Source organism: Oncorhynchus nerka, linkage group LG6 (genome assembly GCF_034236695.1).
Source record: "Oncorhynchus nerka isolate Pitt River linkage group LG6, Oner_Uvic_2.0, whole genome shotgun sequence".
Lineage (NCBI taxonomy): Eukaryota > Metazoa > Chordata > Actinopteri > Salmoniformes > Salmonidae > Oncorhynchus > Oncorhynchus nerka.
In genome coordinates this window covers 47,646,607-47,790,785 of record NC_088401.1, presented here as the reverse complement: position 1 = coordinate 47,790,785, position 144,179 = coordinate 47,646,607, and the positions used below count along the sequence as shown (strand labels likewise).

The following is a 144,179-nucleotide window of genomic DNA, read 5'->3' as shown; positions in this document are numbered from 1 at the left end:
TCTCCACCTACACTTATCCTAATGCACTGTGTCATAATGTGAAACCATCCGTCCTTAACCTTGTATGGAATGTGGATGGATGCTGCTCACCAAATGGCCAACAAACCTTTCCATTAACTTCACTGTACAAAGGCCCCTTTTCTTACTCCACTTTCACTTTTTTTTAAACAACTCCATGCAATTTCGACCACATTCCCTGCCACCATTTGAAGTGGATAGGGTTTCAACCATTACACCCCTCACTTTTACTTTCTTTTGTTTTTCCAGTTCTGCAAGTATTGTTGAACTATACAAGCTGCATGAGAACAATATTGGAGTTTGACAAGGACCAGAAGTTCAGATGCATCGAATATTCACCTTCAAGTTGATTTGATTATTGGCAAAATAGTTCACCTCAATGTACCGTTATAGTAGTCTCTCAAATCTGGTTTCACTTGCTGCACTGCCGAAGTTCTCATTCCCCCCCCAAAAATAAAACTTGGAATTTACTTCTTTGTAATCTCCATCTGTGCATTGTAGGTGGTTGAATGATTACATTTGAAATGTGACATTTATGACTTTGCCATCTTAAGAAAGATGATTGAGAACATTGGTGACTCAGAATAGTGTTGCTTCCACATCAATCCCTCCTCGTTTCTCCTCCCTAACTTTCCATTTTAGCTTGGCAACATAATCTTTAGACGCTTTGTTACAAGTCAAATGTATTTATCCATTGAATATTAATGCTACAAATATGGGAAATAACTAGTTTTCTTGCCAGCATGAGGGACCATAGAGAAAAACGACAGTCATTAATTCTGCCTGTGTTTTTGTCTCTTTTCCCATATTCAACTCCCTTGCAAATGCATTTTCAGTTTCACTAAAGCATAACAGGTACAGCACCTTGCTCCAGGCCAAACAAAACCGTAAGTCGAGTTTACAGCTCAGGCGCACAGCCCCCAAGCACTGGCCACATCCCCACCAGTACAACCCTTAAACCACAGCTTCCATCGCTACCTACCTGGCCCAATTGGAAACCGTAATGTATTATGGGCCGACAAGGCATTTCTATTCCAAGTTCATTCAGCCAAAGGTCACTGACGAAGGGCTACTATATGTACATGCCAGTCAGCCACAAATGTCTGCATGTTGTAGTTGAATCAATGTGAAAAGAGCAGGGTGCAAATGCTTTCTCTTCCCATAGAGCCTGATATGATGCCAATCCATGTTAATGTCAACAACAATGCCATAATGTCAAGCACATTCAATTTGATTTATACTACTGTGAACAGTCATTGGTTACTGGGTTACTCAACATGACAGGGACACGACAGTAGAGATCTTAGAACCGGGGAAGTTAAAGTGTTCTCTCTCGCTCTCCAAGCACTGACTCAATTCTTTCACGGCCTTTCGGCTTGAGAGTGTGGATCCACCTCCATCCTCCAGGCGAGATGAGCTCTGTCAGGCATGCCTGGTCCTTAGATGTGACATTCACCAGAGAGTGATTCCCAGGACACTCTCCATCAGAGGACCACATCAGAGGAGATTGCAGGGGAGTCTGGAGAAATGAGACAGCAGACATGCCAAAGGTCTAACATCAAAGTCCTGTTCTAGACTGACATCTGACTGTCTGTTCTTAGGACGGATTCTTGTTGGACAAGTTGGGGGACTTTTAGTCTTTCAGATAGGATTGCAATTGAGACCAGCTCAAATTTTAGAGAGTCTCAGTCCTGCATGCATTGGGTGTGAATTAACACCCACAAACCCCCCACACACACACACACACTGTCTAAAATGACACGTGTTTTGTTATCCTACAACAGAAAAAGACAGACACAATACTGTCTGTGATGCACTGTCACTTTGAATAGGAACTCTCACGAAGGAACATGGCATCATGCAGAGTGGTCGAAAGACAAACATGATTTGATTGCTCTGAGAACAATATGGCAGTGCCGGTTGGTTGGGAGGAACTTGGCAGGGCCGTTCAATGAAATAGCAACAGTGCTAATGGGATGAAAGAGACGGTTGATATGCCAGCGGCTAAAAAGCATTTCTCTGGCTTTTCATTGCTGTTTAGCCTCCTAAGCATTAGCTGCACTCCTCCTTGTCCCCTCTGAGCTTGGTTTAAATGAATCCCAATGTACTCATGAATATGATTTTCTCACACTTTATCAATGTATACCTTGAATTCCCTTTTACTGTGTTTCAATGTTTGACCCCACTGCTCTTTGGTCATTTCTCCACTAGATAAAGAGGCTATATTTTCAATAACCAAGAAGGTGTACAGTACACATTCTACTGTGTTCTAAAGACAACCAAATGATGTATGTCTGTGTTGTCACAACGCACTCCCCAGCTAGCAGGCAGAGTATGGTGGAATTTAACCTGAGATTAATTCTTAATGTGGGGGGATTCTATTTTTTTTAACAACATTGCACACTTTGGTGTTAGCAATTAACTGCCCACATTAATCCTTTTTCTGGCACTGGAGACATGCAGCTCTGATATGCAGCAATGTGGCCATTGCCAAAGGGGGAGAAACTTGAATTATGCATTGATGGAACAAAAGATGCATCAGCCAGGGTACAAAACAAAACCCCCAGCAACTTGTGAACTACTCAAAAATGATTTTTTTTTACCGAAATATAATGTTATCCAACTTAAGCCATTATTTGTGAAGATCTGTGACAGACCAAGACGAAAGACCTGCAGGGACCTGGGAGGGCCCATTACATGTTTAGAAGTTAATGAGTCAAATCTGGTGGAGTCAGGACGCAAACAAGTTCATGCATCACGTCACTGTATTCCAGTAAAGCCAAATGTACTGTACGTAAACCTTCAGAGAACCACCTTGTGTTTGTTTGTCCCAGCTCCTTGCTGAACCATGGACCTTGCAGGGGCTCTCATATTTAGTTGTTGTTCTTAGCCCAGGAGGAGTGCACCTACTGTATACAAAGTGGCCTGAGTGTGGAGCAAACATAGTAAAGGGCAATGGAGGAGAGCAAACTGTCTTGGACAAAAATACCTGTCAGTTCGGCCTACACATTCAAATACTGGAGCGGAAAATATTTCTGGTATCCCAGATTGTTCTGGCAATTCACACATAGGAACGTAATTGATGTTTAACATGCCTTTTACATTTCTATCACAAACAATGATTCTGAAAACCATACTGAAATTGGCCATTTTAAGCCCTTTTTAGACCTATACATGCCTCCTGTTAGACCCTATGATCGATGAACTGTACATGATACAGACAAACTCTTCGTGTCATTATACTCCTTATAGTGTTCTCTCAAATATGGATTATGTATAGATTGTGAAATACACTATTTAACATTCATTTAATCAACGTAAAAATATTAATATTAATATTTCAAAACGACCCTTTTAGTTATATGGCATCCAGCTCATTGTCTGCTTCAGGAGCCAAACGCCTGATTGTCAGAGGAGGATGAGACCTTGAGATTGCACTATCGATGAAAATGTGACATCAGACTTGGTTAACATCACAGTGTAGACTGCTGCTGCACGGTCACCACGTCCGGCTGTCCTTACCTACCCCACCACGTCCAATCTCACCAAGTCCACTTCAATCAGCACATCACATCCTCTCAGCTGCCCCAACATGGACTGACGGCTGTCTGAGGATGACGTAGAGAGATCCACATTTCACTCTGAGAAGCCTTGGGCGCTCGTCTCCTGTCTGTCTGACTCAGCAGATCGGTCAACCCTGGGCCCTAAAGGAGGCAGAAATCAACAGTACGTTCCTCCTACCCACGGGGTAGAGACTGGCCACTGTATGACCCTCAGTGCCTGGGGTATCCACCCTGAGATCAGAAGATGGAACGGTCAGTCAAAGAGCAGACCTCTTACTTATTGGAGAGGCTGGGTCTGGGACTGGGGATGAGCTGTGGCTGGGGAGGTATTGGACTCGAAGGCTGGTTAATTCATAGACCACACTGCCCTGTCCTGTTCTCTTCTAGTCATTCATTGTGTCCTGCCTCTTAACATACACAACCAAATTTTAGAGAGGAGAAAAAAATATTTCACTGAGAATTTAATAATACCAGGGCTGGAAGCCTTTTCTGGCAGTGAAAGTTCCACAACAGCTGTGTGGGAAAGTTTCAATGAACTCACTGACATACAGACAGACACAGATACAGACAGGCAGGCAGGCAGAAAGACCGGCAGACTGACAGGCCGAGCTAGGTGCCACAAAGGACGTATGGTATTTACATAGGGTCCGTGTTATACACACATCTATCTATAGGTCGTGATTGTTATTTTTTCAAACAGGTGGGCAGTGGAAAGAATGTGCATGAATATGCCTGTATCATTTTTTATCAGATATAAAACGTTCAATCATCTTTTTGTTCGTATCAGCTTTGCATTGTGTTCAAAAGCCTATTCATTGTCAGATGTCATTCGTCTAAACCTTGGATGCTGAATGTGACACAGTATAGCTGACAGCAGATGAGATCAAATTAACTGTGTATGGTTGTAGAATTTGACTCCCACCCACACATCCAAACAGAACGGTTTAAATATGACACATTACTTGAAGTGGCAGATTTTCAATGAGTGTATATAGGCCATTTTGAGAGCAAACAATGGATCCATCCACTAAGCCTTTATCTCTTTGTACTGATGGCCAGAAGTGCTTTTTCTGTGAGATGAGTAATCAGACTGATTATTAACTATAGACTATAGATAAGACTTGAGTACACGCTGCTGATAAATGGGTGGTTTGATGCTTGCATAACCTCTCCTCTCAGATATGTAGCTATGTCTCCATAGTGTAGCAGCTGAAAACTGTGGGGCTCTCAATACATTTATACACTATATATACAAAAGTATGTGAACACCCCTTCAAATTAGTGGACACCCATTGCTGACAGGTGTATGAAATCAAGCACACAGCCATGCAATCTCTATAGACAAACATTGGCATTAGAATGTTCTTACTGAAGAGCTCAATGACTTTCAACGTGGTACTGTAATAGGATGCCACTTTTCCAACAAGCCATTTTGTCAAATTTCTGCCCTGATAGAGCTGCCCCGGTCAAAAGTAAGTGCTGTTATTGTGAAGTCGAAACGTCTAGGAGCAACAATGGCTCAGCTGCGAAACAGTAGGCCAAATAAGCTCACAGAACGAGACCGCCGAGTGCTGAAGTCGTCTGTCCTCGGATTCCAACACTCACTACCGAGTTCCAAACTGCCTCTGGAAGCAACGTCTGCACAAGAACTGTTCGTCGGGAGCTTCATGAAATGGGTTTCCATGGCCGAGCAGACGCACACAGGCCTAAAGCTCCCCGCCATTGGACTATTGAGCAGTTTTCCACTGCTTTCCCTGGAGTGATGAATCACGTTTCACCATCTGGCAGTCCGACGAACGAATCTGGGTTTGGCCAGGAGAACGCTACCTGCCCGAATGCATAGGGTCAATTGTAAAATTTGGTGGAGGAGGAATAATGGTCTGTGGCTGTTTTTCATGGTTCGGGCTAGGGCCCTTAGTTCCAATGAAGGGAAATCTTAACGCTACAGCATGCAATGACATTCTAGACGGTTCTGTGCTTCCAACTGTGCGGCAACAGTTTGGGGAAGGCCCTTTCCTGTTTCAGCATGACAATGCCCCCGTGCACAAAGCAAGGTCCATACACAAATGGTTTGTCATGATCGGTGTGGAAGAACTTGACTGGCCTGCACAGAGCCCTGACCTCAACCCCATCGAACACCTTTGGGATGAATTGGAGCGTCGACTGAGAGCCAGGCCTAATCGCCCAACATCAGTGCTCGACCTGACTAATGCTCTTGTGGCTGAATAGAAGCAAATCCCCGCAGCAGTGTTCCAACATGTGGTGGAAATCCTTCCCAGAAGAGTGGATGCCGTTATAGCAGAAAAGGGGGGACCAAATACATATTAATGCCCATGATTTTGGATTGAGATGTTTGACGAGCAGGTGTCCACATACTTTTGGTCATGTAGTGTAGATAGTTGTACTCAATGCAAAAAAATACAACATAGAAAGAAATGGAGAGTGTGAGACAGCAAAATAGATGTAGAGAGAGACTGCAAAAGAGATAGGGAAAGAGACAGCAAGAGAGAGGGGGGGAGAGAGAGAGAGAGAGCGAGAGAGAGATAGGATTATAAAAAAAAAAAATTGCAAGCAAAACTAGTGAGCTAGCAAAAGGGAGAACCACCCTCTCCTGCTGTTAGGCCAGAGACATGTTGTTCTGTGAGCATGCTGACAGCAGGGACTGGCCAGGGTCAGCTTTAAACCTCCACAGAGACAGGGAAAGGTCAGTGGCCACCCTCTGTCTCTGGCTTGTGGCTGTTTGGTGTTCTGTGGCTGTTTGGTGTGTCATCATGGCATGGAGCATGGAGAGGTCCATGCACACACACAGACACACACGCATGCGCACACAAACTGGTTCTAATTAAACAGAACTGCAAGAACTGGCCCTTGAACCCCTACTCAGGCTTTTCAGCAGGAGTTTAGACATGACTTGACCAGTGCAGTTGGATGAATCTCGTGTTTTAACTGTTTGTGTTCCTGCGCTATAGGAAATGGCTGAATTGAGAAATTCATTCTTCGTTTTTGGGGAAGATATTATATTTTGTTTGTATGAAAAGGAATCCTCTTACCTTGTAAGCAGTTCAAATGGCTTGTTTGATTTGAAGTATTTCCAAGTACAAGTCTAACCTGACAAAGATGAATCTGAGGATGCAGGATTCAATTCAGAGTATTCATCTCTCTAATAATCCTTATTCGGCAGCTTTATGGCAGGGGCGAGGTTTCCCAGCACCATTATATAAAAAATGGAATGGTCTCTGTGAGGAGCAATATCTTGTCTCTCTTGACCATTGGGTAACATTCATTATTTTGGCTACAATGCTCTATCGTTATCCATGCTCAGAAAACAGAATTGGTATTGAGAAAAAGTGAAATTTGACATCCATTAAAAAAAAATCGGACTTTTTTAAAATACATTTTCTCAGACCCACTTAAACTAATCATGTGTGATATTTGACTTGAAGAAGAAAAAAAACACTTCACACTGGGTTATTTTAAGGTGATGTGTTGACAAACGTTCTAAAAGGTCAGAAAATGTACGTAAACTCATAATTCATCCCAAACGTCTTCATGTAAACTATAACACTTGATAATAATGCTCGTTTAGCCATCACTAAATAAGCGTCAACAACTTGATTGTGTGACGATAGTAAGAAGAGAAAAACGGACAAAGAGACACATCTGTGTCGAAGCTAACGTTGCCTTTCACATTGTCACTGTTGTTAAATCGACAGTTCTTTAAGGTTCACCCATTGTTATAACTCAACATTGATTGTGTTTGCCAAGAATTCCCCATCCTTGGGCTGCATGCCATATGAGAGGAAATATACTGCATTTGGCTCTGCAATTGAAATGCAAGCTGAATAACCCAGCCTGATAGCACATGCGGTAGCTCTAAGAGATTTTAGTGTGAGCCATTCAAGCAGCTGTTGTGAATGCCAGTCACACAAATAATGTGGCTATTCAAGTGTAAATGTATTTCTCATGGACAATTGTGAGAAAATTATTAGCTGCAGTTGCCGGCACATCCAGGCTATTAACTTTTGACGTGGGTAAAACGTCTGCAAAACCAACATCATTTCCGAGGATGACATGCTCGCCTCACTGTCAAATACATCACGATGACACCAATTGGACACCTGACGTCAGTCTGCATTGACGCATTACCATTGATTTTCCTCGTGCTTCCCAGTCACATTGTGTAAAGGGACCTACATACAGTAATGTAGCTGTGTCCCCTGGCACATGTGTTGTACAGTACACCGACTGGACGTTTCAAATTTTATTAGTGGTATATTGAGTAACCACATGGTATATACTGTCCAACGAAATGCTTACTTGTAGGTTCCCTCTCGACAATACAATCACAATAAGAAATCATAAATGAGAAGAATAGATAATAATAATAATATAAAGTAAATGGATCAGTAGAATAGAAGACATTTTAGCAAGCTAAAACGGAAGGAACGATTTATAGTACAATATTTACATTTGTATCAGGGGAAAGGGTTTAAATTGTGCAGTATTAGAAATAGTAAATAGAGTCAGTTAGCAGCAATTGTGATGTGTGTGCGTGTGTGTGTGCGTGCGTGTGTGTGTGTGTGCTGAAGTGCGGAGAGTCAGTGCAGGTGGTCAGTCCAGTTAAAGTGTTCAGCAGTCTAATGGCTTGTAGACAGAAACTTTCTCTGAGCCTGTTGGTATCGGACCTCACGGATACCATGTGAAAAGGAGCGACCCGGCTCTACGTATTTGACTGGTTTGTGACCCACTGACACCTTCCCGGTTAGAGGGGAATGAAGCAGCCCAAGAGTTAACATGGGAATGAACATGGGAAGGGTTCTGTAATACAGAAATGAAATTGCAATATTTGTTTAATTCTCTAACTAGGCAAGCCAGTTAAGAACAAATTCTTATTTACAATGAAGGCCTACAATGGGAGCAATGAATATACACATCTAAGATGCAATGAACAGAACAAAGTAATGAATGGATATGAATGAGCTATACTGTGTAATGGCATAGAAGTACAAGCGCATAATAGGAAGAACAGTATCTAATAACCAGGTATTACATAATAATACAGGAATAACGACTAGCAGGATTGCTAACAATATTAACAACGGCAGAGTAAGTGAAAACAAGCTACCTAACACCATACAATGAGGCTATACAAATGGGCAACATAAATAGCAAGTATTACACATAGAAATTACACTAGTGGTAATAATAGCCAATACTAATGGCAACAGCGTATAATATATAAATAGTGTTAGATTAGTTTGTAAACTAGCTTAAACTTTAATATTGCAAAAGTAATATTATATTGGGTTTGGTTGACCATGCAACCAAATATCACCATTTAAAAGAGACACAACTTTCCAAGCATTAGATACATCTGAGCCACTGGATTGATCCTATTCTTTAACTGTTCATTTTGGTTTAGTTGGAGTTGTGAATCCAACATATAATTTAACTTGTCGACAAGTTAGTAGGCAATTTACTGTATTGCAAAAGTGAAATTGAATTGTGTTTGGTTGTCAAAGCAACCACATATCAACATTTGAAGGAGATGTATTTTTTGTGCCACTGACTTAGTCTGGTTTTAATTCCAGTTTAACTACAAATTACAACTGATATGTTGGATTTAGGTCTCCGTCTCAGCCAAAAATCTAAGTCAAGGAATAGGACTAAATCAAATGAAACTTTATTGAAAGTGCATGTGAAATCAATCAAAGCTTGAACTCCTAGGCCTATATGTATTGTCTATTTTTAGTTGAACCCTGGGTTTAATTTAAAACTTTGCAAATGCTATATAGGCGTTAAAGTATATTTGTTGATATGACTTTAGAGTATGGTTACATTTTGTTTGCTTTGTTTGACCTAACCTTCAATAACAACAGTGAATCTATTGAGTTACCAAGAGATCTCTCAATAATCATTCTCACGATAGCACATTCATAGTAGTCAGTGGCAAATATCAAAGCTAAGCAGGCTTGGTTAAAACCCTGAACAGGAAACCAAAAGGATAGCTGTAGATAGATTAACTCTTCAGTAGGAGGCACTGCCCAGCCCATTGGTTTTTTTCTGATAGTAAATATAACATTGAAGATCTGATGTTGTTTCAAAGGTACAAACTCAACATATTTTATACAAGCTTTGTCTATGTTGAACATTGGTTACCATGGTGACATAATCCCGCAGTTGAAATTTCACCCTCAAAACAACAGTTCACGTTGATTCGTTTAACGAAAAATCCAACATTTTTTCCACGTAGATTCCACGTCACAATGCATTGACAAATTACGTTGTAAGAACGTTGATTCAACCGGTTTGTGCCCAGTGGGTGGTAGGGAACCGTCAGAAGGGGCTGATAAAGGCACTCCTTATACATCCTCGGGGCTCACAAAGGACTGAGATGATTGAGCCGACATACTCTATGGCAGGGGCTTTTAACAACGCAGCCTGAGCCTTGACTTAAATGGGCCCTCCTACAGCCTGCTGGCTATTCTTGCTATACGTCATCACATAAATCACACTAGTCATGTATCGTTAATAAAACAAATCATATGCAACATGTTTATATGATACACTAATACTACATAGTGAATTCAATGAGTCAGCTATTCTATATGTACTGTATATTCTGCTGCCTTTCTCAACCACTTAATAATGCTGTACCATGAGATGAATTACTGTGAACCCCAGGGAAATGTACATTAACTTGGTTTTACCACCTGGGATGCATTTGTCACCCTTCTATAGGGTCTCTCCCTAGAAGTCTATTTGTGCAGCTACACACGCACGCACAGCCAGGCCAATCTCCTGGCCCTCGTAGCAGGCAAACTAATAGCCAGTCCTGTGTAAGTAAAGGACTTTGCCTCTTGCCCCAGAGGACCCAATGCAGTGTGAGTTGTGGCAGGCAGGAATAACCGAAGGTGCCTTCCCCCATATGCTCACTATCACCATGAGTCACAAAGCTGAAATCTACTCATTTGCATCTGCTGGAGCAGAACAGGTAGCCATCCAGAGATGATTTGTCTCCCTCAGTCTTTTTCAGAGGGACGTGAGACTGTCCACAGACTTAATGTGCCTTCTTCATTATCTCAATACATAGGAGAATAGTTTGTTTCTTGGTTTGTTAGTCAAATTGTTAAATCTGTATTAAAAGCAACAATATGTCACTTTTTGGCAGAGGTGTGGACTCGAGTCACATGACTTGGACTCGAGTTTGACTTTTTAACACCAATGACTCGTGATTTAACTTGGACATGAGACTTTTGACTAGAACTTACTTGATACCCTCCCCAAGCCCAAATATGAAAAATTAAGCTATTTAAAAAAGTGTGTAGCGCATCAACTCTTCATTCAACCAATCAAATTGTGCCAGCTGAGAAAAAGTTGCTTGTGGCAATGCAGAGGAACGTTGGCGGGTGAATTCAGATGGAGCACTTGGAAAGATGATATCCAAAATTATTATTTTCGGATATAAAGACTAAGCTGTATCAACAAAAAATGGATTGCAACTTGCAAAACATGCGGGAAGAAAATGACAGACAACAACTTCCAACTTTGTTCGACATTTGAAGCTGCACAAAGAATGGTAAGTCGTGGCTAATATAGCCGACCGCTATATCATTCATAACTTTGCTAGTGTAGCATGTTGGCTAACGTAATGTGAAATCAATGAGCCTCCACACAGTCAGTCGGTGCGGGAACGTGATCATTGCACCCAAGATTGAGCTACAAATGGCTAGGCAGTTGGTAGCCTAAATCCTGCCTGATGTTACTGCTGTTCCTAAAGCCATTGACATATGTTAGCCTACTGTAACCACACACACAGTGTGTGTGAAGGTTAGGAGATTGTGTACAAGCCTACATCACCCGATTGCGCCCCATAGGGATCCTCGATAGTGTGTGTGTGTGGGGGGGGGGGGGGGGTCTGTATGAAATATGAAGTGGTATTACATTTGGTGAAGAGCACATTATGACTTGTTCAAACTCAAAGTTTAGAATTTGAGACTTGACTTGAGACTGGTTGGTCTTGATTTGGGACTTGAGTGCTAAGACTTGAGACTTATTTGTGACTTGTAAAACAATGACTTGTTCCCACCTCTGCTTTTTGGACTACCTGACCAAATTCACATAGAAATGTAAGTTATAGATCTGTCATTCTCATTGAAAGCAAGTCTAAGAATTTGTAGATCTGTTATGTGTGTGCTATTTCTATGCTTCCCATTCTTAAGTTTTGTTTTTGCGTCTTTTACTTTCGGTTTTGTACACAAGCTTCAAAAAGCTGAAAATACAATATTTTTGGTTAATGAAGATACTATTATAATTTTAGCAACCAGGAAATGGCGTCGTGATTCCTGCATATTGTACATTTAATTGTCTGATAACAAATACATTAGGCTGATCAATTCCACCCCTAAATAGTCTGATAGGGGGGATTTGGTTTAAAAAGTTGAACTGGGTAGGAAATAGCAATGTGGTCCGGAAGCTAAATCCATCTGACAGTACCGATGCACCAAGTCTGGAATCAACAGGTCCCTGGACAGCTTGTACCCCCAATCCATAAGGTTGATAAACAGTCCGGGTAGCTATTTGGTTAACTATTTAACTATCTGCAATGACCCTTTTTCACATACTTTTTTGACTCATCATGTATGCTGCTGCTACTGCTTATTGTCTGTCATTTTGTACATATCTACCTCAATTACCTCCTACACCTGCACATTGTCTCTGTACCCCTTGTGTGTAGCTAACTCCATGTCTTTTACTTTCTATTATTATTATTTTACTTTCTATTATTTTTCTATTTTCTTTCTCTCTGCATTGTTGTAAGCATTTCACTGTTAGTCCACACCTGATGTTTATGAAGCATGTGATGAATACAATTTGATTTGATTTCTGCTTGTGCAGAACCCTGATATCACCAGCTCCTTGGGCAAGGCAATAAATCACAATCAAATGACTGAGGTTTGCCAAATGCCAAGGCTAATTTCCCCAGCCAAAGCCCATGTATGCCTTATTCATGTCGAGATAATTACCAAGGCAGTGGGCGTTAGGTGTTCTTGATTGAGAGGCATATTTCCAAAAGGTGGATGTTTATAGACCTGTTGCCTTCCCCACATCGTTCACAGCCCCTCATTGTGAAAAATGTGTCTTCTCGCTATGTCTCATAAACACCTCATATAATCTTATCTCTCAGTTTAAGGGCAGGTCCTACCCCCCCCCCTCGAGTCAAGCTCTCATAGTCATGGCAACAGCTCAAGCCGTCACCAGCGAAACCAGTATGATGTGAGATAACCCTAATTTCTCCAATTCAGGGTTATCTCTGAGTTCTTGTGCTAGAAAAAATGGGTCTTGTAGAGACGATAAACATACATCTCTATAAAGGCAATGGGAGATCAGCAAGGAAATAGAAATAAACAATTCATGGAACCTGGTTCAGGAGAATTGCATTGACGACAACCATAGAGATGATTCATAGGCCCCTTATTGGCTTTGGATTTAGGATGCTTTTATGTCTCTTCTGGATAGCTATTTAAATTTGATATACTAAAAGGCCCATGAGGCAAAGGGGTTGGTCACAATTCATTCTCACTAACTGCACTTTCATAATATAACTTGGTTTCCTTTGGCCTCCCGCTGAAACGGTAAAACATATTCCCATTCCATTTTTTTCAGGGGAAGCAGGCCATTGTGTTTTTCTCTGATGTACTAAAGGTGAGGAATGAAACCAACCTTGGCGAGTTCGAAGACGGATGACTCACAAGAATGCCTCACAAGAATGAAATAAGTTATATCACTTTTCCGTTCATCCTGTGGGAAGAAGAAGGTGTAGATTTCAGTGTGTGGGATCATCCGTCTCCAAAAATAATTTGAGGGAATATTATTCTCATTCTTTCAAAACATTATTACTATTTGACAAACATCTGTCAAGGCGTGTTATTTTGCCTAAAATGTCAATGGACAACTTCCGGTGAAACTGGAGGGTGCGCAATTCAATTAAATAATCATAAAAATTATGGATGTTAAACATTTAGGTACATATAAATGTCGTATATCATCTGAAAGCGTAAATTCTTGGTAAATCTAACTGCACTGTCCGATTTACAGTAGCTATTACAGCAAAAAACATGCCATGCGATTGTTTGATGACGCCGCCCCACATCAAAATATTTTTACACCGGCACAGGTTTCATACATTCACAAATAATGATTAAATATTCACTTACTTTTTGAAAATCTGCCTCTGATTTGTCATCCAAAGGGTCCCAGCTATAACATGTAGTGTCGTTTTGTTTGATAAAATCCTTCTTTATATCCCAAAAAGTCAGTTTAGTTGGCGCCATCGATTTGAGTAATCCACTCGTTCAACATGCATAGAAAGGAATCCAAAAATCTACCCCTAAACTTTGTTTCAACAAGTCCAAATAAGTTTCTATTTACTCCTCAGATACCCTAAAATGTAATCAAACTATAACATTTCTTACAGAAAGAAGTATGTTCAAAAGGAAACCGATTTTAGCAGGTGCGTCCTGTCTTCATGGCGCACGCTGACACAAATTTCCAGGACTGTGTCCCTGTACAAAAATGATATTTCTTATTAGTTTTTTAAGTTACAAGCCTGAAACTTTGAACATAGACTACTGACACCCTGTGGAAACCGTAGGAATTGCATCCAGGGAGCTCATTTTCAATATGACCGTTTACTTGCCTTTCTAAGAAGATCTCTTAAATAAAAAATAATTCAGGTTGGTTTTTCTTTGGATTTTCACCTATCATATCTATTGTGTTATATTGTACTACATTATTTTAACATTTCTACAAACTTCAAAGTGTTTTCTTTCCAATGGTACCAATGGTATATGCATATCCTAACTTCAGAGCCTTAGCAACAGGCAGTTTACTTTGGGCACGTCATTCAGGCGTAAATGGAGAAAAAAAGGGGCCAAGCCCTAAAGAGGTTTTAACACTCATGAGATCATGCCAGATACTGTAATGGTAAAGGCAGACGTGGTTGTAAGTGTGAAGTTGCATAACGTTCACTACATTCATTGATTATCGCCAAGTCGTTAGCTCTTGCCCAATAACTTCCACTGAGGCGTGACAGAGGATAATCTCTATCTCAGTCTGGTGTTGGGAGGAATGGAAACCGTTGGACGAATATTGGTCAGCAGGTCCGAACTTCACCAAAAAAGGAGGTTGTTGTCCGGTCCAGTGTGAGGGAGTTAGCTGTGTTTTGTTGACGACCATGCTATGTGAGAGGGGAGATATGGGGGAGTGAGTTTACAGAGTCTCTACAGAATGGAAGGGATGAACAGCAGAGGCGAGCTGAGATCAAGCGGTTGATTTCAATCACCTCGGAGAAATCAGTCGGTTTCTTTATTCAGATGTTCTAAGGTCAGGTATTTCTTTCCTGTGAACTGATGTCATGTCAGTTTAAATGAGGGGAGAGAGCGAGAAACAGAAAAACAGAAGGAAAAAAAACGTTTTCGAAAAACAACTAAAAAACTAATTTTCTCAAATGATAGAAAGATGACTCACTAGTCAGATACGTGGCTGAGGAGGGTGATTGCTCAGAGAGTGTGAGAGAGAGAGCAAGAGAGAGAAACTGAAGGAAAATTACTTTTCAAAAAACAGACAATTGATTTAACTGAACTAAACTAAAAAACAAATTTTCTCAATGATAGAAAGATGACTCACTAGTCAGAGACGTGGCTGAGGAGGGATATTACTAATTTCACATTGTCACATGATAGACATGGGCAGAGGACAGGATTATTAAGACAGGGTTTGGGTCAGATGTCCCTGCACTTGATCATTTTACTACTGTGAGTCATATCCTGCAGGAAGATAGTCAGAGGACATTAACCTTCATGTCACTCCTTAAAGTCACTCTGAATGTCACATAGGACTGATTGTGTCACAAATGGACATACTTACCAAGCATTTACATACACTAGCAGGGCGCGATACCTCTGAAATTGATGGAGGCGACATGACAGTTGAGGAAAAAAGGAACCGTATGCTACCTCACCACCCTCCTGATGTGATTAAAACAACAAAAGCAAAGCACACAGCAATTACCTGTCTGAAATTAGATCCGTGTACACCGAGACCCACGCTGACAAGTGAAATGACACTGACATCAAACGTGTAATTCAGAATTAACCATTTGAATCAGATAGACACAGCTAAAGTCAAACAGCATTAATGAAACGTCAGAACTGTGAAATGCAACGTAATGGCGCTTTATCTGACCACCCTTAGAGTATAAAAATGCAATCCTGTGTGTGGCTTGCAGAATGATGATTCGTGACCTTGAACTGGACGCATGATGGGATCATTAACTGGAAAGGAATTGCAGATATGAAACAGCAATAAATAGAGATCCCAAACCTGAACACTCATTAACATTTCAGAGAATGCTTTATGGTGGAAAATTGCAAGATTGTTCTAATACTTTTACTGCATCAAATAGTTGTTTTATGGAACAGAATCGAGTATTCTTATAACTATTGTGTGTCTATGTTCTACTGAGGATGGGCCTCTGGGAGATAACACTGACAGGAGATTTACAATGTCTCTTGGGTGATGAAACCTAAAGAGACCGCATTCCAGAGCATGAGGTAATGTTTCTGTTCTATATGGTACCAGGGTGAGATGACCCCAGGGCCAGACCCTGGTCTGTACACAGAGATGAGTGCAGATACTGTCCGCTATGAATTATAGGTATCTTTCATACAGATCTTAACCTTGTGACCCATTCTATATACTGTATCTGTTGTTCATCATATAGGTTGAAAGGGGTGTATCTTAGCTATAAAAGACCTTTGTACTTTTGTGTCGGGGCTCTCAGCTAATTGTCTGAGGGTGATTCATCGACCAGCCATCGCTTTTGCAAAGCTCTCACTAAATAAAGATTTGATTTAAGTATAACTCTGACTTGTGATAAGTTTGTCTCTCCTCGTTTGATAGTAAAGAAATGAACCACCACAGCTTTTAAGCATTTTTACAGAGACTATTTGCAAATAAGATTTGGATCCTCTGTGTAAGAAACGATGAATGGTCTAATTTACCTTGGAGTGGTTGGTCCATTCTGAGTCACACAGCAGGCTTACAGTGCAAGCATCATATAAGGACAAATTATCTCGTTAAAACCAGTAGTTTTGTGGTATAACATTTAATAGCCTTGTCTTTAAATTCTCAAAGTGTTTGGTGACTGTTTTGACAGCGAAAGCCTGATTTCTCTGGATCCAAAACAGATGTATTATTGGGGTTTTGGAATGTGAGTTGGCATCCTATTATCTCTGCTTCACCGAGTTCACAAAATACACTATCAATTGGTTATTTTTGGATCAAAGCCAAAGCTTTGCATATGGGCACCTCACATATAGATCTCCACACCAAATATAGTCTTGAAAAGTCAACAGACAGTTACATTGGCGGGTTATTTAACTATTGTGTTTTTCTAATAGGAGCACATGGGTACAAAGGTTCTTGACTTCTAATTGATCCAGTAATAGGGATGTTAGTATACAGATTAAGACTCCTGCAGTGCGCTCACCTCAGATTCCATTTGGCAGTAGTTAATTTGAAGCATCTGGTCTCGGTTCATCCCCTTCCGCACCTTACTTCACAATGTTTGATAGACAAGTGGCGCAGGGGTCTAAGACACTGCATCGCAGTGTTAGAGGCATCACTACAGACCCTGGTTTGATCCCAGGATGTATTACAACCGACCGTGATCGGAAGTCCCATTGGGCGGTGCACAATTGGCCCAGCATCGTCCCGGTTAGGGGAGGATTCGGCCGGGGTAGGCCGTCATTGTAAATAAGAATTTGTTCTTAACTGTCTTGCCTAGTTAAATAAAGGTTCAATAAACAAGTAAAAATGAATGGAACAAATACACACTTCACAGTGTTTGATAACGATTGTTCTGAACAAATACACAAATAAATCCTGAACAGAATGTCCTTATAAAACAGACTTAAACGGGTATGTTACTAAGCTAAGGATCCTGGGACTAGGAAACTATGCAGTATTTTTTTTTTTTTTTTAACATGTTACATTGGTATCCCAGGTAATCTTAGGTTTTATTACATACAGTAGGGAGGAACTACTGGATATAAGAGCAACGTCAACTCACCATCATTACGACCAGGAATACGACTTTCCCGAAGCGGATCCTGTGTTTTTCCCACCACCCGGGACAATGGATCGGATCCCAGCCGGCGAACCAAAACAACGATGCCGTAAAAGGGGCAGACGAAGCGGTCTTCTGGTCAGGCTCCGGAGACGGGCACATCGCGCACCGCCCCCTAGCATACTACTCGCCAATGTCCAGTCTCTTGACAACATGGTTGATGAAATCCATACATGTATAAAATGTATCACTAGCCACTTTAAACAATGCCACTTAATATAATGTTTACATACTCTACATTACTCATCTCATATCTGTACCATCACTCATTCATATATCTTTATGTACATATTCTTCATCCCTTAACACTTGTCTGTATAAGGTAGCTGTTGTGAAACTGTTAGGTTAAATTACTCGTTGGTTATGACTGTATTGTCAGAACTAGAAGCACAAGCATTTCGCTACACTCGCATTAACATCTGCTAACCATGTGTGACAAATCAAATTTGATTTGAAGAGGGCATGACAAAGCCTATTCCCCCTCAGGAAACTAAAAAGACATGGGTCCTGAGATCCTCAAAAGGTTCTACAGCTGCAACATCGAGAACATTGCATCACTGCCTGGTATGGTAACTGCTCGGCCTCTGACCGCAAGGCACTACAGAGGGTAATGCGTACGGCCCAGTGCATCACTGGGGCTAAGCTGCCTGCCATCCAGGACCTCTATACCAGGCGGTGTCAGAGGAAGGCCCTAAAAATTGTCAAAGACCCCAGCCACCCTAGTCATAGACTGTTCTCTCTACTACAGTATGGCAAGCGGTACCGGAGTGCCAAGTCTAGGACAAAAAGGCTTCTCAACAGTTTTTTACCCTCAAGCCATAAGTCTCCTGAACAGGTAATCAAATGGCTACCCGGACTATTTGAATTGTGTGCCTCTCCCCCCAACCCCTCTTTTACGCTGCTGCTACTCTCTGTATATCATATATGCATAGTCACTTTAACTATACATTCTTGTACATACTACCTCAATTGGGCCGAACAATCAGTGCTCCAGCACATTGGCTAACTGGGCTATCTGCATTGTGTCTCGCCACCCGCCAACCCGTCTTTTACACTTCAACTATGACAGACAAAATGAGAAGAAAATCACATTGTAGGATTGTTTTATGAATTTATTTGCAAATTATGGTGGAAAATAAGTATTTGGTCACCTACAAACAAGCAAGATTTCGGGTTCTCACAGACCTGTAACTTCTTTAAGAGGCTCCTCTGTCCTCCACTCGTTACCTGTATTAATGGCACCTGTTTGAACTTGTTATCAGTATAAAAGACCTGTCCACAACCTCAAACAGTCACACTCCAAACTCCACTATGGCCAAGACCAAAGAGCTGTCAAAGGACACCAGAAACAAAATTGTAGACCTGCACCAGGCTGGGAAGACTGAATCTGTAATAGGTAAGCAGCTTGGTTTGAAGAAATCAACTGTGGGAGCAATTATTAGGAAATGGAAGACATACAAGACCACTGATCATCTCCCTCGATCTGGGGCAAGATCTCACCCCGTGGGGTCAAAATGATCACAAGAACAATGAGCAAAAATCCCAGAACCACACGGGGGGGATCTAGTGAATGACCTGCAGAGAGCTGGGACCAAAGTAACAAAGCCTACCATCAGTAACACACTACGCCGCCAGGCACTCAAATCCTGCAGTGCCAGACGTGTCCCCCTGCTTAAGCCAGTACATGTCCAGGCCCGTCTGAAGTTTGCTAGAGACCATTTGGATGATCCAGAAGAAGATTGGGAGAATGTCATATGGTCAGATGAAACCAAAATAGAACCTTTTGGTAAAAACTCAACTCGTCGTGTTTGGAGGACAAAGACTGCTGAGTTTCATCCAACGAACACCATACCTACTGTGAAGCATGGGGGTGGAAACATCATGCTTTTCAAGGCCCTGGAGTGGCCTAGCCAGTCTACAAATCTCAACCCCATAGAAAATCTTTGGAGGGAGTTGAAAGTCTGTGTTGCCCAGCAACAGCCCCGAAACATCACTGCTCTAGAGGAGATCTGCATGGAGGAATGGGCCAAAATACCAGCAACAGTGTGTGAAAACCTTGTGAAGACTTACAGAAAACATTTGACCTCCGTCATTGCCAACAAAGGGTATATAACAAAGTATTGAGATAAACTTTTGTTATTGACCAAATACTTATTTTCCACCATAATTTGCAAATACATTCATAAAAAATCCTACAATGTGATTTTCTGGATTTTTTTCCCTCATTTTATCTGTCATAGTTGAAGTGTACCTATGATAAATTACAGGCCTCTCTCATCTTTTTAAGTGGGAGAACTTGCACAATTGGTGGCTGACTAAATACTTCTTTGCCCCACTGTATGTGCATAGTCACTTTAACCATATCTACATGTAATTACTATCTCAACCAGCCTGACTAACCGGTGTCTGTATGTAGCCTCACGTCTTTTATAGCCTCGCTACTGTATACAGCTTGTCTTTTTACTGTTGTTTTATTTCTTTACTTACCTATTGTTCACCTAATATCTTTTTTGCACCATTGGTTAGAGCCTGTAAGTAAGCATTTGGCGCGCGTGACAAATAAACTTTGATTTGATTTGATGTTCCTTTTCTACATTGAAATCTTTGTATCAGCCACTTCATGTTCAACAGTTGTCTTTTGTACTTTCCGGATAGTTATAATATACGAGTACCAGTAAATGGTTGACGACTAGGCAACTATGCATTGTAAAGCACAGCTGTCAATCATCATTTGTTACAGTGCTGATAATGGGTGAAAAACATTGAAAGATCCTGAGTCACTGACCAGACCCCACTGAAGACTTGCCCGTGTTGGATGAATGTCGATGACTTTTCCGGGAAGAAATGTGATGAGCACTAGAACGTTGGAACAAGGCCCTGCTCATAAAATCTATTTTTCATTCTGATTCGAGATCGGGATGTCTGCCACGCTGCTTCTTCAACTTGCTGGAGCTGACCAAGCAGAAGAGCTGATCTTATGGAAAAGGAGGACATGACTGAATTAGGACTTCTGATCTGAGGAGCTACTGGGTACTTCTAGGTACTGGTAGGGAGGGAGCTTCTTTCTTTTTTAGCACCACCACTAGGGTCATGGCTAGAAAGGAGACTTTTCGTAGCAGGTTAGGAAAATTTACGCAGTACGTAAGGATAATTAACATAGCAGGTTAGGAGAATTAGGTTAAGGTTATGAAAAGAGTTACAGTTAGGGAAAATGCTAAAAAATGTAACTTTTGCATTTAATTTGACAAAAGCGGGATCCCTTCTAGCCATCACCCACTACTAGGCTATCATCTCTTCCCCTCTCCTCCATCTTTCTATCTCTTCCCTCCTCTGCAGCTGTTGCATTCGTACCCTAGCCAACAGCATGCCAGCTGGATAGCCCTCCGGTCTCAGAGAGCAGGCAGCGCCTGGCCCGGCTACTATTGGCCAAATTTCTCCTCTGGAGGCAGGGCTGGATGGAGGAAGCGCAGGGCTGGGCTATGAGGAGTGTTGCTGGAGGGAGGTTTGGGCTGAAGAGTGCCTCAGATGTGCCCTGTAGAAGAGTCTGGAGGGCCAGGGAGCGAACACTGCCTCTCCCCAGCAGACAGCGGGGGACAGCAGGAGAGGGCAGCCACACAGTGACCCCACACTGGGACATGAACACTGGTTCATCTGTCGACTGAGAATGAAGGGATAAACAACCCACAGCAACAGCATCGGCATCAGTCACAGACATACCAACCAAGGCATCTGGTCTGAATACCCCTCAAAGACTTAACAGGATGGAGAAATAATGTAGCACAGAAAGATGTAAGCAACTTCAGCTCATTCATAATAATATAACACTGTACATGCAAACTTTTATCCAAAGTGACTTACGGTCATGCGTGCATACGTTGTTTACGTATGGGAGGGGGTCCCAGGAATCAAATGCTCTACTTCAGTGTTGACAGGGGTGGGCTTAGTTTCGTAATAGCGACTGTTGATAATGAGGGTGTGTACTGCCAATGAAGGCTAAAGAAGCAACGGTAATAACGTGCCAAGTAGACTTTCTCCTTTGATGAGACTATTACAGAGACAACAGGGAGGGTGACAGGACAACAGTGGGGTTCATTTGGTGCCGTAGTCAATAGCAGCACATCTAGGCTCGGTAGACTCGGCTGACAAGTCCAATAAGAACCATCTGTAAGCTATTACGGCAAATGGCTGCTCTGTTAATGCTGCCCCTGCTGTGAGAGAAATCACTGAGACCACGGTAGAGCTGCCGCTGAGTGGTGGGCCCGGTGCAACGGATTTTTTGGGACCACACATAGTATTATTACAGCATACTTTATGGAGATGCATGATCTAAGTATGCTGAGAATATACATTGTCGCCCAAGGCTACGATAAGGACCAAGCCAAGGCATTTTAACAGAAATTCTCTTAACATTTCACGGAGGAAACTCAAATAAAATCCTACCTTATCTTCTGACCTGAGTTTCTTGGAACCATGACTCACTACAGAATTGGTGGTTTGACCGTCGTTGTGAATAACAGTGCTTTGATTTGAACTTTGCAGTCATCTGCGCCATGCCCAATCACACAGTGGTGTTCAGTTAAACAGAATTGCTGATTTCTCTTGTCCATCCATTTTGTCATAGTAATAAGGGAAAAGGAACCAGATACTGTGTTGCCAGACTAAAGACTGAGTTTCACCTCAGTCTCACCTCAAGGATGGACGTCACATCTTCTTTTCACACAGTCACGGACAGACCCAGGAGAGGAAAGGTCAGGTCACGGTCATATTCATCAGAGCACACCGTAGCGAAACCTTTCTTATCTGACAAGTTCAGGTGATCCCTTCCTGTTTCAGTCCGTTTCTTCTATTTGGTGCCTAAATAGTACGACCCAGAACAGAGCTCTGTTGACAGAGCAGCTCATGACCACTAATCAATTACAATTACACATCATTATAGGGCTCAGTCCCACAGCACCTGCAGGGGAAAATCAATGCGGAGTCCTCAGTCCTGGCCACTCTGCTGGCACTGACACATTAGTCTAGGCTCCCTAATCGGCACAAAGAACCTTCCTCTGCGTCCTCCTCCCTCAAAGAGAGGAGAGGGGGGGAGGTCGTTGTGTGCCAGGAGTCAGATGAGACTGATGTTCCAGACACCACCACAGGGAGGAGAGGGGGAGAGGGACATTAGCCTGTCCACTGTCATGCCTGCATGCACTTGCTGCTGCTGTCATTGAGAAGTTAAATGCCTGGAAGACATAAATAGTGGTTGGCAGTGCCAAAAGATGAGGGGGATACAATACTCCATGACAGCAAACATAAGGTTCTGGTTTCTCTATCTGAACTGACATGATGAAATATAGAAATGTTCCTTCTACAGTTTTAGGATCTTAAAATCCAATGCCCTTTTGGAAGATATTGCTTTGCTTCATCCATCAATTATCTCAATGGAAAATCAAGCTTAAGATGGTGAATTATAGAATTGCTGGGTTCAATGGTGTCATATTTTTGTCTGGGTGTCCATGCCAACATCTGCAGTGAAGAATGGGACGACATACCTGTTTTGTAACGATGTGGAGACAGTCATTCCTTCTTCGCTCGATGAATCCAGATCCACTGTTATTCTTCAGGTGAAACACGTCTATTATGGTGGAAGAATGGCTGACAGCTTGAAGTACAATAAAATAAATGTGATGAGAATGTGATGAAAGCCTCAATACCATCAAATCTGTACTATTTGTGCCTTAGGAAAAGGGCACCCACATAAGGTTTCAGCTTTATTTCTCAATAGAATGCAATACACTATTCTACAGTACACTGTTCTATACAGATAGTGTTCATTTCAGGACTTGGCCGATTTTATGCATGTAATTTAATATTGTTGTTTGGCAGAAAGAAACATTCTGTGAAATGAAGTAAACAAAATGAACTCGGAAAAGTATTAACTGGTGCTTATGGGCCTCTCCATCTTCACATAACTTTTTTTAAACATTGGAGTCCACATTTCAATGTACTTATTGACCTCATTCACATGTACATATACACCAATATCCACTTATTATTTGGGAGTATTCTGTTTTTTGAGTTGCCGCATATAAACGTCATATCCAGTTTACAATAACCCGAAAAGGCTCGTCTCCGGTAAAGAGAAAGCCTGATAAGATGCCTGGGATGTGCTGTTCTAAAATGCGACACTGTGTCATATAAACATCTTAACCCTTTGACTGTTCTTCTTGTGGACTGCACAGGTTCACATACCATGAGTGTTGTGTGAGGATGTTTTCATCTGCTTGTCAAACAAATCACGTCAAAAATATGGCTACCTGCACAGTTCCATCCACGATAATAATGTTTTATGATCATTTACTACTGGCTACTGGCACCTCGAATTTAGACACGTTTCTGCTTATAATTTCAGACATTTTGGTAGGTCATTTGTTTGTTAACTATAGTTTGATACGTGCAACTTCTCTCTCTTCTGTCGTAACATTTTTCTCCAGAAGACTGTAACGGCTTTCTTCCTGGGAAGGAGAGGCGGACCAAAACGCAGCGTGGTTATAGTTCATGTTTTTTAATAAGAAAACTAAATATGAACATAATACAAAACAATAAACGTGGCCAAAACCGAAACAGTCCTAACTGGTGCAGAAAACACAAAGACAGGAAACAACCACCCACAAATCCGAAACACAAAACAGGCTACCTAAATATGGTTCCCAATCAGAGACAATGACTAACACCTGCCTCTGATTGAGAACCATATCAGGCCAAACATAGAAATAGACAAACTAGACACACAACATAGAATGCCCACCCAGCTCACGTCCTGACCAACACTAAAACAAGGCAAACACAAAAGAACTATGGTCAGAACGTGACAAAGACTACATAAATAAAGAACTGGTCACCAGAATAATGTCTTACATGGATAGAATTAATGCATTAGTAATCGAGTTAACACCGGTAAAGTTGTCTGTTTCGTTTAGTGATGCGGAGAAAACGCAATAACTTCAAAACAGTGGAAAGACTGGTCCTGTGCAAAATGTCCAAATGTCATCGGTTTGACCGGTTTTAAGGAAATTAAAAGCTGAGAAAACGACGAAACACGTTCATGATGAGACTTCAGTTCGTATTGGCTGCATATTTTATGTGGTTTAAATACTGTTTACTTGTATAACAGTGTCAAAGATAACTCATTCACATTTTCCCAAGAGACGCTGACAGAAGGAAATTATATTTCTCCACTCCTATTGCCTAAACAAAATGAACATTTGTGGTATAATTTCACTGCAAGAAATGCATAATTCTGCAGTAGTTAATACTATATTAAGCTACTTGGGAGAGGTCAGCGTCCATATTTCAGTTACTATTCCATTCAACCCATGTACTTAAATGAGGAATATGCAGTTTATTCATGGATACAAGGATACTCATGAGTGGGATATCAAAGGTGCATGTAAACAGCTTATCCCCAAATAAGACCTTAACCTGTCCGGAATTTCGGATGACTGACGTGCCCAAAGTAAACTTCCTGTTACTCAGGCCCAGAAGCTAGGATATGCATATACTTGGAAGCATTGGATAGAAAACACTCTGAAGTTTCTAAAACGGTTAAAATATTGTCTGTGAGTATAAGTGAGCCACTATTCTGATTACTGTGCGCATGTAAAGGTGGTCACTGATATTTATTAAAGATCCTCGTGGATATGCTGCCCTCTCGTGGTGAACATTGGTAGCTCATTCACCACGAGAGTGGTGTTACCATAATAAGTATCAAGGTAAGAAAACTGCCCTTGAGTAAAGAGTAGGAAGAACCTACACCCACACGCCAAGTCATTTATTCCTGTCTCGGTTACATCATGCCAGCAGATATTAACATTTAACATCAAACATGTTGTTTGTAATATTTATCTGTGTATTGTTGGCGCTGCTCACATAAACGATGTATCACTGTTGTAACATTTGTTTGGGTTCGGGAAAGGCCTTCCCATGCATTCATTGTGCCAGGGCGTCCTATAAAGGTTTTTATTTTACCTTTGTTTTGATAGGAAGTCATGCTGAGACCAAAACCAGCGAGAACATTGTTTCCTTGGAAGTTGTGGGAACGTAAGTTTGTGTTTTCCCAATGGTTCTGGGTACGAAACCATACATATCCTGGCCGGTAAACATTTTTTAAACGTACTAAGAACAGAAGAGAAATGTTTGCCTGTTCTGGTCGGGTGAGCTAACACCGTGGGTCTCAAAATGGGGGTAACAAGAAGGTTTCCCCAGGTGAAACTGAATGGAAGAAAAAAAATGTAATACTTATTTTAATAAGCTACATATACCCTACCATTTGTATTTTATATTTATACATTTGCTTAATCGATCTGGTCACTAACATAGACCTATTGCATTGCACTCAAATTACAAAAAAACAAAACATCTAATCTGTTTTTCAGAACCAAAAACGTGCGCGTTTTTTCTATTGACCAATGACCAAAGGCGGGCGCACATATCCAGATTAGTGACCAGAAAGCACAAGTTTAATTATTCAGACCCTTTGACTTTTTCCATATTTTGTTATGTTACAGCCTTACTCTGAAATTGATAAAATAGTTTTTTCCCCCTTCATCAATCTACACACACACAATCTCTGCAGCACATACACCATAATGACAAAGCAAAAACGTTTTTTTAGACAGTTTTGCAAATGTATTACAAATAAAAAACAAAAATGCCTTATTTACCTAAGTATTCAGACCCTTTGCTATGAGACTCGAAATTGAGCTCAGGTGCTTCCTGTTTCCATTGATAATCCTTGAGATGTTTCTACAATTCTATTTGAGTCCACCTGTGGTAAATTCAATTGATTGGACATGATTTAGAAAGGCACAAACCTGTCTATATAAGGTCCCACATTTGAAAGTGCATGTCCGTAGAGCTCTGAGACAGGATTGTGTCGAGGCACAGATCTGGGGAAAGGTATGAAAACATTTCCGCAGCATTGAAGGTCCCCAAGAGCACAGTGGCCTCCATCATTCTTAAATGGAAGAAGTTTGGAACCACCAAGGCTCTTCCTAGAGCTGGCTGCCTGGCCAAACTGAGAAATCATGGGGGAAGGGCCTTGGTCAGGGAGGTGATGGTCACTTTAGACACATAGCCAGTAGCTCAGAGTTCATCTGTGGAGATGGAAGAACCTTCCAGAAGGACAATCTCTGCAGCACTCCACCAATCAGGCCTTTATGGTAGGGGCCAGATGGAAGCCACTCCTCAGCAAAAGGCATGACAGCTCGCTTGGAATTTGCCAAAAGGTACCTAAAGGACTCTCAGACCATGAGAAGCAAGATTCTCAAGTCTGATGAAACCAAGATTGAACTCTTTTGGCCTGAATGCCAAATGTCACATCTGGAGGAAATATGGCCCCATCCCTATGGTGAAGCATGGTGGTGGCAGCATCATGATGTGGGGAGGTTTTTCAGTGGCAGGGACTGGGAGACTAGTCAGGATAGAAGGAAAGATGAACGGAGCAAGGTACAGAGAGAGAACCTGCTCCAGAGCGCTCAGGACCTCAGACTGGGTCAAAAGTTCACCTTCCAACAACGACCCTAAGCACACAGCCACGACAAGGCAGGAGTGGCTTCGGGACAGTCTCTTAATGCCCTTCAGTGGCCCAGCCAGAGCCAGGACTTGAACCCAATCTAACATCTCTGGAGAGACCTGAAAATAGATGTGCATCGACGCTCCCCATGCAACCTGACAGAGCTTGAGAGGATCTGAAGAGAAAAATGGGAGAAACTCCCTGAATACAGGTGTGCCAAGCTTGTTGCGTCATACCAAAGAAGACTCGAGGCTGTAGTCGCTGCTAAAGGTGCTTCAACAAAGTACTGAGTAAAGGGTCTGAATACTTACGTAAATGTGATATTTCAGGTTTTTTGTTTTTATAAATTAGCAAAAAAATCTTAAAACCTGTTTTTGCTTTGGCATTATGGGGTATTGTATGTAGATTGATGAGGAAAAAACGATTTAATTAATTTCAGAATAACAAAATGTGGAACAAGTCAACGGGTCTGAATACTTTCCGAAGGCGCTGTATATAGACAGCAAAAATTACAGTACCCATATTTAAACCCTGTGGGATACCTTTTGTAATATCAAGGAAACTTGACTTAACACCATCAGAAAATACATATTGTTTCCTTACTGTTAGGGAGTTTTTAAACCAATTACATGACGCCAGATCCAGGCCAATTGCAGACAATCTTTGAATGAGTAGAGTGGTCAATGGTATCAAATGCCTTTGACAGATCAATGAAAAGGTCAGCACAGTGTTTCCTTTTGTCCATATAATTTACCACATAATTTAAAACCAGTTATGCAGCAGAGATGATGCTATGACCTGGCCTGAAACCAGATTGATAAACACTTCGTAGCTAGGAAAGATCTCAGCTGAGTTGATTAAAGAGTCAGAAATGTCCGCTAGGCAAGACAGTTTAGAGATCGAGATATCATTTTTTTAGGTCAGAGGGGTCCCCCACCTTTGTGAAGACGGAGCACATATGGGCCGCCTACCAAACCCTGGGTATAGCACTCAAGATCTTCATCAGATTAAAAATAGGTGTCAATCATTCTACAATCAGGGGAGCAGAAAGCTGCAGCAAAAAAAAGGATCAAGTAGATCAGCCCCCGTGGATTTTTTAAATCAAAAATCTAAAGCAAGGCGTTTAGCACATCACAAGCAGAAAGCTGTTGAAACGAAAACAAAGATTCACTGGAAGTTGACAGATCTTACATCAAGCCAACTAGAGCCTGGGAGACGGAAGAGCAGTTGGCTGACAGAGTAGGGGAAATTAATAAACCGCCATTTATTTGAAAGAAAAGACCCTGCCAAGACAAAATGCTGATTAAAATCATGACTTATCTTATTTTTTCTCAGTAATGATGCCAGAGTCTGAAACAACTTGCTTAGGCAAGGAAGGAGAGGAATTTCCATGCTTCAGTGCATGAACTGTTTTCCAACATTTAGAGGGATCACCAGCAGAGTCTGAGATGGAACTCACAGGGTGTTTGTCTGCTTGAGAGATACAAATAGATGAGAACAATTCTAGAGCAAATTCAGGGTCAGGCATGCTGCTGATAGAAAGCTCAGAATAATACATATAATGAAGCAACCCTTGGGTAGAATTTTTTTTAAAGTATCTTCATAATTATATGTGGATCAGTGTTTTTCTGTTTGGTCTCTGCAATAGGACAGTGATCACTGAGATCATTAGCAAAAGACACCACTGGACAAGTACTTGTGGTGACTATATGTCAGAATTAGGTCAATTAGAGAGGAGTTTACATTAATCTGTGTGGTAAATCCCAGCTACAAATTAATATAAATTCATATTTTGGTTTATGGCCACATCTACAACCAACATCTCAAATGTCTTAGAACAGTAATATTTAGAGAACATGATTTCATGAATATTGTTTGTACATAAATAGCAACTCCTCCTACTTTTTACAATCTCTCACACCTGAAGATATTGTAACCACCAATTTCAATGTTGTATATTATTGTAGTATTTTTTTATTACATAACTATTTATGAGAAATACTCAGACACATTTTTATATTTGCAAAGTATGTGATCATAACTGTTAATCAATGAAATCAGAATTGTTTGTTGTCACCATTTGGTCTTCATCTCTCTAAACAGGAAGTGGCAATACCAATGCAAAGCTGATTGGGGAGATTCCAATGATAATAGTTGGGGTTCCCAGGGTTCAGAACTAAATAAAATTATTTAATTTGATTAATTTATGGTACCTTAAATTATGTTTTGAATAGTTTGTGTCATTTTTAGTCTTTTGTTGTTTTATTGGATTAACTACAGTATGTTTGGTTTGTCTCCGTACGAGGAGCTATGGCTACATAAAGGCTTGAGTAGAGTACTTCGCGGCAGACCATGGGAAACTCTGATGCGTGTAGCACAGAAACTTAGATAGACATCACATGATTGTATCTGTCCCATTACGGCGTCTATAACACACATCTTAGATTTCTTATACACTGAAATAAATATATAAAAAGCAACATGTAATGGGTTGGTCCTGAAATTAAAGATCCCAGAAATGTTCCATATTCACAAAAAGCTTATTTCTCAAAAATAGTTTTGTTTAGATCCCTGTTACTGAGCATTTCTCCTTTGCCAAGATTTTTTAAGTGTTTATTTATTTCACCTTTATTTAACCAGATAGGCAAGTTGAGAACAAGTTCTCATTTACAACTGCGACCTGGCCAAGATAAAGCAAAGCAGTTCGATACGTACAACAACACAGAGTTACACATGGAGTAAAACAAACATACAGTCAATAATACAGTAGAAACAAGTCTATATACGATGTGAGCAAATGAGGTGAGATAAGGGAGGTAAAGGGAAAAAAAGGCCATGGTGGCAAAGTAAATACAATATAGCAAGTAAAACACTGGAATGGTAGATTTGCAGTGGAAGAATGTGCAAAGTAGAAACAAAAATAATGGGGTGCAAAGGAGCAAAATAAATAAATAAAATAAATACAGTAGGGAAAGGGGTAGTTGTTTGGGCTAAATTATAGGTGGGCTATGTACAGATGCAGTCATCTGTGAGCTGCTCTGACATCTTGTGCTTAAAGCTAGTGAGGGAGATAAGTGTTTCCAGTTTCAGAGATTTTTGTAGTTCGTTCCAGTCATTGGCAGCAGAGAACTGGAAGGAGAGGCGGCCAAAGAAAGAATTGGTTTTGGGGGTGACCAGAGAGATATACCTGCTGGAGCGCGTGCTACAGGTGGGTGATGCTATGGTGACCAGCGAGCTGAGATAAGGGGGAACTTTACCTAGCATGGTCTTGTAGATGACATGGAGCCAGTGGGTTTGGCGACGAGTATGAAGCGAGGGCCAGCCAATGAGAGCGTACAGGTCGCAATGGTGGGTAGTATATGGGGCTTTGGTGACAAAACGGATGGCACTGCATCCAATTTTTTGAGTAGGGTATTGGAGGCTATTTTGTAAATGACATTGCCAAAGTCGAGGATTGGTAGGTTGGTCAGTTTTACAAGGGTATGTTTGGCAGCATGAGTGAAGGATGCTTTGTTGCGAAATAGGAAGCCAATTCTAGATTTAACTTTGGATTGGAGATGTTTGATGTGGGTCTGGAAGGAGAGTTTACAGTCTAACCAGACACCTAGGTATTTGTAGTTGTTCACGTATTCTAAGTTAGAGCCATCCAGAGTAGTGATGTTGGACAGGCGGGCAGGTGCAGGCAGTGATCGGTTGAAGAGCATGCATTTAGTTTTACTTGTATTTAAGAGCAATTGGAGGCCACGGAAGGAGAGTTGTATTGCATTGAAGCTTGCCTGGAGGGTTGTTAACACAGTGTCCAAAGAAGGGCCAGAAGTATACAGAATGGTGTCGTCTGCGTAGAGGTGGATCAGAGACTCACCAGCAGCAAGAGCGACATCATTGATGTATACAGAGAAGAGAGTCGGTCCAAGAATTGAACCCTGTGGCACCCCCATAGAGACTGCCAGAGGTCCAGACAGCAGACCCTCCGATTTGACACACTGAACTCTATCAGAGAAGTAGTTGGTGAACCAGGCGAGGCAATCATTTGAGAAACCAAGGCTGTCGAGTCTGCCGATGAGGATGTGGTGATTGACAGAGTCGAAAGCCTTGGCCAGATCAATGAATACGGCTGCACAGTAATGTTTCTTATCGATGGCGGTTACGATATTGTTTAGGACCTTGAGCGTGGCTGAGGTGCATCCATGACCAGCTCTGAAACCAGATTGCATAGCAGAGAGGGTATGGTGAGATTCGAAATGGTCGGTAATCTGTTTGTTGACTTGGCTTTCGAAGACCTTAGAAAGGCAGGGTAGGATAGATATAGGTCTATCTATATCAATCTAGATAAGATAATCCATCCACCTGACAAGTGTGGCATATCAAGAAGCTGATTAAACAGCATGATCATTATACTGGTGAACTTTGTGTTGGGGACAATAAAAGGCCACCCTAAAATGTTCAGTCTTGTCACACAACACAATGCCACAGAAGGAGTGTGCAATTAGCATGCTAATTGCAGGAATGTCCACCAGAGCTGCTGCTAGAGACCTGAATGTTGTTCTAAAGAATTTGGTAGTACGTCCAAACAGCCTCATAACCGTAGACCACGTGTATGGCATCGTCTGGGCGAGCAGTTTGCTGATGTCAACGTTGTGAACAGAGTGCCCCATGGTGGCGGTGGGGTTATGGTATGGGCAGACATAAGCTACGGACAATGAACACAATTGCATTTTATTGATGGCATTTTGAATGCACAGAGATACCGTGACGAGATCCTGAGGCCCATTGTCGTGCCATTCATCTGGTGCAATCACCTCATGTTTCAGCATGATCATGCACGGCCCCATGACGCTAGGATCTGTACACACTTCCTGGAAGCTGAAAATGTCCCTGTTTTTCCATTGCCTTCAAACTCACTAGACCTGTCACCATTGAGCATGTTTGGGAGGCTCTGGATTTACGTTTACGACCATTTAGGTATCTGTGACCAACAGATGCATATCTCTATTCCAAGTCATGTGAAATCCATAGACTAGGGCCTAATGAATTTATTTCAATTGACTGATTTCCTTATATCAATTGTAACTCAATCAAATCTTTGAAATTGTTGCATTTATATTTTTGTTCACTATAGTTATAGTTAAATTATAGTTATAAGCAGTGAGGCGGGAGTTAATGGCGCTGCCCACGCTAAAAATAATTTTTGGGGAGACAAAAGTCCTCTATTTGTCTCTATGGTGTAGCATCAAACATTTGAGTGTGTAACTTTTTAGGGCCAAATGGCCATTGCCCAAAACCAAGTTCAAATAATTAATCTAATCAAACAAACAAAAAAGTATCTGGTTGAAAACAGCCTATGTGGCATCGATATGAGCCCCAAAAAGTTATTCTAATGTCAAAATTGATTACAAAGTGTAAATAGGATCATTTTGGTCATAAAGTCAGTCTTGTCCAAAATTGAGATATATATATGCCCACAGCTGGCAGCACCCAAGTAATCATCATTTCGGAGCGCAGCAGTACGCAACCAGAGAGGAAGAGGCGAAGCAAGAGGGTTTACTCTGCCCAAAATCTGTCCACAAAAATAAGACCATGAAGTGAGGAGTTTTTGTATGGAGGTCAAAAAATGTAATTGCTTATTTGCTATGTGAGGCTTATTTGCTCAAATAGGAGTTTTGTAATAGTTAGGTTGTTATGAAAGCACTGGTATAATGACTTTATATCGGAGTTGTACCTGTTGTTCACACGCGTATCTGCCCTCTCATTTGCTAGAATGGTCCCACCTTATCTGTCCTGCCTTCCATCTTTCAGGACATGCATTTCCATTGTTAGAGTGGTCACGGCTGGTTAGGGACTGTCATTAAATGATTACACAATGTACAGTAAATTACACAATGTACATGGAGCAACGTTTTCACATTTCAATAACTCAACATTTCAATGACTTAAAATCCTCAAACCAACTATTGTAGAAATTGTAGAAATTCATATACAAATACTGACAGTATTTAGAGAGAAAACTAAAAGGTGTGCAACATGAAAATATTATCCTATTTACATTGTGTAATATATTGACGGTCCCTACCTAGCCCCACAGGTAAGCTATTCATATCAATTTTTCCACAGCCGCACACTTGGCCGGCTGAAGCTAATTGGCGAAAGAAGTTGGCTAGCTTGCTAGCTATCCTAGGTTACTTCCAGACACAAGACCTGGTTAGACTGTTTCAAGTTATCTAGAAGAGTGAGTGACTGTAGATGTGTACTGTTTTGGCAGACAATCTACAAACGCTTCCCACGTGCGAAAACACACACAAGAAACACCCACATCAAAGCATGCCTCCAAGACCCAAATCTCATTCTCAGTCGCATTTCCTAATGAGGATTAAAACCGAAGCTAAATCAGTCAGTTCAGCCCTCTTTTAAGTCTAGCCTCATGTTTTTTCAAGTTTATGATTTATTTTTTTGTGTGTAAAATAAACCAAAAGTAACTTTGTCCCGCAGTGCTTTCAGACCTCCTACTGCTGCTGGACCAACCCCAGTAGACAGCAACTCATCAGATTACAAATAAAACTGAGAACCTATGAAGATACAGTATGTGTTCACAATGACCAGGTAACAATGTGTCAGTGTATAAAACCACACTGTGTCATGCATAAAGCATGAGAAGACTCTCCAGAATGTCCTATATAATTACATGTCTCTGCAGGGCCTTGGGCTTTGTAGTAAAGAACCTGTTTGGCATTCTAGACCCATTCCATGACATAAGGCAAGGCAGAGCTAGTTTGTAGTGGCTGGAGTGAGAGTGGCATTCAAGAATTAGCATAGGACAAGATGCATTCTGGGGCAAGGTCTTCTTATAGTCACTTGGTCATGATCTTGTTGAGGTACATAGGGTGTTAGACACAACTACATCAATTTACTGAGAGTGTATGTAAGGATTTCCACTCACCTTGAAACTCTAACAGACTTATGTGGAAACCAAAATAAATCTCTACGTATCTACAATAATTTACATTGAGTGTGGATAAATGTGGAACATTTCAGTTCCAAATTTGCACTTCATTGTCCACTGAAAAAGAACCAAACCTAAGTCAGAGTAGTTCGTTGAATAGTAATGCAAAAAAATTACTTGACTCAAACTGTTGAAGCGGGAAAGACCAAATCAGCTGCACTGTCCCACTATGGCACAGACCGACGGCAATGTATGTTTTTGGTGCTGTCTGGATGTCTTTTTTTATAAAATATTTTGTTGTGGTCTGGACCGGCCTTGATTTCAACGTCCACTGTCCGGTTTGGACCTGAACAAATCTAAACCAATCATAGATGTCTATAATTGATTCAGATTTGGTCCATACCAAATCTGAACCAATCAAGTTTGGACATCACAGTACAACACAGTACAGCAGAGTACAGCACATTACAGTACTTTAAAGAAAAGTCGGATATAGTACACTAGAGAACAGTACAGTAAGAAAAGTCAAGTTTAGTTCAGTACACTAGAGTACAGTAGAGTATAGTACAGTATAATATACCCTACTATGCTCTAACATACTCTAATGAACTAAACTGTACCGTACTGTACTCTACTGAACTCTACTCTATTAAATAAAAATTGACTGTCCTGTACCTTACTGAACTGTGCTGTACTTGTGAAACATAGCCTAGACGTCTATGATTCTTTCAGATTTGTTCTGGTCCGGATCGACCAAATTTGTACTGGTTTGGAGGCAGAGCTCATTAGAATAATGCCCAGCAATAAAAATAAAAAAATGTAATAGGGGTGGCAGAACGTTGGGCCAGTAACTGAAAGGTTGCTGGATCGAATCCCCGAGCTGACAAAGTAAAACATCTGTTGTTCTGCCACTGAACAAGGCAGTTAACCCACTGCTCCCCAGCAGGCCATTATTGTAAATAAGAATTTGTTCTTAAATAACTTGCTTAGTAAAATAAAGGTTCATAAAAAAAAAACTGTTACTGAGAATATTATTGTAGTGGCTTCATTCTATAGCTAGAGGACTCCTGAGCAGGGCTGTGGTGGTCATGAAATTTTGTCAGCCGGTGATTGTCACGCAAAAACAACTGCCGGTCTCATGGTAATTGACCATTAATGAACATTTAACATATCCTGGCTTCCACGCATAGCCTACAAGCCACTGATGCAGATCTTTGGAATATCTATATTTTAAAAAGTCTAATAAATCCATTTTATATAGCCTACACCATCACAATAAATCCATTAATTATTTTAGACAGGTCTAAAGAAACACGATATGAACAAAATGTAGTCTATTTCAGAAGAAAATTATAGCATACAGTTGTCCTTATGTTAGGCCCTGATTTGGCGATGCCATTGGGCTGTGGGCTACACTAGTTCAATTTTGCAGACAAGATTTACTTAGAATTCCGTGATATTATAGTATGAAAAGTCAAATTTAACATAGCTGAATAAAATAGAAAGGATATTTTCTCCACAAGATTTCTGAGGGAGTGCGCACATGCAGCTATTCTGTATTGAGCGGTTAACAAAGACACAGGTTCTCCGACAGTATATGCTTAAGTTAAAGTTATTTATGCAACTTTAGTTGTGATACAAAAGTTGGGCTATACAGAGCATTCGGAAAGTATTCAGACCCCTTGATGGGGCCCCACAAGGGTGCGTTCTGAGCCCTCTCCTGTACTCCCTGTTCACCCACGACTGCGTGGCCACGCACGCCTCCAACTCAATAATCAAGTTTGCGGACGACACAACAGTGGTAGGCTTGATTACCAACAATGATGAGACGGCCTACAGGGAGGAGGTGAGGGTCCTCGGAGTGTGGTGTCAGGAAAATAACCTCACACTCAACGTCAACAAAACTAAGGAGATGATTGTGGACTTCAGGAAACAGCAGAGGGAACACCCCCCTATCCACATCGATGGAACAGTAGTGGAGAGGGTAGTAAGTTTTAAGTTTCTCGGCGTACACATCACAGACAAACTGAATTGGTCCACCCACACAGACAGCATCGTGAAGAAGGCGCAGCAGCGCCTCTTCAACCTCAGGAGGCTGAAGAAATTTGGCTTGTCACCAAAAGCACGTAAGGCTCTCCAGAGGGTAGTGAGGTCTGCACAACGCATCACCGGGGGCAAACTCCCTGCCCTCCAGGACTCCTACACCACCCGATGTCACAGGAAGGCCATAAAGATCATCAAGGACAACAACCACCCGAGCCACTGCCTGTTCACCCCGCTATCATCCAGAAGGCGAGGTCAGTACAGGTGCATCAAAGCTGGGACCGAGAGACTGAAAAACAGCTTCTACCTCAAGGCCATCAGACTGTTAAAACAGCCACCACTAACATTGAGTGGCTGCTGCCAACACACTGACTCAACTCCAGCCACTTTAATAATGGGAATTGACGGGAATTGATGTAAAATATATCACTAGCCACTTTAAACAATGCTACTTAATATAATGTTTACATACCCTACATTATTTATCTCATATGTATACGTATATACTGTACTCTATATCATCTACTGCATCTTTATGTAATACATGTATCACTAGCCACTTTAAACTATGCCACTTTGTTTACATACTCATCTCATATGTATATACTGTACTCGATACCATCTACTGCATCTTGCCTATGCCGCTCTGTACCATCACTCATTCATATATCTTTATGTACATATTCTTTATCCCTTTACACTAAGGTAGTAGTTTTGGAATTGTTAGCTAGATTACTCATTGGTTATTACTGCATTGTCGGAACTAGAAGCACAAGCATTTCGCTACACTCGCATTAACATCTGCTAACCATGTGTATGCGACAAATAAAATTTGATTTGATTTGATCATTACTTTGTTTGCTTTTCTGTCTCTCTTTCCTCCAACCCTAACCACTCAGCCCCCTACCCAGATCAAATCAAATGTTATGGTCCCATACACATGGTTACCAGATGGTCAAGTGCCGTCGCAATCTTCGCTCTCTCTCTCCCACTACTCTCTCCTCTTCTATCCTATCATCTCTCCCTTCTGCTAAATTCTTCTCCCTCTTGTCTCCTGATTCTGCCTCTTCGACCCTACTGTCCTCCCTTTCCACATCCAATGACTCGCACTGTCCCCTTTCCTCCCGGCAGGCTCGGCTCTCCCCTCCTTCTCCGTGGTTGAGTGACTCATTGTGAGCTTACAGAACTGGGCTGCGGGCAGCTGAGCGAAAATAGAGGAAGACCTATTATTCTTTCACTCCCTCTCACTCTGCATCCGCTGCTAAAGCCACTTTCTACCACTCTAAATTCCAAGCTTCTGCCTCTAACCCTAGGAAACTCCTTTCCACCATCTCCTCCCTCCTTAATCCTCCTCCCTCTCCCCCTCCCCCCTACCTCTCTGCAGACAACTTTGTCAACCACTTTGAAAAGAAGGTGGTAATCTACGCCTTGACCTCTTTCTCCCCTCTCTCTCCAGATGAAATCCTGTGACTAGTGAGGTCTGGCCGCCCGACAACCTGCCCGCTCAACCCCATCCCATCCTCCAGACCATTTCTGGAGACCTCCCATTCCTCACGTCCCTCATCAACTCATCCCTGACCACTGGCTGCGTCCCCTCTGACTTCAAAATGGCCCGACTCGCTCCCCTCGAAAAACCAACACTCAATTCATCTGACGTCAAAAATTATCGACCTGTATACCTTCTTTCTTTTCTTTCCAAAACACTTGAGCGTGTTGTCTCTGATCAACTTACTTGTTACTTCACTCAGAACGATCTTCTTGACCCTAACCAGTCAGGCTTCAAGACAGGTCACTCAACCAAGATTGCTCTTGTATGTGTCATGGAGGCTCTCAGCACTTCCAATGTTGACTCTCTCTCTCCTCTGTTCTCATCCTCAGAGATCTGTTCGCCTCCTTCGATACAGTGAACCATCATATCCTTCTCTCCACCCTCCAGGGCTGGGCGTCTCAGGCTCTGCACACTCTTGGATTGCATCCTACCTGGCATGAGTCTAAATCTCTCCGGGTAATCATTGACTGGGCGTCTCAGGCTCTGCACACTCTTGGATTGCATCCTACCTGGCATGAGTCTAAATCTCTCCGGGTAATCATTGGCTGGGGCTGGCGAGAGCTTCGTGGATGCTACTCTTGTATCGGAGCTGGGTATCTCCAAACAACTCCTCTCCATTCCCATGGATCCCAGAGCACTGGACGGATGCTCCATTGGCAGTGTCACTCACAGTACGATTCCCATTAACCTGTGAGTGTCGGGCAATCACAGTGAGTCCATATAGCTTCTACTTATGGAATCTCCCCATGTTCCTGTTTTGGGATTTTCATGGCTCCAGTGGCACAACCCCTCTGATTGACTGGCCCTCTGGTTGGATGGTTGGACATCTTCAAGTAAGTGGGGACAGCAGACTCGGATAGGGAGAGATTGAAAATGTCCGTAAACACTCCAACCAGCTGGTCTGCGCATGCTCTGAGGACACGGCTAGGGATGCCATCTCGGACGGCAGCCTCACGAGGGTTAACACGCTTAAATGTCTTACGTCGGCCACAGAGAAGGAGAGCCCACAGTCCTTGGGAGCGGGCCACGTCGATGGCACTTATCCTCAAAGCGGGCAAAGGTGTTTAGCTTGTCTTGGAGCAAGATGTCGGTGTCCGCGACGTGGATGGTTTTCCCCTTGCAATCCGCGATTGTCTGTAGACCCTGCCACATACATCTCGTGTCTGAGCTGTTGAATTGAGACTCCACTTTGTCGCTGTTCTGATATTTTGCCTGTTTGATTGCCTTACGGAGGGAATAACTACACTGTTTGTATTCAATCATATTCCCAGTCACCTTGCCATGGTTAAATGCTGTGGTTCGCGCTTTCAGTTTAGTGCAAATGCTGCCATCTATCCACGGTTGATGGTTTGGGTAGGTTTTAATAGTCACAGTGGGAACAACATCCCCTATACACTTCCTGATGAACTCAGTCACTGTGTCCATGTATACATCAATGTTATTATCTGAGGCTACCTGGAACATATCCCAGTCCGCATGATCAAAACAATCTTGAAGCATGGATTCCGATTGGTCAGACCAGTGTTGAATAGACCTTAGCACGGGTACTTTCTTTTTGAGTTTCTGTCTATAGGAAGGGAGGAGCAAATTGGAGTTGTGATCTGATTTGCCGAAGGGAGGGTGGGAGTGGGCCTTGTAGGCATCCCGGAAGAGAGAATAGCAGTGGTCGAGTGTTTTCCCAGTGTGAGTACCCATGTCAATGTGTTAGTAGAACTTTGGTAGTGCTTACCTCAAATCCCCAGCTACAATAAATGCTGCCTCAGGATATGTGGTTTCCAGTTTGCATGAAGCCCAGTGTAGTTGCTTGAGGGTCGTCGTGGTATCGGCTTGAGGGGGAATATACACGGCTGTGACTATAACCGAAGAGAATTCTCATGGGAGGTGAAATTGTCTGCATTTGTTTGTGAGGTATTCTAAGTCGGGTGAACAAAGTGACTTGAGTTTCTGCACATTAGTGCAATCACACCATGAGTGATTAATCATGAAACATATACCACCACCACTCTTCTTCTCAGAGAGTTCTTTATTCCTGTCTGCGCGTTGTATGGAGAACCCAGCTGGCTGTATGGACGGGGACAGTATATCTGGAGAGAGCCATGATTCCATGATACAGAGAATGTTACAGTCCCTGATGTCTCTCTGGAAGGAGATCCTCACCCTGAGCTTATCTACTTCATTGTCCAATATTGTCCAATATACTCGGAAGCGGTGCATGGTGTGCCCACCTCCTGAGCCGGACTATAAGTCCACTCTGAATATCTTTTCTCCGCGGGCAGCGTCTTGGAGCAGCCTCTGGGATAAGTTAAATTGCTCTGGGGGGTGAGAACAAAGGATCCAATTCGGGAAATCCATATTCCTGTTTGTAGTGCTGGTGAGTTACTGGCGCTCTGATATCCAAAAGTTATTTCCAGCTGTGTGTAATAACATAAAAAACATTCTGGGCTAATAGTGTAAGAAATAAAACACACAAAAAAAAAAATGCTGCAAAGTTGCTTAGTAGCTTGAAGCAGAGCTGCCATGTATGTCTGCGCCATTTTGCTAGATGTGAGTGAGGATACATTATCTACGGTGGCAGGTGTGGTGAAGTCCTCTGAACCTCAGCCTGATGGTAATGCAAAGGATAATTCTGGCCCGGTGGAAGTGACAGTTTTGGAGAAAGTGGATCCCTGCCTTTTGGCTGACCCATATGGCTCAGGCCTTTTAGCTCAGGCTGGGTAGAAAATAAATTGAGTACTGTTAAATTAGTGGAGTTAGCTCGAAGTGGACTTCTGATTATTTTCTGTGTTTCTTCCTGGGTGGTGTTAAGGGCTGAGGTGGAACAACTGAAATTGAAGTTTCCCTGTATCTGACTCCCGTCGTTTGGCGAGTGTGGTGAAACTGAGAAGACACTGTCTGTCTTTATCCCGTGAGAGCTTTGTGCCAAACCCTCTAAGGTGTTTTAGATGCCAGGCATATGGTCATGTTGCAGCAGTGGTGTAAAACAGGTATGCTGAGACAGTATAGAGAGCAAAGGATGATGGGTGAAGGTTGAGCAGTCGGCCTAGGCCAATACAGAGTGATACGAATTTGTGCTTCAGTAATGTTGACTTCTTAGCCTTCATCGCCATGGTTATCAACTGTACTGCAGAAATGGAATGTAAATTACAGAGAATAGATGCTTGGGTGTATCAAATCAAATCAAATTTATTTATATAGCCCTTCGTACATCAGCTGATATCTCAAAGTGCTGTACAGAAACCCAGCCTAAAACCCCAAACAGCAAGCAATGCAGGTGTAGAAGCACGGTGGCTAGAAAAAACTCCCTAGAAAGGCCAAAACCTAGGAAGAAACCTAGAGAGGAACCAGGCTATGTGGGGTGGCCAGTCCTCTTCTGGCTGTGCCGGGTGGAGATTATAACAGAACATGGCCAAGATGTTCACATGTTCATAAATGACTAGCATGGTCCAATAATAATAAGGCAGAACAGTTGAAACTGGAGCAGCAGCACGGCCAGATGGACTGGGAACATCAAGGAGTCATCATGTCAGGTAGTCCTGGTCCTAGGGCTCAGGTCCTCCGAGAGAGAGAAAGAAAGAGAGAAAGAGAGAATTAGAGAGAGCACACTTAAATTCACACAGGACACCGAATAGGACAGGAGAAGTACTCCAGATATAACAAACTGACCCTAGCCCCCCGACACATAAATACTGGAGGCTGAGACAGGAGGTTTACCTGCAGAAGAGTTAAGGTGTGTTGAACGAAATAATCAGTTAGGGTCAAATAGTGGAATGGGGTGGTGATTCTTTTTTATTTTTTATTAAATAGTATATATAGGTGTAGGGATAGATGGTGGTGCAATGTTTTCCTTTCCTTTTGTATCACAAAATGTAACACTCCTGCACAGTAGGTGGCGGCATGCACAAAAATGTGGGAACACCATGATACCAAAGAAGGTTTGAACAACGTCACTGCCAATTTTACCAGGGGAGTGCAGTCAAAAAAAGAAAAAAGGGGGATACATAGTTGTACAACTGAATGCATTCAACTGAAATGTGTCTTCCGCATTTAACCCAACACCTCTGAATCAGAGAGGTGCGGGGGGGATACCTTAAATCGACATCCACGTCATCAGCGCCTGGGGAACAATGGGTTAACTGCTTTGCTCAGGGGCAGAACGACTGATTTTTACCTGGTCAGCTCGGGGATTCGATACAGCAACCTTTCGGTTACTAGCCCAACGCTCCTACCCGCACTACGAGGTCAAAATAAAACAAAAATTGTGAAAATGAAGGTAATGCCCTTTAAGTGAAAAAAACATGCCTGTAATTTCAGCCTGTTCAGGTGGGATGGAGTTTAAGCCCACAGCATGACATCGCAATTTAATATGATTATTCTGACCGATGACCAGTCATCTTTTATTTGCATATGTCTCCTACTTTGAAGGGGTAGGCGGGGTAGGCTATAGAGCAGGGATCTCCGACACCATTCCTACAGAGCTACCCTCCTGTGGATTCACACCAACACTAATCTATGACACCTGATTTTAATAATCAGCTGGTCGAAAAACTGAATTGAGTTACAACTGGGGTTGGAGTGAAAACCTACAGGTTAGCTCTCCAAGAATAGGGTTGGAGACCCCTGCTCTGGAATCTAGACGATCCAATCTGCCAATGTGGGCTTTGTATGTAAATATATTTAAATTGGTAACACGCCAACATAATCACTGAGCATTTCAATGCCAAAAGGAGGCTCAGCTAAATAAATGATACAAAATATACATGGAGTTAATTTCATGAAATAAAACAGTGATTTATTAGACAGTGATGATTTAACAAAGTAATAAAAAGAGAGCATGGAGGGCCTTAAAGCTTTTGAAAAAGCCAACAAGTGCATGTAACAGATGGGAGCAATAATACATATTCTATGTTGCAATCTTCAGTTGGCTCCTCTTTCTATATTACATGGATTTAAAAGTTATCGTGATATAATGCAAACTTCATTGAGAATGTATGTGCAGTCGAAATGTATGACCATTTAATGACCAAAAAAACACATTTCCAATGTCCATCAGGTTCATTTTCGGGTCAGACTGAAAGTTGAATAATAAGTCAACGTCCGGAAAATACGTCTTTTCACCTCATTCAGAACCTAACTTCAACATCTGGAAATTACTTATTTGAAGTCTTTTCAGCTCATTTTGCTTATGGGAAAATCAAAGAGCAAAAGACTGGTGTACGTAAATACAGGGACAGTCAGGACTTCATAAAACATGATATAAAACAATCTCAGAGGCACTTGAAAGTACAAGAGGACATTACAATTCTCAGTAATAGATGTTTCCCTTATAATTATCTCAACATTGAATGTCTCTATATTCTACACGCAAAAAAAATATTTTGCAACTACAACAAAATAAAAGGTTACACTCTACCAGCACTGATTACAAGTTCAGTCAAATGCAACCATTAATACTGTATACGTCTATCGCTAAACAACAGTAAAAACATACATTGAAAATAAATAAAAATAAAGCATTAAGGCATCAAACCCTGAAAGCACAAACTATATAGAATTATATATTTTTTTAAATAAAGCTTTGTTTTTGAACTGGTATCACCAAATCTTTCTGATATAAAACTGAAACGTTCTCAGTAAATTAAAACTTCTGGCATGGCCTAAACTGGCTGGAGTGGAGGATTCTGAGTGTCACTGAGCAGCAGTCCGGAAGGCTGTAATTGGCCAATGGAGGCATTTTTCACCTCGTCTTGGACCTGACTGCCCTTCACTACTCCCATTCAGGGCAGGGGTCACATTGAGTAGCCCTACCGGCCAAATAACTCCTCTTGCAGTACACCCCCCTCAGGACGCCTGCCAATCTGTCTGTACACTATGAACTCATCATCTACACAGAAACACGTGTGTTAGTTTTCTTTATAGTAAAGGGGTATGAGAACTCTGTACTGTGTAAAAAGTACATTTTAATAAGCTAAATCCATGAATCATGCTTGTAACTAGAGGAGGGCATGGCAGGGCTTTTTAAAATTCATCCCCACACCATCCTTCAAATTCAACACAATAATATGGACGTTGCGAGAATACAGACTCCCCTGTAAAGGCTTCAGTAAACATTGGATTTTGCATAGTCATCTAGGTGAGAGAACATCGCAACTCATTGCAATGTTATTCCTGACTGGCTTCAATACATTCATCATTGCACCTATTCATGTATTCCAGGAATTAAAGCATTCAAAGAAAATAGGAAATGGAATGCAATCATAACAGCGTATCTGAAAAAGAAAAACAATGACATTGATATATAGTAATAGCATTATAACGACACAGCATTTTTTGGTTCGTTAATGTGATCAAGAGTACGATCAACATAGTCATCAGCCTGTAAAAAAAAATATATATATATTATGATCTATGTCAATGAACTTCTTACAATCTCATTCATCTTGAATGTAAATAGTTTGGTTCCAAAAAGCTAAGACAACACAATATCAATCACTGCTTCAACATGTTGCAGGTCAAAAAAAACAATCATGTATCATTTCCTAAGCTACATAAGACTGACAATCTTATATGGTATTCAAAACAGACATCTTCAGTGACTCTATGACCATTCATCTTATTGACGGCAGCTCTATTTTTGCCAGAGTAACAAAGGCTCCCCTAGTAGCGCAGCGGCCTAACGCACTTCATCTCAGTGCTAGAGATGCCACTACAAACCCTGGTTTGATTCCAGACTGTATCAAAACTGGCACATGATTTGGAGTCCCATAGGGTGGTGTACAATTGGCATAGCATTGTCCGGGATAGGGTTTGGCCGGGGTAGGCCGTCATTGTAAATAAGAATTCGTTCTTAACGGACTTGCCTAAATGAATTAAAATAAAAAAGGCTAAACAAATTCAACAACAGTAACATTCCCACTGTTTGCACAAGAACCAAACATGGATCAATAAATGTGGTGTTAAATCATGGACCAAAACCATCTCAGAACATTGCTATTGTCCTAAAGCATGACAATGGCTTATATCTTAGATGAGATTGTAACAGAAAGTTCATTTTTGGTCCACAGTCTAACAATATTTTCTCAAAATGTTACGCTGTGTAGCTGTACTGTAAACATGACATTCAACTTTCAAATCAAAGAATCTGTAGTCTTGCAAAAAGTGTCTAGAAAAAGGCACAGCATCTTGGATACATTTACACATGTTCCTGTATGGCACAATAACAATATTGGTTGTGTTTTATGTAGTTTGAGATAGATACTGTATATGTACACTGAATAAGACAAAACATTAGGAACAGCTCCCTAATATTGAGTTGTACTTCTATCCCTCAGAATACTCTACAAGGTGTCGAAAGCATTCATTTACATTACATTTAAGTCATTTAGCAGACGCTCTTATCCAGAGCGACTTACAAATTGGTGCGTTCACCTTAAGACATCCAGTGGAACAGCCACTTTACAATAGTGCATCTAAATCTTTTAAGGGGGGTGAGAAGGATTACTTTATCCTATCCTAGGTATTCCTGAAAGAGGTGGGGTTTCAGGTGTCTCCGGAAGGTGGTGATTGACTCCGCTGTCCTGGCGTCGTGAGGGAGTTTGTTCCACCATTGGGGGGCCAGAGCAGCGAACAGTTTTGACTGGGCTGCGCGGGAACTGTACTTCCTCAGTGGTAGGGAGGCGAGCAGGCCAGAGGTGGATGAACGCAGTGCCCTTGTTTGGGTGTAGGGCCTGATCAGAGCCTGGAGGTACTGAGGTGCCGTTCCCCTCACAGCTCCGTAGGCAAGCACCATGGTCTTGTAGCGGATGCGAGCTTCAACTGGAAGCCAGTGGAGAGAGCGGAGGAGCGGGGTGACGTGAGAGAACTTGGGAAGGTTGAACACCAGACGGGCTGCGGCGTTCTGGATGAGTTGTAGGGGTTTAATGGCACAGGCAGGGAGCCCAGCCAACAGCGAGTTGCAGTAATCCAGACGGGAGATGACAAGTGCCTGGATTAGGACCTGCGCTGCTTCCTGTGTGAGGCAGGGTCGTACTCTGCGGATGTTGTAGAGCATGAACCTACAGGAACGGGCCACCGCCTTGATGTTAGTTGAGAACGACAGGGTGTTGTCCAGGATCACGCCAAGGTTCTTAGTGCTCTGGGAGGAGGACACAATGGAGTTGTCAACCGTGATGGCGAGATCATGGAACAGGCAGTCCTTCCCCGGGAGGAAGAGCAGCTCCGTCTTGCCGAGGTTCAGCTTGAGGTGGTGATCCGTCATCCACACTGATATGTCTGCCAGACATGCAGAGATGCGATTCGCCACCTGGTCATCAGAAGGGGAAAGGAGAAGATTAATTGTGTGTCGTCTGCATAGCAATGATAGGAGAGACCATGTGAGGTTATGACAGAGCCAAGTGACTTGGTGTATAGCGAGAATAGGAGAGGGCCTAGAACAGAGCCCTGGGGGACGCCAGTGGTGAGAGCGCGTGGTGAGGAGACAGATTCTCGCCACGCCACCTGGTAGGAGCGACCTGTCAGGTAGGACGCAATCCAAGCGTGGGCCGCGCCGGAGATGCCCAACTCGGAGAGGGTGGAGAGGAGGATCTGATGGTTCACAGTATCGAAGGCAGCCGATAGGTCTAGAAGGATGAGAGCAGAGGAGAGAGAGTTAGCTTTAGCAGTGCGGAGGGCCTCCGTGATACAGAGAAGAGCAGTCTCAGTTGAATGACTAGTCTTGAAACCTGACTGATTTGGATCAAGAAGGTCATTCTGAGAGAGATAGCGGGAGAGCTGGCCAAGGACGGCACGTTCAAGAGTTTTGGAGAGAAAAGAAAGAAGGGATACTGGTCTGTAGTTGTTGACATCGGAGGGATCGAGTGTAGGTTTTTTCAGAAGGGGTGCAACTCTCGCTCTCTTGAAGACAGAAGGGACGTAGCCAGCGGTCAGGGATGAGTTGATGAGCGAGGTGAGGTAAGGGAGAAGGTCTCCGGAAATGGTCTGGAGAAGAGAGGAGGGAATAGGGTCAAGCGGGCAGGTTGTTGGGCGGCCGGCCGTCACAAGACGCGAGATTTCATCTGGAGAGAGAGGGGAGAAAGAGGTCAGAGCACAGGGTAGGGCAGTGTGAGCAGAACCAGCGGTGTCGTTTGACTTAGCAAACGAGGATCGGATGTCGTCGACCTTCTTTTCAAAATGGTTGACGAAGTCATCTGCAGAGAGGGAGGAGGGGGAGGGGAGGAGGATTCAGGAGGGAGGAGAAGGTGGCAAAGAGCTTCCTAGGGTTAGAGGCAGATGCTTGGACTTTAGAGTGGTAGAAAGTGGCTTTAGCAGCAGAGACAGAAGAGGAAAATGTAGAGAGGAGGGAGTGAAAGGATGCCAGGTCTGCAGGGAGGCGAGTTTTCCTCCATTTCCGCTCGGCTGCCCGGAGCCCTGTTCTGTGAGCTCGCAATGAGTCGTCGAGCCACGGAGCAGGAGGGAAGGACCGAGCCGGCCTGGAGGATAGGGGACATAGAGAATCAAGGGATGCAGAAAGGGAGGAGAGGAGGGTTGAGGAGGCAGAATCAGGAGATAGGTTGGAGAAGGTTTGAGCAGAGGGAAGAGATGATAGGATGGAAGAGGAGAGAGTAGCGGGGGAGAGAGAGCGAAGATTGGGACGGCGCGATACCATCCGAGCAGGGGCAGTGTGGGAAGTGTTGGATGAGAGCAAGAGGGAAAAGGATACAAGGTAGTGGTCGGAGACTTGGAGGGGAGTTGCAGTGAGGTTATTCGACAGGGATGCTGGCCCATGTTGACTCCAATGCTTCTCACAGTTGTGTCAAGTTGGCTGGATGCCCTTTGGGCGGTGGACCATTCTTGATACACACAGAAACGGTTGAGTGAAAAACCCAACAGCGTCGCAGTTCTAGACACATACCATGTTCAAAGGCACGCAAACCTTTTGTCTTGCCCATTCACCCTCTGAATGGCACACATACACATTCCATAGCTGTGTTCGAATACCCATACTAACATACTGTATACTACATACTTAATGAGTGTATATACCACATACTATTACTTCATTTTAGTATACTGTAAACCAACAGTATCCTTCCAGTTGAGCATACTAGAGATTTGCCTGTCTACTGGAAGTTGATGCTGTTGCTATGCAACGTCTTGGTAGTATAACAAATGACTAGCTAGACATTTTACGATTTCGTTGTGTTCGTAAATTCAATCTGGGGTGCCAGAGTGCGCTCTGGGTGTTCATAAATCCAGAGCGTTGTCAGGTTGTCCTTTTGTAAATTCAGAACTTTTCGCTCTCGGAGCGCACCCTGGACACTCTAGCCGAGGAGTAGAGGTGATCCGAGCGTTCAACGGCAGTCAAGCACCCAAGCTAACTGGCGAACGTTGGCTAGCTACTTCCTCATACAAATGAGAGCGCACCTCACTGATCATTTTACTCACCCTAGCAGAGCTGGTTAGGCTGTTTTCCTGTCATCCAGAGCATTGATGACTAACTCTGCTGCTGGCAACAATTTAATTACGCTATTTTTTACATTTACTGACACCAGCCATATTCTACAAGTGTTGAGCATTCGTAAATTCATCAGTTATTCTGCACGAGAGTGTTCTGAAATAGGAGTAGATAGACAGAATTAACCATGTCCAATGAAACGCTCAACGACTATACCAATTAGGTAAGAATTATGTGAATATTAAAGTCAATAAACGTTTGGTAGTTAGATAGTTAATATTATGCCTGGCAAGTTCGATGTATTAGTAGCCAACTAACGTTAGGTAACTAGCTAACATATCGGTACATACTGCTGTAATGCTATGCAGTTTGTAAGGACAGCGTAGCTAATAAATTGTCAGCCAACATAACTTATTTGAAAAGTCATTACTTTATTACATTGATCAACATTTTCTTAACATTTGGCATTATTAGTTATTACTAATAATCTATTACACCCATCTTCTGAACAATTGCATTATGGGCCCTAAATGCACAGAAAGTGTACATTGCATGTATACTACGTATTTTGGCAAATTTAGTACTACATTCGGGAACTTTTGGCATACTAACTATATCTATACTATGACGAATAAGCATACTATATACTCAATTCATGTCACAAATAGTATGGTTAGTGTGGTTAGTGTGAGTATTCGAACACAGCTCATGTATCAATTGTCTCAAAGGGCTTAAAAATCCTTCTTTAAACACTGATTGAAGGTAACATCAATAAGGGATCATAGCTTCACCTGGACAGGCTGTCATGTAAAGAGCGGGTGTTCCTAATGTTTTGTACACTCAGTGTATATGTTGTGTATTAAGTAGGGTTGCAAAATCCCGGGAACTTTAAATAAATTCCCTGGTTTCCCCAGAAATCCTGGTTGGAGGATTCAGGATTTCCTGCCTGTTCCCTTCTGATTCCGGGAATCCTCAAACTGGGATTTCAAGAAAACCAGGGACTTCCCAGAATTGTGCAACCCTACATTAGTATTAAGATATATTTCTGTAGCTATACAATCTTTAAAGCTGTTAACATGACGTGTCACATTCTCCATTTTGAGATGAGAGGCTCTGTGAGTAGTGGACGGCATTGCTAATGGTGAGAAACATGTTTTCCTTCTCTTCCTTAGGGTAGTAGCCACCTCTGTCCAGTGACTCCAGTACTGAGGTATTACACTGGGCCAGGAACACCTGGTGTCCCAACTCCTTATAATCCTTACAGACATCCTTCAATGCATTCACCCCTGCTGTGTCCAGAAACAGCACCGGGCTGCAGTCTATAACCACAGAGTGAAAGTTGACTTGATTTGGTAGGAAGATTTTGGTGGCGGTGGTCAACTCCGTCTCTTTATTAATCTTAGTCCTGTCCTCCTCTCCTGCTGTCATGGCTACTTCTTGCAGTTTCGTCCTCTGTTTCTACAGCTTCCTCTGCTTGGCCTTCTCCTTGACGGGGTTCAGGCCCAGGCAGCGGTACAGGGCCGTCTTGAACAGGCTCTGGTTGGCGTAGTAGATGGGCGCCTCGTAGCGGAAGATGGCCACCCCAGGCTGGGTCTGCAGGTCCTTGTAGGATGCCAGGTCCATGTAAAGCCTAGCCCAGCTCTAAGGCCTGGGCTCTCTAAGTTCCCCCCAACACACATAAGGCTGAGACCATTACCCTAACCAGCAGGCCTAGCTCTGTGTTTACTTTTTACAGTAGTGTTCCCCAGGTCCAGTCTAGTGTTGTTACCGCGACTCTCTGTGAGGTACCCTGGAAGGGCCAGCTCCCTGTCCACCACCTGGCCCACCAGCAGGCACAGCACCCGAAGATGCCCACAGAGATGTGGCGTGAGGTGCCAAGCAGGGTATAGATGATGCTGGAGTAGAAGGAGGTGTAGAGGCCGTAGATAGAGTCTTGGCCCGCCAGCAGAGAGTAGGCGATGGACTGGGGCACCAGCAGGATGCCCACTATCAACCCAAACATGACGTCAACCAGGATCCAGTCTCTGAGTTGGTAGCCAATTAGGGTGGGGATGAACCCCAGAACATGGGCCTTGGCTCGCTCTGAGCTGCATGTGCACTGCTTTTTAGTTGGTGTGAAACAGCTGCCTTCCAGTTTTCCTGCTTCTTCTCCCTTCTCTTCAGCACTACTAGGGGCGTGTGGTCCACTCTTCGCTCCCTCATCTGCTGAGGCACAGCAGTCTTCTTCAGCCATCATACCAGGCCCACCTAGTCCCCTTTTGATAGAAAAAGTCAGTTAAAGTCAAGACCCAGCTAGCACATTTGATTCCTTAGAAGTTGTGGGAAGACACATTTTTGGTTTCCTATTGGTTCTGAGAACGAAGCCATACATTTCCTGACCTGTAAAACGAAACGTTTTTAAAACGTTCTGAGAACGGAAGTGAACAATTCACCTTCATTTTTTGGGGGTTTGAGGGAGATACTGAGAACGTTTTACTATGGTTCCCTGAAAGTTTTCCTGGGAGGTTTTATTAGCGTAAATGAGAACATACATTATAGGTTTCTTGGAGGTTTTCACTGAACGTTGCAATAAGACTGCTACCTTATTTTCTCTTTTGAACTCCAAAACACAGATAGGACATTTGCTTAGGAATTAATCATGCAAACACATTTATTTCCTTATTGTGGCATGGCGTCAGTGAGTTGAACCTATGATCTTTTGAACCTATAATCTTTTTATATTTTTGTGAAAACTACTCCACAGATATGGCTCTTTTGCAACTTGGGGATAAGAAGTTTTACAGCCCTTGAAAATAATGAATACGCTCTTGGCATCTTTTTAGATTTATCCAGTGTTTGACATGATTGATCATGAAATATGACTTTCTAAATTGCATTATTACGGTTTTCATGATCATACATGTAATTGGTTATGTTTATGATAGAGAACAATGTGTTTATGCAAATGGATGTGCATCTACCAGGGCCAAGCTATCCTGTGGTGTGTCACAGGGTTGGATAATCTGACCTTTGTTATTCCTAATCTATATCAATGACCATGCCACTGCGTCTTCTACCATACTTCACATGCTCTTTGCTGATAATACCAATTTTATCACACAATAATTTTGATTCAGTCATTTCTGAATGGTCCAGATCATTTGTTTATCTTTAAACTGTGTTTTTTTTTAAATCCAACTTTACTTTATTCACTACTAAGAAATATCTCTCTCAATTGGTGGGAATGAAATGGAACAAGTCACATCCACTGGATTCCTCTGAGTTCTAATTGATGAAAACTTATTCTGGAAAAATAATTTACAATTTGTCTGTAGCAAAGTGATGAAAATCGTTTGTATTAGGGTTGCACATTTGGGGGAATATTCAGAGGTGGAAACTTTCCGTGCGACTATATGTAAATGAATATTTACACCATTTAAATGTAGATGTTTTTTTTCCATCAAACAACAAAAGAGAATATTGAATGATCCCCAGTGATCTATCGCATCTCCCAAAAATGTTTTCAACATACAATTGAAGTCAGAAGATAACATACACTTTAGGTTGGAGTCATTAAAACTTGTTTTTCAACCACTCCACAAATTTCTTGTTAACAAACTACAGTTTTGGCAAGACTGTTAGGAGAATGCCAACAGTGTGCAAAACTGTCATCAAGGCAAAGGGTGGCTACCTTGAATAATCTCAAATATATTTGGATTTAGTTAACACTTCTTTGGTTAGTACATGATTCCATATGTTTTATTTCATAGTTTTGATATCTTCACTATTCTACAAATGTAGAAACTAGTAAAAATAAAGAAAACCCCTTGAATGAATGTAGGTGTGTCCAAACTTTTGACAGGTACTGTATGTTCAAATGTCTCTCCTGTGAAGTAGTGCTGTGTGCGACATCTGCCTAGCTTCTTGAAACAAGCTCCAGTAGGCTAATAATTTTGATTTTGGACTGTATAACTTAACTGGACTGTATAACTTAACTGGACCGTATAACTTAACTGGACTGTATAACGTTGTATTATATAGACTTTAATTACGCACCTCATTCAAACCATGAAGCTGGGAGAGAACATGCAATGCTGGTGCAGGACTTGCGGATTCATGCCCATAGGGGTCATAGGGACACGTCCCCCTCAGATTTGTCCTGTTTAAAATTAAAATCACTTTTTTAAATGTATCTCTGTAATACTACTAGCCACATAGCAATTTTATGAAGTTTGCTTTAGCTAGCCGATAGGTTTCCAATCTCCCAACCTCATCACTAGCTACCAAGAAGCCATTTCATTCTATAAATCAAGTTAGTTATACAAGCTAGCTACTCTATCTTAGGTGGCAAGGTTGGTAGACTTTAGAAAAGCAAGCAATAACTAAATGTACTGAGTAAGACTCCCATTCATTTCAATCTTTTAGCCAGATTTTAGCAGAGATGCAGAGAAGCATCCCTTCCCCCATATGAAGTATACGTGACCCTAGTTTCAATTATTTAACCAAGAGAGCATATATAGCTACATCTTTGGCTTTTTATACATGTCTGTTTTGATATGTCTGGTAGCCATATCATAGGCTATGTATTGGATAAAGGAACAATCACTTGGCCTTTTTTTGGTCTTGGGCTCATAAACTGTCTTTAATGTAGGGCTCATCAGGTTTAGGTAGAATTGTCGTGTCGATCAAAGCTCCAATCAAATCCAAACAGTTTAATGCGGTTACCCGGGAGAAAAGTTATTTATTCTCGGGATGGAACATTTGTATATTCTATTAAATATTAAACCCTAACAGGGTTTTAGAGTACAGATCTCTATGGCTATGTTAATAGTATGAACTGGTCATACAAGAAACTGACTAGGAGAGAGGAATACGTGGTATTGCCTAAGTAACCACACAGCTATGCAAAAAGTGCATGTCACATTGACATGCCATCTACATGGATATACTTTATACAGCACACTTTTATAACCCTGTAGATCAGGTATTCCCAACATTTTGTGCGCACAATGCCACCGGGGGTATACGCCAAATAAAAATGTGATTCACAATATTTCAAAAATATATATAATTCTTCACATTTTCAAACAGTCCACTTATATTTTCAAACGGGGCTGTACATTTGATTGAGGTTCTCTCTCGCCTGAGTAGCCTCGTTTCACTGCCAAAAATAAAATTCAACCATCTAGTGTTTAGCGAAATAACAACCATGTCAAATACAGGTAGCCTCGTCAAATAATTAGCATCCAATCACACTAACAGTTACTCGCGGGAATTCCACTAATGGTCCGTATTTAGCCAAACGTAACTGCTGCTCATTCCGTTTGCTCGAAAATAGATACATTGTTTTTAAAAAGTAAGGCCCGCGTCCATAGATACACATACCAGCTCTACTGCTACTACCAGCAGTACTACACCTACACCCGTCGACGACACAAGTTGTTCTGCTTCCACAAGCACATCAGATGCTAGCATCAGTAATTCTACATTTGTTTTTAGCACAGCTAGCATGGACACTGACAGTTGTGAATCTGATGCAGCCTAAGAGCTACTGCCCCCGTACCCGGGAAACCACCAAACAACAGACAGGGACGTTGGAAATTGAGGCTATGATTAAGAAGTTGGAGCTCTTCTCTGTCTGCATTAACAAGGACAACGCACAGGTCTTTCCATCATTGTATGATTTTTTTGTGGGAAAATGAACTCAAGCTTACGGACAATGTAAAATGTGATATAGTGAAGCACCTGAGTGAGTTATTACGCAGGTACTTTCCAGAAACGGATGACACAAACAACTGGATTCCTTACCCCTTTCATGCCCTGCCTCCAGTCCACTTACCGATATCTGAACAAGAGAGACTCATCAAAATTGCAACAAGCGGTTCTGTGAAAATGTAATTTAATCAGAAGCCACTGCCAGACTTCTGGATTGGGCTGTGCTCAGAATATCATGCCTTGGCAAATCACACTGTTAAGACACTGATGCCCTTTGCAACCACGTACCTATGTGAGAGTGGATTCACGGCCCTCACGAGCATGAAAACTAAATACAGGCACAGCCTGTGTGTGGAAAATGATTTAAGACTGAGACTCTCTCCAGTACAACTCAACATTTCAGAGGTATATGCATCCTTTCAAGCACACCTTTCTCATTAACCGGTGGTGAGTTATTCACAATTTTCGATGAACAAAAAGTTTTATATGTAAGATGGCTAAATAAAGAGCAACATTCTTGATTATTATTATATGAGCTCTGGTCACTACTTCCCACGAACCGGGTAGTGACAAAAACTCACACTCATTCTTATGTTTAATAAATGCATCGTATAGTGTGTGTGTGTGTGGCAGGCTTACAATGATGGCAACAACAACAAACATTTGAGAGTGCGCTGACCCTGGTGATAAAGTGGTACGTGAATAAAACGTTTGGGAACCACTGCATAATGTTTCTAACGACTTTAACCTCGTTTTAAGAACACATTCAATTAAGTCTTTGTAATAAAGTTGTTAGGCTATCAATATCTATGTAATAGCTTAAAATATTTGTTGATAACTTTTACAACGGTAAATACAGATTACATTATGTTATGGATGGGGGATCATTGTAAACATATTGCCAACGTTGTGCACCACCAGGTTACCTCCTGTACTTTGTTGACAGCAGTTTAGACTACATGCACATTTTAATACGTTACTCACCTGATCTTCGTTTATAGGGTTATTAGTAACAAAACCATTGGATACTGTATGTATCGTTCTGCCAGGGATTCAGCGTAGCACTCGGCTTGTACGTCATGAAATATGAAGCAAAACGCAAACGCCCCCATCACGTGACACACACATTCGAATCAGAAAAAGGGTTGCATTTTATTCTTACCTTGTATCTTTCAAGGGAGAAAAACAGTATGAAGAATCATCCTTAAGAACATCACAACATGAATGTAGTATGTCAGTGCTATGACAATTTAATGTCTGATTGAGAAATTATACAGTGCTGATTGAGAAATTATACAGTGCTGCAGACGCATTCTCTTTACTGCCCCCAAATGGCATGCAGTGTAACTTTGACATGCTAGACATCCTAAACCAGGGACCCCCAATAGGCAGACCGATTACATTTGGCCCCCCAAAATGGTCATCCCAGTGTAATCAAGGTTCAAAATTATTATATTTTTGTCAAATTCGATATCTGTTTAAGGTTATTATGGTCAATTTGCAGTGTACAAATAATTTATAACTATGTTCCGGACCCCTGACCATCCACTCAACTAAGAAATCGGCCCGTGGCTGAATGTATTTGGGGACACCTGCCCTAAACCCAACCCACGGATGCATTGGCTTCTATTTCCAGCTCCCCCTGATAGGGTAGTCACATCTGGCTGCAGATACATGGACAAACATAGATCAAAGGCTATACACTACAGCAGGGGTTTTCAAACTTTTCTTGCCCAGGCAAACCAGTGAAATTCTTCCATTGAAGCTGTGAGAAAATGTTGCTATTTTTAAGCAAATTTCCAGCAATTCTACACAGTTTGGTATAGAGTTGTCAGACAAGCAAATGTTCTGCAATTCTACGCATTTTGCCAAGGCTAATGCTGTGTTCCTCAGCTCAAACATTATAAGAAAATCAATGGGCATGTGCCATGAATACCTGTTTTTGATTCTCCCTGACTGTCTAGATTTGATTTTATTTGATCAATATATTTTCTGTATGCTTTCTATCTGGTTTTGGTCATTTAAGTTGACACTCACTGAAAATACTGTTTTTCCATCCCGAAAATGACCACTTACTCTACATGTCCTGCCTAATTTTTTATACAGAAAAAACCCTGTAATTATGTCCAATTACTGCAATTTCCTTCATATTAAAGAGAGAGTTTTGACAATGAAGCCCTTTATCTACTTCCCCAGAGTCGGCTGAACAGGAACAGCTAGAATGCTAATTGTTCCTGTAGACTTCCAGTCATTGCACTAATACTTCCTTCATACTGGACGCAAGAACATTACAATGGTATCCACAATGGTAATCCCTTACAGCTAGTGATATTCATAAAATAATTATTTTCACATAACCCCCCACCACCACCACCACCACCAAAAAAAAAGTGTAATTCTAAAATAAAACACTATATCCGCTGACACTTGGAGGGCCACGGACTCCAGTTTGAAAACCCCTGCACTATAGCACAGGACATGCAGCCTGCAGGCTGACAGAAAATATAGGTCAAGAGTATTTGACACAAATATTGTCATATTTGTCATTGCCAAAACTCAAGACTTTAGTGTAAGGTTTTCATTAGGCAAGCATGTTACACAGGCTGTAAACTCACACTCTGGGAAATATTTGAACTTAAGAGCTTGGTAGGTCACACTCCATCTCATTTCAACATTTAATAACATGATTTATTAACTCAGCTGCAGGAGGGTGATACACTAAACCAGTTCAAATCATTCTACCACTGTTTATTGCTTTTAGTGCCATGATAATTTTTCTACTCAGTCTGTGAGTAAAATAGTTATTGTAAAGCACAGTAGGCTACGAATTATTTTCACGACACTTTAAGATATTTACCGCACGACTTTCTGTACACCCAGTGTCACGCTCTGACCTTAGAGAGCCTTTTTATGTCTCTATTTGGTTTGGTCAGGGTGTGATTTGGGTGGGCATTTCTATGTACTGTTTTCTATGTTTTTGTATTTCTATGTTTTGGCCGGGTATTGTTCTTAATCAGGAACAGCTGTCTATCGTCTCTGATTGAGAATCATACTTAGGCAGCCTTTTTTCCCTTTTGTCATTGTGGGAGTTATCTTTGTTAGGGGCACTATAGCCCTTGTAAGCGTCACCGTCATTTTTGTTATTTCTTGTTTTGTTGGCGACATTTGACAAAATAAAATAAAATGTACACTCACAACGCTGCACCTTGGTCTTCCTTGAACGACAGCCATGACAGAACTTCCCACCAACAAAGGACCAAGCAGCGCGGCCAGGAGGAGCATGGATCCTGGGCCCGGGAGAAGAGAGAGTGGAGGACATCTTGGACATGGGAGCAGGTTATGGCAGGGGACAAGACCATTGCCATGGAAACAGGCGGAAGTGGCAAGGGAGGAAGACAACGATACCAGGAGTCACGACAACGAAGTAGGCACGAGAGGCAGCCCCAAACATTTTTGGGGGAGGCACACGGGAGATTGGCTGAGTCAGGTTGGAGACCTGAGACAACTCCCCGTTCTTACGCATCTGCCGGGCTAGGGTGAGCATCCAGCCAGGGCGGATGGTGCCGGCTCAGCGCGCCTGGTCTCCAGTGTGTCTCTTCGGGCCCAGGATATCCTGCGCCGGCTCTGTGCATTGTGTCTCCGGTGCGTCTGCACAGCCCAGTGCGTCCTGTGCCAGCACCCCGCATTTGCAGGGCGAAGATAACCATCCAGCCAGGACGGGTTGTGCAGGCTCTGCGCTCGAGACCTCCAGTGCGCCTCCACGGCCCAGTGTATCCGGTGCCTCCGCCAAGAACCAAGCCTCCAGTATGTCTCCCAGCCTGGTGTGTCCTGTGACTGCTCCAAGAACCAGGCCTCCTGTATGTCTTGCCAGCCTGGTGAGCCCTGTGGCAGCTCCACACACCAGGCTGCCCATACGTCTCCTCTCTGCAGTGATGATCCATGGCACAAAACCTCCAGTGATGATCCATGGCACGAAGCCTCCTGTGATGATCCATGGCACGAAGCCTCCAGAGACGCTCTCCAGTCCGGAGCCTCCAGAGACGCTCTCCAGTCCGGAGCCTCTAGCGACGGCCTCCAGTCCGGAGCCTCCAGCGACGGCCTCCAGTCCGGAGCCTCCAGCGACGGCCTCCAGTCCGGAGCCTCCAGCGACGGCCTCCAGTCCGGGGCCAGCAACGACATTTCACTAAATAAAAGAAAATGTATGCTCACCACACTGCACCTTGGTCTTCCTTGAACGATGGCCGTGACACCCAGGAGTACTGTAGGCCTACAAAAGGTTATTCATTGAGGAGACAAATTCCAGCTAGGCCTATACGTCTGGCAACATGTGAACATAACATAGCGTATTATAATCTCAATGTGTAATTGGATGCAGGCTTATCAACACAGATGACCATTTAAAACCATCCTGCTAATTTCTTCTCAACTACCTGCAGTCAGTTTAGGTACTCTCTGAGGAGAAGGAGGATACACACACCACACACAGCAACTGAGAAATGGCAGCCGTGGACAAAGATGTGGCGGAGAAGTTTCTCGACAGCAACCCTGACTTCGCCAAGCAATACTATGACGGCAAGTTCCGCCCGAAGGTCATCTCTATAACCTTTTTCAAGACAACATGACTTCCCAAGTGAATATCAGCAGCTTCCATGAGCTGAACATGGTGGAAGAGAGTGAGATCATATTTGACATGGTCAGAGACCTGCAGGACAACCACCAGATGGAGAAGGCTTGAATTTCACGAAACATCTCAGCTTCATGTTTTCGGTCAGAGAAGATGAGCCTGTTCATGTACCGGATGCGTAACGGCACAGCTGGCCACGAGACGTGCACAAGGGCGCCACCCTGGAGGAGTGCCTGGTCCAGCCGGATAGTGAGATAGTCTTTCCCATGGACATTGGCATCGTGGGCCATGTGATCACCACTAAGAAGACTGTTAACATTCCAGATGTCTCACAGGTAAACATATAAAGCGATAGCTCAATTGTGGAGAAACCTTGCGATTTAAAAAATTACATTCCCAATACAGGTAAGAACCTAATCGCCACTTTACAGTTGATCTCCCAGTTTGTGTTATCTTATACAATTGGACATGTTTATTTCTATGCAATGTAGTGAACATGAAGTATTGCATTCCATTATATAGATGTGAGCATTAGTACTGACAGATTCAGAGGCCTACTTGCCTACTGCCTCTAGATGGCAGCATAAGGCCATCACATTTGTAATACTAATTCCCTCAAAGCCAGGTCAATTTTTATTAGAGCCAATACTTTTAACATTTGAAAATGATTGCCAAGCTTATTTTCATACTTTATACGTTTGTCACGTTACTACTTATCCTCAGTGGACGGCCATCATTGTCCCTACCTGTATTAAAATGATTTATGTGTTTGCTGTTTTCATATTAAACCACGCAGTGCCTTTGATTACAGATACATTCTTAGTATCCACATCTAGAACCTTGTTATTCACCAACACTCACAGATAATATATCCTTTATCAAATAATAACAAAGTAATACAGCCACAGTATCATCATGATTAGGCATGTTTTCCTGTCAATAGACCTTCTCAAAGGTAGCATTGTTTTGTGAAATAGAGACATATGATTACTCAACTGATATCAAGGATTACAGTGTCCAATCCCTGAGAGAGACTGCTCCGTTCACCCTGGTATAGTTGGCAGAATTATTTATGGTAATTAGGGGGAGGATGGTTTGAGCTCTGTGTCTTCCTTTTCCCTAGTGAAAGACAGAACCAACATTACTGCGATATGTAAGTGTGGTGTGGGATTGCCACGGCAAGGCAGTCCCCTCCCCCACCAATCGGTTGTGCAGGGAGGCATGGCTGCTGGGTGTTACTGGGCCTGCAGGGGATAAAGCCCTTTAATCTCAGCTGAATTAGAGCGATCCTGGATTATTTCTAAAGGTCATAGCTCAAAGCCATTTCCCCCAAGTTAGTGTAATTGCCGGAGATCTCACCTTCATTCTATTCAAAGTCACCTGTAATGTCCTTTCCTTTTAATCCAGATGTTTTTCATCATGATACATATTCTCCAGTCAAGAATAGCTCACAATGACACTGAGAGAACAAACCGTTCTTATCGTTAGATGATATGACAGTGAATTCATTTATTCTTGGATTAATATGAGTCTCCATAAAAGCATATTATGTTTTTAGCAAAGTTTAATAGTGTTATCGAAGTTAGTTTTTACATAATCATATAATAATTTGACTTTTTATTTGACTTTTGCTCTAGGGATTCACTGTGACATGCAAGTTAAAGGATCTCAACAATGGATTTATGATCAAAGCACATTGACAGATGCTTGTTTATTAGTTCTAAAAACCTTTCTCTGGATTGCCCCTCAGAGCAGCCACTACAGTGACTTTGTGGACCAGATCCAAGAATATCAGAACAAAAGTGTCCTGGATACCCCCATCATGAGCGGCAAGGATATGGTGGCTGCTATGATAGCTGTAAACAAGATTGGAGCTCCCCACTTCACTAAGCAGGATGAAGAGGTAACCTCTCTAACCCTACCCACTCCCCTCAGCAGTTGCGGACTGGGACCAAAAATCGGCCCTGGCATCTCTAAACACACCAGCCCAGTATTTTACTTGAGGCCCCCACACCAGCCCATTTTTTTTCACGAGGCCCCCACATTGGACATCCCCCCCCCCCCCCCCTTGCGGCCTACATTATTAGCCAAATAATTATAATTTTGTGCAAAAAACCCAAGTTAGACAGGCCCACTGGGCAAAGAATGAACCAGCCAGTCTGTCGCTGATCCTCAGCCTGCTTATGTTGACAGATTAAGCTCAGAAATGCATCACTGCTAAAGTAAGACTGAATTTAGATGTTTTTGCACTTTACAGACTCTGTTGAAGTATCTCAACTATGTGAACTTGATCCTAAGAGTGTTCCATCTGAGCTACCATCACAATTGTGAGACCAGAATGGGACAGGTAAGACCTCTCCAGATTATATTGATGATGAGGCCTGCTTATATTTCTTTATTACTAAATGATATGCTTTTCCTGCTTGACTCCATAACTACACCTCCTCCCATCCTTATAGGTCCTGCTCTGGTCTGCCAGTAAAGTGTTTGAGGAGATCACAGATATTGAGAGACACTCCTGATGGCAGAGTGACTGACTAGTGACTAAACAGTACAGTAGACAAATCACCTGTACAGAGTCCATACACTGCTGTGTCCAATTATGTATTCATACATCAACTCATACAATCTGATTCTAATGACATGCAACTCATTTATCTCCAGGAAGTAAACTTCTACAAAGTGATTGACTACATTTTACATGGAATAGAGGAGATCAAAGTTATACCGTGAGTAATTTCATCAATGATGTAGAAAATCGAATTATATACCAGGACATTAATCTTATCATATTTATGTGCAGCTTTTACACACACAATTACATTTGGGTGCATGTATTAATGAAGTTGATTTGGTACTTTTTGAAATTACACACCTATAAACTTATTTTCTTGGAACTTTGAAGTAATAGTATCATGTTCTTGTCTCCATCTCCCCCGTTCTTGTCAGGAACCCCGCTCCGGACCCCTGGGCTCTTGCCAGTGGCCTGCCCCACCTACGTGGCTAAGGAGGGACTGGTGAGCTGAGAAGCCTTCCCTTACTTACTGAAGAATGAATGCATCCAAAATGACACCCTGTTCAATATGTAGTGCACTACTTATGACCAGGGTGCATAGGGATGGTAGTGTGCCATTCCCGGATGCAGCCCATGTCTTCTCTTCCCTGTACATGGTATCCATGGGCACCAGACAACCAGAAAGCCATTATAGTTAATTACGCAGCTGTCAAACGCACACAGCCTGGAAATGAAATGTACTCTTGCACTGAAATGATGGATAATTGCAATTTTGTGGATATTGTAATTAATCGTGCAGTGCTTTTCATCTGAGTGACCATGATCATCCTCTCCTCTCTTCCATATTTCCTCTTCTCCCCTCCAGATCTGTAACATTATGAATGCAGCCCAGGATTACTTCTTCAGCGTCCAAGTAAGATCAGATCTCTGTCTGATTAGCTCAGTGCTGTCAAATGCACAAATAATTGTTGTTGTAGTTGTTTTTTGTAACTATTTGTATTGGTATTCCTTCACAGTTCCAGTATAAACAATGATTGAAATACAGAATATTGCACATGTGATTTTATACATTCAAATATACCATGTAAAAATGCTTTTTGAAGGATGTAGGAATGTATATGGCCATACAAGAATATGAAATTCTTAAGTAACAAAACACGTAATAAACAACAACAAGCTAGTCACACAGCTAGTCTTCAAAATGAATAGAACAATTATAATAATAAGTCAGTCTAATATTAAACCCTAACAAAGGTACATAAATTAAATACAAAACTAGGCTAGGCAGTTTGCAGTGGAGTAGAGGGAAATTGCATTGTCTCTACATAGTTAAAGAAAGGCTACCACCTTCGGTAGAACCCCGTAGGGTATATCTTCTCCAATTTACTAAAGTGTAAGACATTTTTAATCAACGCAAAATGAGGAGGAGAGGGTGATTTCCCCCGAAGTAAAATCAACCTTCTTGCCAACAAATAATGATGTTATGGCAGTAGGAGCAAAAGGTACCTGTAGTACTTTAGATATGGTATTAAAGATGGCAGACAGATAGTTATGTAGTGAAGGGCAAGACCAAAACGTATGTATCAATAAAGCAGTAGCATGCCGACACCTGTCGCAAACATGGTCGACATCAGATCTTAGAGAGTGAATGCATCAATTAAAACAGATATTATCTCTGCTACTGAAGGGGCTATAGTCCTGTGACCAAGTGGAGTATCATTGTAGTAGATTGATACTAACTATTTCCAGCACTTGGCAATGACTTATCCATACAAAGTATTTCAAATTTTAGTTCCAAGTCATGCATCGCTGAGGACGAACACATTCAAAGTCAAGAATGTCAGGTTCAAGTCGTCAAATATTGTTTTTGTACTGCTGTGAACCCAATGCAAAGCCATTGAGGTGAGATGGTTCCTGTTTCCTTGTCCTGTTCAGAAAGGGCCTGTAGATACATCTGGCTTGACCATTAAGAAGGTGCTGTCCCAGAAGGAAGAAATAGTTGCAGTGGCCACCTTAAACCTCAGGAAAGATGGGAAACCCTTTGACGAGCAGGATGCAACTTTAATGGAGGTATGCTACTCTCAAGTGTTACTGAGGGGGAAGTAGAGCGAAGATACTGAGTCACCGCTGTATAAATAAACACAGGCCATTGACAGCATCTGCATTATTTATTGGTTGGAGTCAAGCCTCCTCCTCTACTCTCCTCTCCTCTCATCCACTCTTACATTAGGGATAGTGCCAGCTAACGCATAATATAACTTTATAGAGCCTTTGAAATATGAATCAATAACATTGTAAGTTACAGTAATCCATTTTAAAATATAGCTTCCCTATCGTTATTGTACCACATCCCCCTCTCAAATCCCGTTTGATAGTGCCTGTGTATACTGATTTTGTGAACCAAGGTCTGAAATACAATAGTCTAACTCTATCGTTGGTCATTGCAGTCTCTTACCCAGTTCCTTGGCTGGTCTGTGCTCAACACAGACGCCTATGACAAGTGGAACACTGGAAGGACATCTTCCAGGACATGGTGCTGTACCACATCAAGTGCAGGACGAATGAGACCCAGAATGTCTTGGTGGGTAAAGTCAAGTTATTCACACACAGGTGGTGAAAAACAAATTTATAACATGGTAAATAGCCTGCCATACTAGATACGGGGTAATCAATCAATGGCGGAATGTTAGTTACCATCTGTGAGATTTAAACAAATAACTTTTTACAGAAAAAGAACAGTGGTTTTCAGGGAATCCAGAAATGGATTGATATAGCTTTATGTCATCCTAGGTGAACACTTTTGGTGTTATTTGCTTTTAGAGGGATGGAAAGGAGCCGCATGAGTGTGAGGAGGCTGACCTGGAAGCACTCCTGGTAAACAACTATTCCAACTTCCATTTATTTTCTATTTGCCTCTGGCTGGCTGGCTGGCTGGCTGACTAGCTGACTAGCTGACTGGCTGGCTGGCTGACTGGCTGGCTGTCTGGCTGGCTGGCTAGCTGACTGGCTGGCTGGCTGGCTGGCTGACTGGCTGTCTGGCTGGCTGGCTGTCTGGCTGGCTGGCTGTTTGGCTGGCTGACTGGCTGACTGACTGACTGGCTGTCTGGCTGGCTAGCTGCCTTGGTAGTCTACATATTGCACTTTGTTTCCCTGTTTCCATACAGTCTGAAGTTCTACCGCCCTCTACCAAGTCGGAGATCTTTAAGTTTCACTTCTGTGACTTCTGTCATTTAGACCTGGTCAAGTTAGGCATTAAGATGTACTACGAGTTGGGTGTGGTGGACAAGTTCCACATCCCCCGCGAGGTGAGACATCTCTGAGGAAGAAGCATCTTGGCAAGAGTCTCTTGTTCCTACTGTTACCAAGTCACGTTTCTTCCATTACAGATGCATAGTTCTGCTCAATAATGTGTAATAAAGCAACGCTATACATTTCAGTCGTAACAATTGCATGATTAACTTTTAATAACTAAATCATGACAGTTTATGCTGGTTATAGTTAATGATTTGATAGGATCCCGATGTAGAAGATGTTAGCTACCCTGGTTACATTGGCTTTAGGATATGTGTTTCTGCTATAACTAGCTGACCCATAACTATCCCTATGTATGTTCCTCTCAGACCCTCACCAGGTTCTGTTACTCCCTGAGTAAGGGCTACAGGCAGATCACCTACCACAACTGGAGCCGTGGCTTCAACGTGGGCCAGACCATGTTCACTCTGCTCATGGTGAGTACCTCCTCTCATCTACAGCTAACCAGCATTCTATTACAAAAAGAGGAGTCCCAAATTGCACCCTATTCCTCAGGTACTTGTATTACTTGTAGTGCACTCTATAGGGAAAAGGGTGCCCTTTGGGACGTATTAAGCCTTAGATTACACAAACCCTCAGGGATAAAAACATAACCTACATTACCGTACACGTATACCATGGATGATGATACCGTGACAGTTGATACATGTAACCAATACCCTCCTTCCATGTAATGTAACGAGTCATCCAAGCGTGACCCTTCCTCTCGCTGCAGTGTCCCTATAATGTATAATCACAGTAAATTCCTCATAACTCGCAGAGGGAGGAGGAGCAGAGAGGAGCGTCAGGCTCATTATCAGCGGCCCTGCGTGGCTGTGTGGCTGTGTAGCTCGGTGGGTCCATGCTTCATTGGTTCTAATGAGGCCTACAGAGCCAGGCGTCTCCATAGGAGCAGGCTGGGAGGGGCGTGGGGGTGGAGAGGGTGTCACTGCAAGGACATTAATAAGAGGCACAGGTGTGGCTCCGTACTGCTCCTGGGGGAAGCTCCATGAATCCTGGCCCTAACCTAATTTCTTGTGTCATTAGACATGTGACCTAACTTTCTGTATCGTTGCATTAGACAGGTGACCTGAAGCGTTACTACACAGACCTAGAGACCATGGCCATGGTAACAGCCGGCTTATACCACGATATCGACCACAGAGGCACAAACAACCTACACCAGGTGAAGTAATGGAATCACTGTGTTCAAATAGTGTTTGTTGTCATTCAAATACTTTGAATGTTTGATTTGAGCCTGTCTAGAGTACCAGAGTAAGCTAGAGTAAGTTCAATCAAGCGTAGCTTAAGTATTTGAAGGAAAACCAATACTATTTGAACGCAGGTCTGCTGCCTACAGTGATACATGTACCTGGAAAAGTGTAGAGACAGCAACTGAGAAAGCAATGACTCGTTACTTACCAATGGCTAATCTATCTTTGCAATCGATCTCAATCTTCCTCTCCCTCCTCCTGTGTTTGTCAGATCTGGAAAACCTCTTGCCAAGCTCCACGGCTCCTCCATCTTGGAGAGACACCATCTGGAGATTGGGAAGACCCTGCTGAGAGATCTTGTGAGTGAGGTTGCCTCCCAAATGGCGCCCTATCTGTACATAGTGCACTAGTTTTGACCAGAGCCCATAGGGCTCCAGTTAAAAGTAGTGCGCTATATAATGAATAAGATTCTATTTGGGATGCTGCCTGAGCCTCTCTAGGTTCTGACCTGAGAGGGGTAGTTTCTCCCTTGGAGAAGCTAGACTGTGAATGATGCAGTTCTGATGGCACAGAATGTGCCTGGGAGAATCTGCCCACCAGCCATCAGATAATTAGGCAACTTTCAGTGTTCACAATATCACCGAACCATGAACTGTGGCAGGCAGCGGCTTCATACTTCCCTCTAGGAATTGGAATATTTGAATTATCCTAGGGCTTTGTTTGTTATTGCTTATTCATACATTTGATATATTATACATATGTGTTGGTATTCCCAGATTCAACAGTACATGTTAAGTTTGAATGTGATAACATAAGTATTATCTTGGTACCTGTTTCAGGCCTTAAATATTTGTCCGAATCTAAGTCGTGCTCAGCATGAGCATGTCATACATCTGATGGACATCGCCACCATCGCCACCGACCTCGCTCTCTACTTCAAGTGAGTGGGTACCGCTGTATTTCTCAAATAACTTTTAAATGCATGTCCCCATAATACATACAGTACATACCTGAGAGCAGGGAGATTGTCTGTTCGTCCCAAATGGCACCCTAATTCCCTACATAGTGCACAGAACACTATCGGCCATGGTCAAAAGTAATGGACTATATAGGGAATAGATACAGGGAATAGGGTTCCATTTGGGCGGCATCCTGAGTCATGGTAACAGGGCAGAAACAAAGACAAAACTAAGACAGGACAAAAACTAAGACAAAGATAAACTATGGATGTCTTTGGCCACAGGTCCAAGACCACATTAGACTTAAAACACAATCCGTCATCAATTATGTTTTCATTAAGGTGTGGAGAAAATAATTGTACAACTGCTTTTCCTACAGACCTTCGAACTGTAACACACTCTATCTGTCCTCTACATACTCAGGGCTATGATGATGACGGCCTGTGATCTGTCTGCTGTCGCCAAACCATGGGAGATCCAGAGCAAGGTAATGCCTCATGTCCACCAAATGCATCAAACTCTTTGTGTTCCGGCAAAAGACATTCATTGTCAATGGAGTAGTCCCCAAAGCTGCGTTGCGCTCTGTGTACTGCATGCGTTCAGTATTTTCCACTCGTGCGTTGCTTTACCTTGAGGTGGTACAAACGGAAGTACACACACAGACTCCAACTAGCTAGCTTTTATTTAGTTGAAAAGTGAAGCATATATTTAAAAAATAAAATATTTCACATTTATTTAAAACCAGGTAGGCAAGTTGAGAACAAGTTCTCATTTACAACTGCGACCTGGCCAAGATAAAGCAAAGCAGTGCGACAAAAACAACAACACAGAGTTACACATAAACAAACGTACAGTCAATAACACAATAGAAAAATCTATGTACAGTGTGTGCAAATGTAGAAGAGTAGGGAGGTAAGGCAATAAATAGGCCATAGAGGTGAAATAATAGCAATTTAGCATTAACACTGAAGTGATAGATGTTCAGATGATGATGTGCAAGTACAGATACTGGGGTGCAAAAGAGCAAGAGGGTAAGTAATAATATGGGGATGAGGTAGTTGGGTGTGCCATATTACAGATGGACTGTGTACAGCTGCAGGGTAAGCTGCTCTGACAGCTGATGCTTAAAGTTAGAGAGGGAGATATAAGACACCAGCTTCAGTGATTTTTGCAATTCGTTCCAGTCATTAGCAGCAGAGAACTGGAAGGAAAGGCGGCCAAAGGAAGTGTTGGCTTTGGGGGTGACCAGTGAAATATACCTGCTGGAGCGTGTGCTACAGGTGGGTGTTGCTAGCGTCAGATAAGGAGGGGATTTACCTAGCAAAGACTTATAGATGACCTGGAGCCAGTGGGTTTGATGATGAATATGTAGTGAGGGCCAGCCAACGAGAGCATACAGGTCACAGTGGTGGGTGGTATATGGGGCTGTGGTGACAAAACTGATGGCACTGTGATAGACTACATCCAGTTTGCGGAGTAGAGTGTTGGAGGCTATTTTGTAAATGACATTGCCAAAGTCAAGGATCGGTAGAATAGTCAGTTTTACGAGGGTATGTTAGACAGCATGAGTGAAGGAGGCTTGTTGCAAAATAGGAAGCCAATTCTAGATTTAATTTTGGATTGGAGATGCTTAATGTGAGTCTGGAAGGAGAGTTTACAGTCTAACCAGGCACCTAGGTATTTGTAGTTGTCCACATATTCTAAGTCAGAACCGTCCAGAGTAGTGATGCTAGTCTGGTGGGAAGGTGCGGGCAGCAATCGGTTGAAGAGCATGTACTTAGTTTTACTCGCATTTAAAAGCAGTTGGAGGCCACAGAAGGACTGTTGTATGGCGTTGAAGCTCGTTTGGAGGTTAGTTAGCACAGTGTCCAAAGAAGGGCCAGATGTATACAGAATGGTGTCGTCTGCGTAGAGGTGGATCAGAGATCACCAGCAGCAAGAGCGACATCATTGATATATACAGAAAAAAGAATCGGCCTGAGAATTGAACCCTGTTGCACCACCATAGAGACTGCCAGAGGCCCGGACAACAGGCCCTTCGATTTGACACACTGAACTCTACCTGAGAAGTAGTTGGTGAACCAGGCGAGGCAGTCATTAGAGAAGCCAACGCAATTGAGTATGATGATAAGAATGAGGTGATTGACAGAGTCGAAAGCCTTGGCCAGGTCGATGAAGACGGCTGCACAGTACTGTCTTTTATCGATGGAGGTTATGATATCGTTTAGGACCTTGAGCGTGGCTGAGATGCACCCATGACCAGCTCGGAAACCAGACTGCGTAGTGGAGGTGGGATTCGGAATGGTCGGTGATCTGTATGTTAACTTGGCTTTCGAAGATTTTAGAAAGGCAGGGCAGAATGGATATACTGTAGGTCTATAACAGTTTGGGTCTAGAGTGTCTCCCCTTTGAAGAGGGGGATGACCACGGCAGCTTTCCAATATTTGGGGATCTCAGACGATACGAAAGAGAGTTTGAATAGGCTAGTAATAGGGGTTGCAACAATTTCAATATTTTTAGAAAGAGAGGGTCCAGAATGTCTAGCCCAGCTGATTTGTAGGGATCCAGATTTTGCAGCTCTTTCAGAACATCAGTTGTCTGGATTTGGGTGAAGGAGAAGCGGGGGGCTTGAGCAAGTTGCTGCGGGGGGGGTGCTGAAAAATTGGCCGGGGTAGGGGTAGCCAGGTGGAAAGCACGGCCAGCCATAGACAAATGCTTATTGAAATGATAGATTATCGTAGATTTATCGGTGGTACCAGTGTTTCCTATCCTCAGTGCAGTGGGCAGCTGGGAGGAGGTGCTCTTATTCTCCATGGACTTTACAGTGTCCCAAAACTTTTTGGAATTAGTGCTACAGGATGCACATTTCTGTTTGACAAAGCTAGCCTTAGCTTTCCTACACGTCAAGTACGGAAAATGCAGGCTAGACATCCGGCAAAACAAAACACATATGTCTGGTGGACATGGGGGATTTAACACAGATGTTTGAAGAATGAAGTCCTGCTTCTATTCTCATATGGCAGCATAGTAACTGCAGAACTACTGTACACTGTTGCCCTCAGCAGAGGATGTGAGCGGAATGTGGAATATCCTTTCTGTAATGGCATTTTGATTGTGAGGTCTGGATTGCATCAGGAGCAGGCCTTTCATACTACAGTATCTATGAAATCTTAATAGAATATTTCCGTACTAACAAGAGTGCACAAATGCACTCTTGTTGCTATGGACATCGTCATACTGTAAGTTTCGTAATCAGTGTTATGTGTGACCATTCCTGTGTGGGCCTGCAGGTAGCGCTGTCTGTGGCTGCAGAGTTCTGGGAGCAGGGTGACCTGGAGAGGACGGGGCTGGAGCAGCAGCCTATTGTTAAGAACTGCATGGAGGGAGGGAGAGTAAGAGAGCATTCCCATTGGGCATGTGGTGATGTACTGCCTGTTATGTAGTACACTGAGTCAGAAAGAGCGGTCACCACGGCCCAGTCAACTGGACCATATCCTGACTCACACCGTTTTACCCAGACAGCTCCCTAGGAGTTTAATAGCATTTGTGTCAGAATGGGACATTTTAGTTTAGGTTTATTTGATTGCTTAAGCTGGAGTAAGTAAAGCCCAGTTGTTGTTTCAGTACATTTGCACTACTAATCCCATGATTCATATTTTTCCCCCCAGCTAATGATGGACAGGACCAAATCAGCTGATCTTCCCAAGATGCAGTTTGGTTTCATCGATTTTGTCTGTGCTTTTGTGTACAAGTTGAGTCCCTGCATCTCTATTATGAATCAATAACTACTAGATGGCACTGAAGACCAAGCAAAATATATCTAACTAGTATTTTGAACTGAATGTTTTCCCTCCCTCCTCATCTACCTCACTCTTGTCTCACACCTCTCCTTCTTCCCCTTTTCTCACCCCCTCCCAATCTCCTCCCACCTCCTCTAGGAGTTCTCTCGTTTCCAGGTGGAGATCACTCCCATGCTGGACCGCCTGCTGATCAACAGAAGGGAGTGGAATGCTCTGAAGGAGGTGCACGAAGCCAAGCTGGCCGCTCTGGAGGAGGCCAAAGAGGAGGTAGCCGTCGCCACCACCGCAGCCAAGCAGGGTAAAACACAGACATGGACACACACACAGCACCAAGAGACACACAGGCAGACACAGGAAAGACCAGGGATTAAGACTGACACAATGGAATTTATAACATTGGTGAAGAACCTCACTCATAGTAATGACCATATCATTAAGAGATGCCCCAAACGTCCTCTTCAGACATGGAGGACACTACTAAGAGCAGCTATTTGGGGGGGAATCCAAACATGGCAGACTATCTCTAAAAACTTGAACTATCTCTGTTTCAAACAATGTATAGCTTATGCTCTGGGGCTAATTACATTTAATCAATGTGAGATCAGGGCCCATATTCATAAAGCTTCTCAGAGTAGGAGTGCTGATCTAAGATCAGTTTTAGATCATAATGAATAAGAGTATATGGACAGGGAGGACCTGATCTCAGATCAGCGCTTCTAGTCTGTGGCGCTTTGTGAATACGGACCCTGTACTCTAACCCTGTGTTGTTCCATCTCTCACACAGGAAGTGCAGCCGAAGCAGCCCCCCAGTCAAAGACCTGTGTTGTCAACTAGACTAGAGAGTTCCCAGTCCTGGACCAAAGTGACTATTCTTCTCAGCACCAAATTTCAGTCCCCGTACCCGATATCGATTTACAAGAGCTGATTAACATTAGCCTAGCATAGCTTTACAGTATACTGCACTGTGCTGTACACTGGCCTATATATGGAAGGAATTGTATCAGGCTACAGGATCCACAGGATGGAGCAGGGTGTGGACAATGTCAAACACAGCCTATTCCTGTGCAATGAATGTGGATACTTAGGCATTTTAGTGGAATTTACAATGAACTGATTGTCCTCGTTGATTAGGCAATATAAAATTGACTTAAAAATATGGAATTCGGTTAGAATAAAGTGGGTGGGTATCATTTCCAATGGCTAAACATACACTGCTCAAAAAAATAAAGGGAACACTTAAACAAAACATGTAACTCCATGTCAATCACACTTCTGTGAAATCAAACTGTCCACTTACGAAGCAACACTGATTGACAATATATTTCACATGCTGTTGTACAAATGGAATAGACAACAGGTGGAAATTATAGGCAATTAGCAAGACACCTCCAATAAAGGAGTGGTTCTGCAGGTGGTGACCACAGACCACTTCTCAGTTCCTATGCTTCCTGGCTGATGTTTTGGTCACTTTTGAATGCTGGCGGTGCTTTCACTCTAGTGGTAGCATGAGACGGAGTCTACAACCCACACAAGTGGCTCAGGTAGTGCAGCTCATCCAGGATGGCACATCAATGTGAGCCATGGCAATAAGGTTTGCTGTGTCTGTCAGCGTAGTGTTCAGAGCATGGAGGCGCTACCAGGAGACAGGCCAGTACATCGGGAGACGTGGAGGAGGCCGTAGGCGGGCAACAACCCAGCAGTAGGACCGCTACCTCCGCCTTTGTGCAAGGAGGAGCAGGAGGAGCACTGCCAGAGCCCTGCAAAATGACCTCCAGCAGGCCACAAATGTGCATGTGTCTGCTCAAACGGTCAGAAACAGACTCCATGAGGGTGGTATGAGGGCCCGACGTCCACAGGTGGGGATTGTGCTTACAGCCCAACACCGTGCAGGACGTTTGGCATTTGCCAGAGAACACCAAGAATGGCAAATTCGCCACTGGCGCCCTGTGCTCTTCACAGATGAAAGCAGGTTCACACTGAGCACATGTGACAGACGTGACAGAGTCTGGAGATGCCGTGGAGAACGTTCTGCTGCCTGCAACATCCTCCAGCATGACCGGTTTGGCGGTGGGTCAGTCATGGTGTGGGGTGGCATTTCTTTCGGGGCCGCACAGCCCTCCATGTGCTCGCCAGAGGTAGCCTGACTGCCATTAGGTACCGAGATGAGATCCTCAGACCCCTTGTGAGACCATATGCTGGTGCGGTTGGCCCTGGGTTCCTCCTAATGCAAGACAATGCTAGACCTCATGTGGCTGGAGTGTGTCAGCAGTTCCTGCAAGAGGAAGGCATTGATGCTATGGACTGGCCCGCCCGTTCCCCAGAATCCAATTGAGCACATCTGGGACATGTCTCGCTCCATCCACCAACGCCACGTTGCACCACAGACTGTCCAGGAGTTGGCGGATGCTTTAGTCCAGGTCTGGGAGGAGATCCCTCAGGAGACCATCCGCCACCTCATCAGGAGCATGCCCAGGCGTTGTAGGGAGGTCATACAGGTACGTGGAGGCCACACACACTACTGAGCCTCATTTAGACTTGTTTTAAGGACATTACATCAAAGTTGGATCAGCCTGTAGTGTGGTTTTCCACTTTAATTTTGAGTGTGACTCCAAATCCAGACCTCCATGGGTTGATACATTTGATTTCCATTGATCATTTTTGTGTGATTTTGTTGTCAGCACATTCAACTATGTAAAGAAAAAAGTATTTAATAAGAATATTTCATTAATTCATGTGTTTTTTTAGTGTTCCCTTTATTTTTTGGGGCAGTGTATATGTAGACATATATCTTTGATTTCAACAGTGGTTATCCTATGGTTATTAATAATGTACATAAACCTGTAATTCAACTCTCTGCACTGGGCCCTCACTGCAGAATTAAGTCCACAGCATTAGCATCATACCCTCTGCGATGCCGCATCCTCCCTCAGGATATAGTGTGTGTGTGTGTTAACTGTCCCACTGGGGCCATACATAACAATCTTACAAAACACAGAACGATGCCCGTGAGGGTGGCAACCTAATTGAGCGCGTAGAATGGGAACTGATTGGAAGAGGGGATCAGAAGGCGGGTTTTCCTTTCCTGTAGCAAAGAGCCGTGCGTCACCACTATACACCACACAGCTAGACACGCAGTAGTGAGCACACGCAAGCACTTCGCTCAGCACTGCATTGTAGTGTCGTCACTCGTGATGGTGATGCTGTTGCCTCGCTCTCTGTGTTTCACCAATAGGGAAGAGCTGCAGTCAGGGTTGCCCGTATAGGGCTGTGATGCTCAGCGATGCAGCGTAGCCGTATAGAGGCTGAGGCTGCAGAGGAATGAGACATCCAGTTAAAGAATATCACACTGATGTGTGAACCACAGGCAAGAAGAGCGGAAAACTGGCCAGTGGCTCCTTAAGATACATGTTAGTCATTTAGCAGACGCCCTTATCCAGAGCGACTAGGTTAAAGTGTCTTGCTCCAGGGCACATTGGCAGATTTTTCACCTAGTGAGCTCTGGGATTTGAACGAACGACCTTTCGGTTGCTGGCCCAACGCTCTTAACTGCTGGGCTACCTGTCGCCCTTAATCAGTCAGTGTGTCCGTCCCGCCTGCTAGGCTAGCTAGATATGTCCCCTTAGCAAGAATAAGTGCTCAGTGCTGACAGAGACACTCCAAGGGACCCCACCTCCCCTTCCCCAAGCCACTGTATCAAAATAATGAATTATAGAATCATACCAAATATGCTTGTGTCAGATGAGATGTTACTCCTTGTAGAAAGCAGGGGGAATGGTAGGCATTGCTCTACTCCGTCATTGCTCATCCTAATATTTATATATTTCCTAAGTCTATTCTTTTACTTTAGATTGGTGTGTATTGTTGTGAATTGTTAGATGTTACTGTACTGTTGGAGCTAGGAACACAAGCATTTTGCAACAACCCTAATAACATCTGCTAAATATGTGTATGTATTCAATTCATTTGAATTGATTTGCTGCGTAAGCCTTTTAGCCAGAGAAAAACCCTTTTCTTGCTTCCTTGTATTGTAATTACTAGTTGATGCAGGTCAAGTATGCATAGTATAGGTCTAGTATGCATAGTATAGGTCTAGTATGCATAGTATCAGTGTCAATGCACTTTATGTATTGGCTCTGAATATGCAACACATAAACAAGGACTGTAAAGATATGAATTCAACTATTTGAACTACTGCGATTGTGTGTTGTCTTGTCCTTGTGGTGTAACACCAAATCATAGTAGCACAGGGATACTTCAAGACCTACTCTACTCTATTTGCTCCAGTGCGTGTGTACAGTCTCAACCATTGACACATCAATTAATGCCCAACTTGATAGTATAATGTCCAAACCTTCACATGTTGTTCATTAGGATTTTATTTTTTGGAGGCAAATCAATAAAATATGTACTTTTTACAGTATATGAGGAACATTTCTACAGTTTAATAATGTAAACAATCTCTGAAGAGAAATGTATTCAGTTTCAAATGAAGCCATAGTCTTCATTTTGAAACTATTTACATGAATTAAAATATAATTTATAACAGCAGATAATTTCAGTATATAGATAAATGTAGCTACGAAACTAGATTTTAACAATTCAAAAGTACTGAAATGCATTTTGTCTCCACATTCTGAAGACATCTGAAATCACACAAAACAGGGGAAAAAAACACCATTAAAAGACATCCAAACTAAGTGGCGTATAAATAAAAAATAATAAAAGTAAAATAAACCAACAGATGTAAAAATATAAAATCTTACTAGCAGTATTTACCGTTTAACAAAACTACATTAAAAAAGGAAATCATTTTGTGAATTTTGATAGTTATTAGATGTAAATAGACAACAAAAAAATCAATAGCAATGAAAAGATCTAAACAGGAAAAACAATGTATGCCCTTTTATGTCCGTTTTTCTTCCACCAAAGACCCGCTCACAGCTAGCTAGATTGTGACAGTTTGCAGCCCCCAAAGTGGCCATTGACATCACATTACCATTATGTTATCAGATGTTTTCTGTGTGTTGACAGAAAGCGCTCTGTCTGTTGGGATACAAAATAATCTTTGATACACATGGCCATTTTACATCTGGGGTACAGTGAACAATGGTGATTCAAGGACCAGTATTGCACTTTCTTTCTATAGGGCAAGTTTATTAACATGGTGAGTTTAAAGAGACATTTTCCAATGAAATAAAATCGGAAAACTTAAATATGTATTTGTGTGGACTATGTAGTTGGATAATGACAGTTAGAAAATCAATCTGACAAGGCTCTCCGAATTCGATTTAAAGCCAACATCAAATATAGTTTTGGTCAACTTGCCTCAAGTTAATTTCTTGCCATTTTCTGAAATGAAGAATGGGAAGAATTGCATTCTGTTCTGACGAGGGTTACCTTTGGAAGGGGCTCAATTTGGATCATCTCTCAACCTAACAAATCCTAGATTGACAGTAGGTGTTGAAATGTGCCGAAGTGCTCTGAAACACAGAGGAAAATGGTCAACATCAAAGTTTTCTATAAGAAAGTATATAATATCATCTTAATATCTACACAAACACACAAATATATATTCATATGTATATATATTTATATACCTTTTATAATATGGCTGTATTGAAAAAAGTTGTAATAATAATAATAATAATAATAAAACACATTGGATTTGAAAGGAGATAAAACGGTAATATTAAAAGCTATAGTGATAGCTTAAGTTCCCCTCTATTGTTTTTAAGGCTCTCCACATGAGAATTTGTTTTGTTGTCATTCAACTCTACCAATGGAAGCACTCCACTGGCATCAAGTAGTCTGAAAATTCAACAGGGGCTAAAAAGCGCAGTGACTGTTTCCTTTCCCTCTCTCCAAAGATTAGTCATACGTGTTCACAAGTTGCCAATCATTATACAAGTGTCCACTGAATTTCAACAAGTTTAACAACCCGTCTACCAACATGTGTCCGTAATAAGCCTAGCTCCTTTCATGGAAAGTTGTGAACAGATATTTCACTATTTGGGGCTTTATGTGCAATGGTATTATTGTTATACATGATTTTTTTTTAAATGTATGGCATGACTGACCACATTATTATTATTTGTCATTTTATATATATCTCTTTTTTAACAGCAGTTCTACAACGTACAGTACAGGATCAGTTTTCAAGGATTTATTTTAACAACCAACCACTGAAATAACCACTTCCAATCTTTGAGAAAGGCTGTCTCATAGATATATGTATTGCATCTCAATTGCGTAAAAAAAAGAAAAAAATCGTCAAAAATATTGAAATCATTTAAAAAGAAATTCAACTTTCTATAGCATATCTAAAGGGATACTTTATACAACAGTGTTTGACTTGTGTCAAGTCATTTTAAAATAAATTCCCTTCAGTTCAGTTACTCCCTGTATTGTTCAACCTTGCATCTTTAAACAGTTTATCCTTGCCAGTCTGATTTGCAATGGTGACCCACCACCTTTATAACGCACATCTACAAATCGCTGTATAGACACAACGATACATTTCATGTTTACACTACGTATAGTGCTATATACACATTATATATATATATTTTTTAATGTAAACCAGCACATTCTCTCACTTTTTAGTAGTATACATACTAAGCACAAATAGTCATTCAGCTTTTCCTCTTTTGATTAGCAAGTTTTTTTTGTTTGATTTTTATCAGTATGTATAGCACTAAATATTTGTCCTTTTTTTTCCTTTAGTAAACCTACTAGGGTAAGCCACGAAGGCACATCCTGATAGGATACTCTAACACTGAATAAGGCGTCTTTGTACTTAGTGTGCGCTCTAATAAAGTCGAACGAGAATTCAGTGATGTAAACATTCAATTTCATGTGTGTTACAGAGAAGATTAGATAAATGGGGAAGATTAGATAAATGGGGAAGAGAGAGAGAGAGAGACAGGGATAATCTGTTAGAAAAAAAGGAAGGAGGTTTGCCAAGGCTGGGGCAGCACGAGGCCCCATGCCCACACACAGAAGAGCTAGGCTGTACAGTATTGAGGGGCTGGGGGACCTGGTCTTTGAAGAAAACAAGAAAGAGAGCGGGAGAGAAGAAAATTGGTTTTCAGTCTCCCAGCACACCAGAGGACCACGGGTCCTTCTGGCATCCCCAGCGATGGCAGCGCCAACTCGAACACGAGACAGACAGACAACACACCCAGGTACACATTGGATACACGGTCCAAAAACTGACACGCAAACTATTTTTTAGTTTTTAGCCACGAGGCGAGTTATGGGAGTTTTAGTAGGAAAAGCAAGCTGAACTCCTCCACCAATAAGAAAGGATAGCTTGGGAGAAGTAAATGAGTGTTTCAGAGGAGGAAGAGCAAGAGTAAAAAGGGGGAGAGAGCACCCGAGAAGAAGGATCTAAATGAGGTGGAGACGCTTGTCTGATGTGGTACCATCCAGATCTCTGGGAAAATTCAACAGAGTTCAACAGACTTTTGATTTACCATCCCTCTCTCTGGTGTGAATGATGCGGTGAGCCTTGGACACTCTCTCCCTCAGCTATGCTGCTGGGTGCATCACAAAGAGACAGGCTGCAATGGAGCTCTATTAAAGGAGCACAACTCCAGACTTGGATTCGGGTAAGGGCTCTACATTCAGATCAGTGAAGTGTACATTCCATTACTATAGTATACGTTATATTCTAGAACCTGGAGTAAATGTCTGACTCTGCTCTGTCCTTGGCTGGGTTGCACTTACTGATTGAGATCAGACATGTTCAGATAGTACAAACAGCGCAGAGAATTGGCTGGGATAGACTGTGATTCTGCTCTGGAGAGTGTGTGAGTTTTCATATATGGTAAATATGCCTCGAAGTTAACTTCATGACATAATAGTGTTAGTTGTCATAGCCCCATGTATGTGGAATTGGTAGGATAGGAAGTGACTGCCATCCTAGATCAGCGTAACCAGGTTGTGAGAGTGGCTAGCTTAGCAGCAGTGGGTAGGTAACCTATAGAGTAAAGCAGCCAACAGCATAGCAGTGTTGAGTGGCAGAGTAGGGGAAAGAAGTCAAGTGAGGAAACATGATTACCTCGTTAGAGTGCATAGATTAAATCAAGGAAGCACTAAAATGACAAAAAACAAGATTTTTTTTCTCTTTTCATTTTCGATTTGTAAACTCTAAGCTGTTCGAAAGATTTTTTTGTTTTTGTATTTTATGTCATAACACACACAGTTTGAACATCCACAATTTTGCTAATATTAAGCAGGTTTTGTTATATACCGTACGAACGTAATGGCGAATACAGCTTGCAGTTCCACCAGTAGTGACCAAGGGGGTACAAAAAAACGACACACACACGCAGACACACACACCACAACGACCAACGGAGGGAGCAAGGTTTGCTACAGAGGTCTCGCCCGCCCACACGCCCATCGGCTCTCAACGGGACCACGACGAGTCACAACAAAGTCATGAACACAGACAGGAAGCAGCTTTTTGTGTTCAGATACATTATATGTTGTTTCGTTGCTTTTTTTTTCTCCTCCATCCCTCCAACCCCCGCTAGCTTCCTCTGTAGTATCCTCAGCTGAAAGAGACAAGGCCCGTTTCTTATTCCAATGTTAAAAATGTAAACATGACGAGGTGCCTTGGTTGAGGTACTGAGCCGAGTCTGGGGTTGGTATGAGGGTTCTAAGGCGAGGCCCAGCCGAGGCACCGTCAGCGATGCAGGCTCTTCTGGGCCTCCTTCAGCAGGGTGTCAAAGTCCAGGGCGTCATACTTGCTCTTCACCGGCCCTGGTCCAGCTTCGTCTGGAGAGGGAAACACACAGCTTAGTTAGAACAGTGTCATCATAGCCGTCAACATTACATGGAGATACAACTTGTACAATATCTCAGCGTTGCCGCCATCCTACAGATCATACTCCTTTGGGGTGGCAGGTAGCCTACAGGTTAGAGCGCTGGGCCAGTAACCAAAATGTTGCTGGATCGAATCCCTGAGCTGACAAGGTAAAAATCTGTTGCCTCTGAACAAGGCAGTTAACCCACTGTTCCCCGGTAAGGCGTCATTGTAAATAAGAATGTGTTCTTAACTGACTTGCCTAGTTAAATAAAGGATGCATTGTAATTCCAGAAAGATGTCCATAATATATCTGCCACTAATAATGAAATGATAGTTTCACAGCATTACTTTTTATGTGAGAAAACAAGCATCGAATACTGTAGAGAATCATTGTACCATCTAAATTGCTGTGAAATATACTAAATATATTTCACAGCGATTGAGATGGTACAATGATTCCCCACACTATTCACGACATGTTTTCTCACAAACTGAAACTGAGCGAACATTGTAGAATTTTAGCAAACATGAGCCATTTCCACAAGATAACACAGCCACAAAGACAAAACAGCTTTCCCAGTTTGACAACAGTTGCCACTGAAATCAATTTGAAAATACCACAGCCAATCACAACACTGGTGGGTAATACCGTTAAACACTATCATTCCACTATTAGCGGCAGATATATCATGGACATTTTCTGAAATTACAAGGCAAAAATTTGAAGAAATCCAATGAGTAGCACCTTTAACGACTTTCTACATTCATGGTTTGACTGTACTTTGACTGTATCTCTGTTTACCCAGATCTATGTATCTCTTCCTGCTGAGCCTGTGCATGCCACCCCCTCCGTTCTGGAAAAGCGGCTCTCGCCTGTGCCTCTGGATCTGCTGCCCGCTGGGTGCCGGACGGAACTTGATGACTCCACAGCGTTCCCTATGCGCACACACACAAAAACACATGCGCACGCAAACACACACATCAACACACACAAAAAGACAGAGTTTCGGCACGTGGTCCCCACCTTCACTGCATTCCGTACTCTGGAAGGTCACAGACAGGCCAGGCAGGCTGATAAAAAAAGGACCTACTCGTGTTTGGTGATGACTTTGCAGTCCTCCGGGTCTCCAAAGGCCTCGAAGCGTTTGCGCAGCATCGTTTGTGTGACGCTGCTTGGCAGGTTGTGTATGTAGAACACTTGGCAGTTGTCCTAGGCAACGACACAATGGCAACCGTCAGAACAAGACACTTGCCGCAGTGGCAAATCATGCCGACTTCACACACACTGGAAAAACTCATAATAGCAGAACTGGTGTTTACCTCGTCAATTTGAAGCACAGACTTGGAGATTTTGTTTCTCTGCTTGTCTCCGTGGCACGTCTCAGAGTTCTCACAGCTGAGGAGAGAGACACAAAGCAGAGACAGAATAAGACGGGAGCTAATGGAAGAACCTGAGTCACATGCCAATGAGAGAAGACATTGGCATGTGACAGTGGTTTATATTCTCACCTGAAGTCGGGCTTGCTGCTAGGCGAGTGGGGCTGGCAGCAGCTGGAGTGGAGAATGGGGGAGGGTGAACGGGAGGAGCGTTCCCCCTCTTCATCTGAGTTGTGGGGGGATAAAGCGTCCCCCTTTCTGTCAGCCCTGTTACCGTTACTCAGGTACTCTGGCACCTTGGAAAAGAGCCTGTCTTCACGCTGCTGTTCCAGCCTCTTGTCCCCTTGGACCCTGCGCTCAGCCCTGTCCCCCTCCGGAGAGGAGCGTCCGAACAGCGAGTGGGCCAGCATGGCGGCGGTTCTCTTCCGGCTCTCCCCCAGACTCAGCAGGCAGTAGTCGTGGTCTCCGAACGTCCTGTGGACTTTGGGTTCTGCATCGATGGCCTGGCCCATCTTGCGGAGCTGGGCGTAGAGTTCAGTCTGCTCGGGGAGCTTGCGGGAGTGGGCCCGGGTCAACCACGAGCCCTTCGGTGGGGATTCTCCTTTCCCCTCTGGCTTGAACAGCTCATCCTCCACTTGCTTGTGAGGGGGGGTGGTGGGAGGGGTGAGGCCTGAAAACACACGCCACTCTATTAAGTCACATGTACCTCACAGTGGTGTCAAACAGCTCTGTCGGGTTAACATTAGAAAAACGTCAACAGTTCAGACAATTTCACTGGTCACGTTTTAAAACACTGCTCATGTTTAACTGTTACTGGGTGTACTGTCTGTTACTCTGTTCACTTCTATCGGTCTTTCAATGGCTTTCCCAATTCAACAAATTGCTCTGAGGCTGTTATTTTGTAACATTACAGTAACACAGCACCTTGGTACGGCACAAAGCGAGCACACAATCGCATATTCATTTTGACCGAAGTGCGTATTTGACTTTCAGTTAACATTACGGCTTTTGAGGAAGATATCAGCGGCAGACACTGTAAAGCATTGTTATATTTGTCTTCTCCGCTTCCCAAGTAGCTATGCAACCAAATTAGCCATGTCAAGATGACATTTACCCAGGAGACAGATCACGTCATTAGATTCCAGTCATGCTCTTCACAACACGATACAAATGCATTCCCCCTCTCCTCTACTGCTTTGCTACCGAGCTGTGTTAGCGATAGTATATCTCAAAGAGATAAAACAGTCTACAACATAGTATATTTGCTAGACTTTACCTCCCTCTAGACAAGCTACTTCTGACAGACAAGGATATAGCGCCAAAATGTTGTCTCGTCAAGCCAAGGCGTAAAAGACGTCAAGGTGATCAACACCAACTCAAAGCCCCAACATTACCTGCTGTGCCACACAGGTCCACGCTGAGAGTCTGCTCAAAGGGCCTGTTGGCATACTGTGTGTCTCTGATCATGGGGAAAAGAGAGAGACAGATTGCAGAGTCATCATCAGGGCCAGGGGAAGGGGGTACGGGTAGTGGGGCGACAAAAGGATGTACTGCTCGGTGCTCTGATTTTACTTTTTTTTTTTTTATGATATCTTTTCTTTTGTTGGAAATTGTATTACATTATCATTGTGAACGTGAACTACATGAGAATAGCTTTCCTTTATAGCCGTCTATGATTGGTATTACAGTACAAGCTCCTTCTCCTATTGAGGTCTATTTTTGGATCTGTGTTACCATGAAAGGCTTGTGTGGAGTGCTTTGGGGATATTACAGAGTCCACAAAGCTGCAAAAAAAACTATCTAGGGGGCCAGAGAACAGCACAGTCATTTCACGCACGGAAGACTTCCAGAAGTGTACATTAAAATAGCTTTGTGAGTCCAGTGGGGCTATGGGCAAGCAGTATATGTATTGTAGTGTATAGGACTATAGTACGGAAAACAAACCCAGTAGATTTGGGAGTCAGCGGCAGACAGAGGCAGGCGCGTTTCTCTGCAATCAGAATGACAGAAAGAGCCATTGGTACCAATGATTACATACATGGTCAGAGAACACAACAGCAGAGTCAGCGGGTATAAAAGCAACATTTTACCAGCCGTTTAACAGTGGCACTTGTGTTATTCATTCACATCAAATTGAAGAAAGATACTGCATGATGGAGCCATGTGGACTGAAAAAAATCGGGACAGGCTTTGAGAGCTTGGGGCTTCTGACATCGTCGCCATCTTGCCTTACCGTTTTGACAGCAGAGGTTATCGGGTTCGGCTGCGTCTGCCGTGGTTTGGGAAGTACTGTTGTTATTGGCGGCGGAGTCTTTCTCCGGGTCGTCTCCCGGGGGGTGTTTGACCGCCTTGTCCTCCTCGTCAGGGCGCCGCTCCCCGGACGCAGGCTCCTCCCTCACCCAGCCTGCATGCACCTTCTTGCCGAAGCGGCTGGGGAAAGAGGCGAGCCTGCGGGAGCGGCGGACTGAGAAGGAGGCGTCCTCCAGGTCAGGGCTCAGAGGGACCTCTAGGCCACGCTCTTTCATAAACTCTGGTTTGGTTGAGCTGGCAGTCGGGCTAGGGGTCTCAGTCTTTCTGTCATGCGCTGGCTTGGTGATAGCATCTCTGTTATGGGTGTAGGGGGGGCTGTGGAGTCTGTAAGGCTTGCTCACGTCAAAGGAGTTGACCGCTTTGAGCAGTTCGCGCAGCAGAGAGTTGGCTTTGACCTCCCGTCTGCGGGTAAAGGCGAGGCGCTGCCGAGGGGCGCAGCTCTGGGCCTGGGGGGCAGCCTTGTGACAGTTCGGGTGGATCAGGGTCGTGGGGCACTCGGGCCTGGCCCTGCGTACCTGGCCTGGGCATTCACGCTCCTTGCGCTCCCAGCCAGCCTGCTTGCGCATGGGCAGGCAGTATGTGTGCATATACTTGATGAGCTCCACCACAGATTTGAGTTCTTTCTCCGAGGAGAACTGGGGCTTGGTGGGCTCAAGGGGAGTGGAGCGTTCACTCTCACTGCCCGAGGACTCGTCCTCCTCTTCTTCCTCCTCGGACTCACTGTCCTCATCGTCATCATCTTCCTCCTCGTCCTCCTCATTCTCTGTGTCGGCTGAAGGAGTGTCTTCCGCCTCCTGTGCAGAGGTCAGGTGCCGGTGGAGCTCTGTGCACAGACGTCCTGCTGGTCGCACCGCTCGGGGCTTACGCTCCTGTGTGCTTTCACGCTACAGAAAGAAAGAGTTAGAGTTACTACCTATAAAATGACCTTGGTGAGCCTCTGTGCACTGTATGGCCCAAAATATGAAGGAATGTCTAGGCCATGAGAACATACAGTGCCGAGGGAACAATTTCAACGTATGAGTAACCAAAACCAGCACAGAGAGCCACAAAGATTCAAAGTTATAAAACATTCCTTCATAATCATACCAACGTTCCCAGTATCATGAGAGAGAGAGAGAGAAAGATAGAGTGCATCCTAAAATCTATGTAACCACTGGCTCATTGCCAGAGCTGCCCTTTCTCCTGGTCGAGACCACATCCATCTGTCACTCCAAAGCCTCAGCACCACTCACTCTAATTCCACAGATGTCACATGCCTCGGCCACCACCACCGTAAAGGAAAAGCCAGGGCAGGACAGGGGTGATAAATGAGAAAATAGCCTCACGCCATTGATCTACGTGCATGCGCGTGGGTGGAGACGGATTTTTTTTGGAGCAACGGACACCTTATGCTAACATGATCTCCACACCGGTCCCAGTCACAAGAGGGAGATATAAAAATAAAAAACGTTGCTAATTTCAATTTGTCAGTAGTAGCTAGCTGACAGCCTAGCTAGCTAGCTTTAGCCTCGCTAAAAACATAGCAAGCTAGCTAGCATTTTTAGCTTTCCACATCTCCATGTGAAATAATCAGATTTATTAAAAAAAATATATGCCCTGGCAAATATTTGTATACTTCCCGGAGTAGCATAAATCATTATCCCAATTTGATATGCTTGTTTGTGTATTGATTCCGATATCAGCTAAAAATAGGACGTCATCACGTTGTGGTCATGAAGAAAAAAAAAGCACATGGCTAGCTGGTTGTCTATAGTAGGTTCCACCATTTCACAATAGCCTGGAATTATTATTGATAAACAAAATAACTTTTTGAGTGGATTCTTGTTGTTTGGTTTACTGTTTAAACAGTCGCTGAGATTATATTTGGTTATCAATGCAAAATAGGCTACTTTGATGAATAGCCTATATAGCCTATAGATCAGATCAAGGAACCAAACGACAAACACTTCTGCGGAAATAATGATATGACTCGTCTACATTTAAGTGATAATGCCAGAGAAGCCGGTGTTTGGAGGATATGTTGGCACGGGTGTTGATAGGCCCGACACAAAATCTCAGGCCGGCAAACCATGCCAATATATCCTCCAAACACCGGCTACGAGGGCATTATCACTTATATACAAACGGGTTACCAACATATTTAAATAATAAATGTACATATTTTCATTTAAAAAAAATGTATTTTGATGAATTTATTCATACCATTTCATCCTTCCACAACATATAGTCCCGAAACAAATCTAGGGTTGCTACCCGACATATCGAGGGGTTTGTGCTGATTGTACGGACATTGTGACAGCCGGTTAAATGGCGTCCCTTGACAAGGCAACAACAAGATGTCAGGAGAAGTGCAGTACTATCGTAAGGAGAGGTATACTTGGAATACGGAGGAGGAATGGAAGGAAAAGGAGAGGCAGAGGAGGTTTAAGAGAGAGAGGGAGGAAAAGAGGGAGTGTTAAAAATGGTGGGAAAAGGCCCGATGGTTTGTTAAAGAAGAATGGTAGAAAGTGTAAGCAGAGTGAGCTGAAGACGGGGAGAAATGGAAGTGAATGAGGGTGAGGTATCGGAGGTGGTAGGTGTGGTGAAGTTCTCAAAGCCCAAGGCTTGCACCGAGGGTCAGGATGAAGAGGAGTCTGGAAAAAGTGGACCCTTGCCTTTTGGCTGATCCATTTCTGGGTTCAGGGTGGGTGAAAATAGAGTTGGGTGCTGTGGAATCGTTGAGGGTAAGCAGAAGTGGTCTTGTGATAATAGTTTGTGTTTCTGCTGGTCAGAGGGAGAAGGCGCTCCATGTTAAACGAATTAGGGCAAGAAATTTGAATTATTTTGCTCTCAACAAAGGGGCATCGTTGAAAAGGAGTGATTACTGGGGTAGCAGTAAATGTAAAAGTTGACCAACTGAAGGGGAAGATTCCCAGTGTTTGTAATGCTCGTCGTTTGGTGCAACGCAGACAGGGTGGCGTGAGTGGTGAAACAGAAGAATCCATGTCTGTTCTTTTGAGTTTTGATGTTGAGGTTTTGCCCCACAAAGTGATATTAGGATATATAAGCTATCTTGTATAAGCTTTTGCACAGAATACATTACGTTGTTACAGGTGTCAAGCTTATGGGCATGTGGCAGCAGTGTGTAGGAGGGAGGTTCCTAGGTGTGAGAAGTATGCAGAAGGGCATGAAACAAAGGAATGCATAGCATTGGGGAAAGTTGTGGTATGTGTTAATTGTAGGGGTGCTCATGGGGCTGGGGATCAGAAATGTCCCGTGCGAGAGAGGCAGGTTTAAGGTTCCAGGGATAGAGTAGTGCAGAAGTTGTTATATGCTGAGACAGTGAAGAAAGTAGAGGAAGATGGGTCAAGGGGGAGGGATCCTGAGAGGAGTGGTGAGTAGTAGATCTGTACCAGTACAGGGGGAGGGATCCTGAGAGGAGTGGTGTGAGTAGTAGATCTGTACCAGTACAGGGGGAGGGATCCTGAGAGGAGTGGTGTGAGTAGTAGATCTGTACCAGTACAGGGGGAGGGATCCTGAGAGGAGTGGTGAGAGTAGTAGATCTGTACCAGTATAGAGGGATAGGCCAACAAGTGATACATGTTTCAGTAAGATTGGATTAAAAAAAAAAGAATTTATAGCAATGGTTATCAACTGTACTGCAGGGATGGAACATGAGTCGCACAAAATTTAGCTTGTGGTGGCAGCTGCAGAGAGGCATTTGGGTGTGTGAGACTTGACATCAGAAGAGTTACAGGGTATATTAAGAGGTGGTGTCCCATCCTTTCAGGTTGATGGCCTGAGGTAGGACTAAATAGATTTAAATAGTGTAGTAGGGTGGTGTTCTTTTTTATTATTTGATTTATTTATGTATTCTTTTTTTTGTGAGTGTTGTGTTATATGGTTTTGTTTAGTTAAAAAAAAAATTTAAGCAATGTATAAAGGAGTTGTACTCCAGTCTAGTAGGTGGCAGTAATGCAACATTTTTTGGATGCCAATAGCCAATAAATCATCGAAGAAGAAGGGTTTGCTACCCAAGCCAGCTGATCGTTCGTTCTATTGGTTCGGTTGCCAGAGACGCGACCCAGTCGTTCAGTCTTTTTGTTCTATATCTATGGACGCGACCCAGTCATTAGTTCTACATTTCTATTACCATACTGGCTTGCAACGTTCTTAACCCTTGCTTGCTAGCTAGCCAACTACGGCTAATTTACAGTCAGTCACTGTCACGTGCAGACAGAATAACAACAGTAGTTGCATTTGTTTAAGCTGTTTTCTAGTAACATTTATTTGGATACGTCCATAACAATGAACTAATGAGGCACGACTTCGCCTGGCATAGAAAATGAGCTCTGGTTTGGACACTGTTGTTCAGAGGAGCTAGCCAACAACACAGCTAACGCAATAACTTCAAACAGAAGCTGGAAAGACAGCAAACTAGCTGCACTTAGTTTCGTTTAACCTTTTTTCAATTGACATTTCTTTGTGTATATATATATATATATCCATAAAAATGATGCTAGCTGATTCATGATTTCGACTAGTTGAGAAACGCTGCCTGCCTCTCTCTCATCCCGACTCCCTACACATTCATTACTATGGGATTTGACAGTTTGAGATGGAATTTGAATATTGAAACAATGTTGCAAATGTCGGAGAGACAGACAGTAAGGTTTATTCTCCGTAGAGCTTGTTGTATGTTTTAGTCTCTGAAAACACTATAATCTAAGCATTACCTTGGTGATTAGGTCCCCTATTCAACCCATATCCTGGATCCGGTGTCAGAGCAGTGAATGAACTAGAAAAGGACTAAGGATCAGAGCTATAGAAAACCTTTCCTGTCGTGGAGCCTATGTATCCGCTCTCCCTCTCTTTAAGTCTCTTGTGTTGCCTTCCCTGCTCTATTCTGAGCTGCTAGACAGCTCTATTCTAGAACACCACACACAGAGCTCCAACTCACTCACCTTAACCAAAGGCCTGACAGGTTTCAGATGCAGGCTCCTGCTGCAATGGCGATGCCCGCTGTTGCTGCTGCCCTCTTTGTGTGATTCCAGGCCCGTGGGCACGTTAGGGGGGGACAGCAGGAGCTTTTTCAGCTGTAGGGGGACATGGGTTGGGACAACTGTAATGTACATGTCTGCCAATAAATAAATCAATCAGCAGAACATACAGTAGCATCCACGTGTATTATCACTCTTGACATGACTCATCCACTCGCAAATCTATTTCCCCCTCTTTATTCTCCTTTCATCCAGCGTTTGAACAATATAGCACTCAAACCGAAGCTGGCAGGAGGAAGCTGTGTGAATATAAGATCAAACGGAAATGCGATTCTATAGCTCTCCTGCGCACTTTGCAATGGGGCGGGAAGGCTGTCGCATTGCATTTCAAATGGGTATTTTACTTCCTCACATTTCCTTCACTACACTTTGAGGCAGCAGCATCGCATGTGAAATCATCAGATGATATAAATCTGCTTACAACAACAATCCCCCTAAGCTGCACTGGTTTTGGCAAAGCCTGAGGATAGCACCGGAGCGCGCCTACTGTAGATGTGAGGGAATGATGCGGCTGGTTATGTTTGGCTGATAGCTAAATAGTGTCTGGTCCTATATGTCACGTTTAGAGGCTTGTTGAAACAGATGATGAAATAGATGAGTAGAGTGCTAATTGAGTTGCCCATCCCTGTCAGCATGAGCCAACTTGGCATGGGCTTCAATGGTGCCTCTCAGTGTTTCATTGAGGAAGTGAAGGGCCGCTGAAGGTTTCCATCTCTGTGTACAAAATTCTGTTGGCACGCCAGGCCCATCCATGCCATGAAAGACTACCCTACTCTGGCCCACTTCCTGGTCTGCCTTGCTCAATGCAGCCCTTGTTCTCTGCCTGCTTACAACCTCATACACGCACACACACTGTCTTGCACACTCAGGCACGCACGCAATTTTAGAGAACGTGTGCAATTTGCAATTCTACACATTTCTCCATGGAGCCGAGAGACATTTTTAGCAGTTTTAAAGCTAATTTCCTGTGATGCTACACATTTTTTTGCATGGAGCTGAGAGAAAAGGTTCTAGTTTTAAAGTGAATTTCCTGCTATTCTATATATTCTGCCATGGAGATGAGAGAAAATATTGCAATTTTAAAGCAAATTTCCTGCAATGGCTATTGCCATGTTATTTTACTCAAACATAATAACAAAATCAATACTGCTAAATCAATTGTTTGGAATCTTCCATTCCCTCTGACTGTCTAGCTTTTATTTGGTGATTATTAGTTCTCATTATATTGTAAAAATATATAGGTCCATTACATACTTTCCTACATACTTTATATCTGCTTTTAGTCGTTTAAAGGTTTACACTGAAAGCCTTTTTCCATCCCGATGAATATGGGGTAATTAATTCATTTCCCCAATTTTTTTTTACACTGTTTGGTCTTAGGCGGCCTGAAAAAACACTTAGGCGGCCCACCCAAGGATTTCAATGGCAAAAACACCACACACCACACACACAGATCAGCTGCAACTACAGCTTCTGCCAGCAGAGGGAGTCCTCCTCGACTCACACACCAGTGATGACAACACCAGGGTCACATGCAACAAATCCTCTAGGCTGTCTCTGGGATGGAAAGGGACTGACAGGCAGGGAGGGAGGAAGGTGGACTGGTACATGTCACCATGTTAAACCACATTTCACCATATGGATGGGCCCTTTTTTTGGGTCTAAAAACAGTGCAGAAAGCTATGAACATTATAATGAAATGGTGGCATCTCATTGCCCATCATTCCGCCCATAGGATCTACGTGACTTAGCATGCACAACAACAGTTGCATAATACCGGTTTTTGCTAATTTTGTCTTATTGCTGTTATCAGTGCCAAATCCTATTAAGATTCTTAAGCCACCTAAGGACATCGGGAGGGACATGTAATCAAATTGGGAAGAATGTCCCTTCAGTAGGTGTGTGTATATATACCTACTATATATATCTATATATATATACACACACACACACACACTGCTCAAAAAAACAAAGGGAACACTAAAATAACACATCCTAGATCTGAATGAATGAAATATTCTTATTAAATACTTTATTCTTTACATAGTCGAATGTGCTGACAACAAAATCACACAAAAATGATCAATGGAAATCAAATTTATCAACCCATGGAGGTCTGGATTTGGAGTCACACTCAAAATTAAAGTGGAAAACCACACTACAGGCTGATCCAACTTTGATGTAATGTCCTTAAAACAAGTCCAAATGAGGCTCAGTAGTGTGTGTGTGGCCTCCACGTGCCTGTATGACCTCCCTACAACGCCTGGGCATGCTCCTGATGAGGTGGCGGATGGTCTCCTGAGGGATCTCCTCCCAGACCTGGACTAAAGCATCCGCCAACTTCTGGACAGTCTGTGGTGCAGCGTGGCGTTGGTGGATGGAGCGAGACATGATGTCCCAGATGTGCTCAATTGGATTCAGGTCTGGGGAACGGGCAGGCCAGTCCATAGCATCAATGCCTTCCTCTTGCAGGAACTGCTGACACACTCCAGCCACATGAGGTCTAGCATTGTCTTGCATTAGGAGGAACCCAGGGCCAACCGCACCAGCATATGGTCTCACAAGGGGTCTGAGGATCTCATCTCGGTACCTAATGGCAGTCAGGCTACCTCTGGCGAGCACATGGAGGCCCCCCAAAGAAATGCCACCCCACACCATGACTGACCCACCGCCAAACCGGTCATGCTGGAGGATGTTGCAGGCAGCAGAACGTTCTCCACGGCGTCTCCAGACTCTGTCACGTGCTCAGTGTGAACCTGCTTTCATCTGTGAAGAGCACAGGGCGCCAGTGGTGAATTTGCCAATCTTGGTGTTCTCTGCCAAATGCCAAACGTCCTGCACGGTGTTGGGATGTAAGCACAACCCCCACCTATGGATGTCGGGCCCTCATACCACCCTCATGGAGTCTGTTTCTGACCGTTTGAGCAGACACATGCACATTTGTGGCCTGCTGGAGGTCATTTTGCAGGGCTCTGGCAGTGCTCCTCCTGCTCCTCCTTGCACAAAGGCAAAGGTAGCGGTCCTGCTGCTGGGTTATTGCCCTCCTACGGCCTCCTCCACGTCTCCTGATGTACTGGCCTGTCTCCTGGTAGCGCCTCCATGCTCTGGACACTACGCTGACAGACACAACAAACCTTCTTGCCACAGCTCACATTGATGTGCCATCCTGGATAAGCTGCACTACCTGAGCCACTTGTGTGGGTTGTAGACTCCGTCTCATGCTACCACTAGAGTGAAAGCACCGCCAGCATTCATAAGTGACCAAAACATCAGCCAGGAAGCATAGGATCTGAGAAGTGGTCTGTGGTCACCACCTGTAGAACCACTCCTTTATTGGGGGTGTCTTGCTAATTGCCTATAATTTCCACCTGTTGTCTATTCCATTTGCACAACAGCATGTTCAATTTATTGTCAATCAGTGTTGCTTCCTAAGTGGAGAGTTTGATTTCACAGAAGTGTGATTGACTTGGAGTTACATTGTGTTGTTTAAGTGTTCCCTTTATTTTTTTGAGCAGTGTATATACAGTATATCACAAAAGTGAGTACACCCCTCACATTTTTGCAAATATTTGCATACATCTTTTCATGTGACAACACTGAAGAAATGACTCTTTGCTACAATGTAAAGTAGTGAGTGTATAGCTTGTATAACAGTGTAAATTTGCTGTCCCCTCAAAACACAAACATTAGTGTCTAAACCGCTGGCAACAAAAGTGAGTACACCCCTAAGTGAAAATGTCCAAATTGGGCCCAATTAAGCCATATTCCCTCCCGTGTCATGTGACTCGTTAGTGTTACAAGGTCTCAGATGTGAATGGGGAGCAGGTGTGTTAAATTTGGTGTCATCGCTCTCACACTCCCTCATACTGACTGGTCACTGGAAGTTCAACATGGCACCTCATGGCAAAGACCTCTCTGAGGATCTGAAAAAAAGAATTGTTGCTCTACATAAAGATGGCCTGGGCTATAAGAAGATTGCTAAGACCCTGAAACTGAGCTGTAGCACGGTGGCCAAGACCATACAGAGGTTTAACTGGACAGGTTCCACTCAGAACAGGCCTCACCATGGTCGACCAAAGAAGTTGAGTGCACGTGCTCAGCATCATATCCAGAGGTTGTCTTTGGGAAATAGACGTATGAGTGCTGCCAGCATTGCTGCAAAGGTTGAAGGGGTGGGGGGTCAGCCTGTCAGTGCTCAGACCATACGCTGTACACTGCATCAAATTGGTCTGCATGGCTGTCGTCCCAGAAGGAAGCCTCTTCTAAAGATGATGCACAAGAAAGCCAACAAACAGTTTGCGGAAGACAAGCAGACTAAGGACATGGATTACTGGAACCATGTCCTGTGGTCTGATGAGACCAAGATAAACTTATGTGGTTCAGATGGTGTCAAGCGTGTGTGGCGGCAACCAGGTGAGGAGTACAAAGACAAGTGTGTCTAGCCTACAGTCAAGCATGGTGGTGGGCGTGTCATGGTCCGGGGCTGCATGAGTGCTGCCGGCACTGGGGAGCTACAGTTCATTGAGGGAACCATGAATGCCAACATGTACTGTGACATACTAAAGCAGAGCATGATCCCCTCCCTTCGGAGACTGGGCCGCAGGGCAGTATTCCAACATGATAGCGACCCCAAACACACCTCCAAGACGACCACTGCCTTGCTAAAGAAGCTGAGGGTAAAGGTGATGGACTGGCCAAGCATGTCTCCGGACCTAAACCCTATTGAGCATCTGTGGGGCATCCTCAAACGGAAGGTGGAGGAGTGCAACGTCTCTAACATCCACCAGCTCCGTGATGTCGTCATGGAGGAGTGGAAGAGGACTCCAGTGGCAACCTGTGAAGCTCTGGTGAACTCCATGCCCAAGAGGGTTAAGGCAGTGCTGGAAAATGACGGTGGCCACACAAAATATTGACACTTTGGGCCCAATTTGGACATTTTCACCTAGGGGTGTACTCACTTTTGTTTCCAGCGGTTTAGACATTAATGGCTGTGTGTTGAGTTATTTTGAGGGGACAGCAAATTTACACTGGTATACAAGCTGTACACTCATTGTAGCAAAGTGTAATTTCTTCAGTGTTGTCACATGAAAAGATATACTCAAATATTTACAAAAATGTGAGGGGTTTACTCACTTTTGTGATATACTGTGTGTGTATATATATATATATATAGTCTGCATGTTATCCTGTAATTGCAATGATCTCAGAGACAGAGTGAGTAGGGGAAGTGAGTGAACATGTAGGTATGTACATAGCTCGTTTCTCTCAGAGCTGTAACACAACAGGACCTTTGTAACCTTTGCCTTGATAATGTGAGATCTCTGTGTCTCTTTAAACCCAGTCCAAAGTGTGTGTCCGTTTGAAACTTAAGGAAGTATATTGGCTTTATTGTGGACAAGAACAATAAGGATGTATTACAGAACAATAAGAGGACATACAGTATATTACACCAGACTTCCTAGTTCACTTGCATGCCTCATCCGAGCACACTGAATAGCAGCCAGCCAAATGTTTCCTAACGTAATGAAATCCTATCGTATTCTCTGTAAAAGACAACCCGTTTTCTGTTGCAATCCAGAACAAGCATGAGTAGATAGGGACAACAGTTGAAAAGAAAAACATGTTTTTCCTGGAAGCGTGGTTCTGAGAGGAGAAGGTTGCAGGGGAGAGAGGGGTGGAGGCATCCCGCAGGACAGTGTGAAAAGAGGAGGGGGGGATGGGGACAAGCGGGGAATAGTGGAAAAGGGAGGGACTGTGTCACAGGGTACTCTGCATCAGGGTTGGCTCCAGTTTAACTGCTGGAGCTATAGGAGGCTGGGCTAGGTCCTAGGAGGCAGACATGGGCACGAGAGTAGTATATTACCCCTTTATGATGGCAAAGGAGTGAGAGAGAAGTAGAACAATGGGGGGAAGGGGAAAAAAAGGAAGATTGAATGAGAGTTGGGGGAGATAGGGGGGGTCAAAAAGAGGTGAGAGCCACAGTTTCTTTAAGAGACCACAGTTGTGGTTCAGCCAGGTTGCCTGCCGGTAAAAAGCATTCTTATTAGAAGTAGTGGTTGCTAAAAAAGAATGGAAAAGCCCAAAATGAGAAAAATTCAGACCTTTGTTGCCTATCATACCCATGCTGTGGGGTAGTCAGAGCAGAGGCCCATCCAAATCCACCTTAAACAGTGAGGAAGGGTTCTTACTAGAGACGGGTCTTCTGTCTCTGAGCTCAGGGAGCCGTCACTCAGGGAGCCTGAAGGGAAGGGAAGGTCCTCCTCAGACCCCTCCCCCAGCGAGGGAAACACAGACAGCCCCCCCACCTCGTCCTCCACCATGCCGTCCAGGCTGTCTGTGAGAGCAGCCAGCAGCGCCGCATTCTCATCTATCTGGAGGGGGCAGGAGAGAGAGAGGGCATCAGTGAACGCACCACCCACTTACAACACAGTTCATTCTTATCTTCTATCTGGAGGGGGCAGGAGAGCTAGAGGGCATCAGTGAACGCACCACCCACTTACAACACAATTCATTCTTATCTTCTATCTGGAGGGGGCAGGAGAGCGAGATGGCATCAGTGAACGCACCACCCACTTACAACACAGTTCATTCTTATCTTCTATCTGGAGGGGGCAGGAGAGCGAGAGGGCATCAGTGAACGCACTACCCACTTACAACACAGTTCATTCCCCTCTTCTAGGGGGCAGGAGGAGGTGGGGGTGTAAGTGAGGATACCACTCACATAGTTCCTTACAACACAGAGTATTTTGCTTATAAAATTCCACTCTTTCCCTGTAGTCTGAGGGGCGCCAACCATCCACACACTGTTGTTCGTTTCAACAGCAGCCATCTTGCTAAGAAGCATCGAGTCTGGTGGTGGGATGATAGCGGAGCGGAGACAGCCTACGGGAAGTGAGCGAGGTTTCATTTTACACCCCCCACCCTCCCATCTGAAGGTTAAATGAACTAAGCTGGGAGATCAATGGGATTCCACACAGGCATCCAAAACAAGGACCGGGGGGAATCATCCCAATCCAACTCCTATGTCTCCAAAATCAATCTGAACAAGGAATTATGATCACGTGGATGGTAAGGTAAAAATAGACCCAGGAACAACAGTGTTGTGTTAGTGGATGATGCTTATGAACACATTATACGAGGTCTGTGCATTAGACAGATTGATAACGATCACAGAGGGGAATTCTAAGATGGGAGTCTACAACCTTATCATAGACTCAGACTGGAGCCTCTTCAGTTTACCACTAATGTAGTCCACTGTGTAGTCTAGTCCTACGCCATAGGAGTCTACAGCCATATCTCAGGGCTATTCTAGTCCTAGTCCCTATGTTGGAGTTCCATTACATAGGTGTGGGAGGGGTTGGTCCTGGTGGAAACGTAGCCTGGTAGCCAGATCAGTTTCCAAGACAGCACAAACAGATCTGGGACCAGGCTAGTGGAATCCTGAGAGGGGGGGTGTCTAACCTCAAAAAACTCAGGGTCTCCTGTGCTGTACTGAATGGAGGCAGCGGAGATGTCTGATTGGTCGTTGCACCAGTGGAGCTCGCTGAGGCAGTTGACTGAGTCAAAGTCGCTGGCGTCCAGCTGAGAGAGGTCAATGTCAGGGAAGTCGGCGTCCAGGCGGTCCGAGCAGACCTCCTCCTCCCCATACTGTAGAGAGAGAGGGAAGGAGGGAGTGGAAGAAGAAGAGGGAGGAAAGGTCACTTTAGATTCTTGTTATATCAAAGGGTGACTCATTAAGAAACACAGTACATTGAAGATATCTTATAAAATATCAAATAGTTTGGAAAGTTCATGTGAAAAATCATCAGCATTAGTACGCTCATGTTAATGACACAGTGAGTAAACTACTACAGTACAGTACAGTGTAGTTGTCAATGACACAGAGCCCTCTGAAAGAGACAGTCCCCCCTAATCTCTCTGCACACGCTCATTATAGCTGATGGACATAGTGATGAAACATGTGCCACACAAAGTCACAAGACTGAGACCACCGCCTCCTAATGAGCCCTAGTGAAAGACTGAGAATACCGCCTCCTAATGAGCCCTAGTGAAAGACTGAGACCACCGCCTCCTAATGAGCCCCAGTGAAAGACTGAGACCACCGCCTCCTAATGAGCCCTAGTGAAAGATTGAGACCACCGCCTCCTAATGAGCCCTAGTGAAAGACTGAGACCACCGTCTCCTAATGAGCCCCAGTGAAAGACTGAGACCACCGTCTCCTAATGAGCCCCAGTGAAAGACTGAGACCACCGCCTCCTAATGAGCCCTAGTGAAAGACTGAGACCACCGCCTCCTAATGAGCCCTAGTGAAAGACTGAGACCACCGTCTCCTAATGAGCCCTAGTGAAAGACTGAGACCACCGCCTCCTAATGAGCCCCAGTGAAAGACAGACCACCGTCTCCTAATGAGCCCCAGTGAAAGACTGAGACCACCATCTCCTAATGAGCCCTAGTGAAAGACTGAGACCACCGTCTCCTAATGAGCCCCAGTGAAAGACAGACCACCGTCTCCTAATGAGCCCTAGTGAAAGACTGAGACCACCGTCTCCTAATGAGCCCTAGTGAAAGACTGAGACCACCGTCTCCTAATGAGCCCTAGTGAAAGACTGAGACCACCGTCTTCTAATGAGCCCTAGTGAAAGTGTGATATTATATAACACAGTTAACTTGGCGGTCCACGGATAGTAAATGTATTTTGGGGTATAAGCCAGTGTGAAGGCAAGTGATCCTAGTCACCTCAGGGGAGAGATGGAAACCACATTTCAAGGAGAGGGGGACAGAACAGGAAATAGGCTCTGCCTGTGGAGAGTGGAGCTGGAGAGGACATGGAGGAGACTTGTACTGTCTGTGTGTGTGTGTATGTATGTATGTATGTATGTATGTATGTATGTATGTATGTATGTATGTATGTATGTATGTATGTATGTATGTATGTGTGTATGTGTGTGTGTGTGTGTGTGTGTGTGTATGTGTATGTGTGTAGCTGATAGCCTTCTCCACCTGTTGTCTTTGGAATGCCAGAAGAGGGGACACTTGTATACAGGGTGTGCCTGCCTTTGACAATGCAGTTTGCAGGAGGTCCCTAGCGTAGCCTAACCACAACCTGAATATTCTGTGCCACAGAGCCCTAGCTATGCATCTTTGATGAGTGACTAACACTAAATACTCCAGCTCTGTTTCACGTCGCAACAGTCTCCGCTAACCAATCCAATCCAATTCCACTCATTTCATTAAACTGGCTTTGGGGTCAGCCCGGTTTCAACCAATCATCAGCCATCACTTCCAAAGACACTTTCTGGGGACAATGAGATGGGCAGTCGCATAGACACAAGTAGAACAAGTGTCATTTTGTCCTTTCTAACACATATTACATTTTCAGGACATAGATGTGCCACAAACTATCAGTGCCTCCTTGTGTAGTTAGTGAGATGTACCCAAACCTTATCACAGGAAGGATGTGTGTTCTCTTTGATATAACACCAACACTCGGTGACATTTTAGCAACTGTTTGTTGGATCAAAGATTAGGGCATAATAAATTGATACCATTTATGAGTTCATAAATTTCAGATGTAGAGCGACACAGTTGTAGTGTAATGAACAAATGACTGGTTACTCAAGCAAACTGAATTAAGATGTTTTGAGAGAGAGACAGAGAGAGAGAGAGAGAGAGAGAGAGACAGAGAGAGACAGAGACAGAGACAGAGAGAGCTGTGGTGGCAACCTGGCTGGTGTGATATCTCAGAAGTTGACTCATTCCCTCCCCCTAGCTAAGTTTACCCCTCCACCTCCATCCTCCTTCTCTCCCCCTCTAAGGAAAATAAGAGGCCAGGCTAATCAATTTCAACAAAGTCCGACCGTTTTTTATTTCCAGGCAGGCGTTGTCTTTTTTACCTGTTTTTCCCCTCCCTTCTCTCCAGTCTCCTTTGCAGACTGCCTGGATATCAATCAATAAAAACATCCTTGGGCTCTGAAGGTTTAAGGTCACAGGCAGAACGGTCAGGCACGCACACACACACACACACACACACACACACACACACACACACAGCTAACGCATTTGCAGTTACTTGAGGGATGTGCCATGGACATGCATAATGACCCATTATCAGGAGCAGTCACAGCAGCCATGCTCTATGTAGCAGAGGACATAAGAGTGGCAGATTGAATCACATACCAGAACCACACCATTGCCTTATTTGAAGTGGATCTGGCCTCCGGAATCATTTAGTCATATCACATGCTGCTCACACACTGACTGTGGGGATAATGGGAGTGAGCATTAGAAGCCACTCCATTCAACTCAAGGGTCTTCTCCTCTGACACTCCACCCACCAATCCACACTGGTGGCCAATCAACTGAACTGAACACCAAGGCCATGTTCAGTAGCCAACCGTTGCAGATAGAAATGCCACAAATAGAGCCGGCGTGATTCCTTATTCTACACGTCAGGAAGGGGTGTTTTTTCTACTTAGCATATTTCTATCTGAACGTTCCCAAAACGTTGTGTCCTGCTAAATGTGCCCCAGTGCAGGAATCAAAACGCAGTCTATGTGCCGTGGTGCGGATTGATGCGGAGTCAAAACAAGGTTTTTAATAATAATCAACGTATCAAACGCAGAGTAGATATTTTAGAGTGCCTCTAAAAGGACAAATGTGTCACCCGACAAAATAAGCTAGACACTTCAGTGTTCTAAAGTGGCATTAGCCACTTCCAATTAAGACATGAAAACAGTGTTAGCTCAGCCCTGTTAATTTATTTCACCTTTATCTAAGCAAATAAGTCCATTGAGAACCAATTCTTATTTAGAATAACGACATGGCCGAGGGGCATAGCAGGCCCTGTGTTGTGTGGAACTACATACAGAGATAATTATGCTACTGTAGGTAGGCTGCCGCATCGTTGTTAATCCAGCCATAAGATACTATCAAGAACAACAGCACCCTCCTTTCAGCTCTTCTGTTCTTATCTCTGCGTTCTTACTTTTTCTGTCTTCCACCTCATACCTTGTTCTCTCGCAGCTGCTATGGGGGACATGTATACCACCACCTCTCAAATATGGGGAGGGGGGGGGCAGTATGGAATGTCAACTATGCACTCTTTTAGATGTCCCTGTCTGCTTACAACCAACAGCCTTGATATGCTGATTTCAAAATAGGAAGGGAGGGGTGGGGGAAAAATTATAGAATCAATGCTTTGTTGAATTTCCATTTGTGTTCGCTTAGGCGACACTTTCCTCTTCGTTCATTCAAAAACGGCAATGACATCTATATCGACTCCCCGTAAAACTAATTACAGACGGCGTATGAAGGCTCTCTATAGCATGCGGTGTGTTACATAAAACGCACACAGTCACAAGTGCAGTCATGTGCTACAAAGTCAGTGGAACGAGTCGCACAGTGCGGGTCATTGCTGCTCTCTCGCTCTCTCCCAAAGCACAACCATACAAGGACAACCTGTAGGCTAGTGAAGACAGGGAGCATTGACTACTGTTACAGCTACTGTTACTAAGACCACTGTGGTGTCTGGATTGTGAATGAATAGACAACTACAGTGCAATGACATCTTTTAACCAACTGAACTGACAGACAACTCCTTCACTTTCAGGTCTTCAAAAGAGAAATAGTAAACCCTTTAGCTTTGAGGTACCTTACTATGCCCATCAAAAGGGCTCAACTCCACATCAGAGAGAAAGAGAGGGAGAGCGAGCTCCTGTCCTAAACTCCTGACTACCCAGCCTTTGGGAGGAAGAAAGGACCACCCCTTGAGATTCAGCAATACCTACCAAGTCCTGTGATTTAATAAGCAAACAGGTTGCTCATTCATCTCCAGCACTTGCTAGCTAATAGGCTCTTATCTAGGTGCCCTGTTCCCTTTGAGCCCCTTGCTATCTAAGGTATGTTATATATAGCTGTTATCCTCAGTCTTATGACTGGCTCTTACACAAGCTGCTTGTGACGGGCCAGCCAGGCTTTAGATTCTGGCCATGCCAAATGCAGATGGGCTCTGCTCTATTCAGCCTCTCCAGGAAACAGACACAGAGACGGCTAGACAGTTAGGAAGCCAGACAGACACGCATACATACGCACACGACACTCAAGCTGTAACTGTAAATGCAAATGAATGGACAAGATGGGTTCAATCCAACGTCATCTTCAATCGTCTCATTTAACAAATCCACAACAAACAAATAGCCGCCATGTCTATAATACTCCTCTAGGAGTCTCTGTAGTCTTTCCCTATGAGGAGTAGTGATGACTTGTAAAGTCTAGCTGTGAGGTCAAAGGTCAATGTGCATCCTGTTAGTTTCCCCTGACCCTCGACTACATGACAGCTAGCCTAACGTGACTAATATGACCCATCTCTAGAAACAGATGGACTAACTGAATATTGACGAGAGAGAGAGAGGCTTTTGATGAATGAAATTCCAGATTGGCAAGCACTTGTCCTGCTTGAATTGTGACTTGTGAGTGGGGGCTATTAGATTTGTTCCTCATGAGAAGCCTCTCTGAAAGAAGGATGTCTCCTCTAACCATTTTTATTAACTGCAAACAGTCGGTTAGTAGAAGAAGTAGGTCAGTTAAAGTGGGATCTGGGAGAGCCATGTACTATACACTCAATTACTGATTGTTCCTGTCATGGCCATCATTCAGTGGGATTGATACGCAAGTCTTCCTTACAGGTCCAGTAAGCAGTTTATTACTTTGTTTAGCCTGGGTACAGTGTCCTTATGGCTTAAAAATGGAGTGCCTGAGTGCCCCTCTCAGTCCCATCAGACATTGGCTCACTTTCAGTGCACCTTTTATCTCCCATGATGCAAAAAGACGATTGTTGTAATTAGATATGCATCTTATTGAGCTCCTATTTGAGGACCCAAGGAGAAGCATCCAGGAGTCCATCATGCTAAACAATAGAGTTGGCAGTACAGTTGGCTAATATATCCATTGTGCCACTCCAAACTGTCTATTGTTTTGTGTTTTGTTTTGTTGTGTTTGTTCGCGATGCAGAACTGGGGGTTATTGTCTTGGAAACCTTCTTAACCCCTGTTTATTTTCTAGGGATTGTCGAGATTTAACGTGAATTAGAACAATTGCAGTGTTTGGATTGGGGGCCCTTCCCCTGGCCACTGCTTACTCTTGTAGAATAGATCCTTTACACTCACCTAACCTCTATCCAACCCCTCACTGACAGTCACACTCTGACAGTAACATACTGTAATCTGTTCTCTATCCAGACAGGAACACACGCGCACGACGACACTAAATCTGGACTAAATCAGCCACCGGCTGGTGTGAAGAAGGGCTGATGACGATCGAAGGCCGATTCTGACAGATGACCCAATATTAGCTGTGCTCTGACCTAGAGAAGTTATTATGGGACCCTTGTGTTCCTTGGGTGCCCTCAGCAGTCACCAAACAGTGCAGTGGCCACACCCCTTTTGAATCCCATTTAACTGTTGTCAGATTAGTAGTCAAACTAAGTCTGAGTGGTCCTGGATGAGGCGCGTATCAAGTGCGCGTCAAGGACGTCCACGGTGCGGGGGAAGAGGTGGGCGATGCTGAGCTGGAGGAGGGATGGAGGGAGAAGAGCACTGGGCTCTCAGGCACACAATCTCTCTCCACTAGGTAGGACAGTAATGGGATCTGAATGGAAAGCGGATTCAGTGCTTAGAATAAGGGCTTTGATAGTCTACCAGTTCATTCTGGGGGAGATCTTTGCATTAGAAAGGAATGGACAATAGGTTACCAGTTTAAGACTGGGGTTGAAGAGGAACAAGAATGCAGTTACTATAGTAACTCTTCCTAACAGAGTCAAATATCTGGTGCTTGCAGATCAAGTTGTTTCCGGCAACAGTACTACAGGCTAGTTGCAATACTTGTGATTCATCACCTGTAAATCCGTGTATCTGATGTTCTTTTCAATAACGTCATTATCAATTAGCGCCTGCTGCTTAAACCAACCACCACTCAATAAAAACACTACTTTGTTACTATAGGTAATGTGTCAATCACATTGTGTGTGCGATAGGAACCAACCACGCCAGACAGAATAGGATGGTGTACAGGTGTAGTATAGGCTTAATGAAACCAAGCTCCACTGTAGTAACAGATTGACACTTTCACCACTCCTCCTCTCTCTACGACACAAACCTCTGGTTGCTGAGACTTTCCTGTCACGTGTCGTCCGAGGCGTGACAGCAATTATTTCGGTCACATTACTTTTTTAACCGATCACTTGGTAATCTAGGGCCCTTAAGGCCCAGTTTGTAAATCCTTAACGAGATTGGAGAGAATGGTGAAGGACCTTATCAGTAAGGGCAGGGCAAGAGATCACAAGGGTTAACAAGTCTCTTAGTCCGTCTGAAAATTGCGGTTTGTATGTGACGACTGGACAGGTTTGTGTTTATATTTACATAGTGTAGTTGCACAGTCTGTATGTCAAGCCCTTGTCATTTACATCAGGTACAGACTATGCAACTATCATAGCCTAGGCTAAATCTCCATTTTGCGTCGAATCAGATGACTGACAACTTCCCTTCTTACGTCATAACTGGCACCTTTCCTCGCTTTGGTTTTAGAGACAGCTCATTCTGAGAAACGTTCCTACACTCACCTGTTCTGACTCTGATCCTACACTGACTACTATACTGGACCAGCTTACACTCCTTCAGAACCGCAGAACTCCACCACCAATCCCCCGGGAATTGACCCTAAACCCACCCCCCCCCCGCCTCTCTACTCCTCTCCTCTCTGGCGACGGTGATGCGCCCTGATTAATTACACTGCCTGTTGAGGCACAAAGGCCGACCACTGCAGAAAGAGATACCGTTGCTGCAGACACTCACCCTCCTATTTTAATAAGCAGTATGTGAGGATACGGGGAGAATAACTGCAATGACCGACTTGGTGAAGTGCAACTTGGAGCCGGAGGTCCTCCTGGGGAGGTAACATGATTCAGTAACACTGGGAGAACATGTTATTCAAATCTGATCATCAATTATTAAAAGGCTAATTAAGTGATGCCATCATGAGTATCTAAACATAAGATGGCAAAAGACAGATTCCACAGTGTTGTGTACTGTATGTCATATAGGCTGTGAAATCGTACATTTACCTTCTTTCAAAGATGCCAAAATCTGGACATTGTTTGCTAAATACTTTACTCTGACACTGCAGTCATTGAATTTGTTTGTGGTGACGAGGGGCACAAGGCACGTTGTACAAAATAAAGTAATCGGCGGTTGGATCGTCTCTAACCAATCAGAGTATCAAAGCCAATAACACATTTTCAAACCACCGCTTTACCATGTGTGTTCTGGCTCTGGCCAAACCCATTGGTTTCTGGACCAATCAGACGGCCCCGAACGTGTTCACATTCGGTGAAGGATCAAGAAGGTACTCAGATCCAGACTCATCGCGGAGAAGAAACTGCTGTGGGCGTGGTGTAGCGTTTGGCTGGAGCTGGGTAGTCAGGCAAGTCAAAATCTTCTTCCACTATCAACTGCATGTTAATCCTTGAAACAGCGCTCAGACGTGGTCAAAATAAGACTGACGGCGTTTAAAAGAAATACCGCGAGAGGGATGAGAGAAGGGAAAGTGTGCCATCCTGTCTTGAAACACATTTTTGATGGCTTCTTTTCTACTGGAGGACTCCATTCGCATCCTATGAGAGCGGAGCTTTGTCAAGTGCTGTCGGGGCTGTCTGCAGCGCCAGCCTGGGAGCAGCCAGCCCATCCAACAGGGTAATGAGATGGAGACTGGAGCGACCAGGGGAGTAGACAGAGACAGGCTGGCTGAGACAAATGGGCATGGCAGCATTAGCAATGAGAGCTAATGATCACCCAAAATGCACTCATATTTGAATTCCCAGATAGAAACACAAACAGCTAGCTAGTCTATTGCTTTGCTTACCACAGACACGTGCTCATTTCTGAATCCCTGCTGCTAATCAGCTGAATGTTTGTTAGGTGATATGACGCTAAAACGACAACCCAGACTTCAATTACCCAAAAGGTAATGCATGCCTGCCATTAACTGACTGCCTGAGTGGGAGAAGACTGGGTGGGGGGGGAGAGATGGTATGGGGAGAGAGATAGAGCTGGCTACCAAACGTTGGAAGAGATGAAGGATCCGCAAGAGATATAGAGGGGTAGTCAGCACTTCTGAACTTCCGAGGCCATATCCCATTGCAGTGGAAGAATGAGATGCACGCTTCTCAAATTTCAACACCTTTGTGTAAGTTTGCTGGCATGCTATTCCGTGTCACATGTTATGTTCTTAACACAACCTAACACAGCACAACGCAGTTACCTAAAGGTGTTATTATTACCTGAAGAGGTGATGGAGGATGGTTTATGTTGGACCAAGCCAGCACTGGGCTCAGCCAAACCAGGCAGATATCATGCCGCCAGGCTAGCTATCACAGTAGGGAATCTTAATGACCTGGTCGCTACATCCTTCATCATACACATCTCTACTCTAACCCTGATTTATGGGCAAAGCAGCCATTCAATTATGATGACGGAGTATGGTGTGTGACAAATCAGGAGCATACTAGTTTTATTAGGGCGCTTCATCAGTGACGGCCAGTTGGGCAGGTAGCAAATGCCTTCCACTAACTGGATTAACATAATGCAGCATAAAAACAGAGGGGAGAGAGAGGCCAGCCTGAGAGGGCGGGAGGAAGAGAGAGGGAGGGAAGGAAAAAGACAGGAAACGAGCTTGGCCCTGGTCACCTCACCTATCGGTGACTGCGGAGCAGACATATCACGACGCAGGGGGAAATCTGGCTGGGGTCCAGCTCTGTCTAATTCAAATGCAGCAGTCAGCGACTGCCTGATAGCTGATCAGTGAAGACGGCTTGTTCTGTAATCAAATTTTTAAAATGCGTTTTCCTCGGCTGAGTTCTCCAGTCTCGCCTGCGCGACAAGGCAGCAGCAGACACTGTTAGGGATATTACTAGGCTTTCTCAGGTGACCATTCCCCCAATAAGCTGCGAGGGCAATTCATCTTCAGGGCGATGGAGCCAGCCAGACCGCTGTGTCCTTGAGCTGTGCTCTGTGAGCCATGTCTCATGCTGTTGAGGAGTGATGTACAGGCAGCAGCAATCTGCAATCAGGGCATGAAGAGCATGGGGAGGAATAGGAATGTGAATTGTAATTCATATCCACTTAAACATAGAGGCGAGGTGTCTGTTCCACAACACCAAAACAACCATGTAATGGTGCAGAGCGCATGGCACACAGATCAAAGAGAGTCACGGGGCCCAGCAGGGGCCCTGTCGTCTGTGTCTCGCTTTTAATGGGAGTGAACATTCTTCTCCTCTGGACTGTCCCATAGCAACACTGGCCTGCTGCATATGTCTCTCAGTTTAAATATGGAAATATTTTCTTGCTCTCTTGCTTTCGGGCTGCCCGTCAGGAAAATGTACTGATGCACCAGAATGGGGGAAAAAATGAATGGCTTCACTTGACCAGCGGTTCCCAAATGCAGTCATCCAAAGAGTTGCATTATGGGTATGGGAACAGTTAGACAAGGGGAGGAAGGGAAGAAGGGTGAGAGGGTGGGAGGTTTGGCACTAAAACCAAAGTCATGCAGAGTGTCACGGCCACCGGCATAAATCTTCTCAGGTTTCCCCGTCTACTGTTTGATAGTGGCCAAGAAACCGAGGTAGAAAATATCTGCCCCTCTATTTTGGGGTGCCCTGTGAGAACGAATGGGGTTTGTTTTGAAACCCAAGAATTGACTGAAGAGCCGCGCTGATCTTTGCCGCTGGAATTCAAAGGTTGAAAGGACAGCACTGAGACAGCTGTTCTAGTCTCGCACACATCGTTGGCGGTCGACGGTCAACTCCGAGCAGACCATTTGGCTGTAAAAACACTGAGACACTGTAGAAACTAGAGGTCGGCCGATTAATCGGAATGGCCGATTAATTAGGGCCGATTTCAGGTTTTCATAAAAATCGGAAATCTGTATTTTTTGGTGCCGAATTGGCAAAAAAAAATGTTTTACACCTTTATTTAACTAGACAAGTCAGTTAAGAACACATTCTTATTTTCAATGACGGCCTAGGAACAGTGGGTTAACTGCCTTATCCAGGGGCAGAACGACATATTTTCACCTTGCAAGCTCGGGGGATCCAATCCTGCAACCTTAACTAGACCAACGCAATAACGACCTGCCTCTCTCTCGCTGCACTCCACAAGGAGTTACGCGAATGCAGTAAGCCAAGGTAAGTTGATAGCTAACATTAAACTTATCTTATAAAAAACAATTAATCATAATCACTAGTTAACTACACATGGTTGATGATATTACTAGATATTATCTAGCGTGTCCTGCGTTGCATATAATCTGACTGAGCATACAAGTATCTGACTGAGCGGTGGTAGGCAGAAGCAGGCGCGTAGACATCCATTCAAACAGCCCTTTCGTGCATTTTGCCAGCAGCTCTTCGTTGTGCGTCAAGCATTGCGCTGTTTATGACTTCAAGCCTATCAACTCCTGAGATGAGGCTTGTGTAACCGAAGTGAAATGGCTAGCTAGTTAGCGCGCGCTAATTGTCATTGTGTTGCTGGTTCAAGCCCAGGGAGGAGCGAGGAGAGGGACGGAAGCTATACCGTTACACTGGCAATACTAAAGTGCCTATAAGAACATCCAATAGTCAAAGGTTAATGAAATACAAATGGTATAGAGGAAAATAGTCCTATAATTCCTATAACAACTACAACCGAAAACTTCTTACCTGGGAATATTGAAGATTCATGTTAAAAGGAACCACCAGCTTTCATATGTTCTCATGTTCTGAGCAAGAAACTGAAACGTTAGCTTTCTTACATGGCACATATTGCACTTTTACTTTCTTCTTCAACACTTTGTTTTTGCATTATTTAAACCAAATTGAACATGTTTCATTATAACCTTGAGGCTAAATTGATTTTATTGATGTATTATATTAAGTGTTCATTCAGTATTGTTGCAATTGTCATTATTACAAATAAATAAAATCGCTATCGGCTTTTATGGTCCTCCAATAATCTGTATCGGCGTTGAAACCTCATAATCGGTCGACCTCTAGTAGAAACCTCCAACCTTGTCAGGAGATGTCCGAAGACCTTTCTTTGTTTAAGACCTAGGGCTATATGACCCTGTATGACCAATAGGGCTAAACAGTATGACCCTACAGTAGCAGATCCACAATTATGTAAGGTGACCCAGCTATCCCTGTATACTGACAACACAGTAAATAAGGTCCTCAGTTTTCAACCTCTAAGAAATTAGTTTGACGCTCTAAAATACTTGACCCCATGGCATAAATAGAGTTGGATTGACGCAAAACACATTTTGATCCAACATCCTCATGACCAAAAATGCTCTCTGGCATTAAATACAACCTAATAAAAGGAAATCAGACTGACTGTAGATAATAAAATGCCCGGCAGTGCTAAAGTGGTCACCGTGGATCTCAAAATTCACACTTCTGCTTGGCCTGACATGGCTCATTCTGATATTCCTTCATTCCTTTCTTAGATTTTTTGGGTTGTATTTGTGTGTATTGTTTTGTACGGTTTGGTATAACTGCACTGAAACATAAGCATTTTGCTGCACCTGTGATAACATCCTGCAAAATATGTATATGTGACCAATAAAATTGTATTTTGATTTGCTGCCAGCTGCTCCAAGCAGGTTATTTCAGTGACAGTAGGTTCCAACCTCCCAAACCGGCAGTTTGCCCCTGCACAGACCCATAGGACAAGCTTCACACTCTGACAGTATGGTAATTGGTTCTACATAAACGAGACACAATAAGAAGGCAGACATCATAACACCTCAGATATCTGCCCTGAAATCTACTCTCTCAGTTCCCCCTCAGCCTGCCTAGCATAGCCTATAGTCTTCAGCACGAACCTGCATCAACATGAGGTGTTTTCTATGATTCAGCATTTTTTACCATGCAGCCCTTGAGGAAGAAGCCGTCGTTGGGTGAGAAAGAGGTCTATAGGACACTGCTGCACAGGGATTCTTGGCCAGGTGAGCTTTGGAAGTTGGAGGTGACTCATCCTATCTAATGGTCAAGCAGAAGGCTCTGCCATCTGCTCGCCGTCCTTCCTACTGTAGCCATTAGGGGGCTGATATCCAGTAGTAAGTACCTTCACAATGCTCCTTAACAACAACTGGCTTCGTCTACTGCGGATCCGCCTATAAACATTGCCTCCCTCCTATGCCTAAAGCTGTTGAACTGTCTTCTTTTTAAAATTATGACTAGGTCTGAAATAACAGAGAGATACTGACAGGTATGTATTATTTAAAGCACAGAGCCGTTGGCCTCGGGAAATGGCAGACAGGAAGACACTGTACTAACTGAACTCAGTTATAGCCTAAGCTTAATATTGTTTCCTCTGTGTAGAAGTGTATGTGTGTGTGTGGGGGTGGGGGGGCTTGTGCGCCGTTTTCAATAACTCAGTAAACTATCATATTCATTCAGGCTTTTGTTCATTAGACCACACGCAGGACATATAAGGTGTAAACCGGTGCGGCTGGTAAAAGTTTGAGTAGCCTTCTAACTAAATGTAGCCTATCTTTGAAGCCTATATTCGATTCTGGGAATTCCCTCCCTATGGCACTTGTAACTTGAATGCGCCTCGAGAGGAATAATTCTCTGGCATAGAACACACAACAACAAGTCGACTAGGTAAATAGATCAACTATTCTACTATGGGTTTGTCAGATATTTCTACTCATCACTCGTTTTGTTTGCGGAGGAAAAGCACATGTGGACCGTTTCAGCATCTTCAAAGGGCGCCTCATGTACCATCTATTTCTCTGTGACGCGGCGCCGCAGCCAGATGGCTGCAGTGGAAACACTGCTGGGCTAGCTAGGCATGGCTATGATTTAGCCTAGCACTCAACTCAGAGGAGGTTATCAGGCAACCTGTTTTTGGCCACTAATGAATCTTCCAGGCTAAGCCAACAGTTAAGGTCTTTAAGGGGTAATTACTGCAGGGCAAGATTTCTTTTCCACTTCAGTTTTCCTCCTGTCTATGGTAGAGCGGGCTGTCATGTTAAAGACGTTGCACCAGCTTAACACGTGCTGAGCACTGCACCTAGACAGAGGAAGGGACAGAAGGTCATGACTGCGGACCGGCAGAGCAGGGGGGCTAAGGGGCAGGGGGGGTTAGTGGGCAGGAGGGTTGTCCTGGCTGTAACCCCGATGATGTACCCCGCTAACGACCAGTTTCCTCTGGGTGAAATGGCACATTCCCCATCAGGGACCCCCTTAATGGAGGGAAAGGGCTAATCAGGTCCTTCCAGCCATCTAAAATCCATGTACACATTCCTTTTAAACCGCAGGATACATCTCCTGTATGAAATGTACGGCGCACAAATGCCTCACCAAGGTAAGCTAAGCCGTGAATGGGAGCCCTGTTCCAGTCGTCAGGCATTACTTTCCAGAGTTTAGGAATTGGACCATATCTGATTGGTCTATGGACTAATCCATTCATCAATCAACCCGGCTGTATGTAGGCCTATTAGAGCACAGTTGGATGCCCCCCCCCCAAACAAAAGTAGCTCCTGTGAACCGCACGTGTGTCATAAAGCTAACAGACTAATGAGCTTTGTGAAGCAAGGGGTCTGATCTGATAGTCTTTTAGTGTAGATTATGTGTGTACTCCTAGACATGCCATTTCAAAGCCACATGCGTTCCAACCAAATTAATTGCATTTTCTGAGAAATTGTGATGAATTCTCTTCTTGGCAGGTGACCAAGACAAATCCTTCTCTTTTTATACTTCAGTGCATTCGGACTACTATGTGTGGAATATGATAGTATTTTCCTAGAGGACAACATTGCAGATGTATTTTCAACACAATTTAACAATAACAAACAGTTTACTCCCTGGAAACTAGTGACAACTGAGCAACTGTAATTCTAAATGTGATTGGAGCACCCATGGAAGTCATTCTGAACTCATGTGATGATGGTCAACCTGCTGCTTGCTTTCTGTACCTGCTATTTCACCTCAGAGGGATGGGGTGGTGGGAATACAATGTGCCAGTCCCATCATATCCCTGTGGTGTCTCTCAGCACCTTGCCACTCCAAAAGGTCAGACCTTTGGGGTGCTAAATATCCGGACTCTTGCACAGATGGGTGGAAACAGAGCACCCCCCCCTCTCACCACCAGAGATATTTGAGCATCTGAAACTCGTGAGGAGACGACGGGCGGTGGGGGCCGTCGTGTCGTATTCCACACAGTGCACCGCCTCACCTTGGCCTGACTCATTTCTAATTGGAGAGGATCCCCTTTCCCTAGTGAACACAGTAAAGCTACACTAAGAGCTAAGCTACCCGGTAGTAGTCTGCACCCTCTCTCTCTTATGAGCCTGTCCACATTAGGCCATATTCACTGAACTGAGAACAGTGTATATACCTCGATCCATCTAGAGAGCATGCAGACCGAGACAAAACTCAAAGAGTACCGAGCCCTGGCACAAATCCATTAGTACTAGAGAAAGAGACCGTGTTTGCTGTGTTGTTCCCTGCATGGCCAGTCCAATAAAATCACCTTTCACAAGTGCTGAAGTTTGACAGATAGATTTGGTCCTTTCAAACAGAGAGAAGAATACTACAAATACCTCTTATTCACCACAGTGGGTATAAGCAGAGAAAACATCAGGCACCTTCTCCCTTTAATCATTTATCATGGACCTGGGTTGATGATAAGAAAAGGGAATGGACGCCCTTTCACAGCCAACGACTTCTATTGAAATCAGGGTGGGAGGGGGCGACGCAAAGGGCGCCTTGCCTTCCACAAAAACGTTCAAATTTGCTTTGATTGTGAAGCTTGAACTTGCTTGGCAGCCAGTCATGAGGGAGGGCGGTGGTAGTAGTGCCACTAAATAGGTCTGTCAGACACATCCAGATAAGGGGTTGAGACTAGGCTACACCTTGACCCATTCTTCCTCCGACGGACTTTCACTCAGGCAGTAATTCCATGGTGAAATCAACCCTAGCCTAGGGATGCCTAAACAAAAGCATTGCTAGGAGACAAATACAGTAATAACCCCCCGAAGAGCACCTGTGTGACACATGAAGAGAATATGTAACTTATTATACACATTTTCTTATCTACCATCTACCAGACTGTTTTTATAGGTTAAGCCTTGTTGCACTAAATAGGAGCCTAGTTCAAATAAACATTGAGTAATGAGAAAGAATAGAGATAGAATAGATTCAACTTGAAGTCAGTTCAGGCACGCTCAGTGCAGTCACACCTTTCTCTTTAGCCCCCTGCCCCTCCCTTTGAGCCAGATGGAGAAAGTGCCCGTCTGCCCGCTGACTGATAGTTCACACACGTTCTCCACCGTCGCTCCTCTCATTAGCCGAATGAGCTGTGTCTGTCTGTCAGAGGAGGATAGGAGCTGTAGTGGTGAAACAGTGGTTGGTTTGCTGGTTGGTCCGTCACACCCCCGCCTGACTTTACATCTTTTCACTGTCGCTAACCGAGCTGGTCTATTCAGCTGCTTTCATTTCAGCAGCAGAGAAAAAGGAGCCTAGCAGACGCTGCTATCCTTAGCCGACCCACGCACGCGCACAACACACACACACACACATACATACACGTGACTGCAGTGAGAACTCAAAGCGTGAGAGAGTGAGAGGGAGAGAACCGGAGAGGGGAAGGGGCAGGCGCGAGTGAGTCAGAGATAGCCTGAGACAGAAAGAGGTAGAGGGCAAGAGGGGAAGGGGCATGTGTGAGTGAGCAAGAGAGAGCAGGACACAGAAAGAGGTAGGAGGGAGAGAGAAAGACGTGTGGTTTCTAAGCAAAAAAAAATGTCTCCACTCCTTTAGCAGCCCCTCTTTCCCTCTCCCTCCAAGCCCGGCAGCATTGTAAAATACATCACGTTTGGTGCTTTTCACAACTCCCTGCTCTCCCTCTTCCTCTCTCTCTCTCTGTCTCTTCATCTATCCCTCTCCCTCAGCTCTGGTAGCAGGGTGCTGTGTCTGTTTCTGTGTCACTGCCAGTGTGTCTGCCGGTATCAAGGGAGGTGTGCTGTAGGAAATGAACAGACAGACGGGCAGCCACTTCTCTGGCTGCCATAGGTACAGGGATTGGCGCTAAGCGACCGACGCGGTGTTAAACCCCCACGGACGGCCACACCTTTCCTCCTGCCTGTCTGCCCAAATCTGCTGATACGCACAACACAAGCCATGAAGGGCACATTGACAGCGCAGCACACCGGTCCGTCCCTGCCCGGCATCAAGGACACTATGGCAGAGTGGAGTCATGCGGTGCAGTAGGCAGATCCTATGTCTCCCTTTCCTCCTCCTACACCAAGACTAGGCTACTAGCTACAGTAGGAGCCCTCCTGAGGGAGCTAATTGAAATGCTAAGAAAGTGGTCCTTGTCCCCTAAGGCCTATTACACTTGCCTGGCCCAGATTCACATTCGCTGCTGGATGGACATACAGATGTAGGATCTTAATTTGATCACCCAGTTCTTGCAGAAAATTTCGTAGCGTATTCAAGGTTTAAAAGGCTTCTAAAGTTGTACTTTCCACATTTCAGACTTGATATGCAATATTAAAAAAAAAATGTATCAACCCCTACAAAAATGTCCATTAATTATAATCCACACAATAATTCACATTTCCATTTGCTGTAGGATTATTTTCCTGCTGTGAGAAACTGGTTGAATTAAGATCCTACATCTGTATGCTGGTACGTTGGTGACCAGATCTGTAGCACCTTTACAGGGTACTAATGTGCAGATCTCTGAGTAGAAACAGGCTCTAGCGTTAGTCCCTGCTGTGGTATGGTCAGGATGGCCCCTTTACAGTATTTTACAATCTCCTACCATCTCCCCTAATGATTATGAAGCCCTTTGAAATGTGTCATTGGCCTTCACGAGTAGCCATTCTGACAGCTGCATCATGAAGAGAAGAGCCTAGGCAGACACCAAACAGGGCTCTACAGTAAGACCATTTTACTTGCGCCTAAATAGCACCAATTCGCCTAGAAGAATTAAGGATTCTAGCTTTAATATCTCAAATATTTTTATTGTGCTCCTAAATCTCTCTGTGTGCACCTACATTTTTCAACTTAGGCGCACACATGCGCCTTGTAAAAAAAAAAAAGATTAGCGTAGAGCCCTGCTAAAGAGGGGGCTTAATTCCACGTAACATCTTAAACATTGGGGTGGTGGCCGTAATATGCTAAAAAGTGTGTTGCTGGTGACGGTTTCTATTCTTCATGGCTTTAACCACTCAGCGTGGGGAACACATAGGAGCACCTTGAGCTCCTACGTTTCTCGCAGTTATCATTTGCTTATTGATTCAATTAGTTAGACGAGGGGCCATTTGGGAAGCTTTTACTTTCTTACCTGTGTTCAGGTTTACCAGACAGACGAGGACTTGGTTCTACATTTCACATGACATTTTAGTCACTTAGCAGGCAATCTTATCCAGAGCAATTTACAGGAGCAAATAGGATTAAGTGCCTTGCTCAAGGGCACATCGGCAGATTTTTCACCTAGACGGCTCTTGGATTTGAACAAGGGACCCTTTCGGTTACTGGCCCAACACTCTAAACCACTATGCTAACTGCCACAGCTCTATGATCAGTGACCTCACATAGGGACTTTTACTATGTCGGCTAGTTCCATAAACAAAAGACAAGGTCCAGGATGATGCAAAGCATGACATCATTACAGGGATTTTAGGCACTCTCTCTCTCCCTCACACACACACACACAGATACGGAGGGAGCATGTGTGTGCCTGGGGTGTAATAAATCCAGAGGGAGGGATGTTGGGGGAGGGGGGGATGTGAGGTCACAGCAGATGTCATTCTCTCTTTCGCAGTCTGTCCAATCTATCACTGTCAAGGTCCGGCTCACTGACAGAGGCAGAACAGGCGGCTGGAGCTGGATCGTCTCCATGCTCCCTAGCCCCCAACCAACACCACCCTAGACCCTCTCACAGCCCCCCTGCTATGAACAATCACTAGTGACACTCAGAGTACCACCAGCCTTAATCACTAAGCCTTTCTGCGAACCCTAAAAATGTCAATTTAATTCAGGGACTCATGTGAGTTTGTCTCAAATCAGTGATCATTAGCTATTATGCGGTAGGTAATTATCAGAGCTGCTAGTGCATTAAAGGTGACTTTTGGCCTGATGTTGACGAGATTCCGCTACACAATTACAAGGCTGCTAGTGTGTTTGTGTGCAGAGAGAGAGAGAGAGAGAGAGAGACATAATAAAGGGTTATTATTTTACTGGTAACATACTCTGGTTATAGTCATGCATGCTTAAAGTGGCAATCAGCAGTTGAAACAATCGAAAAGCGTTCTCCACGCCACTGTTTCGGTAAAAATCTGAATCTGAATGGGGCTGGGGAAATGCAACCACTCTCAAATGAATAGACAGAGCTATGGATGCAAGGACTGACCATCCTTGATATTGAAACTATAGCTTTAGCCATGTTTTGAGGCTATAAAGAGTTTTACATTTACTTTTACAAACATCAGGGTAAAACAAGCTTATATTTTGGGTTCCTATTGGGTACAACAGTTGAACTAAGCTCACGAGGCACTTACTGCATAAGTTATATTCTTTAAGAATCAATGGGTCCATATCATGAATGTAGGTCCACGCTAACCTGAATCACACTCTTGTGTATTCCAAGAAATGCCCCTGGCGGATTAAGGTTGCACACTAAGCGATGTTTCAGATGAGTGTTCAGATATCGGTCACAACCCCAGCGACCTCACAACGACTGGTGTGCCCCTACCCCCCCTCCTCCAAACCCCACCCCTGTGCCTTTGTTGGCCCACTGCCAATATAATCAGCATTGCTGTCCTTGAGCGCCAAACACAGGGTGAGGGATGTCTCTGTGACACATCATCACCACACTTCCACCCCATTACTCACCTCTCTCCACTCTGCTCTCATCAACCAGCCCCCTGGTGAATCACCCCGACTGCCCCATACCCCACACGACAACAGTCAACAATGAACCCCCCCCCCCCAGACTTCCTCAATCTGATATTGACAGGGACATGGTCAACGTGAATAAATCGGGGCAGATTTACACCATGCAGCCACGTCTGGGTTACTGCCTGAAGATCACCGATCCCTGTCCCAGGCACGATTCCAGGACAGTGCGTGTGTGTGTGTGTGTGTGTTTTTGCCATTGAAATCCTTGGGTGGACCCCCTAAGACCAAACAGTAAAAAAAACAAAATTGTGTGTGTTGGGGGGGTTAATTAATTAATTACCCAAAATAATCGGGATGGAAAAAGGCTTTCAGTGTAAACTTTTAAACGACTAAAAGCAGATATAAAGTATGTACGAAAGATAATGGACCTATATATTTTTACAATATAATGTTTGAGAACTAATAATCACCAAATAAAAGCTAGACAGTCAGAGGGAATGGAAGATTCCAAACAATTAATTTAGCAGTATTGATTTTGTTATTATGTTTGAGTAAAATAACATGGCATTAGCCATGGAAAAATGCATAGAATTGCAGGAAATCTGAGAGAAAATGTTGCCGTTTTAGAGTGTGTTTGTGTGTGTGTATGTGTGTGTGTGTGTGAGAGAGAGTCTGTGCGCCTGTGTGTAAGCCACGTGCGTGGCATGCTGTGATAAGGGATGGTGGCGAGGTGCATGACAGTTTGACTGTGTGTGTGTCTGCCTCAGGATGCCGTTGTGACGCCATCTGCACCACAGAGCGCCACGTGCTGCTGTGTGCATCCCTTTATTATCTCCGCAAATGGCTGACATTTGGGGCACTTTTTATCACGGCGCGAGACTTGGAGTAACGCTCCCTCTCTCTCAGAGATTCAGAGCGCCACAGATGCCTGAAGGGGGATGGGGAAGGCAAACCACAAGGTAGCCATTTCCTCCTGTTCACCTCACCTCAGACAACCGAGAAAGGATTTCCTTCAGCGCTCATCATCACGACTCACTCTAGACACATTGGGTGTTCCTCAAAATCCATACTACCAAACCGGAGCGAGCGAGGGTCGGAGTATGAGTCCAAATCAAAGTATGCGAAATGGACACAGAGGGCACTTCTTGAATGCGTACTCCATTTGTACATATTTTGAAGCATGCGTCGATGCAAGCTTCAATGGAAAGTATACAAAGAAATATGACACAACCATGTAAAAAAATGGAGCAAAAGGTATTGAAATCAATGGCGGCCATTATTTGAGCTGAAGCAAGAGAAAATAGACTCCAACTTTGGAATGAAATGTTGCCTATTCACATCTCATATGTTGCCTGACTCCAATATTTGATTTGATACGTTAATAAATACATGCGGTGTTAATTTTGGCATGTTTACCTGCCTACGTACCGTAGATCACAAGCCCATAATAAGTCAATAGGGCTCACTGGCTAGCTACTAGTACTGTTAGCTAGCCAGATAGCCACAAAGAAATGTTAGCTCTCTACCCACAAAGAACTGACATATATCTTGCATAATATTAGTATTTTTTGCATGTTAAACTATCTGGTTAACTACATTATTACGATTCACATATAGCTAGCTGATAGTTATGAAGTAAAACAGTTGCTTTGTGTATATCTTGTTTTGTCTCCATTGCCATGGTTGTCCTGCTTGGAAGATGGTTCAGTGAATGGGTCAGTCCATAGTAAGTCAATAGGACTAAATGGCTAGCTAGCTACGAAGAATTGGTAATTACCTACAAAAAATGTATATCTACCTTGCATAACATTAGCTTTAGGTAATTATTGCCTGTTTAAATAGTTGGCTAGCTAGATTATTAAGATTCGCATATCTAGCTGATAATTATGAAGTAAAACATATGCTTTGTTCCCATTGTCCTGGCTGGAAGAAGGTTCAGTGAATGGGGATGTAAAGAGTGAGTTAATACAGTAGTGGCGAGTGTGAGTGCTGCTCAAATGTATTGTTTTATGCATTCTCCACACTCTCGCCCTCACAAAAAAGTACCCAAGAGAACGTGGTCGGAGAATGAACTTGGGCGCATGAGAGTGTGGAGCATGGTAGTATGCATATTGGGAAACATCAATTGGCTTTAGTCTTAGCAGCACTGCCTGACAGCCTGCCTAACAGTAACACGTCTTGCCAAATTAGCCTCTTAAATTCCACACATTCACACAGAAAGACAGAATAGTACTAGAGACCAGGCAGCGTCGTTGGACTGTCCAGCCCGGGAGACTCGCTGGCTGCTATCTTTCCTCCATTACCATTTTGGGTGCCTGGGTGAAGTAGGCAAAAGGGCAGGTGCTGTCAATCAGAATAGCTGTTGTGGGAGGGAGCTTAACTGAATGTGAGGAGATAACTGAATGTGAGGAGATAACTGGGCTTAGTGGTTAAGCTATTACTGTTCTAAGGGTTAAAAGAATGTTAGGAATTACACTACTGTAATGATTTTTAAGTCAACTGCTGTTTCCCTGTATTTGCAGGGTCTTATAGGCTTTCTTCTGTCTAATTGAGTTATAGAGAAAAACATCACACAGAAATGGACGTTCACATTTAACATTTAGTTGACAGATGGCAGACAGTCTCAGCTCTGCCTTGACACAACAACCCTAAAAAAAGATCCTCCTAGCTTGACTAAATACATTTTTAAAAAAGCTTACAGAGTTGGCTATTTTTCCCTTTGGAGACGAGACTTTAGTGGAGAAATCGGTGAACTCTAACATTATTTCACCATGATACAGTTACAACATTTATAGTGTGAGTAAATCATCATGAGCAGATCTGACATTGGTGTCGTGTTAGTTAGCGTTACATTTTTTTTCCAAGAAAATGATTGGAAGAGATTAGAGGTGCACACTTGTTTACCCAGTGGAATAACCCTGTTGAAACACTGTTGAAACAACCGGGACTATGAGAACCACGTCAGTGAACTGTGAGGCTCTAGCAGCATGTGACTCCTCAGCTCCACTGCCATATTTGGTAGAAAAACCTCATCTGAGTAAAACAGTGACAGAGAAAAGCGTCTGCAGACTCTGCACTAAACCCTGCTAGGCTGCTTGACTTCCTCAATCAATCACCAAATACAGTCAACTCAAGACAAGCCCTCTGACTGGCTAAAAATAATAGTTACACAAATCTGGCTTTCGTTAACTTGGCCATTTCTTTTTCTAAAATGGTGTGTGTGTGTGTGTGTGTCATCGGTGCAGCCTATCTTATCAGAGAGAACAGCAGCTCCGGTTAAAAAGGACATGGGCGACTACAAAAGGACACGCGTTCTCTCATCAGACAAGGCGCTAGTCCTTTGAACTTCACAGCTGTCCGATCAAAGAGCATCTTCCTTTGAGATTTCCACAAACAGCCTGGTCTCTGCCAGTCCCGCTATCGCACAGATCCATGGCAATCACACAACACAAGCCTACGTCCCCAAAAGCAAAGAACCCCAGCCCAAACACATGTAAAAAATCACCTGCTTCACAAAGGTAACAATCAAGACTATTCTATTCATCGCTCTTATTACATTTTGCAAAAAGGTGATTATACATGAGTTCAAACAAACAGACCCAGTGGAGGAATAATGTGGACCAAATGGCTCCACTCTCCATCAATCTCTCTCTTTCTCAGAGCAAGGCCTATAGGCCACCATGGGGCTGCTTCATTTTCCCCAGCTCAACTGTAAACCTTAAGCCATGCAGGTTCAAACTGTCTCAAACCCCCTCGTATGGGGCCGCTGTATCCAGGCAGGCAGGCAGCACTATACGCTTGTTTGCTGAGGTAGTAATAGTAGTAAATAATACATGGCTGTGAAGCTCGTTCTCCCGTCCAGTTCACTTCATCTCACGAGTGACCTTGTGATTCCAGACTCTGAAGGCCTATCCCGGCCCCATGTTTCTTCCCTGTAGAGGGGAGGGATGTGGACACGCTACACTGGTGTCACCCTCAGGATGGAGCGGGTGACCTCGAGCAGTGGAGCTCTTTATGGCACCATGGTGACCTTCACGCCAGGAGTCCCACAGAACACCCTGTGATTGGTTAGGCTTGTCTTTATTTTATTCTTCTTCCTAACTATGTGTAACCACTCTTGCTAATTGTGATACACTATATAAGTGTTTGAAATGTATCGATAAGGGTCATGGGTTTAGGAGCTAAACTAAAGTAGAGCAAACAAGTGCAGGCGTGTGAAGCGTGTTGCAATTGTTTTGGTGATTGTTCTGAGGCAGAGCAGAACCCTAACCCCTGGTACTGTTAATCACCGCATCATGTTCCTGCTGTTGACTGACTGTGTGACACTGTGTCCTCTCCAAGAAGATAGGAGAGGTAGAGGAGGGAAACAGTGAAAGAGGGATTGTGAAAGAAGTCCTCTTAGGACTTTGTGCCATACGTGGTGATCAGTGGAAAGAGACACCAGGTGATCCATCTCCAGGCCCCTCTCCCCTCTTGGGTCCAGTCCCACCTCCTCCCATCCCACCTCATGTCATCAGGAAGTGTCCACCCACTGACTAGGTGTCCCCGTGACAGTCCACAGAGGAGAGGAGAGAGGGCTGGCCTTGGTTTAGGAGGAATTGGGGCGAAAGAAAGGAATGTCCCCTTCACAGCTCAGTACCCCTGCGGGACACCAGAAGACCGGGGGGGGGGGGTGCTCTGCGCTGTTGACGCTCCGCTGTCATTCACAGTCACGCTACTCCACTAATGGAAGCCCCTGGCAGTGGCACACACACACGATTCACCAGTGACGGATGTGCGCCTTTGATGAAAGTGACCCAGTACGTTTCCAACTAGTGTCGCAAGAGATCGTTAGCTAGCCCTGAACAGTCCACAACATCAAGGCTAGTGGTTTAATTATTAATGCCAGTGATATAGAGAGAAAATAGCCCTCTGGACCTGCCGGACAAATACCTGAGGTATCGTGTGCTGAAAATTCCCTGGTGTTTTGTAAGTGCTGCCGTAGAATATTTCAGGACAGGTGTCGGTGTCAGTCGGCAGCACAGCACAGGGTGAATTCACTGCTAGACGAGAGGACAGAATGACTTACTAATTTCACCAACATTTCCCTCACATCACTGGAGTCTTTTGCTAATCCTACAGAAACGTCACACGACTGGCCTCACATTCATGGTAACGGATTGTGAAACATGAAAAGTTACTACCCTTGCATGCAGATGTAGTAACTTGCCCCTTCACCTACAGTACCAGTGAAAAGTTTTAGATCACCTACTTATTCAAGGGTTTATCTTTATTTTTACTATTTTCTACATTGTAGAATAATAGTGAAGACATCACAACTATGAAATAACACATTGAATTATCTAGTAACCAAAAAAGTGTAAAACAAATCAAAATATATTTTATATTTTTATATTTGTGATTCTTCAAAGTAGCCACCCTTTGCCTTGATGACAGCTTTGCACATTCTTGGCATTCTCTCAACCAGCTTCATGAGGTCAGTCAATCCAGAACATTTTAAGTCGCACTTGAAGAAACCATGGCTCTCAACCATGGCTCTCATGAGGACCGCCACAGGAAAGGAAGACCCAGAGTTACCTCTGCTGCAGAGGATACGTTCATTAGAGAGTTACCAGCCTCAGAAATTGCAACCCAAATAAATGCTTCACAGAGTTCAAGTAACAGACATCTCAACATCAACTGTTCAGAGGAGACTGTGTGAATCAGGCCTTCATGGTCGAATTGCTTCAAAGAAACCACTATTAAAAGACACCAATAAGAATAAGAGACTTGCTTGGGCCAAGAAACACGAGCAATGAACATTAGACCGGTGGAAAAATGTGAGATTTTTGGTTCCAACCGCCGTGCCTTTGTGAGAGAGTAGGTGAACGGATGATCTCCGCATGTGTGGTTCCCACCGTGAAGCTTGGAGGAGGAGGTGTGGGTGTGCTTTGCTGGTGACACTGTCAGTGATTTATTTTGAATTCAAGGCACACTTAACCAGCATGGCTACCACAGCATTCTGCAGCGATACACCATCCCATCTGGTTTACGCTTAGTGGGACTATCATTTGTTTTTCAACAGGACAATGACCCAACACACCTCCAGGCTATGTAAGGGCCATTTGACCAACAAGGAGAGTGATGGAGTGCTGCATCAGATGACCTGGCCTCCACAATCACCTGACCTCAACCCAATTGAGATGGTTTGGGATGATTTGGACCAAAGAATCAAGGAAAAGCAGCCAACAAGTGCTCAGCATGTGGGAACTCCTTCAAGACTGTTGGAAAATCATTCCAGGTGAAGCTGGTTGAGAGAATGCCAAGAGTGTGCAAAGCTGTCATCAAGGCAACTTTTAATAATTTGTTTAACAGTTTTTGGTTACTACATGATTCCGTATATTATTTCACTATTATTATACAATGCAGAAAATAGTAAATAAGAATTTGTTCTTAACTGACTTGCATAGTTAAATAAAAGGTTACACACACACACAAAAAGTATTTTGTTGGCATTTACAAATGTCCCCATTACCAGTAAAACATAATCAAAAACGATTTATTTCACTTACTTGCTGTGCTGTTTCATTGTTCATTTCTTCAATCATTTCATTCTCAACCAGGATTTCTATGGAGCGCCGTTTGGGTCTTTGCATGTCAAAAAAGATACACTACCGTTCTGGAGCATCAGCTTTTGTGAGTTTGATTACAGGCTCTAAATGGCCAGAAACAAAGAACTTTCTTCTGAAACTCGTCACTCTATTCTTGTTCTGAGAAATGAAGGCTAATTCCATGTGAGAAATTGCCAAGAAACTGAAGATCGGGTACAACGCTGTGTACTACTCCGGTCATAGAACAGTGCAAACGGGCGCTAAACAGAATAGAAAGAGGAGTGGGAGGCCCCGGCGCACAACTGAGCAAGAGGACAAGTACATTAGAGTGTTTAGTTTGAGAAACAGACGCCTCACGAGACCTTAAATGGCAGCTTCATTAAATAGTACCAGCAAAACACCAGTCTCAATTTCAACAGTGAAGAGGCGACTCTGGGATGCAGGACTTCTAGGCAGAGTTCCTCAGTCCAGTGTTAGTGTTCTTTTGCCCATCTTAATCTTTTATTTTTATTGGCCAGTCTGAGATATGGCTTTTCTTTGCAACTCTGCCAAAAGGCCAGCATCCCGGAGTTGCCTCTTCACTATTGACGTTGAGACTGGTGTTTTGCGGGTACCATTTTATGAATCTGCCAGTTGGGGGATGAATACTTTTGCAAGGCACTGTATGTCACAATGATTCATCGATACGTATGCTATGATGCTGGTAAAGTTGTCTCGCGCACCTACAGTGCTGGTCATTAAAAAAAGCTAGCTAGCTCATGGATGCAAACAATGTTCTTCCCCAAAAACATAGCAAAACAACAATCTGTTTCAGTTAGGTAGCTAACTATATAGCTAGGTGTCATCATCTAAAATAACCCTAATTTATAAGACGGTTCTTATTTGATGAATGGTGGTCGGACACATCTGTGTGAAGCTAGCCACAATAAGGATTAGCCACAATAGTGGACTTTGCGGTTAGTCTTCAAAATAAAATTATGGCATAATTCTACTATTTGTATTCATTTGCATCACTGTCAATGACATACTTTTATTTTGAAGGCAAACCGCAAATTCCACTATTGTGCCTAATCCTTATTGTGGCTAGCTTCACAACACATAACCCGGTCCGGTCGAGCGTCACTAGCCAAATGAAGCTAACTCGCTGCTTATAACGTTAGCTTTGGGCAACTGGGTTAAGTAGCTGGCTAGCTATTTATTTTCATGAACTGAAGTTCAATTTCAATAGGCGAACAACAAGTGGCAACCTAGCTAATACTTACTCACAATGATTCCTAAATCATTGCTAAGAATAATGAAAATGACAGTTTCTATTGGTCATTGTTTTCAGGCGGGATGTATTGGTGCTAGCTAGGTACCAAGCTAAAGCTAGCTACCCCAGAAGTTGCGGTCGAACAAATGATGTTTTATTACCAACGCGGTATTGAAAACACATTGTTCGTGGCTGGTGTTTGCAGACTTTTTTGTACAGCTTTGACAGTGCTACTGTACCTTTTTTGACACGCAAAGACCCAAACGGCGTTCCATAGTATGTATGTCATGAAGCTAATAGCAGTGACGCTATTACTGTGTAAATCCGGTAAGGAAACATCTGAAAAAAAGCACACTTGGTAGTGTGTACCGGTGCTCGACCAGTCGAACAGAAAGCCAATATCACGCACGACAGAGAATGGTTGATTGTCAAGGGCAATGAACTCAATTATCTTGGCTTTAATGGATTTCGCCTTTGAGTTGTCTCGCAGAAATTTTCTTACTCTTTCAAACGACTGCTCGACTTGTTGACTACTCGATCCACAAATGAGACATTGTAGGCTAGGTTAGGGATGCTGTGTTGCACGTGCAGCGCACAATTGTACGTGGCGTCATCACGTCATGTACCTACGTTACATAGGTATGCACGGCAGCTTTGACATCAGTTTTTAACATCGCTGTTAAACTAGACTTCGGGCTGATACCGATGTTGGCATCTTTAGCTAATATCGTCCGATTCCGATATATCGTGCATCCCTAATTGTAACGTATTTAAATCTGTGTTGCTGGTATGTCTTATTCCTTCAGCTCGGCTGCATTGCTAAGAACATGGTGCTAGAACATTCTAGAAAAACTTCCTCCACAGGTTCTTAACAATTCCAGCTCTATTCAGCCTTGTTTTGTACCAACCTTGCGGTTAAATAGCATGAAACAAATGGCCCAATGTGCCTCTCGCATTCTAATGACCCTTCAGATAGAGACAGAGAGACCCCTCTGAAAGCATTCAGTCCTCACTATGGCCCACCACCACCAACAGACAATCATGGTGACACCACCCAAACACTGCCATGTACCCCAACATAAAAGGACAACTCCAGCAGCCTCCACATGACCCGACTCCTAATTAGGCAGGATTGTATTGTCAGTGATACCGCAGCTTGGCAGAAGCCTCTAAAACATGTGCTTGGCCTTTAGAGTCCCTGATGAGCTGTCTGAGACCAGAGCATGATGCATTCCCTTTCCACTGCACAGTGCCATACTCTCTCCAAACAGAGTGGGGCTTTTTTGTTGTTTGTTATTTAGCAGACCGTCTTATCCAGAGCGATTTATAGGAGTGAGTGCATACTTTATTTTAACTGGTCCCCCATGGCAATTGAACACACAACTTTGGCATTGCAAGCGCCATGCTCTACCAACTGAGCCACACGGAACATTTTGGGAAAATGTACTAATGAAACAGATCCCAAAAGATTGTTTTTGAGTAGAATTTGAAGAAAAATCATCAGGCTGCTGGGGAGATCCAGCTCAGTCTTGTGACTTCAGCATAGCACCTTCAGCAGAGAGAGAGGAACAGCAGAGAAACATTGGATCTAGTTACAGACAAAGGAAAACCCGAAATGGCTTAGCACGAGTACAAATCTTCCCAGGCAGACATATCTTCTGCATTTCTAGACTCGCAGCCAACCACAGACCTTCCCCCTTGGCCACGTTATCTAAATAGAGTGTAGAGAAAAGCAGAAACGGTCCCTTGAGAAAGCGTCCGGAAAGTGGGCAGAGTGGGAATCTGTGCAAATCGTTTTCCATATCTTTCCTAAAATCACCTCAAGACAAATACCTGCAGAGAAATCAATGAGTCATCCGGGCCAGAGAGCATCCCCATGTCAACTCCGTTCACTGTTTGCCTTCCTCATCCAGGCGTCTTCCCAGGTGACTGACACTTTTACTAGATACATGATAAATAAAAATGGGGATAACGCCTACAGTCTCTGCTAATAGGTGTTCCTGTGTGTGTGTTTTCACCTGTCTGCGTCAAACAATCCATTCTGTATCGAACCTGATGATGCACTGATATCATCAGGTTCGAATAATTTATTCAAAGAACATGCAAATGAATCTGCAGTCGTCCCAATGAGTTGGCTCTTACTTCCTTGTGTTGACGAATACGGAGAAAGGCTGAAAATAAGGTCAGGCTAGGCAGCAGTGAAGCAGTGAAAAGCACAAAGAGTGCTGAGAGAGTACATGAAAGGACTAATGCAGGGGGAGAGAGAACGAGAAAGAAAAAGCATTTTGTGGAGTGGGCAGAATTCAAGGCTTTGACAAGGAATAGAACTGACTCCGGAACATTCTTTGGTGATTGCAAAAAATGTGCCCATTGGCATTGAACAACAACGAGGGCCCAGAGTAGACCTTGTCTAAAGGACTTAACTCTCTCTTCCCTCGGTGGTTGAAGACAAGGGCTTTCGAGGACCGAGACAGTCAGTCCTTTATCGCAGGAACACACCACTTTCTTCCATGAAGTTAGAAAGGTTTAACTTAGGCTACTTATACCTAGTTTCTAGTGGGGCAGAAGCAGCAACAGTCAAATGCAGCGAGTAGGAGATGTCACTGGGCTCCGTCAGGTTCCATATCAGTCAAACCGAAGACATAGAGCTACAATATCATCCCAAGATATGTCCAGCAAAAGGAGAGAGAGACATCTTCAATTTGATTTCTCTATGTGCAAGTCAAGGTTGGGAATCCACAATTATACCAATATTTTCTCTTAGTATTTTTATGATCCTATTTGGGAGATGTAACCTACCATTCTAATACGCATGTTGGAAGGAACTCAAAGTGTGGAAACCGGTTTTCAAGGTAACAGCCTTGACTGAGGATTGTAAGAGTTACCTGTATTGCATCATGGCACGCCGTATTTCAACAGAGTGAATCTGGTATGTTTCGAGTGGGAGGAAATACTATGAGATGGGTTGGTATTCTTAGTTGTAATCATGTGCAGACACAGGACAAGCCAACACTAGTTTGAACAAAATTGTACAAATCCCAGCTGAAGAGACCATCTAGCCAATACAAAGTTATCTTACAAAACAAGGTAAAGTGTTGTATCCAGGCCCTTCACCACCTGTGCATTAGACAGTCAGCAGAGAAATGGTCTCTTATTAGAACAGCAAGAAAGCCTAAGGGTGGGGGAGCAGTGTAGGGGTGGTGGGGAGGGGCAGGGTGTGAGAAGGACATTTATGGCGCAGGGCGGCAGCAGGGGTCAGAGGGTTGCTGTGAGTAAAGCCAGTCAAGCTCCCAAGTCAAAAACCAGCTTCAGCCCCCAAGCTCCAGTCACGCAACCAACACCTAAGCCTGCCAAGCAAAAGGTTCACTGTTGAACTAGGTCAGTGGCGGGGGGGGGGGGGTGGGGGGGGGGTGATTCTACCTACTGTTCACCTGCGACGCTGGGTGCCATCATGGTGAACCAGCCATTGTTGTTCCCAAACCGCCTGAACAGAGATAATGGAAATGTACAGGTTTTGAGCAGCCTGGCTGGCTGGAGGCCACTGTCAGGGAATCAGAGAGTTTAGGGAGGCACTAGAGAACCAGGCCACCAATCAGATCCCTCCCCTGCTCCTGTAGTTTCCCTAGCCAACACACCGTGTGGTGGAACACTGTGTTGCCTTGTTGACGCGGGAGGGCACTGTGCTGGTCACTGAACACCGTTACCAGTAGACTGCTAGCCTCTCGCATCCCTGTACTGTTGAGCGGAGCCCTTTTCTTTTCCGTGAGTGGAATGTTTTTTTTTTTTACACATGTGTGTGGGTAGTGGCTTGCAGTGCACCCCATCACTCACTCACCGAAACAGTTTCATACTGTGTAACATTTACACCCTCCCCAGCAGTAGCAGCCCTCAGCAACATGTTTACCTACCTACCTACCTACCTACCTACCTACCAGGGTTTCCATGAGGAAAATGTGACTGGGAAGATTTGTATTTATTTATTTATTTCATTTGATACATTTACCAGATCCATATTCATTGGGTGCATAACCCATTAGGGCATCCACCCACCGTGCTCAGAATGACACAAATCACATTTTGATTATGGTAATACATCTTAACAGAACATGCAACTAATGTAATGAAGCAGCCAATAAAATGTCATTTTCAAACATTTGCCAAAATGTAATTTGCAGGAAAACACCATTTTAAACAGCGCACCTGGGAAAACACTATTCTAAACAGCACAACTGATAGCAGTTCCACAAGTGACAGGAAAATCTCTGTTAGAAACTTAGAAAGAGGGGGAATCTAAAGATGCAACAACTGGGATGGGTTGCTAACACGACTAGGATTGTGCCTTTGGCTTCTGGACAACGAAAGAAAGTTCATATGAAAACCAATAGAACAGGAGAGAAATGGCATGGCGTTGGGTCCAATAGGGAAGTAAATGGAAATGCATTTGCCAAAATTATATAATTACACCTGCCTAAACAGAAACAAATTAAATCATTAAAAATACTTCACCAGAAAGCATGACTTAGCCACAGAGGAATCAAGGATCATTAGCTTCTATTAAAAAAAATAGCTGTGGATTGTTTCAAATCACAAGCTCGTAGGCCTATGCCTATTTGGGAATAAGCCTAGCTGATTATTGAGTTGTGGCTGTCAGTGAAAAGCATCTGAAATATGTGTGAAGATAATGTGTCTTGAGTGAAATTTAAAATGTTGAGGCAAGAAAAGGGGAGGGACCACAACACAACACAGGTGAATTTTTAAAAGTGTGTGCCAGGCGTCCATGAAAAGGTCACCATCATGGTTAAAGTGTTCTACTCATAACTCCGAGGTTAAGTTAACAGTCAGATCATGATGATAGTGATGGCCTGCACTCATGACGTTACAAGGGTCAGATCAATTGTCCGGTCCATTTCCACAGGGCAGGTTCATGTTTACCCTTTCATAACTGGTTACCACATCACAGAGCAGTGAGGATCAGATAGGCCACTCTGGATAGTGCAGATGGAAAGACAACCAGGCAGTAACTCTTACTCTATCTTGTGTTCAGGTTGCAGTAAGGAGAGTAGTTGTAAGGAGTCGTAATCCCCCAGAGAGCTTGATAATGATTAGACGGCATCATGACTTCACACGGTCAGGTCATCTAACCTGACATGCTGACAACACATCATGCAGATGCAGAACTGTGCCACTGCCATGGCAGCTATTTATAAACTGCACCTTCATTTGAGCAGCGGAAATACAAGAAATTGTGCTGATAAGAATAGTAATACCCTAGCCTTTAAAAAAATGCAGGATTTCTGTTCACTTCACTTACTGTCAGCCGGTCCTAGGCTCTGTATGCCTGGCTGTGTCATTAGTAGTGATTGATGCAGCTACATATCGCAATATTATTTTGGGCAATATTATAGCGATACGATTTTTATTTTATTTTATTTAAAGTGTGTTAGCTTGCGCTAGTTGGCTGTACCTGCACCCGTTTTTCAACCTATAGCTTGTTCTCCATCTTTTAAATAGTGAGCCGTCATGTTTTCAGCACTTCTATTCCATGACTGACAAAAACTACTTTTGCTTTCTCTTGTCTCTCTGCAGCAGTCAAATGGTGTTTGGAACATCAAATCGCAATAGAAATCGCAGCATCAAATCACAATACATATAGAGTCGTGAGAATCATGAGGGCAGGGTAGCCTAGTGGTTAGAGCATTGGACTAGTAACCGAAAGGTTGCAAGTTCAAATCCCCGAGCTGACAAGGTACAAAATCTGTCGTTCTGCCCTTGAACAGGCAGTTAACCCACTGTTCCTAGGCCGTCATTGAAAATAAGAATTTGTTCTTAACTGACTTGCCTAGTAAAATAAAGGTCAAATAAAAAAAACAATAATAAAAAAAATCACAATACATATAGAGTCGTGAGAATCGCAATACATATAGAGTCGTGAGAATCGCAATACATATCGTATCGGCACCTAGGTATTGTGATAATATCGTGAGGTCCCTGGCAATTCCCTGCCCTAGTCATTAGCGACCAGTTTTTTTAAGAACAGTGTTATAGCCATGAGCTGTGTGTTCAACTGCCAACAGAGGAACAGTACATGAGAGATGTCTGACACAAGGTTATTGGGCATGTGATATACATCACTAATATCCAGCCTGTATAATAAATAACCGAGTAGGCTATAGGTGCAGGTCAAGCACTACATACTGCCTGTGCCTTACCACATAGTTGACATAATAACAGATTAGGCATTTACTGTCACCCGGTGAGTTCTAAACTTGTTAAACTAAAGAACAGGAAGTCAACGTCCATTCCTGCTCTGAATATGAACAATACACACCACTACTTAATGAGCAGGTTATGAAATTGAGTTGAGCTGCCATCCATAACCCAGCCGGTGTTAGGAGGTAAGCCCTTGCCAGTCTGAGCTTGCCCTCCCCAGTCCCATGTGCTGAGTTACCATGGCAGGGCTGGTAAACGGCGAAACCGTACAGTACTGCCCTATCAGGACCTTGGAATTTTCCTTTAACCTTTCCGTGGTTTACAATCACACCCGAGAGAGAGAGAGAGAGAGAGACAGAGAGAGAGCGAGAGAGAGCAAGAGAGAGAGAGAGAGAGAGAGAGAGCAAGAGAGAGAGAGAGCAAGAGAGAGAGAGAGCAAGAGACAGAGAGACAGAGACAGAGAGAGAGCAAGAGAGAGGAGCCCACATCTCAGTGATGTCGTCGCTGAACGTTTTCTGACCCTGGCCACGTCCTCTGGCTACTCAAGTACTCAAGCCACCAGGCTATTTAGAGTGCACATGACTTTACTACAAAGAGTGGAGGTCATTTAGTATGAGGCAGGCTTCCGCCTCAACCGGTTGGTCCACCAACAGTGAGGGTTTGTTGTGGAAAAGTCATGCATTTATCACCCAGATCATCAGATGGATGGGCTTTAGGGATAAATAAATAACAACAACAGAATCACATGTAAAGTGCTGCCTCGGACATTATTAACTGGGTGGTTCAAGCCCTGAATGCTGATTGGCTGAAAGCCGTATGACAAAAAAAATGTATTTGTACTGCTTTAATTACGTTGGTAACAAATAATAGCAATAAGACACCTAGGATGTTTGTGGTAAGCCGCGTTGCGTCGTACCCTAAGAACAACCCCTAGACGTGGCATTTTGGCCATGTACCACACACCCCGTGCCTTATTGCTTAATTCTATTCAATTAATCTATTCATATCTACATCTAATGGTTCTCCTGGCACACTCTGAATTAGTGAGCAATGCCGATCAGACTGGCTATTTAAACCTCAGGGTTTAAGTATCTCAATCCATATTCCACACGCACGCACTGGCGCATACACACACTCTCCACGCCTTTGACAGAAGAAGAGTCTGTACTCTGTTGCCCTAACACACACTGTATATGATCATGCAAGACCACTCTTTGGGCTGTGAAGTGTTATCTGCTAGAGAATGTGTTCATTTACCATGGCTCAGGGCTGATGAAGACTTGGACCGTTGCCCACTCAACCTGACCAGACTTGAATTTACAACTGAACCAACTGCAACCCTCTCGCTCTCTCATTAATCGCTGTTTTACAAACTTCTACTACAAAGTGTCCAGAAAAGATGGTAGGGGAAACGGTGCCAATGTAGGGGAATCCGCCCCACGGCCGTTGTTATTATTATTGTTTGTTGATGAAGCGGAGGTAAAGAACATCACATAACATGGTAAAAGTATATATTACTCTGTTCTAACGCATTTGTTTTTTGCAGTAACTCCTTTCTTGTTGTACTGCCGCAAACAGACGTGGCAGTTTGACCATTAAGGATTCCAGCTTTAAATCATCTAAATGATTATGTTATGTTTATGTTTTTTCAGGAAAGAAATCTTCAGGCCCATTTCGTCTTAACACAATACCCTGAGTGTACAAAATTCTAGGAACAACTTCCTAATATTGAGTTTGCACCCCCTTTTGCCGTCAGAACAGCCTCAATTCATCGGGGCATGGACAAAACAAGGTGTCCAAAGCGTTCCACTGGGATGCTGGCCCAATGCTTCCAAAAGTTGTGTCAAGTTGGCCGGATGTTCTTTGGGTGGTGGACCATTCTTGATACACAAGGGAAACTGTTGAGTGTGAAAACCCCAGCAGCGTTGCAGTTCTTGACACACTCAAACCGTGCGCCTAGGACCTACTACCATACCCTGTTCCAAAGGAACTTACATCTTTTGTCTTGCCCAATCACCCTCTGTATGGCACACATACACAATCCATGTCTCAACTGTCTCAATTATTCTTTGACCTGTCTCCTCCCCTTCATCTACAATCCACTTCAATAAGGGACCATAACTTTCACCTAGATTCACCTGGTCAGTCTGTTCAGGTGTTCCTAATGTTTTATACACACCATAAAAAACATAAACTTCAAAAACTAACTTGCAAGCCTGTTGACCCTACATTCACACAATCTGTCTCCTAATCCATCAACAATAGGCTACCTGCAGATCCATTGTTTGCCCGTGGCTGTGGTACAGTACAATGACCTGGAGGATGCTGACTACGGCCAAATGCCTGATTGCACATTTAAATAGTAAAGCAGGTGGTGGTGAATATCATCAGGGGACGGGCACACCTGGCAACCCAGTTCCAACTTCTCTTTGCATAAATCAGCCTTATCAGACAGTCTGCTGCTGTCCTGGCCTCTGCAGCATATGATGACCTGTCTCAACAGTCATCTGCTTTAGTGGCCAGGAAAAGCAAACACACACGGCAGACTACAAAGTGAAGCAGCTGCCTGTGCTCCTAAAGTCTCCAGAGTAAATTTGTGCATCCCAAATGGCCCCCTATTCCCTATATAGTGCACTACTTTTGACCAGAGCCTATGGGTGCTGAATCTGCGTTTCGACCTTTCTCAGCTCTAACGTGTCATTTACTCCCAAAGGCATAATGTTAAAGCCCTTGATGTATTTCCCCAAGCAAGGTACAGAATATGAAACAGCCTCATGATGGTGTTGTCAATATCATTAGAGTTGTTGTGATGAATACAAAACACTTGGATATTAATTAATTAAGGACATAACTCAATCTTAATCTTAAAGGCAAAACAGTATGGCTTGACTACACATAACCCATTCTTTCATAATATCATATTTCTAGACGAGTTTAAAAACCACAGCTAATTTCAAAAAGAAAATGCAAAAAGATACGACATTTGCATGTTGGCACAGCAAAAGATGAGTCATAGGACAAGAGATAATAAAAACAATAAAAAGCAAAAACATTTTCTCCTTATTGACTTAGAAGTACACAGCCTGAATCTGTAGACAACCAACTGCGTGATGTAGTCAGTGTGTGCCTCACGAGTCCATGCAAAGGCTAACCTTTGATGCCAGTTGTGCAATCAGCCGAAGACGTATTAGTCTGCATCAATTATTGATATCTAATCACCTGTTTCATAGTTGCTGCAGCAAATTGGCTCAAATTAAGATCATGCGTCTGTACTTTTGAGCAGAGCTCATCAGAGCAAAGGTAGTGCACTATGAAAGGGAATAGGGTGCCATTTGGGAAGCACATAGAGGCTCAGAGCGAAGGGGAGGGGAGCGGTACAGTGATCCGTGACAGTGCATCCTCAGGCCTCCCTGAGGAGAAGCCTCAGAGCTTTAAAGCCTCAGCCGGATGATGGATCTCTGGGGCTTTGGGAGAGGAAGCAACCATTCACATCCTCAGTGACAAACCACACAGCCAGGCAGTGACACACGCAAAACCTCCCAGTAACACTTCTGGGAGATTAGACTCCTTAAACCTCATTTGATTTGATCATTTTGAGTGATGAACAAATTGAAACATGAAAATATTGAATATGTTCCAAATGGATATGGGAAATGAACATTAAAGGGTGGGTGGTATCTTTCAGGATGACCCTCACATGATAATGTGAGCAAATTTGAAAATATAGGGGAAATGCTACTCCGAAATCAACATTATGTTAACTTTAGCTCCACCAATTGGTCAAAACTGGTTGAATCAACGTTGTTTCCACGTCATTTTAATTAACAACAACAAAATGTATATTCAATGACTTTGAATCATGGTGAAAAACTGATTGGGTTTGCAGAAACTCATCAAGGTAAGGAACTTCCATCTCTTTTTCACTCAACGTTGAACCTAAATCCAATGACAAGGTGCATTTTTTTGTTGATTTCACGTTTTACTCACATTAGGTTGACAACTCAAACAAATGTAAATTAAATCCAGACATCGAAATGATGTCTGTGCCCAGTGGGTTGTATATTATGATAATCCACTCAAATCCATTTAAAAACATAAAAGAGGTAAAGAAAGAAGCACCCTTATCAGTGATAAGAATCATCTCTGTAACAGTTTCATTGATTGGTTTCCCAGATTAGCACCATTTAAAATAGGGCTAAAAGATACAGTAATGTCACAGTGAACATCCAAACACATAAGCTACTGTCTGACACTTCTCTTCAAAGTGTCCTGTGGATCGTGCCCAGTTTAAACCAGCATCGAACCCCCCTGAGCAAAAACAAAGGCCAGTCTTATCCATCATCTTCAGTCAATCAGTACACAGCATAGCCAAAGCTCATTTAATGTATTCCATCTGAGAGACAGGGAGGGGTACGGTAGGAAGTCCTCATTTCATAGACATAGCCTAACGCATTTGCTCTAGTTACAGAATAGGTCTGCACTTTAGGGCTGACAGGTGACTCAGCCCATATCACGGAAGCTGAACACATAACACTGCAGTATTCCATCACGACAGGACAGCTCTGTGTCTGTGTAATAATACACAGCATTTCATTGCAGAGAGACTGCTGAGCAAAGTGAAGACTGCCTGGTGCAGTGGGCTATATTGTTTCTCTGTCTAAATCTGGGAACATAAGACTTCCGTTTCGAAGCTGATATGACCATAATACATTTGACGACTGAGCCAGGAGTCCTTTTGGACAACAACTCTCTCAGCAACCAGAATCAAAGGAACCACTGACTGGCAGCCGTTAAAACCACATTCTGTATGATGTAGGCTATGATGAAACAAACTACAGAAATGAATTTGCTATGTATGCATCTCATTAATATTAGGGGAAGAACATAACTGGGCTACATAATAGCACAGGCTTTTAAATATTTACATCAAAATGGATAATTACATTTGATGAAGCATTTCCAAAAAATGTAATAAAAATGGATTGAGATGGATCTGCAAATACTACAGGACATAAGATCCACCATGATCAATTTCTAAACTAGAACTATGTGGTTCAGGCAGGGTTGTGTGTAAGTAGGCCTGATCTTTAGATCCTCTTGACTGGACAAGACTTGAGTAGACCAGATGAAGTGGGAAGGTGGTAATTACCAGTTGTAAAGTCGTAAAAGCCAGTTGGATGCATTCACGTGCTTTGAACTTGTTGAGTAAGGCTGATTGGCCAATGGCCAACAAGTTGCTTCCACCATAAACTAAAAGTACAGCTAACATGCTTGTAAACTAATTATATTGTTTAAAAAATATATTAATAGATTGCTTCTAATAAATAATGTTTAGTTGTTTCCATTTAACTATAGAAAATGATGTTATTGAGGTAATTTCCTTAGTAGGTGACGGCAGAGGTCATCATGAGGGATAAATCAGACCTCACTGATGATAAACGAGTTTCCCACTTATTACCAGTTGGAGGGGGGTTCAAGATATTTTCCCCAGTCGTATGTGGTAAATACCACCTTCCCACATCGTTGTGAACGCAGCATTAGTCGTGATCTAGGCTGCTTAGAAGCAGCAGCAGTGGCGGCAGTAGCAGTCACATGATGCAACCAAAAGACGGGAGTGTAGCTGTCGCTCATGCACGTCACTGGAACCGCCTCCGTACTACTACGCATAACTGCAGAAAGCACATGACTGCAGCAACTACGTGTTCTATAATTCTGGTCACGAGAATCGAGTACTATTACAATGACCATATAGCACTGTCAACCCGACTAAATGAACATGCAACAGTATGTAACACCGCAACGAATCTAATTATACAATGCTAATATCACTAATGCGAATCAGATCCAGTTACACTAGGACAGACACTTTTGGGAACTACCGGTAACAAGGTTTTGTAACAATAGCTCGGTGCTTACGCAAACGATTAGCTACGAATACATAATCGCATTAATTTTTCACAGACGGGCACAATATTACGCATTTGTCAATCTCATCGTCATTCTTGCAGCACCTGAAACTCCAAGGACGTCGACTATCATTCTCGTTGCATTGAAGTTGCTAAACTTTGAACCGTGAGAGGCGTAATATACAGAAACAGCAGCCTACCGGTCTAGTTGAAATATCTTTCGTTTTCAGATGGCTGGTGATGGTAAAACAGTAGGCTAGTCAACACACGCAAATTGCATTGTTTTGCAATAACAGAAACATGAATCAAAACAACCTTGCTTCGTCCCGTAACGACCCATTGCTTATAGATTGTTGGCTATTAACGTAGATAGGATGGGGGGAAATTGCATTGTAGTAGTAGAACCAACATAACAAATGCATCAATATTTCTAGATAACATTAGTCAAACCTTTGTATAAAAAATATTGCCAACATATCCGTATTTTACAGTTATTTCAATATCAAATGTTTAAAGAGCCACAAGTCACATTCATGCCATTAGTACTAACGGTTAGTCTCTGATTTGGCACGACTGACATTAGTAAAACAATTGTAAGAAGGAGTAAAAGTAGAGTAAACGTTTTAAAAGCGACATATACATTGTTATGTCGCTGTTAAAACCAAAATCATTTAGCACAAACAAAACTATTCAACTAAATGTTTTATGGCGTCCTATCACCACGTTGTATACGCTAATGACATTTCCTTAAAACTCCACGTGAAGCCCAGGCGTCAAGGTTTGAAGACGCCGGTTAGCTATCGAGAGCGGTGATGCTTACAGCCAGAGCACACATGAAGATGAAATTACGCATGCTTCTGTGAATAACATGCAAACATGAAACCCCGGCAATGTAGTCCTGACCCTGCACATGTAGAATATGAACATCCCTTACCTGGCTCCCGGAGTTTTCTGTCAGGTAATTGAAGACAAAGGAAGTGAGCTCCTCATCTAACAGTGAAGCGCAGTCCGCCATTTTCTAGAGAATGAGAGCGGAGAAGTCAGAGAGCGGAGTATACAGGCACAGACTGTATGTAAGTACAGTGTGATTACAGGTCTGTTCACATGCAGTTGCAGCTAGTCGCCGGTTGAGGGCGTTGTTATAGACTGCATAGATTGAATACAGATATACTATTACCGAGCCTAGTAAGTAATGATGTCATAACACTGTTTGAATAAGCAAATTAGATACATTTACCCACGAAAGGTGCAAATCAATCGATATGTAGGCATATTGACCTTGACATAAGTAATGCTTGGAAAAACAACATTGATATGAGCAAAATATGAATTTCTGCCAGGCTAGAATGGACACTGCGTGTGGTGACTACGATGATGACTCAGACACGCAAAGCAACTAATCTGTTTACACAACAAGCCTAACAATTTAAAGTACTGCATATCTATAACTCATATTTGAACATACTTTTCCATTTTCATTTCGTTCTATTTTGACACACTCCTGTAATCTATAAAGTGCACAGAATTCAGGGCATTTGCCACCACTCCAACAGTGTGCCTTTTCTAACACCCATGTTGAGGTTAGGTTTGCCCCCCCCCCACAAAAAAATGGGGTCAAAATCTAAATATAATAAATTGACATTTGTCATTCCTTGCTATTATGCCTACAATATCCCTATTGACAGCAGGTAAGGATATATGGTTTGCTCATTTGGCCCACCTTTGCCCCTCCTGATTGCATATCAGTTGGATCATGTTTCAGGGACAAGTGTAAGCTAGGCTACTACATTGTGGTTCCTCCATCTACTCCCCAATGCCTCACTTCATTTATTTACCATTCACAACTCAACACAGGCAGCTAGTGATGCGTATTGTTGACTTAGCTATTTTATGAAGGTTATGAATTGTACAATTGCCCTAGCAAGGATTACACATGATTAGCTAACTAATTGGTTTGCTCACCACACACAAATGTGCACAAACACAGTCCTTTATGCTTTTGTATGCAGCTGATGCCAGCATGTCACACCACTGGACAGTAGGGCTTTGAACATGACAAGGCCAGGGACAATTGCTGTTACGTCTTCACTCTGTTATGCCACTGTCTAAGAAATCATATACTGGTACTCTCATTCCTATTTTTAGGTCCCTTAACCCTTTTCTATGACGTGTCTTCATCATGTTGTGTTGGACATTTGGTTTAAATAAATTAATCTAAGGATGTTCCAAAAAGAACCCACATAGGAACCCACATAGGCTGGCATTAATGTTCGCCTGTAATCTTCCTGTGATTTTGGCCAAGTCTTCCAGCAATACAGATGAATGTGGGTAAAGCATGTTGCACAGTATATCAAAGAAGCATAATGCATTTGTCATTTCATTAGAATTTGATTTGTTCTAATATGCTCTTTTTGATTGACAGTATGATTGATGCTCTGTATGTACATTTTAGGTTATTGAGATGAATGGCTGGTGGTTGGTTGTGTGTCTTGAACTCGAGGTTGAATGTATCCCTGTGCTGACCTAATAGAAGTCCTTGGAAAATAAATAATCAGCTCTGATTTTCAAAGCAAAAAATTTATTGAAATATGTCTTTAGGATGTCATTTCTTGGTTGGTCAATTCCCTAATTCCTGTCCCTTGATCCTAACTGATAAGTAATTCACAAAGACTACACCTCAATGGAGACAATATCACTCAGATTGGGGTGATATCTAAGGAAGTCTCAGGGTTTTGCTCGCCTGTGGTAGAGTATTTCATGATAAGCTGTAGACCACGCTATCTAACCTAGAGAGATTTCATCTGTATTTTTCGTAGCTGTCTACATACCACAACAGACCGAAGCTGGCACTAAAACCGCACTCAATGAGCTGTATTCCTACAATAAGCAAACAGGAAAAACGCTCATCCAGAGGCGGCCTCCTAGTGGCCGGAGACCTTAATGCAAGGAAACTTAAATGTGCAACCAGAGGGAGAAAAAAAAACTCTAGACCACCTTTACTCCACACACAAAGACGCGTACAAAGCTCTCCCTCGCCCTCCATTTGGCAAATCTGACCATGACTCTATCCTACTGATTCCTGCTTACAAGCTAAAATTAAAGCAGGAAGCACCAGTGACTCAGTCTATAAAAAAGTGGTCAGATGAAGCAGATGCTAAACTACAGGACAGTTTTGCTAGCACAGACTGGAATATGTTCCGGGATTCTTCCGATGGCATTGAGGAGTACACCACATCAGTCACTGGCTTTATCAATAAGTGCATCGGGGACTTCGTCCCCACAGTGACTGTATGTACATACCCCAACCAGAAGCCATGGATTACAAGCAACATTTGCACTGAGCTAAAGGGTAGAGCTGCTGCTTTCAAGGAGCAGGACTCTAACCCGGAAGCTTATAAGAAATCCTGCTATGCCCTCCGACGAACCATCACACGGGCAAAGGGTCAATGCAGGACTAAGATCGAATAGTACTACACCGCCTCCGACGCTCATTGGATGTGATCACACTGCCCTACCCTGTGCTCTGACCTCTTTCTCCCCTCTCTCTCCAGATGAAATCTCGCGTCTTGTGACGGCCGGCCGCCCAACAACCTGCCCGCTTGACCCTATTCCCTCCTCTCTTCTCCAGACCATTTCCGGAGACCTTCTCCCTTACCTCACCTCGCTCATCAACTCATCCCTGACCGCTGGCTACGTCCCTTCTGTCTTCAAGAGAGCGAGAGTTGCACCCCTTCTGAAAAAACCTACACTCGATCCCTCCGATGTCAACAACTACAGACCAGTATCCCTTCTTTCTTTTCTCTCCAAAACTCTTGAACGTGCCGTCCTTGGCCAGCTCTCCCGCTATCTCTCTCAGAATGACCTTCTTGATCCAAATCAGTCAGGTTTCAAGACTAGTCATTCAACTGAGACTGCTCTTCTCTGTATCACGGAGGCCCTCCGCACTGCTAAAGCTAACTCTCTCTCCTCTGCTCTCATCCTTCTAGACCTATCGGCTGCCTTCGATACTGTGAACCATCAGATCCTCCTCTCCACCCTCTCCGAGTTGGGCATCTCCGGCGCGGCCCACGCTTGGATTGCGTCCTACCTGACAGGTCGCTCCTACCAGGTGGCGTGGCGAGAATCTGTCTCCTCACCACGCGCTCTCACCACTGGCGTCCCCAGGGCTCTGTTCTAGGCCCTCTCCTATTCTCGCTATACACCAAGTCACTTGGCTCTGTCATAACCTCACATGGTCTCTCCTATCATTGCTATGCAGACGACACACAATTAATCTTCTCCTTTCCCCCTTCTGATGACCAGGTGGCGAATCGCATCTCTGCATGTCTGGCAGACATATCAGTGTGGATGACGGATCACCACCTCAAGCTGAACCTCGGCAAGACGGAGCTGCTCTTCCTCCCGGGGAAGGACTGCCCATTCCATGATCTCGCCATCACGGTTGACAACTCCATTGTGTCCTCCTCCCAGAGCGCTAAGAACCTTGGCGTGATCCTGGACAACACCCTGTCGTTCTCAACTAACATCAAGGCGGTGGCCCGTTCTTGTAGGTTCATGCTCTACAACATCCGCAGAGTACGACCCTGCCTCACACAGGAAGCGGCGCAGGTCCTAATCCAGGCACTTGTCATCTCCCGTCTGGATTACTGCAACTCGCTGTTGGCTGGGCTCCCTGCCTGTGCCATTAAACCCCTACAACTCATCCAGAATGCCGCAGCCCGTCTGGTGTTCAACCTTCCCAAGTTCTCTCACGTCACCCCGCTCCTCCGCTCTCTCCACTGGCTTCCAGTTGAAGCTCGCATCCGCTACAAGACCATGGTGCTTGCCTACGGAGCTGTGAGGGGAACGGCACCTCAGTACCTCCAGGCTCTGATCAGGCCCTACACCCAAACAAGGGCACTGCGTTCATCCACCTCTGGCCTGCTCGCCTCCCTACCACTGAGGAAGTACAGTTCCCGCGCAGCCCAGTCAAAACTGTTCGCTGCTCTGGCCCCCCAATGGTGGAACAAACTCCCTCACGACGCCAGGACAGCGGAGTCAATCACCACCTTCCGGAGACACCTGAAACCCCACCTCTTTCAGGAATACCTAGGATAGGATAAAGTAATCCTTCTCACCCCCCTTGAAAGATTTAGATGCACTATTGTAAAGTGGCTGTTCCACTGGATGTCTTAAGGTGAACGCACCAATTTGTAAGTCGCTCTGGATAAGAGCGTCTGCTAAATGACTTAAATGTAAATGTAAATGTGGTAGGGCTTGCAAACTATTACAGACTACAAAGGGAAGCACAGCCGAGAGCTGCCCAGTGACACGAGCCTACAAGACGAGCTAAATTACTTCTATGCTCGCTTCAAGGCAAGTATCACTGAAACATGCATGAGAGCATCAGCTATTCCGGGTGACTGTGTGATCACTCTCTCCGCAGCCGATGTGAGTAAGACCTTTAAACAGGTCAACATTCACAAGGCCGCTGGGGCAGACGGATTACCAGGACGTGTACTTCGAGCATGCCCTGACCAACTGGCAAGTGTCTTCACTGACATTTTCAACCTCTCCCTGTGTGAGTCTGTAATACCAACATGTTTAAAGCAGACCACCATAGTCCCTGTGCCCAAGAACACTAAGGTAATCTGCCTAAATGACTACCAACCTGTAGCACTCACATCTGTAGCCATGAAATACTTTGAAAGGCGGGTCATGGCTCACATCAACACCATTATCCCAGAAACCCTAGACCCACTCCAATTTGCATACTGTACCAACAGATCCACAGATGATGCAATCTCTATTGCACATCACACTGCCCTTTCCCACCTGGACAAAAGGAACACCTATGTGAGAATGCTATTCATTGACTACAGCTCGGCGTTCAACAACATAGTGCCCTCAAAGCTCATCACTAAGCTAAGGACCCTGGAACTAAATACCTCCTTCTGCAACTGGATCCTGGACTTCCTGACAGCCTGCCGCCAGGTGGTAAGGGTAGGTAACAACACATCCACCACGCTGATCCTTAACACGGGGGCCCCTCAGGGGTGCGTGCTCATTCCCTTCCTGTACTCCCTGTTCACTCATGTCTGCACGGCCATGCACGACTCCAACACCATCATTAAGTTTGCTGATGACACAACAGTGGTGGGCCTGATCACCGACAATGATGAGACAGCCTATGGGGAGGAAGTCAGAGACCTGACCGTGTGGTACAAGGACAACAAAACCTATTCCCCCTCAGGAGACTGAAAAGATTTGGCATGGGTCCTCAGATCCTCAAAAGGTGATACAGCTGCACCATCGAGAGCATTCTGACGGGTTGCATCACTGCCTGGTATGGCAATTGCTCGGCCTCCGACCGCAAGGCACTACAGAGGGTAGTGCGTACGGCCCAGTACATCACCGGGGCCAAGGTAATTTTTTGCAGACATGTTTTGGTACCCTTCCCCAGAGCTGTGCCTCAACACAATCCTGTCTCGAAGCTCTACGGACATTTCCTTTGACCTCATGGTTTGGTTTTTGATCTAACATGCACGGTCAACTGTGGAACCTATAGACAGGTGTGTGCCTTTCCAACTCATGTCCAATCAATTGAATTTAACACAGGTGGACTCCAATCAAGTTGTAAAAACATCTCAAGTGTGATCAATGGTAACGGGATGCACCTGAGCTCAATTTTGAGTCTCATCGCAAAGGGTTTTAAAACCATCTTTTGCATCTTGCCTATGCCGCTCGGTCATTTCTCATCCATATATTGATATGTACATATTCTTATTCCATCCCTTTACTTAGTTTTGTGTGTGTTAGGTAGTTGTTGTGGAATTGTTCGATTACTTGTTGATATTGCTGCCCTGTCGGAACTAGAAGCACAAGCATTTCGCTACACTCGCAATAACATCTGCTAACCATGTGTATGTGACCAATAAAATTTGATTTGATTTTGAAACCATGCCGTTTATTAGGCTACAGATGTTATAAATTCTGATAAACTTCACAGGGTGGTGAAAGTGCATGGTGATCTTGATGCTCCTTTCCAATAAATATTGAGGGTCTTATTCTGGTGACATGAATAATGCTTGACTACCATAATAATCTCATCAGGTAGACTAGCATACCTGCATAGCCTACCTGCACTGTATCTGCGAGCTGTTGGCTCGCTAAAGCGCACATGCTAAAATCAGAATAGTCACATTTGCTATTTAATGCAGTTTTTGTGACAAAATTATCGGTAGAGTTATCGGGTACACAACAACACAAGTCAATTTGGTGGAAGCACACCACTGGTATGAAAATGCGCATATTTTCTTAATGCCGATTCTAGAATATTACCATAAAAATCTGTCGCCAATTGTATGGAAACCTGGTTAGTGTTAGGAATGTTTGTCACCTTACCTATATTTCAGCACTGAACAGGTCATTTGATTCTTGTCATCTTTTCAATTGCGTGGTGTTGTTGTTACTCAACTGTATTGAGTTCATTTCAGTTAACTCTCAGTGTGAAAAAGACATGGGAGGGGGGCCTCATTATCATTTTTCCTGGTATGCTTTGTTGCAGGTTTATGTTTAGAATAGTTTGTTTTAATATCTATGTTTCCTCATGCACATTGATTGATTCATTTATCTTATACAAAGATAAATAACATTTTTCTAAACTATTCCTATCTGTAGTAAGGGGTTGGACTTACTGCACCCGTTACTGACATGGTTGTTCCAGTTAAGATGGTTTAGGTAGTGGTTTTTATTGAGACCTTCACCTTAGCAGTCATTCTGAGTGCAGGTTGGGGGTGATGAAATATTCAAATTCTTCCCTCTGGCAGGATTCCGACAGGAATTACTAATCACTTCACAAACCAGCATAATATGACTTGCAAGTCTGATGTGGCCCATGAGCCAGGATTTTCAGACCATAATGTTGAGGATAACTAGGCCATAACTAAAGGCCTTATTAAATGTACAATATGCGGTCATAAAGTGTTCACTTTGAATTGAAACACATTCACTCTGGCAGTTACTTGGTGAAGGCTTCAGGAATAGAAATCAATGAATGCAACAGGCATGTCTCTGTCACTAACAAAGACAGCCATGGGTGGGTATCTCTCACATTGACTCAAAAGACATGCTGGGAAATATGCAAATACAGCTTTACACCCTATAGTGTTAAAACGTAAATGCCTTGTACTGAATAAATGTGCTTTTGCATTTAAAAAGTGCTACAGCAAATAAATATGTTTACAAAAACACTAACGTATTTTCATTGAAATTCTAAATAGCTTGACACATTTAAAAAGTGTTGCAGAAAAGTTTAGTTATGTGTTCAGATCCTAAACACTTGATTTTACAATGACAATGACCATAGGAATTGCACAAACAGAACCGGGACCATGCTAGTGGAAATGTTGCTGTAGAGTACTAGGAAACGTTGTTGTCGTGGGCTACTACTAGAACTAGGCTGTCTATGGTCATCAATCAGTAGAGTGCCCCATTTCATCAGTTATATCATCTCATTGATCTGTCAGGAGGAAAGGCCTGATGCGATGTGGGAGGTCAATCCAGTGGGGCTGCCTGCTGCACGTTCAGCCCAGCCTACCCCAGTTGTTCAAGGACGCCAATCAATCGGATTCACACAATCTTTTCCGAGAGGGGGGCTAGCACGCCACTGTTGTTGATTGGTAACAGGGGTATTTTGCTCAGTCGTGATCAATGGGAAGGAAAGGAGAGCAACACGTCGCTTTCGCCGCACGTCGACAACATTTCCCAATGTGACGCGGCCTGGCATAGCCCCAGTCACATGTCTGATCTAATGGCGCGGATCATTTTAGGGGTTGATGCACCGTAAGTGGTAAGCTCTAGTCTGGGTCCTCATCATACCGCTACCTGTGACTGATCACTGACAATTTTGTTGTGATCCATCGGGGGTCAAGAGGACAGGTCAGCTCATAAGTCAATAATGGGCGTCATCGATACCATGCACATTATCAGTCAGTAATGTATGGTTGGGAGAGTTCTATAAGAGAGAAGAACGAAAATGCTCTATTCTATATTTACATGCCAACCTTTGATGCAGTTTGACACTATTTGGAAATTAGTGGCTTTTCTTGTGGTTGATTGATTTCATTGAGCGTTTAGCTCACACACATTTATCTCTGGTAATGTATATAAACAAAACAGCGATTGATTCGGACATCTCTTCATAGCATCCAATTTCATCCGAATCTTAGGTCACTGTCATTTATGTAACGTGGATAATCCGTACTGAGTGATAAATCTACAATACATGTAAAATCACTGACATGCTCTTAATAAGTCAATGTACAATTAACAACAAGAGCGGGAAAGAGTATGAATGAATGATGTGCGTGTGCTTCTCA

At 43.6% G+C, this 144,179-nt stretch overlaps 1 protein-coding gene and 2 pseudogenes across 1 annotated transcript; 1 reads left to right on the top strand and 2 right to left on the bottom strand.

Moving 5' to 3' along the window:
• Positions 1 to 47,100: 47,100 nt before the first annotated feature.
• Positions 47,101 to 55,050, bottom strand: LOC115131133 (sulfate transporter-like; annotated as a pseudogene).
• Positions 55,051 to 58,476: 3,426 nt separating this feature from the next.
• Positions 58,477 to 71,678, top strand: LOC115130024 (rod cGMP-specific 3',5'-cyclic phosphodiesterase subunit alpha-like; annotated as a pseudogene).
• A 3,063-nt stretch (positions 71,679 to 74,741) lies between these two features.
• Positions 74,742 to 135,888, bottom strand: LOC115130502 (peroxisome proliferator-activated receptor gamma coactivator 1-alpha). The gene is made up of 12 exons (XM_029661705.2): positions 135,755 to 135,888; positions 95,386 to 95,571; positions 94,113 to 94,295; positions 87,829 to 87,960; positions 82,809 to 83,769; positions 82,520 to 82,565; positions 81,970 to 82,034; positions 80,708 to 81,245; positions 80,519 to 80,594; positions 80,290 to 80,408; positions 80,001 to 80,134; positions 74,742 to 79,167 (listed from the first exon to the last, which is right to left on the bottom strand). The coding sequence occupies exons 1-12, from the start codon at positions 135,833 to 135,835 to the stop codon at positions 79,076 to 79,078; spliced, it is 2,613 nt and encodes an 870-aa protein (XP_029517565.2). The 5' UTR covers positions 135,836 to 135,888; the 3' UTR covers positions 74,742 to 79,075.
• Positions 135,889 to 144,179: the final 8,291 nt, after the last annotated feature.

Excerpts from the sequence above, each read along its gene's own strand:
- LOC115130502 (XM_029661705.2), bottom strand. The coding sequence starts at position 135,835 with ATGGCGGACTGCGCTTCACTGTTAGATGAGGAGCTCACTTCCTTTGTC. Across the intron at positions 87,961-94,112 it reads AGACAGAAGACCCGTCTCTA|CTGAAAAAGCTCCTGCTGTC; the intron begins GTAAGAACCCTT and ends GTCCCCCTACAG. Across the intron at positions 80,595-80,707 it reads AGCAGCAAGCCCGACTTCAG|CTGTGAGAACTCTGAGACGT; the intron begins GTGAGAATATAA and ends CTCTCTCCTCAG.